Source organism: Bos taurus, chromosome 1 (assembly GCF_002263795.3).
Source record: "Bos taurus isolate L1 Dominette 01449 registration number 42190680 breed Hereford chromosome 1, ARS-UCD2.0, whole genome shotgun sequence".
Lineage (NCBI taxonomy): Eukaryota > Metazoa > Chordata > Mammalia > Artiodactyla > Bovidae > Bos > Bos taurus.
In genome coordinates, this window is record NC_037328.1 from 42,845,940 (window position 1) to 42,961,149 (window position 115,210).

At 40.1% G+C, this 115,210-nt stretch overlaps 1 protein-coding gene, 1 long non-coding RNA gene and 2 other non-coding genes across 9 annotated transcripts; 1 reads left to right on the top strand and 3 right to left on the bottom strand.

Annotated features, from left to right (window-relative positions):
* Positions 1–6,905: 6,905 nt before the first annotated feature.
* Positions 6,906–7,068, bottom strand: LOC112448337 (U1 spliceosomal RNA). The gene has a single exon (XR_003036708.1). It is a non-coding gene; the product is annotated as a U1 spliceosomal RNA (small nuclear RNA).
* Positions 7,069–42,216: 35,148 nt separating this feature from the next.
* CPOX (coproporphyrinogen oxidase) lies at positions 42,217–55,476 on the bottom strand. The gene is made up of 7 exons (NM_001192393.3): positions 54,812–55,476; positions 52,371–52,514; positions 51,153–51,263; positions 50,406–50,547; positions 47,800–48,018; positions 43,864–43,968; positions 42,217–42,939 (listed from the first exon to the last, which is right to left on the bottom strand). Exons 1-7 carry the CDS (start codon positions 55,350–55,352, stop codon positions 42,852–42,854), a joined length of 1,350 nt encoding a protein of 449 aa, NP_001179322.1. The 5' UTR covers positions 55,353–55,476; the 3' UTR covers positions 42,217–42,851.
* A 6,387-nt stretch (positions 55,477–61,863) lies between these two features.
* Positions 61,864–111,889, top strand: LOC100848540 (uncharacterized). Of its 6 annotated transcripts, XR_009494871.1 has the most exons (7): positions 61,864–62,083; positions 71,383–71,552; positions 88,951–89,050; positions 92,039–94,184; positions 95,255–95,498; positions 105,599–105,704; positions 108,116–111,889. It is a non-coding gene; the product is annotated as an uncharacterized lncRNA (long non-coding RNA). The 6 variants fall into 6 exon arrangements; XR_009494870.1 differs by lacking the exon at positions 105,599–105,704 and having other exon boundaries at positions 108,116–111,888; XR_003035352.2 differs by lacking the exons at positions 105,599–105,704; positions 108,116–111,889 and having other exon boundaries at positions 92,039–92,602; positions 94,059–94,184; positions 95,255–95,570.
* LOC112448314 (small nucleolar RNA SNORA68) lies at positions 71,011–71,147 on the bottom strand. Its single transcript, XR_003036680.1, has one exon. It is a non-coding gene; the product is annotated as a small nucleolar RNA SNORA68 (small nucleolar RNA).
* Positions 111,890–115,210: the final 3,321 nt, after the last annotated feature.

Consider the following 115,210-nt stretch of genomic DNA (forward strand, 5'->3'; position numbering starts at 1 on the left):
TCCCCATCACTGGCATCCCCCAATGAAGATACTTTTACTGATCTTAAAGATTTTTAGGTGTAAAAGATTATTTTAAACATAAGAACACCTCTGGTTTCAATTTATTTTCAAACAAATTTAAAAAGTTATGTAAAGTAGATAAATCTACTCTAACCTTGCCCAAAGACCGTGATTTAATGAGATGCCCTCTCTCTTAACCCTCTGTTTAGACCAAAAACAAAACTGACAACTCAGGTGGAGAAGTGGTAAATGAGAAACGAAACTTCCCCCGTGGTTTCATGTTTAAAGCAAAAAAAAAAAAAAACAGATTCAGAGGAGCTGAAGGTAGATGGAAATGGCAACTCTATTTCTAGTGAAAAAGATGTTCATGCAATGCAGATCTGACTTGTATGCATTAATAAAAATAGTTTAAATTAGTAAAGAATTGAAAAATGAAGTCAATGCAGAACTGCAGAACTTACACAGACTTTAGGATTTTAAATTACAGTAGTTTCACTTAGATAATTCAAAGTACTGCCAGTAAACTTATGAAAATATTTAGCATGATAATCAAAGATGACCAAATTAAAATTTAAAAAATAATTTTACCTATTAAGTTAGCAAATATTTAAACATTAAATACTGAAGCTTACCAGAATTAAAGGTGTGGAGTGTGGGCAAGACTTCTTGGGCTATTGATTGAGTATAACTTGATTAAGATTTCTACAGGATTTAGAAAATCTATGAAAAGACATTTCACTTCTAGGATTTTACCACGCAATGTAATTATGGCAACATACAAAGATATAGATTCATGCATTTTTATTGCAGCACTGTTTGCAAAAGAGACTGGTACATATTAAGAGCTTGATAAATAATAGTTGATAAATAACTCCATCTTAGATTACAGATGAAGAAAACAGAATTCAAAGAAATCAAGTTTCACATAATTCTTAAGGAACTGAATAAAAAATGAAACCTGATTTCAGTCAAACTGAAGCCTATGCAATTTCAAAGCTCATGCTTTTTCCACGATGCCATATTTTTTTCCTCTGATTCCCTTACTCTTTAATAGACTCTGTTAACAACCTTCACTTGTTTATTATTTTTTCCAATGCAAATCTCTCAAATCACCAAACCCTTTGTCTGTTCTTGACTAACATTGCCTGAGGGAGAAGGAAGTTCATTTTACTGAAAGTTTGTGTGGTTTTTTTTTTTTTCAAAAGAAAAACATTTTCTTGTAACAAGTTTCCCATGATCTCTTAATTATGACGTTTCAGAAACAGCATCTTCCATCCAACAGTCACTAAAAATCCTTATCTAGAAAAACAGATACAGGCTGCATGTAAGAAATGGACAATTATCTATTTTACTCCCCCTCCCACCCAACCCCACACTAAAGGATAGTAGCATTATGACAGAGGTTTTCACAGGAAAACACTTTTTTTAAGCGTGAATAGGTACTAAGTAAGAATCATAGTTTCATTTTCTTTATCCTTCAAATGTTTCTAGTCCCAGATTTCTGAGAATATACCCATAGCAAGAGTCTGAGTGAACTCCAGGAGTTGGTGATGGACAGGGAGGCCTGGCGTGCTGCGATTCATGGGGTCGCAGAGTCGGACACGACTGAGTGACTGATCTGATCTGATCTGATCTGACCCATAGCAAGAAAAAAAGTAAATCTAATGCCAAAGCTCACGCTATAGACAGTGTGGGCAATGCAGCCTAACCTGGTCCAGAAATTGAAGTTTCACCCATCTTTCTTATTAAGTGCTATTCATTATGCCAAGAAGCTGCCCTGATCCGTGTGTGCTCCTGTCTTTCAGGAACTTTGTTTACACTTTTCAGAAGGCACATTTATATAAATGGCTTCCTGATTTCAGTAGGGACTCTCCAATGTAGCTTTGAGAAACACAGAAGTTTCTCAGATTAGGAACATTATTGTTGTTGTTCAGTCACTAAGTCATGTCTGACTCTTTGCAACCCCATGAACTGTAGCATGCCAGTCTTCTTGGTCCTTCACTCTCTCCCAGAGTTTGTTCAAACTCATGTCCATTGAATAGGTGATGTCATCCAACCATCTCATCTTCTGTCACCCCCTTCTCCTCCTGCCCTCAATCTTCCCAGCATCAGGGTCTTTTCCAGTGAGTCAGCTCTTCACATCAGGAGGCCAAAGTATTAGAGCTTTAGCTTCAGCATCAATCCTTTCAGTGAATATTCAGGGCTGGTTTCCTTTAGGATTAACTGGTTTTATCTCCTTGCTGTCCAAGGGACTTTCAAGAGTTTTCTCCAGCACCACAATTCGAAAGCATCAATTCTTCAGTGCTCAGCCTTCTTATAAACACTGTAAACTTACAAACATTATAAACTACCCCAAACATAAGGTAAAAACTTGATTTAAATTTACAATAAATAAGAAATAATATTTACCATGCAGCATTTTTAGGAAGGGGAATTAAGAATGTTACAAAGTAAAATGATAATAAGGTTAATAATTACTGGCCCACAATTAAGGAAAAATAAAATATGATTTTTAAGCATAAGAGAGCATGGTACTCAAGTATTAAACCTGCTATTTATTTTTAACGCAAAGAATAATTACTTCAGCTTGCTTTATTTAGGGAATATATTAAAATGTTAATAATGGTTTTTTTATATAGTAGAACCAAGGACAGATTCACTTTTAATTTTAATTTATTTTTCTTTACATTTTATGAATATTCTATATTTCCTATAATGAATATGTATTTTCTTTTTTAAACTTTAAAATAAAAGATGCTGGAATAAATGGTCACATGTGGCATAAAATACACATTAATATTTTGGTACAACTTTGCATCTTCCTCTACAGTCAAAAATAGGGATTTTTTAAATGTCATGTTCAATTTTAAATTCCTTATTCGTAACTTTGGGATGATTTGATTCTGGACAAAGTCTTACCAAATTAAAGCTCAGCCAAGTCGCATTTGTTCTCATATCAAACGCAGCAAGTAATTATTTGGGTCAAAGATTCCAATTTCCTTTCCTAAATTGACTTGCCCATTAAGTTAAATGTCAGCCTAGTTTGAGTACGTAGGTGCAGTTTTTACATTATTTTTTGCGTATTTTAACTTTTTGATTAAGTGTAAATTAGAACTGGTTCAACAGAATGATAGTTGACTATAGGTCTTGCCAATTAATTTCAAATGCTCTCTTGCAGAACATTTGCAAATAATATGATATTTCTGGAAAAAGTGAAAATATTTCCAAGTGAAAACTTTCTGAAATACAAGTAATGAACTTTTTATTTGAGCAGTCATACGAGAATGAATGGTGACTTTAGCATTTTTCTACTTCACTCGGATTTACCTACAAAGTATTGTAGCATCGTTGACATCTGAATATTGTTTACTAAGCTCTCAAGGAAGGAGAACCACTGGCCTAACATCAATTTTCCATTGTAACAGTACAGCTCTATTACCAAGAAAAATGCACAGGGAAGATGACTCATAATAAATATCTACAACTCCCAACGATCTATAAAGTGCTTCACATGTATTAACACACTTAATTTAATCCACGCCACCCTCCTCCCTTCCCCTCTTTTCTCATAGCAGTCAGACCCTCCATCTCAGTCCAAAGGTCTCTCCCTACCTTCTCTAGCTCCATCTCCAATATATCTCTTGCCTATTCTTGTCTTGAGGTCTGCTTCTCTGCAAACTAGAGCTAACATAGGAAGAAAACTTCTTTTTTCTTCTGAGAGAATAAAATTTTCTGAAGGTTCAAGAATTCTTTGGGGAAGTGCTTTCCTTACTGACATGTCAAAATAGAGCATGCTATACAATGGAATAACAAGCATTTTATGCATTTTCATACTTCATATATAAAATCATACATAAAGCAGAGAATTATAAAAGTGTGCCTCTGATAAGTATCTTGATTATCTGGCTTAAGGAAAGTCCTCAATGACACCTTAAGTAATAGGTAATAATTCTTAGTGCTATAATGATAAGTAATATTGTGGCTATTATTGGAGTTTTCTTGCACCTTTCTCCCACTTCCCTGGAAAATTCAAAAGAAGAATGCCTTAAAATAATGGCATAACTACAAAAGTATAATGTAATATAGTTGGAAACATAAGGGCTTTAAAATCAGAAAATTTGAGTTAGAAACCATAACAACAGACCACTAGTAACATCGATATGAACTTGGACAAGCTATTGACATTCTCTGCCTCAAGTTTTTACCTGTTAAATGAGGATAACACTGTTTTCCATGGAGTTGTTGAGATAGGTCACACAAATAAAGTCTATTTTGTTTTTATATTATTTATTGATCCTATATGCAGGAACATAAAAATACATATTTTAACAAATTTTAATTTTTAGTAATTTAATTATGAGGACTTAAAATGTATCAAGTTGTTGAAGTGTATATAAATGTCATGTAACATTATATATTAGTCATAGTATATACATACCTAAACAGGTAGACCCAAAAAATCAGCATCCTCATTCACAGCTAGTAAATTTATTTTAGCTCTTGGGCAACAAATTTTATCAACTATGTTTGAGAACTATTTTTATTCAAAGCATTATAATATATTTATTATTTAGTTCTTGCTAGTGCTATAACAGAAAATATCTTTAAAGCAAGAAGAGGATCAGACATAGATGTCTTTCCTTAGAAGTCTCTGTAAGTAAGGTTTTTCAGCTGGGTTAATTAACACAGTTGTATATGTGTATCTATAACTCTATCAGAAATTATATATAAAGAGGGAAGGAGGAACTTAAGGATTTACGAAGCCACGGTTTTGCTCTGAAGATAGAAGAAAGTGCTAGCTACAGGCAAGAAGTTCCCTCTGTGAAAGTCAAAGCCTTTCTTGGCTTTGACATTTTTGATGAGTTAAAGTGCAGAAAAACCTACAAATGTAGATCTGCAAATGTTTAAAGTACTTCATCAAACAAAGATCAAAATATCACATATATTTTATTTATGTCTCTATGTAGAGAAAATAAGAAATATAGTATTCTTCCCACTTGCCTATAATTGTGGTGCTTAACAACATTGCCCTCTGGGAGAAACAACTCTGTTTTGGGGCAGGGGGTGTGATTGGCAGAGGGACAAGTAAGGGAGTGGAAGATAGGGAACAGCATCATCATTGTTGCTGATTTTCCATTTATTTTAGCAAAGAGTTCCTCCTCTGTGGTTTTTTATATCTAAGATGACTAGCCAGCTGAGAATGTACAGTGTTGGGAAGGCTTCTCAGGGAGAGTTAGAACAGACAGGTGGAGCCTAGGAGAAAAATTCACCTTCTCCAACTGCACTTCTGCTGCTGCTGCTGCCAAGTCGCTTCAGTCATGTCCGATTCTGTGCGACCCCATAGACGGCAGCCCACCAGGCTCCTCTGTCCATGGGATTCTCCAGGCAAGAACACTGGAGTGGGTTGCCATTTCCTCCTCCAATGCATGAAAGTGAAAACTCAAAGTGAAGTCGCTCAGTCGTGTTCGACTCTTAGCGACCCCATGGGCTGCAACCTACCAGGCTCCTCCGTCCATGGGATTTTCCAGGCAAGAATACTGGAGTGGGGTGCCATTGCCTTCTCCAGCTCTACCCTATAAAGACACTGACCCAGTGGGAGAGGGGAATGACCTCAGAGTCATTAACCCCTCTATATCCTCCACCATTGGATAAGCCTGCCATGATTGGCTTACTTCAGCCACTGAACCATCTTCACATGAATGCATGACTTCCATCTTCAATTTTTCTTTAATCATTTCTGTTTTTGTGCTGCTCCACTTTCCGTTAAAGTAAAAACAGCACTAACTTTTTAACTAAATCAAAGATGCTTTAAATTCTATGAAGGCTTTACAATTTGCAAAAGTTTCACACACATGATTTCATATAATCCCATAATAATGTTTGTTTGTTTTCTCCTACCCTATGTTGCCAATCCCCTTTCCCTCTCCCCACTGGTAACTACTGGTTTGTTCTTTCTCTGGGTGAATCTGCTTCTTTTGTTTTATTCACTAGTTTGTTATATTTTTTAGATCCACATATGTGATACATTCAGAGAAGGCAATGGCACCCCACTCCAGTACTCTTGCCTGGAAAATCCCATGGATGGAGGACCCTGGTGGGCCGCAGTCCATGGGGTTGCTAAGAGTTGGATACGACTGAGCGACTTCACTTTCATGCATTGGAGAAGGAAATGGCAATCCACTCCAGTGTTCTTGCCTGGAGAATCCCAGGGACAGGGGAGCCTGGTGGGCTGCCGTCTATGGGGTCGCACAGAGTCGGACAGACTGAAGAGACTTAGCAGCGTGTGATACATTGTACTTTTCCTTGTCTGACATATTTCACCTAGTGTAATGCCCTCCACTTCCATCCACGTAGCTTCAATTGGCAAAATTTCATTCTTTTCTATGGCTGAATAATATTGTATCACGTGTGTGTTTATTCAATTGTATGTATGTATATATATACATACAATTGAATCTTCTTTAATCCATTCATCTGTCGATGGACATTGTTTCCATACCTTGGCAATTGTAAACAATCCTGTTAAGAACATTGGGTTGCATGATCTTTTCGAATTAGTGTTTCTGTGTTTTTCAGATATGTACCCAGGAGTGGAATTGCTGGGTGATATGGTAGTTCTATTTTTAATTTTTTGAGAAACCTCCATCATGGTTTCCATAGTGGCTACACCAATTTACATTCCCCCCAACAGTGTACAAGTGTTTCCTTTTCTCCACATCCTTGACAACATTTGTCATTTGTCTTCATTTTGTTAATAGCCAGTCTGACAGATGTGCAGTGACAGCTCACTGTGATTTTGACATGCACTTCCCTGATGATTAGCAATCTTTTCAAGTGCCTGTTGGCCATCTGCATTCCCTCTTTGGAAAAATATACATCCACTTCTTCTGCCCATTTTTTCCCCTTCGGGGAAAGTGTAAATGCAGTCCCCTCTACCACAAGTTATGCAGCCGAGTTTCCCATGTTTGGAGAAATCAGAGGGGTCAGCACACCCAGAGTGCAATGGGTAAGTCTCACCTGGGGCAAACCACATTCGTGATCATGGTAACTCCCCTGCCAGGTAAGTATCCCATTTTTCAATTTTTTTAAAAAATTTCTTTTTGTATGAGCTATTTATATGCATTTAATATTAACCCCTTATTTGTCATATCATTTGCAAAAATTTTCTCCCATAACCCCTCCTATTAAGTAGATGGTCTTTCTGTTTTGTTAATGGTCTCCTTTGCTGTGCAAAATCTTTGAATCTTAATTAGGTCCTATTTGTTTATTTTTGCTTTTATTTCCTTTGCTTTAGGAGAAGGATCCAAAAAACGTATTGCTGTGATTTATGTCAAAGACATAAATCTGCCTATGTTTTCCTCAAGGAGTCTTAACATGTTAAAAAAAAAATGAGTTTTTAATATGATAAATGATTGTTTTTCCCCCTTGCTTTACTATAAAACACAGAGTGAGACACAATAAGAGAATCCTCATGGCCTTTAAAAGTAATGTATTCAAAATTTTCAATGTAAAAATCTAGTTAAATTCAGATCCAAATTGTTAGATTTATTGTGCCAAATTTCAAATGGAAATGTGGTTCTCTGCATTTTAAAATGTATAACAACTGTTTATAATATTCTGTATAATACAGACATATCACTATGTGCATGACAGAGTTAAAGGCTTATTTATGCAATTTTTATAGAATACAACATAAACATTTCTGTCAAAAGGACTTGTAAAATCATCTACCTCAACCCACTCATTTTTCAAATGAAGAAACTAAGTGTAGAGTCTTATTCAGAAGCAAAAGTCCTTTGTGTTATTTTAAAAAATCATTAAGCTGATACACATGGGTACTATTATAAATGTTGTTAAGATAGTGATACATTTCTGTTGCTGGTGGTAAGTAGCCACCCCTGAGTACTCTAAGTGCTCACCTCTCCTGGCCTTCGGTCATCTTTCCTAGGAGCTCCTGGGCCCTTCAACATCAACCAACTAAAGGGTTAACCCTGTGTAAGCAGGAGGCCCGTGGGAGACAGGTTCCTCCTGAAGTGGTGCCCATGAAGATGCAGGCTGTTAAACAGTTGTGAGCATCACCCCTGCCTGCAGTCAATGACAGAAACTTAAAATTCCCAGCTGCATCGGACACCTGTCAATTGAGCCAGTGTCCATTCCGATGCTTTACCCCCACCCTCAGGCAGTCATCTGCTCCTTCCCACCCAGCTCATGTGTTTTGGTAAAAGCTGAACCTACTCTCAGGCCCATAGAAAAGGCTTAATAGACTTCAGCTCCTCGGTTCCTTCCACACCTAGGCCACAGCCACCACAGGGTGAGCATGTGACCAGTTAACTAGGCAGTTCAGAGTGTCGGGTCAGCATTGCTATCTCCCCAGCTGGGCTGCATGGAAACTTGCAACCACCTTATTAACAGCAGGGGGGCCAGTCAGAATAAAATTAACGTGGTTAACAGTTAAGAGACAAGACAGAAAAACAAAGCAACACAAAACAAAATTTTAAAACTGAGTTTTTACTGGCATGGCTGAGCTGCTAGTTCAATGAACCTAGGTCCTCCCTACATCTGGACTTTCCAGTCACCTGAACTTTACTCTGTTGGTTGTTTTCTCTTGTTGTTTAAGCCCATTTGAGTTGAGTTTTATTTCAAACCTCAAAAGACCTCAAAGTTCCTCCAGCAGTTTTGCGAGAATTCTACAGTACAGCACTTAAGTTAAATATATCACAAAGTTATAAAACAAAACAGAATTTCCCAAAATGTGTTCCAAAGAACATGAACTGTAAGAGAAGTTAATAGTTATTATGGTCCTGGAGAGGAACAGCTCAATAAAGTCAACTAAAATAGACCTGGATCATCTCACAAAGAAGATTTGTGGTGTACTCAAAATATAACTTTTATTTTTTATTCTTACCTAATCTTTTTCAAATGTATTCATTATAGTAATTGCCCCTTGCCTGAAGACCTTGGGAGATTTATTGACTTTTCTACTTATTTTTGGGGGAAGACTTTTACATCTCAAATCACAACATTAATTCAGAAAACAAAATAACTTTGTTCTTTTCTTCTCACCATTCACTTAATAGCCAGCTCTTTGGGGAAAGTTGGGGTGGGGTAAGTGCCAGATTTAATAGATTAAAATATGAGATGCCTAGTAATATTTGAAATTCAGACAAATGACATATATTTTTTAATATAAACATGTCCCAAATATTGCATGGGATATACTTATATTTATAATTAAAAGTGTTCGTTGTATACCTGAAATTCAAATTTAACTGAAGATCTTGATTTTTTTCTAGGAATGGTAAGTAAAAGCAAGGAGAAAAGGCAAGGGGAGTTATAGTTCTTTGCTGAATGACTATGTTCTTTGGGCATGGGGGATGGTGAAGGTGACTCATATGAGCCAACATTCATGTTCTTTAAATGTTTCTTCGTAGGGGAACCTCCCCAGAATCAATACTCAAGACTTGAGTGATACTCCTCATTCCCTCAGGATGTCTACGTCCCCTAGTCCATCAGCTGGGAGATATAGATTTGTCCGCACCAGATATAGATTTGTCCCCATACATCTTTGGCCCTACACAGCCTGGCCTCCAAAGTGGCAAAGCACTTGAAACAGTGCCTGACACAGAATATGTGCTCAGTAAACATCAACTGTTATTAATAGTAGGAGTATCAGCATTAGTAGCAGTATAAGCAGTAGTACTGGGGTTGCCTAGGTGACAATTTAAAAATGGCAAACTGAGTTTTGATTACATTGAGACGTGTCATTTTGCAAATTCATGTGTTTCTGATTTTACTGGTCTAAAAAAGTAAATGTTTCCATACATTTGAGTATGGCTTAGTGAATCAAAATGCCTGTAGAGTCCTTAAATAATACTATAATTTTCGTATCCTCTTGTATTGAGTTGACCAAAAAGTTCATCTTGGTCTTTCCATAACATCTTACAAAAAACTGAAATCAAACTTTTTGGCCAACCCAATATTTTAGCCATGTAAAACCTTTTTTGAAATGTAGACATTTTCACATAGTTAGAAGATATATAATTAGAAATTATTTTGTATCTTTTATTTTTAAATAAAGTGAGATAAAGTGTTAGTCACTCAGTCATATCCAACTCTTTGTGACCCTATGGACTATAGCCCACCAGGCTCTTCTGACCATGGGTTTCTCCAGGCAAGAATACAGGAGTGGGTAACCATTCCTTTCTCCAGGGGAATCTTTTCTACCCAAGGATTAAACCCAGGTCTCCCTCATTGCAGGCAGATACTTTACCATCTGAGTCACCAGGAAAGCCCCATCCTCTTTTAAAGACAGGAGGGTGCTTAATCCAAAAGAAACAAATATTATTAGTAACTTTGGATAAAAATATAATCATTACAAAACACAACATTGTCTATCTTCTAACCAAATTTCCAAAAAAGTGCACTTTTGTTTTGTGATTTTTCAACTTTTGCAGCTCTGCCTGAAGCCACAATCTTATGACTTGGATCACAAGATAAGCATCCCGCTGTCATTAATTTTTAAGCAATGTCTCAGTTTCACATGCAACCCAGAAAGGGCAGAAAGAAAAACAGCAAGCCCCACCAGCATGTGCCTCAAGATCACTCATTTTAAACACACAGTTGTATCCTAATTTGCCATAAGCAGCACGCCAAGGAAAGGTGGGCTCTAGATGAGCTGGTGAAAAATCCCCATCAGAACGATTGGGTCTGAGTAGTTCAGCAATCTTGAGAAGCAATTCCATTCAACTTCAACAGACTATTTTGTCACGGTATGAGCTGTGTCCCCCTCAAAAAAGATGTGTTGCCGTCTTAACCCCCAGCACCTTAGAATGTGACCTTATTTAAAGAGAAGGTCTTTATAATCAAATTAAAATAGGGCAATTAGGGTAGGCTTTATTCCAGTATGACTGATGTCGGTATAAAGGGGGGAAATTTGGACACAGACCCAGAGGGCTTTCCCAGTGGCACAGCAGGAAAGAGCCTACCTGCAATGCAGAAGATGCAGGAGATACAGGCTTGAGCTCTGGTTCAGGAAGATCCCCTAGAGGAGGGCATGGCAACCCACTCCAGTATTCTTGCCTAAAGAATCCCATGGACAGAGGAACCTGGCGGGCTACAGTCCATGAGAACACAAAGAGTCGGACACAACTGAAGTGACTGAGCATGCAGATGGACTATGATGTGAAGTGACTCAAAGAGAAAATGGTCATCTACAAGCCAAGGAATGCCAGAAGCTAGGAGAGAAACCCCCAAACAGACACTTTCCTAGACCCTTCGGAAGGACCATGGCCCTGCTGACACCTTGCTTTCAAACTTCAGGTCTCCAGATCTATGAAACCACAATTTTCTGTTTCTCTAAGCCACCCAGTACTTTGTCATGCTAGACCTAGGAAACTAATACAGCATATGAAAGTATGTCCTTCCAAACATCCAAATTACTAAAAGTAGCTGTTCTATACTTTTTTCTGCCAGCTTTTGATAGCTCATCAAATCTCAGGTTCTGCCCTTTGAAGTTAGTAGAAATGTATACACAAAAGAACCCTACAAAATGATGATACAAGGGAGATAAAATGAAAGAATGCCATTTCAGTATTTCTAATTTTTATTCAAATGGTTAAGAAAAGTATCTCTTTTACTGAAGGGGGTCACATGCATATTCTGCCTCTGAGATTGCTAGATTAAAAAAAAAGTACTCTTCACTCTTTATTTATTTGGGGGCAGGTAGGGTATTACTTTCCCAAGCAGGGAAACCTGTGCCCCATGCAGTGGAAGCATAGAGTCATAACCACTGGACCACCAGGGAAGTCCCCAGACTGCCACATTTAAAAGTAAAATATTAGTGTTAGAGACCAGGTATATTACATTAAGAATAAATTTTAATTATAATGAATAATCCTGGGATCCAAGGATTGACAGCAATTCTTGAACATTTATTGGCTCCACTCAGAGGATTATTTCCAGTAACTAACAGGTCAGAGCTTAAGTCCAGCTCAGCCTTGCACACAGGGCCTCTGAAGTTCCCCTGGAGCCCTCATTTACTGGGCGTGACTAAAGCAAAGCAGGGGAGGAAGTGAACAGCTTTCTTAAGCTCCCTGCCTCATGCATAACCCTGACTATTTGCTGAAAACATCCACACTATTGGAAAAAATAGCAAGAAGTTTTGTTGGCTGGATTGTGGTAGGATTCCTGGAAAAGCACAGTCCTCAAAGCTTACCTGAGAAAATTCTCACAGGAGTTAAAACAGTTTCCCTGTTTTGTGTTTTTCTCTTCTCCCTATTTATTCTGCAAAACTCCCCATGGAGGCCTTTGTCCCTCAGACCTCTAATCTGAATAGCATCACCTGTTAAGCCCAAAGTGTCTGGACAGAGAAATTAGACCAGGGAAAACAGGACTTCAGGTTTCTAAGACTGGGATAACCACAAGCTGTGGTGGGGCTTTGCACGAGCCCCTTCCGCATTGGCTACAGAAACCTCAGATTCTTATGTGTGAAATGAGGAAGTTGTACTACATGGCTTCAAATAACTCTTACAACTTAAAAACCCTTTGACTTTGATTCTTTTTTTTTGTTTTAATCTTTATAGACATATAGTTGATTTAGCTTCCATGGTGCCTCAGACTGTGGAGTCAGTCTGCAATGCAGGAGACCTGAGTTCAATCTTTGGGTTGGGAAGATCCTCTGGAGAAAGGAATGGCTACCCAGTCCAGGATTTTTCCTGGAGAATCCCACGGACAGAGAAGCCTGGCGGGCTATAGCCCATGAGGCTGGGAAGAGTCGGACACAACTGAGCGACTAAGCACACACACACACGTAGTTGACTTACAACGTTGTGTTAGTTTCTGCTGTACAGCTAAGTGAATCAGTTATACATATACATGTATGAATCTTTTTAAGTTTCTTTTCCTATATAAGTCATTACAGAGTACTGAGTGGAGTTCCCTGTGCTGTACAACAGATAACATATGATATCACTTATATGGATATCTAAAAATGGAATCCAAAAAGTGGAATCTAAACAAATGATACAAATGAACTTATTTACAAAACAGAAATAGAGTCACAGATGTAAAAAACAAACTTGTGGTTATCAGAGGGCAAAAGGGGGAAGGAATAAATTGGGAAATTGGGAAATTGGGATTGACATATACACACTACTATATATAAAATAGATAACTAAATAAGGTCAGACAAATATCCTATGACTTTTATTCTAAACTCACAAGGGAGCAGGGCGTGGGTGCTACAATGATGCAATGACCTCACAACTTAGGCTAATTTTAAGAAGAAAAGGAAGAACCCTGACCGAAGAGATGGTGATGTTACCAAAGGAAAGTTAGAGGGGTTTGTGGTAGATTCCCAAGGAAAGTGCTACAGTATTAAATGATCCTACCTGGAAATAGAGAAGTAAGACTTCCAGCTGCAGCAGACCAAGCCATTCCCAGGGAGTGGGTCCCACTGAGCCAGCAGGAATCATCACATGTTGGGTGATCCACCAGTGAACTCTCTCTCTGTCTCTGTCTCTCCCTGTCTTTCCCAGATTGCTCTTACTTACAAAACTCTCACCTCACACTGAGAATGACTCATATTCTTTCATGAGCTCAAGTAATATATCAGGATTCCAGGAGGAAAAAGATGGTAACTTCAAATTAAGATAATTTAAGAGGGGCTTAATAAAGAAAGATCACAAGGTATAGGGCAGTAGCCTTGGATTGGTACCAACAGAGCTTATCCATTCAGTTCAGTTCAATCGCTCAGTCATGTCCAACTCTTTGCAATCCCATGGAGGATAGCACACCAGGCTTCCCTGTCCATCACCAACTCCTGAAACTTGCTCAAATTCATGTTCATCGAGTCAGTGATGCAATGCAAATTTTTTGGTGTGGGATAGGTATAAGTATGAGAAGTGGACGACAGAGGATGAGATGGCTGGATGGCATCACTGACTCAATGGACATGAGTTTGGGTAGACTCCAGGAGTTGGTGATGGACGGGGAGACCTGGCATGCTGTGATTCATGGGGTCACAAAGCACTGGACACGACCGAGCGACTGAACTGAACTGAACTGAAGTATAAGTATCTAACACGATTCCTTAACCCCAGAACCCCCCATTGTTCCTCCACCAGAGATGGAAGAGTTGGTAAAAAATAAAAAGTTCTAAAAGTTTGCTACTTGTTATTCTTTGTAATTAAATACATGAAAGACTGGTTTTTCTTTGGATACACTCTGTGTTTATATTAATACTTAACCCGTGACCAAACGTCTAGACTTAAAACTGGGGGGTGAGGACTTCCCTGGTTGTCCGGTGGTTAAGAATTCGCCTGCCAACCCAGGGGAAACAGGTTCAATCCCTGCTCTGGGAAGATCCCACAAGCCACAGGGCAACTAAGCCCATACGACACAATTACTGAGCCCAGGCACCCTAGAAGCCATGCTCCACAGTGAGAAGCCCATGCTCTGCCACTAAGAGTAGCCCCTGCTCACTGCAACTAGAGAAAGCCCGCATGCAGCGGTGAAGACCCAATACAGCCAAAAATTTGAAAAAGCAAAAACAAAAAACTGGGGGAATTCACTCTAGAATTCATTCTCTCACAAATGCCCAGCATTGCTTCAGGAGGCCACCAGGGTCAAACTTCTACAGTCTTACCACAGGTCTTCTTTAATCTGAGAATCTTTCACTGTGTCCTGCTTTATCTGGTATGCTTATCTTAAAACCCCAGCTGGATCAATTCTCTTAGTTGTATTTCTACCCAAAAGAATAGCAAAATTACTCGATATCTAACCTAGGATAGCAAAACGCTTCCATTCTTCACTCTCATACACGCTCAACTGATGTGACTAATCGACCGTTTCTCATTCCTGGAAACTGTAAAATATGGTACTGAGTGTCTCTGTCAACAAATTCTGCTTCTGTTTCCTCCCTTAGGAAACAGAATTTTCAAAGTGATATGAATATGTTCTATAAAAGCCTTGTTAAGACCTATTGCAATAAACCATTACCATATAATAATAGCTCATTCCCTGTAATCACCTTCTGCCAGCTTACTTATATATCATGCTTCTCCTTCTCATCTGCTTCTCTTAATCTTGTAACATCCCTGGTGTTAAGGACTAGTCACAACTAATTAACATTTATCCTTCAGGTAGCGTATGCTGTAATCACTGTGGTAATCAGTGTGTTTTCTTACCGGAACGCTGTTTATAAACAAAGGCAGAATTCTTCCACTTCTGACTGAAAAGGGCCAACTGAGGCAGGGAGAACATCGCCTAGGGGGATATAGCACTCCTCTGTGTCTTACGCTTTGTTGTTGCTCAGTCCTACTCTTTGCAACCCCACGGACTGCAGCATGCCAGGCTCCTCTGTTCAAGACCAATCAAATCAAATCCTGGAATACCAAAGCTGGGGCTGGGGGTGGGGGTGGGGGTGGGGTGGCCGGGAACCTTTCTTGATGCTAAAAAGAGGTAATTTTTAAGACAATAAGAGACAGTTAAAACAAAGAACTTGTCATGTACAATTGGTAACATAAACTAAGATTAGCTCCAAAGGAGCATAGATAACTACGTGCTGGTTGACTTCATGCTCATTCATTTATTCAGCAAATATTAAGTACTCCCAAGCCAAATATTTGCCAGGCACTGTTATCAGCATTGTTTACAGGCTCTTCCTAAACTTCAGAAGTTGTCTGGAGGGCAATCACCAGGTCATTGCACACATTAACCCTGAATCAGTCTGAATCAGATGGATGGATCATAGATTTGCCATAACTTAATAACATTAGGAGAAGGCAATGGCACCCCACTCCAGTACTCTTGCCTGGAAAATCCCATGGATGGAGGAGCCTGGTAGGCTGCAGTCCATGGGGTCGCTAAGAGTCGGACACGACTGAGCGACTTCTTTCGCTTTTCACTTTCATGTTAGCAGCAATAAATTGATTTCTTCAATTACATAAGCATAATGCATCTAATACAAACCTTTTGATCTGAGTTATTACAAAGAATGTATAAATAGACAAAAATAAATACTGAAGTCCTACTTCTTTACCTGACTAAAATTCCGTTTTTTTTTTTAAAGGCAAATGCTTTGGAAAAATACATAGTTGGCTTTGTCTATGCTTTGTGCTGGGCTAAACCAGTTCCTCTAATATCAAAGCTTCCTTTTCCACCAACTTGATCCACTGTCCTGTTGCCCAAAGTTCTTGTCCCCACAACTTCACTTTACCCAGTCTGATGACAAGACACTGAACTCCTGCAAACAAGAAAGAATGCTTGTGGGATACTATAAGTGACTAAATAATTTCAAAATGCTATTGGTTTGTTTTCTTTCTAGAGTATACATAAACAGTAATGAAATTTCAAAGGAACTAAAATCCTTCTCCCATTCACTACATAAGTTAACACCTCCTTTTCATACAAGTGATCATGTACAAAGCTGTTCAAAAAAGTAGTTTAGATATGAGTTTCATTTAGAATTTCTCAGCTGCATATTTTGTCTTTCACCTATTATTTGACAATTATTTTAATATATACACCATTCCCAGTACTTAAAACAAGAAATTATGATTTTTTAAAAAACATAGTTAGAAAAACAACAGAGGAGAAACCGGTGGGTGAAGAAAAAGTCATTGAAACAAAATTTATCTCAAGAAGAAAAGGAAACCAACAACGCAGCATTAGCAAAAATGTCTTTCTAGAATTATACTTGTTGATGAGGAAATGACTGAAAATCAGGAGAATAAACATGCCTGCCTTCTTCTACTATTCCAAATACCTTCTCTTATACATAATTATGCAGAATCTTACCTTAAAGAGGAAGATCACAGGCTACTATATCACTGCTTTTTTGTTCAAACTAAAAATCATATCTTTGTGTTTTTGTTTTTTTTTTTTAAGTTAAGTGAAATTCAGAAAGACAGATACAAGGCAAAGAGAGAGAGCAAAGAAGCCAGATTCCTGCCTGTATGTCTGAAAGAAGGATTTCTGAAAGGTTTTATTGTATTTTATTTTTTTGAAACCTTTCCAGCTCTAGCTAAAGCTGAAGCTAGCCTGAGCATCGCGTGCCATTCTTGAAGGGTCCTTGGGGCTGACTCATTTGTTTTATCATTTCTTGTGAAAACGAGAGGTGGCAACTATCACTGGAGAGCAAAGGGTGACTTGGTGACTGATCTCTTTACCAAACTGAGGGAAGCAATCACACGCGAGGTTCAGAAGCTCCCCACTCCCTGAGAAACCCAGCAGCTTGGTAGAAAGGGAGTAAATTCTATACAAGCAGACAGGTGGTAACTGAGAATACAAACATGAAGGAAAGAAGAATAAATATCTTTTTCAGAAATATATACCGCAGTAACAATCAGAATTATTCTACTTCTCATTTATACCCTATGCTCTTAACTGTAAATAGTGCAATTTAAAATAGAATTGATCGTTGCTCTGTGTTTTAAAACTTTGCTCCCTTTCTAAATGCATCACTTCACTTTTAACTGTCCTTAGAACCTTCATAGTTTACTTCCTCTAAAATAGGTGCACTTTTAATAGAACGGTGGGGGCAAAAGCCACAAACCCACCCATAGGACCAAGGAGTGAGCAATGGGAACAATGAGCAGGGGAAGATAAAAAGTAGTAAATGCCCTAAAAGAAGTCACGGGAAAGTCAGGGATTCTTCTTTCCAGAGTCAATGGGGCTTGACTTCTGATTGAGCTGAACTTCAGAAATAGACAGTAATGTCTTCTCTCATGGATTTGGGAAGGAAATTCTTGTTGTTCTTTAGATGCTGAGTCATGTCTGACTCTTCAGCCCTATGGACTGTAGCCCACCATGGGATTTCCCAGGCAAGAATGCTGGAGGGAGTTGCCATTTCCTTCTCCAGGCAATCTTCCTGACCCAGGGATTGAACCCACATCTCCTGCATTGGCAGGTGGGTTCTTTACCACTGAGCCACCAGGGAAGGGGAAGCCCTGGAAAAGAAATGACCAAAACATTTGTGGAATACTTCTTGGGATAGGAGTGAGGACAGACAGACACTTTACAGACATATATTTTTAATCTTTAAAATATCCTGGGGAAGTAAATATTATCTCAATTTTAAGATGATAAAGTTCAGATGCATAGTTAATGGAAAAGGAGAGAAAAACAGGTAGACTGACTCCCATTGTCAATCTGCAGACTAAATGTTTCAAAAGCACATCTGCTTTCTTTGTGACTAATAACCAACATATTTTTATTAATTCAATTACTGAAGCATGTCCTCCTATAGTAACTGAATTTATCTTCATTAAAGCACCGATAGGATGTTCTCTCAGGTGAGAAAAACGAGTCTCAGGGTGTTCTCAAGATCACTCATCCTGGAAATTATAGTGCCAAAATCAGAGCATAAATCCTGTGCCCTCAATTCTTCTGCTTTTTCAATCTTTCCCTTTGCCTTTCATCTCTGCTCCCCTCCTCTCCTTATGATTCATGAGAGGGCTGTGATGTTCTTAAACTCTCACATCCACTTGCAGCCAGAATTGAAGCTTCAGCCCATCAATTTTACAGCTTGTCTCCCTGTTGAAAGCCAAGGGTCCTTACGAGAGACAGCACTTTAATCTTTCATCCATCATTTGCACTTTAGTATGACAAAGGGATATCAGTTTGTCTTTAATAGACTTATTTCTTAGGGTATTTTCAGGTTCACAGCAAAATTGAATGGAAGGTCCAGAGATTTCCCATGTACCCCGTCCCCCACCCATGTTATGTTTTCAACATCCCCTACTAGAGTGGAACATTCGTTACAATTGATGAACATAAATTAACACATTGTTATCACCCCAAACCACAGTATACATTAGAGTTCACCCTTGGTGCTATATATTTTGTAGGTCTGGACAAACGTATAATGACATATATCCACCATTATAGTATCCTCCAGTGAGGTTTCACTGCCCTAAAAATCCTCTGTTCTCCGCCTATTCCCCTTCCTTCACCCTAGCCTTTGGCAACCACTGATCTTTATACTGTGAAATTAGTTTTTGATGGGAGGGGGGAATGAAAACTAAAACAAATGAACAATCAAACACAGAAGACAAGAGCATTTAGACTCAAGGTACACGGGTTGATGTGAGTGGGGAAACTGAAGACCTAGACAGAAACTCAAGCAACTTTATAAGTAAGTTAGACACACCTTTCGCTACCCCACCCATCCTCACATCTTGCTGAAGACTCAGCTCAGTGGATTTGAAACAGTTTTAACAGTGAAAACCTATGTTGAAATAAAAGCTTATATTTTTATACATAATATAATAAGAATGTAAATGATATACGTTAGCGTGCACATTCAGCAATTTTAATGAAAGTTATAGTCTTACATGCCCCCCAACATCTACCTCAGCTGACAGCATCCAGTCTATTTTTAAAATTTCGATTTAGTTTAATGGTATTGAGATTAAAATCCAATTCATAGTAACAAATATTTGCAAATGGTTCTTTAAAGGAATTCACACTGCAGTCTAGGACTACATCCATTAAACTGAATCAGAAGTTTGGAACAGCTCTAACAACTTGTTTGCATTTTTTAGTATAAACATAAAAGTCTAAGACACGCCTAAAAATGTACAGTCAGTATTAACAGCATTTATGTCAAAATATTATCAAAATATGACCAAGTTATGTGTTCAATTGCTTTTATCCAATTGTATTGCATTGCACGGGGGACCCTGGTGGGCTGCCGTCTGTGGTGTCGCACAGAGTCGGACACGACTGAAGTGACTTAGCAGTAGCAGCAGTACTAGTCCTTAAGGAAAGAATTCACCAAAAAGCATTCCTGAGTTTTTCCAGGAACATGATCACTTAAGTATTATTATGGTGTAGTCTTAGTTGTGCATAGTCATAGGCTTAAATTTTTAAATGACTAGTACAAAGCTATAAACCTTTCTAAGCCAAGGGTACATCTGTAAGAACTACATATGAACAGAGCCAGGGAAAACTCTGGGAAAGAAGACTATTTACAAGAGCTAGCCTTGCCAAGTATTAAAAAATACGATAAACCTCTAGTAATTAAACTGTGTGGTGGAACAGATAATCAATGAAAGAGGCCACAGGGTATAGACATAGACCCAAATACATATAGAAGACATGAATATGATCAACTTGAACCCTTCAGTATAGAAAAAAATGAATTTGACACATGGTGGGGAAGTTACATGGGAGCAAGGTGGAAAGCTGGATTTCCCACATTCCTTATGTCAAAATTCATTTCTGGTGCAGGGATGCACTGGAACTGGCATACAGCCAGCTGACAAGAGGCAACTGTGCACATCTTTTTCTAACTCTGTGTTAAGTAAATTTATATAGATAGCTTGTAATTGATCATGGTGGGGTGTTTACACTTCAGAAATTAGCAAATATTACAAATCAGGGCTTTTCTTTTTGTTTCTTGAGATTCAATTTTCCAGTCACCAGTTCTGGGAGGTTAAAAAAAAAAAAGTAAGATATGAACCAGAAGATAATGTGAGTATTTTTCTCTTAATAATTTTAAAAATGGTAGAGAAAACTTTTTACAAAAATCCAAAATACAGTTTACTACAAAAAGTAAAACCTTCTACTCTGAAAAACTTCTGTAAGTAATACCAAAGTTAAAATGTCAAAATGGGTGAAAATATGTACACAGATAAAACAGGGCTAATTTTCTTAATATACAAAGAGTGCTAACAAATTAATAGGGAAAAGAGTAATTCAATGTAAAGATGATTGAAAGACATCAATTGACAGTTAACAGAAATATAAAACTGTTCAATAAATACATGAAAAAACTGCTCAACCTCACGCCTAACTAAAAAATCCAAATTGAAAAAAAATTTTAAACCTATACAATGGCCAAAATTTAGTGTGGGTTGTGATGATGAGGGTAGATACGGGGAAGCTTATTCATTCACTGTGAGACATGATTAAATTATATTTTATATTGTTAAGTGAAATTTAAAATTCACATTTGTTTTAATTTAATAATTCTACTTCTAGGAATTGGTCTTAAAGACTTTCATAGACTCACAAAAGTAAGACAGGGATGATTGTTATGACTGTTTGGATAAAAGTTATGTATCACAGCCTAAGAAATTACCCTGAAACTTAAAAGCTTAACATCATAATAAACATTTATTTCATGCAGTGTCTGTGTGTCAGGAGCTGGAGAGCAGCTTAGCTGGGTGGGTATCTCACGAGGTTGTAGTCATGGTATGAGTGGAGGCTGCCGTCATCTGCAGATTGACTGGGGCTGGAAGATCCAGTTCCAATGTGACTCACATTCATGGCTGACAAGTTGTAGGAGACCTAAGTTCATCACCCCAAAGACCTCTCAGTAGGACTGTTGCAGTGTCCCCAGCACAGGACAGCTGGCTTCCATCAGAGTGACCGATCTGGAAAAGAGCAAGCAGAAGCCACAGTGCTTCATAGGATCTAGTCCTGGAAGTCACACCTGACCACTTCCACAATATCCTAGTTACACAGGTCAACCCAATTCAGTTAGGGAACTGTATACAAGACGGCACAAAGACCAGGAAGAAAGGTCATTGGAGGCCATCTTGTGAGGCTAGTTTACACCATTTGGACTAACAAGAGAAAAAAATTAAAAAGAATCTCAATATTCATTAATAAAATACTGGTTAAGATTTTAACTTAATAAAATGTTATAGAATCATTGAAAAGAAGGAAACACCCTATCTCTGCTGTGATGGAAAAATGCCCAAAATATAAAGTATGTAAAGCACATATCTATACTTTTATAATAAGATTCCCTTGATATTCTTATAAAAATAGGCATGTATGTACAATTACATACATAGGAGCATGAAATATCTGAAACAGTTTACAAGGAGAGCTATCAGTGGGCAGTGGAACTGGGTGATAGTGGTTAGGTATATATAGCTTTTTATTGTATGCTCTGAACTTATAATAGAAATGCTTGAAAAAATCTTACTGTGCACATATATCACATTTATAATTTTTAAAACTAGTTAACAGTATACTCCACAGATATTACAGGACAGACAGCCAAAGGGGGACATTATTTTACCCAAGCTTAGGCAGACTTCCTTCAGATTCTAGCTCCTGCTTGGAAGAGCTGCGTAGATAAGCAGGGCAAACATAAGATGGTTTACTGAGCTGAGGACTGAGTACTGCCAGTCTTCCAAGTCTTCCAGTCTCCAGCCTCTGCAAAGCTGGATTAACAGGAGACAGGAACTGTCCCCGAAGTAGAAATGTGTTCTGTGGTGGATGGCTTCCTATCTGAGGCCACAGGGGCCTTTGGAGCGTCTGGCAGCTGAGTGCAGAAATGTAGGGTTTGCAGTAGGCAGCTGTGACACAGGGTCACACCACCCCGGAACACCTCTTAACACCTTGATGTTAGCAAACCTTGGCTCCAGTGGATTTCCAAAGTATCTGCTACCCGCTGGGGCATGTGAACACCTGTCCTGGAATATTTTCAGCTGCTGGAAGTTGAGTGATCACTCCTGCTGGATTATCTTGAATGGGTTGAAGCCCAGGAAAGCCCATGCTCAGTTTATTATAAGGCCAAGTTTGGGCTTTGAAGCCTGGAAGACGTCCTCCACTGGGTTGAGAAAGAAGATAGCTGAGAATTGTCTACAGCAACATGAGAAAAATGGAGTCACAGGGTTTTAAGGGAGCCTCCTAAAAGCTTATATCAAATGCCAATAATACAATGATAATAATTATTAAAGGTGCATCTGACATTTGTGTGGTGGTTGGGGTGGGGGGGTGTTAGTCGCTCAGTCATGTCTGACTCTTTGCAACTCCATGGACTGTAGCCTGCCAGTCCCCTCTGTCCATGAAATTCTCCAGACAAGAATACTGGCATGGGTTGCTATTCCCTTCTCCAGATCAGACATTTATTAAGTGGTTATTGTTCACTTACTAGTCATATCCATTCTCCAAGTTAAAAAGCTGAGAACTGGAGAGGCTAAGCAAACCTCCCAAAGATATTATGCACCCTTTTTTTGAATTTCGGTTTGACAAATAAGGTGTATAACATACTTGGGAAAGTTGGTTAGCCTCTCCAGTTCTCAACTTTTTAACTTGGAAAATGGATGTGATTAGTAAGGGAATAATACTGATTAGTAAGTCAGCCAACAGCTGATTCATTGGTTAAAGTCCCTGATGCTGGGAAAGATTGAGGGCAGAAGGAGAAGAGGGCACCAGAGGATGAGATGGCTGGATGGCATCACCGATGCAATGGACATGAACTTGGGAAAACTTTGGGAGATGGTGAGGGACAGGAAGGCCTGACGTTCTGCAGTCCGTGTGGTCACAGAGAGTTGGATACAACTGGGTGACTGAACAACAACAAAGCAAACTTCCCAAGGATATTATGCACTTTTTTTTTTTTGAATTTTGGTTTGGCAAATAATTCAAAAATGTACTTAAAAAAAAAAAAACATGGAATCAAACATTTTAAGAATTCATGAAGCACTTCTGCCCAAGGAAATAGAAGAATGCTGCTAGTTAACCCATGACTGGAAACCATCAGTGGAATTCACAGAAGGGGAGATTTCTGTTCAGTATAAAGCATAAGCTTATTCAGAGTTAAACTAGATTTAATTAAGTAGATTAATTTTCCTGAGAGGTAGTAGGCTCTCCATCACTGGGAATGTTTAAGCAGAATCACAGTTACTACCTGTTAGGTATAATACAGAGAAATGTGAGCAGCATACCATTGGCTTCTATTTCAAATCTAAGTTTCAATGTTCCTATGAGAATAAAGGCTTCACTTTGTTATGCTTTGGGTTGAATTGAATTGAAGCTTCTAATTGCACAAGGCTGGATAGAGTATATTTCTTGAGATTGAGAGTACAAACATTTAAGTACTTATTATATGCATGGCATTGTTTAAAGTGCTTTACATAGATTAACACAGGTAATCTTTCATAACACCCTAGTGAGGTACATGTTATGTACACAAGATTTACCTAAAGATTCTAACCTCAAATTCTGGGTACCAAGTCCATGCTCTTCAGCACTCCGCAATGTTTATGCTCTGCGTAGTGAGATTGTTGCAATTACAAGACCCTTCAGGTAGAGAAGGTTTAGCTAAGACACTGCAGATAAATGAATAAACAGACACAGGAAGTGGTTTGTTGCATAATAGGGAGTTTCTATCCATGTTTCTATAGTTACACCACCAAACCACAGACTGATACCAAGAAAAAAAATCAGTGCGAGAAAACCCTCGATATCATTAACATTCCTTGATTCTGAACTCAGCACAGATCAGCTTAATCTAAAATTTTTAGTTTAGTATGGGAAAAGGAAAATAAGGAGAAAACAATGAAAATAGCATTAGTAGAACATAAGTTTCCTACCTTTTGTTTCTTTATTTTTTCCATAACAATAGGATTTCTTTTCGTAGAGCAACATCCATAAGACATTTACTGTCCCTTATTGAATGCAAATCACGGTGAGTTGCTGGTGGTACCGGCAATGAGAGGCAAGGTCTTGACTGACATCTCTGAGCTTCCAACAACTCAGTAGTTCAGTTCAGCCTCAAAACCAGACCTCTGGAGGCCTGAGGTCGGAAGAACCAGAACACTTGGCTCTGGGGTGTTGAGCAAATACTTCATTCACCCTTCAGTTTTTCTAACATATGTAATAGAAATAATAGTACCTCTCTCAGAGGATCCTTTCAAATATTGAATAAGTTAACTTGTGTAATTTTAGAACTCTGCCTGGCACAGAGGCACATAGAAAATCCTCAATTAGCGTTAGCTATTAATATTAGCTGGTGTGAGGGGAAATGGAACATTTAAGTGTAAATCTAAACTTGCAAAGAGATGTTATGTTACTGAGTGGCATGTAAGAATCAGATGAGAGTTATAGATACTAAATACACCTGGGTTCAAAGTGGAGTGAGATGGTTACCGGTGGGAGTGGTAGGGGCCACTGGGGCAGACTCTCAAGGCGAGGAGAGGAGAGCCAAGAAACGGATTCTTTTGCCCACTTTTGATGTGGCATACTTTCAAATTCTGTCACAAGTAAAATTTTCTCAGCTAATCTAAGGTGGTCTATGATATAACACTTGACCACAAAGAAAAAAAAAATAGAAGAGAATTAAAAAGTTAAACAATAGGTGGGAAACAATGATACACAAAAGAATTAAAATGCACTAAGAAATAACATGTTATTTCCTTCCCAAATAAAATATATGTACATATAAAAATACATGCTTAATATTGATATTTTGATATACATGTTAATAAATACCTATCACTGAATAGTTTTTCACTCTTCCAGCTAAATTACTCCATCAGATTACTCAAATTTCTTAGCTTTAAAAATAATTATTATTTTTAATGTTGACCTGACAAAGTGAAAAGCAATTGACTGAGGCATCTGTCTGTATAATCTAAACATATGCACATCTATATTTTTTACTGGGAGGGGAGTAAGTAACCTGCAAATGACTAAACTCTTCTTCCTGACTCATCTCATCTACTCTTCTTCTGACTTTTAAAATGATAACTAATCATTTACTTTGTTTTCTTTTTATGAACTATCTGACTTGTTTTAATGTCTTCAGTACACCTTAACAGATTTACTAAATACGTACTGTCTGGATGCACTCGACAGTTTACAGAACTCTTTCCCATGTACTCTATCAGTTACCTCTCACAGTAATTTTGAGAGGAACACGTTACTCATTCGGTTTTACAGATGTGGTAACTAGAGTAGAGTCTATGTGACTTTCCCTGGATCTCACAGCTTTGACTGGTCTGAGATCTGGGCTCAGGTGGTATGGGAATACTAGCAAAAGTTTCAGAAATGATTGTTATGCCTTGAAGAGTCCTCGTCAGTTGACTGGTTAAAAAAAGAAAAGGGGAGAACAGTACAGACTTATATTTGAGTCTCTGTCTATAAATTTTTTGTGTTGTTATTTGTCTTTTTTTTTTTTTTTTTTTGCTTTCCCTATTGAAAGTTATTTTTCCTCACAAGCTTCCGAAGCCTGCCAGAATTAGCAACTAATTCCTGCAACTCCCGATTATGGTCTGGTCTCTATTCTTCAGGTGAGTAAGAAGGGGAATCAAGCAGAGACAAACTGGACTGCTGGGCCCTTGGAAATCTTCCCAGGAATTGTCCTATTGTTTATCCTTATAGCTTTATCCTCATATCCTTTATAGCTTCCCTTGTGGCTCAGCTGGTAAAGAATCTGCTTGCAATGTGGGAGACCTGGGTTTGATCCCTGGGTTAGGAAGATCCCCTGGAGAAGGGAAAGGCTACCCACTCCAGTATTCTTGCCCGGAGAATTCCATGAACTGTATAGTCCATGGGATTGCAAAGAGTCAGACACGACTGAGTGACTTTCACTTCACTTTTTATCCTCATTAGGGATGAAAGTAAATTGTTAAAGCTGCAGGCCTGTGTATTGGCATCATTGGCCCCAGAAAATGTGGCCAAGGCTGGCAAAGCTGCTTCCTACTGTACAACTCTTCAGCATAAGTGGTGGCTCATGACAATAGACTTGCAAAATGTAAGGAGTTTTTACAAAGAGCTGGGCACCAGGGTTGTTGGAGGAGAGATTAGCAGGAAGCCCAAGATAACTTAGGAGCCTATTCATAAGCAATTTTTGGCCACCAGAAAGAATGTTCACCCGATTCTGGAAATAGGACCTCATGGCCTGATGAACTATGGACTTCTGAGTCTCATGAGTGGAAGGAGTAAGAAGAGTGGATGAAGAGAAACTTCATGGTTTAGGGGGAAATGGGAGAGGAAAAGTAACCCCTTAAAAAGGCAAGTGGATGGTAAAGGCAAGGAAGGAGAAGATTTCAGTGGTATGATAGTTAATTTTATGTATCAACTTGGCAGGACCATGGTGCCCAGTCATGTAGTCAAATATTATTCTAGATGTTTCCATAAGTGTGTTTTTCAAATGAGACTAACATTTAAATGAGTGGAGCTTGAGTAAAGCAGATTGCTCTCCATAATGTGGGTAGGCCATTTCCAATCAGCTGAAAGCCTAAACAGAACAAAAGCCTGACCTTCCTGAGCAAGAGGAAATTCTGCCAGCAAATGGCCTTCGTTGTTCTTTATTTATTTAGTTTCACCAGGTCTCAGTTAAGGCATGTGGGATCTAGTTCCCTGACCAGTGATAGAACCAGGGCCTCCTGCACTGGGAGCATGGAGTCTTAGCAACAGGACCACCAGGGAAGTCTTGGCTTTCATTTGACTTGAACTACAGCACTGTCTCTTCCCTGGGTCTGCAGGCTGATGGCATTAAAACTTAAACTGCTTAGATTTGTCAGCCTCCATAATGCCATTATGGAGCCTATTCATTAAGTTTCTTAAGAGATAAAAGATATGTATCTCCTAGGCAATGGCACCCCACTCCAGTACTCTTGCCTGGAAAATCCCATGGATGGAGGAGCCTGGTAGGCTGTAGTCCATGGGGTTGCTAAGAGTTGGACATGACTGAGCAACTTCAATTTCACTTTTCACTTTCATTCATTGGAGAAGGAAATGGCAACCCACTCCAGTGTTCTTGCCTGGAGAATCCCAGGGACGGGGGAGCCTGGTGGGCTGCCGTCTGTAGGGTCGCACAGAGTTGGACATGACTGAAGCGACTTATCAGCAGTAGCAGCAGCATAGGTTCAGTTTCTCTGGAGAGCCCTCATACAGGTGGGTTATAGTCCTCAGCCTACAAGGAGGGGATTTAAAACTGGTGAACAAAAACCAGGGATTATGCACCAAGCCAGGTGTGACTCTAATTGGCAAGTATTTCTATACTGATCTCACCTTTGGCTTCTTAATTTTCCAACATTAGTTTTTCCTTGCCAACTTTTCTTACTTTTAATTGAATACATCCTATTATACTTCATATGTTATTATAAATCCCCTTCATTCCTTTTTAGGATGTTAGAAGTATAAATAAGTTAATAGATCCTCATCATTTGAAACCATGATTTAAGGTTAGATTTAGATTACTACCTATAAGGAAGAAAGGAGTACATCAAGACTGTATATTCTCACCCTGCTTATTTAACTTATATGCAGAGTAATCATGAGAAATGCTGGGTTTGATAAAGCACAAGCTGGAATCAAGATTGCCAGGAGAAATATCAATAACCTCAGATATGCAGATGATACCACCCTTATGGCAGAAAGTGAAGAAGAACTAAAGAGCCTCTTGATGAAAGTGAAAGAAGACAGTGAAAAAGTTGGCTTAAAGATTAACATTCAGAAAACTAAGATCATGGCATCCGGTGCCACCACTTCATGGCAAATAGATGGTGAAAAAGTGAAAACAATGACAGACTTTATTTTGGGGGGCTCCAAAATCACTGCAGATGGTGATTGCAGCCATGAAATTAAAAGACACTTACTCCTTGGAAGGAGTATTCTTAGATAGCATATTAAAAAGCAGAGACATTACTTTGCCAACAAAGGTCCATCTAGTCAAAGCTATGGTTTTTCCAGTAGTCAAGGATGGATGTAAGAGTTGGACTATAAAGAAAGCTGAGTGCTGAAGAATTGATGCTTTTGAACTGTGGTGTTGGGGAAGACTCTTGAGAATCCCTTGGTTGAAGATCCAACCAGTCCATCCTAAAGGAAATCAGTCCTGAATATTCATTGGAAGGACTGATGTTGAAGCTGAAACTCCAATACTTTAGCCAGCTGATGCGAAGAGCTGACTCATTGGAAAAGACCCTGATACTGGGAAAGACTGAAGGTGGGAGGAGAAGGGGATGACAGAGGATGAGATGGTTGGATGGCATCACCGACTCAACTGACAGAAGTTTGAGTAAACTCCAGGAGTTGGTAATGGACAGGGAGGCCTGGTGTGCTGCAGTTCATGTGGTCTCAAAGAGTCAGACACGACTGAACAACTGAATTGAACTGAACTAACTGAAGAACAAAATGATGAGGAGATACAGAATTCCAAGTGCATGTGCAAAGGAAAGTATTTTGGTAAAAGAACAGAAAGAACTGAAATTAATTCAGAGGATAAACATCAAACCACAGATATGGAAGCAAGAACCAAAAACTCTATATTAAAAAAAAAAAGATGAGTAACAAAAGGGAAATGAGTTGTTAGTAGGCCTACCTAAATTTTTATAAAAATTATATAATTAAAAATATTTTCTGGTGTGAGAAAAATTAAAGGGTTCAAGGATATGATACAAGTAATGAAAACATTGCTATGTTGTCTTCATACATATGCTTTTCAAAATGTGTATGCTTCTTATTCTAAAATATTTTTCTAAATTAAAAAAATGCAGATAAAATTTCATGCTATGTCAATAAGAGGACTTTAGGGCTTTTCTGACTATCTGTGATTACAGAAAGACACTAGAAATCACAAGGAACAAACAACAGTGAACTCAGAATGTCATACCACAAAAGAAGAGTAGGAATCACCCACCTGCCCACGCGAGGATCTGGCCTGGGTGAAACATTGAGAGTAAGCCCACATTCAGGAAGAAGCATTCCCCATCTAACAACTCATCTTTCCTAAATAGAAAACATCTTTCAGTCTGATTTCCTTGCTCTCCTGTGGCGCATCTCACACCGATCCAACCATGAATTAATAACATTATAGCGGCAGCACACAGATTGTTTGATCAACAGTCCAGGGAGGAGGCCAGATTACTTGTTCCAAGTCCCACGCTGGCTCATTACTTCCACTGAATTTCCTCTAATCTGGAGGGGATCAAGGAGGAGCAGTCAGGAGTCATGAGCTTTTCATTAGGTAACTTTCCTTTCATTTCCATTTCATATTCTACTGATTGCCAAGGAAACCATGTTGAGGTTTTCAGCCACTGGTAGCAAGTCCTTCAAGTTGTCACTAAAACATAATTTGAAGAAAACAAAGTAGATCTATAAAAACGGAAATGTTTATTTTTTTTTTTAGGTTTCTTTCTTTACAAATACAACTCTGCTCAAGTTCCTCTATAACTCATGAGATGCTTCTGTGGTTAAGCCAGAGGGCTGCTATGTTTAAAAAATACAACCCCAGAAACAGTGGTCAAGTTGTTAGATGGCCACTGATTTCAATATAACTTCTAATCTCCCAAGCAGAACCTTTAAAGAAGTCACACATCTGGGACATTGTCTAGCACCCACCCTTTGAAATGCCTTCCCTATATACATTGATATGTACGAAATCTGTGATTTTTTATGACAAATAGTTTTACTTATTAGTATAGACAGAAAAGACACTTTAGTACCACACTGAAAGTTCTATGGATCTTGAGTATTAGAACCTGTTAAATAATTCTTTCCTAGCATATCTGACTCTTAAACTAGTTAGAAGATTCCGTGCATTTAATGAATCTTAACATGAAGTTAAAAACAGGAAGAGGTCTTTAAAACACTGATAAGGTAATGGCAACTCACGATAAAAAAAATCAATACCAAGGAAACCAGAATTGAAAGAGACACATGTACCCCAATGTTCATTGCACCACTGTTTACAATAGCCAGGACATGGAAGCAATCTAGATGTCCATCGGCAGACAAACGTATAAGAAAGCTGTGGTACATATACACAATGGAATATTCAGTTCAGTTCAGTTCAGTCACTCAGTCATGTCCAACTCTTTGTGACCCCATGAATCGCAGCATGCCAAGCCTCCCTGTCCGTCACCATCTCCTGGAGTTCACTCAAACTCATGTCCATAGAGTCAGTGATGCCATCCAGCCATCTCATCCTCTGTTGTCCCTTTTTCCTCCTGCCCCCAATCCTTCCCAGCATCAGAGTCTTTTCCAATGAGTCAACTCTTCGCATGAGGTGGCCAAAGTACTTGAGTTTCAGCTTTAGCATCATTCCTTCCAAAGAACACCCAGAACTGATCTCCTTTAGAATGTACTGGTTGGATCTCCTTGCAGTCCAAGGGATTCTGAAGAGTCTTCTCCAACACCACAGTTCAAAAGCATCAATTATTCAGCGCTCAGCTTTCTTCACAGTCCAACTCTCATATCCATACATGACTACTGGGAAAACCATAGCCTTGACTAGATGGACCTTCCTTGACAAAGTAATGTCTCTGCTTTTGAATATGGAATATTACTCAGCTATTAAAAAGAATGCATTTGAATCAGTTCTAATGAGGTAGATGAAACTAGAGCCTATTATACAGAGTGAAGTACATTAGAAAGAAAAACACCAATACGGTATATTAACGCATATATATGGAATTTAGAAAGATGGTAATGATGACCCTATATGCGAGACAGCAAAAGAGACACAGATGTGAAGAACAGTCTTTTGGACTCTGTGGGAGAAGGCAAGGGTGGGATGATTTGAGAAAATAGCACTGAAACATGTATATTATCATATGTGAAATAGATCACCAGTCCGTGATACAGGATACAGGGTGCTTGGGGCTGGTGCACTGGGATGACCCAGAGGGATGGGATGGGGAGGGAGGTGGGAGGGAGGGTTGAGATGGGGAACACATGTAAACCCATGGCTGATTCATGTGAATGTATGGCAAAAACCACCACAATATTGTAAAGTAATTAGCCTCCAATTAAAATAAATTTTAAAAAAAGACAAAAAATTTTAATAAAATAAATCTTCTCAAACTTCAAAAAAAAAAAGAAACAACTATATGATGGAAAAGTATACAGAATGATAAGGGTTTTGAGATCTTAAATAAAATGTGAGATCTTAAAAAAATTCACAGCCTTTACTTTTAAATTAATCTGATAAATGTTAGCAGTTAAAAAATCAAATAGGATGGGGAACACATGTATACCTGTGGCAGATTCATGTTGATATATGGCAAAACCAATACAATATTGTAAAGTTAAAAAATAAAATAAATTTTAAAAAATCAAATAGGAATAAAGGTTTATAATGAAATGTAGCAGTTCTCTGTCCCCTGGTCATCTATCCGTAGTCCTGATCTACAAAAGCAACTTGTTTTAAAACTTTTAGATCTATCTTCTGTTAACTTCTATATTATTAAGTGATCAGCTCAATCTCTTTTCTGAAAATATTAATTAGAGATGTCTGTTTTCTCTGCTTCTCTCTCTTATATTTGGAAGTTTTCCTCAAATATCTGATGATCTATGATCTTAAAAAGGCAACAAAAATTGGACTGAAAACGCTAGATGTCGGGGGTTATGAGGGTGCAGGATAAGAAAATAGTTGTGCATGGTGAAAATGCCAAAGATCCCTCCTAGGGGTAAAGCTTTTTTTTTTTTTTTTGTCTAGAACTATTCTATGAAATTGTTTTCTAGAAAAGAGCTCTTGAATTTCCTGCCCAGCTGTAGGTGAAATTCCCTTGAGGGAAAAGTCCTCAGTCGGGAGGTCACTTTTCAAGAAAACCCCTATTGCGGTGCCAGCCTGTCCCGTGTTTTTGAAGATTTTAAATAACAGAGGGAAGTGTTTAAGATATAAAGTTAAGGGGGGAAATTAGTATGCAAAATTGTATATACAGTATGACTTGACTAAATTCAAATTTACATGAGGTAGCTAGAAAGAACTACACCAAAATATTAAGTGGTTATGGTTATAGTTATTTCTGAACAGTGGTACAAAATGTGACGATTATTTTCTTTTGATACAGCTGTTTTCCAAAATTTCCATAAAGTATTGACACTGATTTAAATATTAGGGAAAAATACTTGATTTTTAAAGAAACACATATCAGGATGCCAAAAGGAAAACTCACAGAAGTAGATACATGCTGGTATCAAAGTAAAAGAATCTTTCTGCCCTAGCTTAAAGGGTATAATTAAACGTTTACTGTTTTTTAATATTTAGAAAATATGAGGATATTAAGGAAAATCCCCCTGGTATACTGAAATGGCTGCTTGCATACAAGAATCCAGCTAAGAAATAGAACACTGCTAATTTTGAAGCTCTTGGAAGCTTTGCCTCAGTCCTTTTCCCCACTCACCAGAAATGTATTTGTCCTTGGCTTTTCCTTAGTTTTTTCACCTAAATACAGTTTATGGCCTAGCTTTGCATCTTCTGAATTTTATACAAATGGAATCAAACTGCACGTTTTATTCTACAGGTTGCTTTTTTCACCTCATATTATGTTTGTGAGTTTTATGGATAATCCTAGTTTATATTTTTATTCCAATGAACATCTCTACTACAACATCTTTATTTAACATCTACAGTCTCCATTTCTTTTAGACAGTATCCATTAGTCCCTCTAAAACTGATGAGATATTAGCATACTTTCATTTCCTCCCTGGTGACTCCAGCCTGGGGTAAGAAAACAAACTTTATTGTTATCTTTTTCTTCCTTTGATTTATCAAGATATTCTGCTTTCTGAATTCTCCAACTTCATTTTTAGTCCTTTAAAAGGACAAAAATGTACACTATTTTTACCAGAAATCTTTGAAATTTTGATGTCATTAATTTTAATACTCCCCCAATATCTTTATTTGTGAATATATGCATTAATGTACTAATTTATTATGGACAAATAATTACATTACACATAAAAATAGAACTTTTGAAGAGAGGGTGTTTTCTTATTTTTCCTCACAGAACTATCACACGTCCACCCCTCACTCCCTCCCCCGAGCATAGACACCCTCTCGATTCAGATGAGTGGTGCTCCATCTTTTCAGGATTATGTATCCTTTTGAGTCAAGTTAACATCAGGAACTCAAAGAAAAAGGCACACATTTTCTCATGATTTCAGGCAACTCACACTTCAGAAATTCTGTAGGAACTCAAGATGAAGACCCTGCTTTAGACATTCAAAATTATTTGGATTATAGACATTGCCAACTTTAGAATCTCTTTGTCTTTAAGAGAAGTGAAACAGGGTGGAGCCATTTGATAAGACAGAAACATCATAGTGGAATTAACTGTGCTTGATTAAATATGTGATAACTCCTTTAGATAGTCTCTCCGACTATACCACAGTTCAGCGAAGGAGAGATCTGCATTCTCTTTCATCTCCTCCCTTTTCCTGCCTCCCTCTCCTCTTTTGCTGTCTTGTTCTATGTCTCTCTCATCACCCTGCTCCCTTTCTCTTCAATTTCTCAACACCCACCAGCAAAACAAAAACAAAATTCAACACAGGGTTAGATGTTCTCGAGCAAACGGGCTCCACCTACTGGTTCCTTCAGGAATTTCATGTGAGTGAAAGTCGCTCAGTCATGTCCGCGACCCCTCAGACTATACAGTCCATGGAATTCTCCAGGCCAGAATACTAGAGTGGGAAGCCTTTTCCCTTCTCCAGGGGATCTTCCCAACCCAGGGATCGAGCCCAGGTCTCCAGCATTGCAGGCGGGTTCTTTACCAAGTGAACTATCAGGGACACCCTAAAGAATTTCATATTTAAACACAAACTTGAGAAACTGGGCTTCCCTGGTGGTTCAGATGGTAAAGAACCCACCTGCAATGAAGGAGACCTGAGTTCGATCCCTGAGTCAGAAAGATCCCCTGTAGAAAGGAATGACTACCCACTCCAGTACTCTTGCTTGGAGAATTCCATGGACAGAGGAGCCTGGTGGGCTACAGTCCATGGGGTCACAAACAGTTGGACTCGACAGACATAGAACAACAGACTGGTTCCAAATAGGAAAAGGAGTACATCAAGGCTGTATACTGTCACTCTGCTTATTTAACTTATATGCAGAGAGAAGGAAATGGCAACCCACTCCAGTGTTCTTGCCTGGAGAATCCCAGGGACGGTTGAGGCTGGTGGGCTGCCGTCTATGGGGTCGCACAGAGTCAGACACGACTGAAGCAACTTAGCAGCAGCAGCAGCAGAGTACATCATGAGAAACACTGGGCTGGAAGAAGCACAAGCTGGAATCAAGATTGCCAAGAAAAATATCAATAAGCTCAGATATGTAGATGACACCACCCTTATGGCAGAAAGTTGAAGAGGAACTAAAAAGCCTCTTGATGAAAGTGAAAGAGGAGAGTGAAAAAGTTGGCTTTAAGCCAACATTTAAGCTCAACATTCAGAAAACGAAGATCATGGCATCTGGTCCCATCACTTCATGGGAAATAGATGGGGAAACAGTGGAAACAGTGTCAGACTTTATTTTTGGGGGCTCCAAAATCACTGCAGATAGTGATTGCAGCCATGAAATTAAAAGACGCTTACTCCTTGGAAGGAAAGTTATGACCAACCTAGATAGCATATTCAAAAGCAAAGACATTACTTTGCCAACAAAGGTCCGTCTAGTCAAGACTATAGTTTTTCCAGTAGTCATGTATGGATGTGAAGAGTTGGACTGTGAAGAAAGCTGAGCGCTGAAGAATTGATGCTTTTGAACTGTGGTGTTGGAGAAGACTCTTGAGAGTCCCTTGGACTGCAAGGAGATCCAACCAGTCCATTCTGAAGGAGATCAGCCCTGGGATTTCTTTGGAAGGAACGATGCTAAAGCTGAAACTCCAGTACTTTGGCTACCTCATGTGAAGAGTTGACTCATTGGAAAAGACTCTGATGCTGGGAGGGATTGGGGGCAGGAGGAGAAGGGGATGACAGAGGATGAGATGGCTGGATGGCATCACCGACGCAACGGACTTGAGTTTGAGTGAACTCTGGGAGTTGGTGATGGACAGGGAGGCCTGGAGTGCTGCAATTCATGAGGTCGCAAAGAGTGGGACACGACTGAGTGACTGAACTGTGCAACTAACATACACTGAGAAACTAAAGACACTATCCAATATATGGCAATGAAAATAATTTTATTACCTAACATATTTTAGTACCTGAGAAAACCTTGGTAATGTATAGACTAAGATCATTTCTAAAAATCTGAACTTAATTCCTAAGTTATCAAACATGTTTATTGTAGCATGTATTATTTTAATATAGTCTATGTAGAAACATAGTAACATTCTAACCCTTAATTACAATCACACCTAACTTGTCCTTTTTGATTCCCTTCCTCCCTATTCCATTTGTTCAGGGAGCTACTCTCAGGACCCTTTGTTGACACCTTTCTCCCTGCTCATTTCTCTGCCCCCAGTTCAGTCTTTGACTCTTTCTTATTACATTACACTTGCTTCTCCAGATGGCTCACCTATTTTTTCAATTAAGACCTTCACACAAACAATTGGTAAATATATATTTCTAGACTTAACTTCTCTCTCTTGAGCTTTAGACTCACATCTCCAAATACAGGTGTAGGTGCCTTGCAGGCATGCCAAGCTCACCAAATTCACTCTTCTCATTTTTTTGTTGTTGTTGTTTTTTTTGAGGTTAGAATAAATTACTTTTATTTAATATATGGCGGTAGTAACTAGGGAGATGAGTGAAATCTGATGAGAAATATTCTTTTTTTTTTTCCCTAATTTTATTTTATTTTTAAACTTTACATAATTGTATTAGTTTTGCCAAATATCAAAATGAATCCACCACAGGTTTACATGTGTTCCCCATCCCGAACCCTCCTCCCTCCTCCCTCCCCATACCATCCCTCTGGGCCGTCCCAGTGCACCAGCCTCTTCTCATTTTTTAAATGACATTCAATCTGTTCTCTGGAGAAGGGAATGACTACCCACTCCAGTATTCTTGCTTGGAGAATTCCATGGTCAGAGGAGCCCGGTGGGCTACAGTCCATCAGGTTGCAAAGAGTCGGGCACGGCTGAATGACTCAGCACACAACGTCTTCTAGTTATCCACTGCTGTTTAACACGCCACCTCAAATGTAGTGACATAAAGCAGCAACCATGCTCTTCTGCTCAGATTCTGAGAATCAGGAATTCTGTCTGAGGGAGCACAGAAAACAAAGCTAGGTGGAGCTGAGCAGACCACCTTTTGCTATTACAAGAGAGATACCATATCTTCTTCACTTCATCAAATAAGAGGGAGGTGAAGATGAAAAGAAGTGTGTGTTGTTTCCTTGAGATATATTCACAGTATTTTAAAGCCATCCTCTTGTTTAATAGCCTAAGATCAAGTACACACTAAAGAATTAAAAGTTACTCAGCATAAGTTAGTAAGTTAATTTGTATTCATACTATGGACAATGTAACCTACATTTCTGTGAACAAAGAAGTTTTGGCCATAAAGCTATCAACCTCTGCAGCCACCCCCAACAGTACATCCTGAAGGGAACTCAGGATGGAAAAAAAACAAATACTGGCGTTAGTTAAGATGTATGTCAACGGAATAATTTCAGTGAGCCCAGACTCTTGCATCTCTTCATACATAGAAAAGCACTAAAATCACTACCTTAAGATATCTGGGATTTTTTGTGATTACAGTAATCTATGGATATTTGACTACTTTTTTTCCAGCAAAAACTCCCCTATATCCTGGCTGCCCCCTTTCCTCTTTGTAACTATTTCTCAGAGCTATCTAAGAGGTTGCCATCCTGGGCTATAAAATGTTCAGTAAGGTCACCAAATAAAACATGACTCTCAACTTTTACTTGTGTACTTTTTTCAGTTGACAATATTAAATATTGAGAATATCTACCAAATTATTTTTCACAGTTAAACTACAACTTGAACTAAAAGAATGGATAAATTGGGTCGAAATTTTGCATATTATACTCATGGTTAGAAAGATGTCAAGCAGCAAGCATGGAGTATTCTAAAAGCCTCAGGATGCCTCATCAAATCAAAAAACAGAAGCACATTTTATCATACGTAAGCATAAGATAAGGGCTTCCCAAGTGGTGCTAGTGCTAAAGAACCCACCTGCCAATGCAGGAGACATAAGAGAATGGGTTCAATCCCTGGGTTGGGAAGATCCCCTAGAGGAGGACATGACAAACCACTCCGGTCCTCTTGCCTGTGGACAGAGCCTGGCAGACTGCAGCCCATAAGGTCGAACAGAATCAGACACAACTGAAGTGGCTGAGTATGCACACACACATGCAAGCACAGATAAACAACTAGGAAGACTTTTACTCTAAAAATCCATTATTCACTTGCTGTTAAATAACAGAGACTTCAACTCAGTTCGGTTCAGTCGCTCAGTTGTGTCCGACTCTTTGTGACCCCATGAATTGCAGCATGCCAGGCCTCCCTGTCCATCACCAACTCCCAGAGTTCACTCAGACTCACGTCCATCGAGTCAGTGATGCCATCCAGCCATCTCATCCTCTGTCGTCCCCTTCTCCTCCTGCCCCCAATCCCTCCCAGCATCAGAGTCTTTTCCAATGAGTCGACTCTTTGCATGAAGTGGCCAAAGTACTGGAGTTTCAGCTTTAGCATCATTCCTTCCAAAGAAATCCCAGGGCTGATCTCCTTCAGAATGGACTGGTTGAATCTCCTTGCAGTCTAAGGGACTCTCAAGAGTCTTCTCCAACACCACAGTTCAAAAGCATCAATTCTCAACTAGTACAACTTAATTGTGAACTTTAGTTTGGAACCTCCCTAACCATCTCTAAGAAAATACATTCATGACAGAGTTGATGCAGCAACTCTTACATGACCACAAAGTCAACTTGCATTCCTAAGTGACTGAATTTGTGTCAACTGATTGAAACTATGGTGGATTAGAGTATGTCAAGTGTTACATTCAAACATGTTTTGAAATGTGAACAGGAATTAGTAAGTGAAGGATACTTTAAAATACTAATATGTTTAACTTCTAGAATCAAAATCAAGTGTGCCGATTAGAAGATGGGAACAGTTTAATCACCTGGCTCTGCCAGTGGATGTGGGGTTTGTGTAGAGTAAAACCACCTATAGAAACAGGTCTGAGAGGTTTACTTTGTGCGACCCATGCCAGTTTCAGGTCATAACACAAAGATAATCAGTAATTGTAAATTGTTAATGTCTAAGCTTCACTAACTTGAATATGCTAATTTAAGTCTATTATGAAAGTAGAATTTATATGTTTATTTGGAAAGAAGCAACTTTCTATAAATGTGGGATTTCGAATACATAGTTAATATTTGACAGGAACAATACAAACACTCTTGAAAACAATTTCTAAATGGGTTCTTAAAAGATGTATACTGGGAACTTCTGTCTTCACAGACCAGGAATGAGACAGTTCTAAAGGAAGCCAAAATTCCTAGGTAGGTTAAGTCCAGGGTCTCAAGGAGGAGAGAGGGGTCTGAGGCGCTCAAGGAGAAAAGGACAAACTTTTTTTTCTACACTGCTTTGTCTTAGTTAATATAACAATGTATCTTGCTCAAGGATGTTTCTCCGTAACAAGAACCTTCTGACTAATCTTATTCTTAAAACTTGTATACTGTGGGAGCCCACCTGGTGAGACCTTTCTGTTGTCAACTCTAAGCTTGTTAATTTAAGATGCATGTTGGGGGAGTGGGTCTGATAAAAGTATATAAGGCCTTGCTAAGACTAGAGAGTGGGGCATTCTCTGTTCCCCTTCTGATGTCTATGTCAGAAGCTCTCTCTGCCCTTCTTTACATTTTTATAAAACTGCTACACAAAAGCTCTTGAGTGATCAAGGCTGGTCCCTGGTCCCAAAGCTAAAACTTCTTCAGAGATCATGAATCCAACCTTATTCACCGTAAGCTATCAATGCCACAGTATAATGTTGTAAAACAATGCTGAAAGGAAAAGGTTGACACGTCATTCCAAAGGTAGATGTTATAAATGAGGATGCTCTGCTGTGTGACCCCATGGATAGACTCATCTTAAATATTTTGAAATAAGTATAGTGTACACTGAATGACTATACGAATACAGACTGTGATGACTAAACTGTGCTGAAGGAGACAGAGACTCCAAACAGAGATAGCAGCAGCCTGAGCACAGGTCGGATAGTAGAAACTTATGAAATGCTCAGAAAAACGTGGGGTGGTGACATGAGTCTGAGAATGCCACACAGGGGAGGGTGGAAACAGAAGTTAAGGCTGACAGATCTGGGAAAAGATGGTGGATGGCTTTCACTATCAGACTGAGCTTAGAAACTTCTCTGTAGGAGAAGGAAGGCTGCTCAGTACATTTGAGGGCACAATTATGGGGTTCAGTGAAGTATTATAGGGAGAGGATGGAGGTCAGAGTGACCAAGGGCAGGTGGTAGATTGCAAACATTCAGGTGAGAGGGAAGGTGGGACCAAAGCAGTGATAGCGGTGGACAGAGGTGGGAAAAGAAACACTTCAAAGGGGGACGCAACAGGATTTGACTAGGGCAATGAGGGAGGGGTGCCAAATCTATTCTGTGGTTTTGAGAATCACACAATTGCACAAATCTATTCTGTGATTTTGAGAATCACACAATTGCACACCTCCCACTGAGAGCTGGGGTACAGTTCCTGCCCCTGTGGATCAGGAGTCATTCTTAGTGACTCACTTGTAACTAAAAGAAGGTGAAGCGACGCTGCACAGCCTCTGGGGTGAGATCAGAAGACACCGCCTCTGCCTTGCTGGGCGGAACGTGTGCTCTGAGCCACCTGCAGACACTAGATCCACCATGGGAGCTGAGCCTATCCTCTGAGTCAGCCTAACCAGGCACAGACGCAAGTAAAACAAACCCGAACACGATTCCAGCCGTGATGAACTGTAACAGCAAATGACTCGTGGAAGGATAAAGCATTTAAAAAAAAAAAAAAAAGATTATTTGGTCTTCTAATCTGACACTCTTTAGCATGCAGAAGTTTTTATCTCATTAATTACTCAGTTGAACAGGTGGGTAAGCAGAATACAGTCATAAAGTAGAGGTTAGAAATTTGCTCCAAAGCATTTATATCCCTCCCCCAAATTTCTACCCTTTATGACCATCAATATAATGTGTGAGACAGCAGCAGTTAGGTGTCCAAAGCATTTAGAGGTGTACCCTGGGCCTCCAGCAGACTCTATCAATACACATTTGAAACAAAAATTCACTTTGAATAACCGCAGAATGATTTTCCAACAGTTACACAATTCTGCTATTTTTTCCCCTATAGTCTCATCTGTAAGAAAAAGACAAGATTACCGAAGAGTATAAAAAAACTGACATGTACCCAAAATTTATGAAATTTATATTAGTCCAATGCCCAGAGCCCAATAACCCCAAACACAAGGTTGGCAGATCTATATGATAGGGACGTTTTATTGTAAAAGGCAAACCGAAGTATACTGAACATTTGCTCCTATATGCCTAATAATATTTTTTTTCATTTGTCTGACTTTGTTGAATTATAAGTCATAAACAAAATAAAATTCCATGATTTTAAGTGTCCAGCTCAATGAGCTCTGATAAATGTATACAGTCTGGTATCAGTGCCACAATCAATACACCGAATATCTGCATCACTTCAAAACATTCTTCTGTTCCCTTTCACAGTGAATTTCCCTACCCAGCCCCTGGCAGTCACTGATATGCTTTCTCTTGTTAAGAGTTTTGACTTTTCTAGGTTTTCATATAATGCAGTCATACAGTGAGTGTGTTCTTTTGTGTCTGGTTCCTTTTACTCAGCATAACCATTTTCTGATATTCACCCATGTTGCTGCATTTATCAGTAGACGTTTCCTGTCATTGTTGAGTAGTATTTTAACATAAGTATATCTTATAACCTGGTTATCCATTTACCTGCTGACGGGCATTTGTGTTATTTCCAAATGGCTATTGAGAATAAACCTGCTATGAAAACTCAAGTACAAAACTTACATTTTTCTTGGCTAAAATATTTAGGAATGAGGAATTATGGTTTTAGTACTAAAAAATATTCATCTTTCCTAAATCAACTATCCTAGAAAAAATGAAAAATACAAACCTTCCTTAGTTATACTTCATAACAAAATTTATCAGCATACTTGTGGGAAGAGAACTGAAGAAGTCACACATCTTCAAGCTCTGAAGAGTCACACACAACCATACATTCAACATATTCCAAAATAATGCTCAATAACGTGTAGGGAGATACCATTCCTTATAAACTACAATATATTATGAATAAAATACATTCATGTTATTATTTGAACAAAGAAGTCTCAGAAACTCTGTTGTAATTTTCTCTTAGGAGCAAAGTTAAGACTTGCAGAATCTCTAATTTAAAAAGAGGGTGATTTCAATTCATCCATCTTCTAAGAAATATGTTTATAAAATGCCTACATGCTTCTTACATTAGTTGTCTGCTCTAATTAGAGAAGGAAAATGTTTCTCACTTCCTAAATGAGAAACATTCCCTAAATTCACAAATCCCCCGGATTGTCCTTAGTCTAAATCTCTGTATAGAAGTGTCTGGAATAGAAGTGTGCAAATATCAGAATTCAAGGATATAAGCTTTCATGCTGAAAAGTGCATAGACTTTCAACATCGACAAAAATCAAAACTGCCACTTAGATATTTCTTGTTTAAATAACAGTGATGTTACTTTACAGTTAACTGTAGGTAATCACTGAATTGTAACACATGCAGAAATTAAGAAAATTTCCAGTGTTTCTAAATATCTATCATTATAAAAATGAATATTTTACCAAATTATGGTTTCTAAAGATATAAAGATTATGATCTAAGAAACTTCAGCAATGACAAAGTAAAATTTTTACCTTTGTTTCCAGCAGCTTTCTAAAATTACCATTCTAAATCTTATTGAATTAATGAAAATAAAATTTACCCCAAAACAGATTTTTGTGGCAGAAACTAAATCTTTAAAAAATACATGAAGTAAAAGTAACATGAGAAGTTTCCTGAAACAAATTATAATAGTTAGATCCCCTTAACCAATTCTTGGAAATACAATGTCCTTGTTTGTAAACTTGTCATATAAAATGATTCTAAAGTACAAATGAGTTTTTACATCAACTAGTTGACAAGGTGCCACCTCACCACCCACCAACAGCATCTGGCGGAAGCGTCCAGTGCTTAACACACATTTCACCACCTGTCAAGGAGGCAGACTCCAGGGTAGAGAAAGAAGCCTTGAGCTCTAAGACACAGGTAACTACGTGCCACACTGTGGGGGTGGTGTCGGCCAGTGGATCAGGAGGTGCACTGAGTGTCCCCCAGCCCCCAGGAAGGCTGCTCTGTCTGCATCAAGGCACCCAGTCCCTCGGGTGGCGCAAAACTTCCAGCATTTCAGCTTCTTTAGAGTTCTCTGAGGGTGAATGCATGTACTCCCATCTATGAAGGTTCAAAACAGAAGCAAACACATGTAATAACAATAAAAAATAAATAACAACATACACACCTCTTTATCTAAACTAAATAAAATTCTAAGGGTAATAAAAAGTCCTCTAACTCTTTGTCTTCACTAAGCTTTCAAAAAATATTTGCTGCTAAAGAAATAAAGTTTCTTAATAATTCTTGGAGCATAGTCTAGCTAATATTAATACTCCAGAGCCAAAACACACTTTTATTACAATCTAGGGTTTTGTGAAGTATAAAACCTCAGATGATCCATGGGCAAACTTTTTTTTTAGCTTAGTACTTTTTCTTTTATTTTAATGTGTTCATTTCTATTCATGACAAAAATGTTGGTTTGCCTTTAATCTTCTCTCTGAAAAATATGAGTATAAAATTTAAGTAAATAATATGTCAGATTATATACAAATATATAAACAATGGTGAAAATGGCTAAACTGTAGTATGAACTCTGGTAAACACTAGTTTAGACCAGGGGCTGGCAAACTTTGGGCTTCACTGATGGCAAGAGACACGGATTCAATTCCTGGATCGGGAAGATCCCCTGAAGAAGGAAATGGCAACCTACTCCAGTATTCTTGCCTGGGAAATCCCACAGACTGAGGAGCCTGGCAGGCTACAGTCTATGGGGTCGCAGAGTCAGACACGACTTAGCAACTAAAACAACTAGCAAACTTTCCCTGAAAAGGGTTGAATAATAAATATCTTGGGCTCTTGGGGTCATATACATATTGCAGGCTGTTGCCTATTCCTTTTTTGCCTGTGATTTTCTTATAAAGACAGCAAAGTCAAAACCAAGGAAGTCTTTAGGAAAGCTATTTGTGGTATCAATGTTCATGCTTTGTAGGGGTCAGAGGACTGGGGGGGTGGGGAGTAACTATCATTCTCATGAGTTATGCTTACCGGGCAGTGAGAGGTAAAGACATCAAGATGCTTTCAATCCTGGATCCCGGAGTGAAGAGGCCAAACTTTGTACCCCGATCGTACAGCAGGTTAAATTCTACATACCTGAGATGAAGACATCAAAAAAGATTAAGAGCTGGTGAGTATAGTCTTATACTTCATGGGGGGTTGATGGGTTGGGAAGATGTGTGGGGGTTGGTGGGCATCTTCCCACCAGCCCCACCCCATCAGCTGTAACTGGCACAGGAAACACCAGTCTCATCAGCTGACTTTTCTCCATCCGGACAGGCGTAAAGAAAAGGGTATTCTACCCAGCAAACAAGAGGATATAGATTCAGCCCCAGCACACAGCAGTTACAAAACAACAAGGTTATGTTTTGCAATAAATAAACAGGATGAACACAAAGCTTAGAACTTGAAGGCACAAAAACAAGAAAAGCAAATGGCACCCTTTATCAGGATAGAGCAGCTCTCTCTGGGTCTCCCATAGAGTCTGAGATGTTTGAGTCAAAGACTTCATTCTACTGCTAATAACTCACATGAACTAAGACAGTGTAAAGTTCTTGTAACTGAAAAGCCAAGAACAGTTAACAGAACTCTATCATCTATAGTTACTAACATATCCCAGATATTTCCTTTCCTTAAAGTAGTTAATAGCATTAATAAGCAGTCATATAATTCTGTCTTGCTGCAGATTGATGACAAAAGTCATAATGACAGGTAGTAGTGATTTGAGTTGCAGTGCTTAGCTTTATTTTCTTAGAAAAATATCCTTAACATCAACTAAAACCTGGTTCAGGATATAAGTCTTCCATTAACAGACACAGAGTCATATCTAAACTCCGTCTAGCTTAAAAATCTGTGATTTCCTTTAACATCAAAAGATTCTTTATAAAAGGGTCTTTTGTCTCCAACTTCTTGGAGATATTTCAAAAAGATCATTTCTACTAGCCAAAAGAATTGAAAATGACTCATAAAGCTAAAAATTTCAACAAACAGTTCCCCCTTCAAATCATTTCTCAACTCCTTCAAAAACTACTCTCTTGGTCCAAACTTCCCTCAGATATTATTATCATTAATGCACTGGTTACTGTAATTTAATCACAACTAAAATATATATATATATTCTCTAGATTCCGACAGTGCTTCAATTTTTAGAAAGCACCCTTCACTGTGGAAACTTGCCAATGGCTCTGAGAAAATTTAATAAGTTACATTCATGGATCCCTTTCTACTTCTCATCATTTATCAACGACTAAGTTTTGTGCACTAATAACTAATACCTTCTTTAGTCTGTTTCAAAAGATAACTTAAGTGAATCTTCTTAACTTCTTCCTAAGACCACAGGAAAAAAAAACATCAGTCTCTCAACTCCCTTTCTCACCCCTGATGTTATCTTTCTGAAACGTGATATTTAAGGGATGGCTGTGATTCTCTATTTGTACTGATGTCTTGTTCAGAGACCCCTGTAAGGAGCTCCCAAATGAGCCTCTTGTGCTCATGAGCGAATCCTTGTGCTGCTTTCCTGTTTGAGTGAACAGGAAATGTTCCTTCAACATTCACTCAACAGGAATGTTCCTTCCTGTGTATTAGCCTGACTTTCACCAGGTTTTGCTTAGATCTGATCTTTCCAATCCTTTCCATACATTTATCCACTCCGAGATATCTGTAAACTATGAACCTCAGCCATTCCCTTTAATATAACTGATATCTACCTTGTATCCTGTTTCCCTGTCCCAAAATACAACAAAACAAGTTACAGATGTTTAGTTTCTCTGAAAAAGAAACTAGAAAAGAACCTTCCAAGACTGGAGGTTCAAGGTGTGGGGAGAGAACAGAAGTAACTGAGGGCAGGCACGTGTGTTCAATCGTACCTGACACTTCGAGACCCCATGGACTGTAGCCTGCCAGACTTCTCTGTCCATGGGATTTCCCAGGCAAGAATAATGGAGTGGGTTTCCATTTCCTCCTCCAGGGGATCTTCCCGACCTAGGGACCCAACCCGCGTCTCCTGCATTGGCAGGCAGGTTCATTACCAGTGTACCACCACAAGACTAAATGAGATTGCCAAAGAGGCTGTAAAGTCAAAAGATAAGCAGCCTGACCACCACAGGGGAAAGTTGTATTTGGGGCGACAGGAAGTGGGGAAAAGTAATATAGATAATGGGTTATGAATGCCACGTAAGAAAGTGACGTCAGGGCTCAAAACCACAAAAAAAGAGCTGGGGTTATCTTAAGTCCCAGAATTGACTGCCATTTTAAGGCCCAGAGATAAGGACAGTAGAAGGGGCCTCTGCCTCTCTTTGAAAGTATCGTCACCCACCACACCACAGAAAATTAACCTAACACCCCACACTTCTGCCAAATCCAAAAAACACGACATGCAATGATACACACAAATGGAACTCTCAAAATACGCTGTCAATTAATAACAGTAATAAACAGAATAAGACATTATTCCTATGTCCAGAAAGTTTTAAAGGCTTCACCTCATAAGTAGTCACAAACCCTGCTGGCTTTGCATAAGAAATCTCACGTAAAACTAGAACATTGCACTTTCCACAGAGTTTGGTTTATTTATTTATTAATTTTTAGTTTCCTTTTTTTTGTTGTTTTGTTTTACTTTTGTTTTCATTTCTTCCAGAGTTTTAATTTACCCTCTTGGGATGGTCTTCCCTACTAAACTGTGAACATCTCTGCCCAGCATGGGCCCTAGCCATGGGGGCATACGATAAATGTCAAGAGAAAGGGAAGGAGGAGTAAGGGTGTATTTGGGAAATCATAGGACCAAAAAACACACCCGTCCTAAAAAAAAATGCCCCTGTTTAATAAATGTCTGACGAGAACACAATGAAATTCTCATTTTCCCGAGTTTTATACACAGGGAGCAGGCAGGCACAGGCAGTTCTAAGAAAGAGTAAACAACAAACATTTATCTTAAGACTTGGAACAGTATCTAAGTGAACGTTTTCAGGGCATTAGCCTTATCTCCTTAAGTTCCCAAAGCTTCACATGCCCAGGACAGAATTAATATAAATGAGAAAATCCATTTTTGTAGGCATGGACCAGTAGAACACATGCGATTAAGATGGTAATGAGAAACAGTGGCTAATCTGCAGCAGATCCACAATCACACCCCAGCTGAAGATGCCCTCACGTGGGTCATCCAACTGAGCTCACCAACTCGGCACACAAAGCAGGGTGGCCAAAGTGAGCACCGTGGCTGGAAACACTAACTGCTTAACCATTCACATGGAAGAAGGTCTGCAAGTTTTGAAGGCACAATGACCTGGTTCCACATCTGGGATCTTTGATTTACCAGCTGTGTAAACTTGGGCAAGAGACTTACTTCACTAAGTTTTATCATCTGTAAAATGATGATAGTTATACCAATTCCACAGGTTTGTGATGAAAATTAGATGCAAACGGCCTAATGTACTGGCCAGCGGGTATGAACAGTTCCATAACAAACAAATATCATTACAGTTCCCTAACTACAATTTCTAAAACAATCATTTTCATTATAATGACTTCCATGAAAACCTGAAGTTAAACAAAAAAAGGTATGATTCAGAATTTACAAAGCAGCAAAAACATTAAATGATTCTCCTACCTTGGCAGAAGGTTGGAAGGTATTGTTTGAAGACAAACTAAAAGAAATCAGCCGAATTAAATTCAACAAGTACTTACTATAAGCCTAATATGAGTCTCTAATGTACAGACAGATTAAACAAACTTTGCTCTTTTTATAATACTATTTCACAGTGTTTTTTTAATTCACTTTGTTATTTATCTAGTTATGAAAAGAAATCAGGGTGAGCATTAACACAGCTCTGACAAAGTACTGCCCAAGATGACCATCAGCCACTGTTATTACAGTCGCTCCACTCCATCCTCCCACCTCTTATGACATGAGAGGGTTCATCGCTCACTCACCGTCCTCTTCGGAGCTGCTGCCACAACTTCTCCTGGGGAGTGAAGGAGTCATTACAGTGCTTCTTCACGAGGGGGACGTAAGAAGGAATGATCGCCTGGGTACAGCTCTGCACAAAGCGAAACACCTCCTCCTTGGATGGAGAGTCGAGGTCATCAAAAAAGATACCCCCGATACCCCTCCGCTCCCCACGATGGGCTATAAAAAAGTAATCGTCACACCTGGAAAACACAGCAAGACCACAGAAGGAAAAAGAGATGTGTGTGAAAATCAGTGTGAGCATTTCAGCTTATAGCACCATCCCTGACTAATGCCAGCACAGTGCCCTTTCTTTTCGTCCACATCTGAAATGAAACTAGACTTTTAGACAGATTTTCTGCAGTTATTACCAATGTAGAAAACACTTACACTTTTACCTACAAATCAAGTAGGCAAGTGAACACATATCTATCTAACGTGGCATTGTAAGACCTTTACTGAAAAGAAAAACAGAGTCCGCTCTTAATACTCGTATTTCTTAAAACAAGTGATGCTGCTGCCCTCGGAAACATTGCTGCTTTTGCAGGAGGCAGGAACCCTTCACCAACAATGACACCAACCAAGTCCATGACCAGGTGCTAACCCCTAAGCTCTCTGAATCAGTTCTCTGAATTCAGTTCTTAGAGGTAATTACCTCTAAGGGTCTCTCTCAGCAATAAAACGTGATGACTCTACAGTATGCGTGACTCAGGGGAGGGTTGGTGGAAGGAAATGTTCAGAGAATAAGAGTCCTCAGAACGTTAAAGGTTGCCCTTCTGAACCAGCACATGAGACTATCACTTTGTTCTCCAGTCTTCCCCACCTGTGCCTACTAGAGCAGATTTCCTAAGTCACTTCCTAATTGCTAAATCTGTGGTACAGCTGACTTCGTGGAAATAGTTAACTTCTTTCCATTATCTCGATATAAAAGGGTTTGTAAACAGAAAAAATTGTACAAACAAAAACTAAAAACTACTGAAAGGTTATCGTGAAAATAGCCCTAATAGTTTAAAATTTTTTAAAAGGTCGGCAGGGGGGAGGGGCAGAAGATACATATCCCTAGAACTGATGCACTGGTATAATTCACCTTGACTGCAACTTCTTGACTTTTTTCCACACATACATTTTATTAACAGAGTTAAAGAACAGCCAGAGCAAGGCTGTAAAGCCAGCTTTAATGAAATCATATTATTTCCACATCTCTATTCATGGGATTATGAAATTAAGAGATTTAACTAAATACACTAAAAACTTTTTAACTAGCCTGTATCTGAGATATTTTCTTAATACGACTCAGATAAAGTTCTTCAGTAACAGGGATAAAAGCAAACCAAAAAAAAAAGAGAATACCCCATTCTCCTGCTGGAAGGAAGCTAATATGTAACAAAAAAACAATTCTTACACCTCTGTGTCCATGGCTGTGCAGTGTTCAGTGGCAATGTCAAATCAAAAAGAGGTTATGTAAATATCTTATCTTTTCTGAAGATTTTAAAATGAACTCCATATTCTTACATAAATAACAGCAAGATTCTACAAATATTAACACTAAAAACAAAGCAAAAAACAACCCACCCCAAACCCTTTCTGTTCCTCCTTTTTCTAGAATGGCATTTAGTTCTAAGCAGTGATGAGTACTTTATTCTTATTCCAGATAACTTATGCAGAGATTTCATTTCATATCTATCAAATACCCTGGGTAACTCTTTTATCATTAAGAGTTTCTTTCACAAAGCTTCCAATCCCAGTGTTCTCCTTGTCCCAAATCTCCAGTACATTTGCACCTCCCCTAATAGTTCTCCAACTTTTCCCATGCTCGAACACATTTCTATGGCAACAACGAGATGATAATCCTCATGTGGGGCGAGAATTTAATACAGTAAGTCCCTTATACAAACCTTCAAGTTGCAAATTTTCAAAGATTCTACAGTTGTGCATGCCCAATCTTCTAAGTTAGTTCCCATGTCTGGTGTACACTGTCGCACGCATGCATCCTCTGCAAGTACATGTGCTTCTGTGCACTTTACTGTACAGTACTATACAGTGTTCAGTATCCTTATTTCAAGCCCAGGATGCTCAGAAGCAAGCACAAAAACGGCAGTCTGTAGCTGGTACTATGCTGTACTTTTCAAGTTACTGTACTGTAAGATTAAAAATGTTTTATTTCCTGTCTGTTTATCTATTTATGTATTATTTGTGTGAAAAACATTATAAATCTATTCCAGTACAATCCTATATGACCGACTACATTACCTGGGTACCTAGGCTAACTCTGTTGGACTTATGAATAAACTGGACTTATGAACGCCCTCTCGGAATGGAACTTGTTTATTTGTAGGGGACTTACTGTATCCCAACTTAGGATTAAAAAGCCTCTGATTCTCAGGCATAGATCACCTTCAAGTTTATATACTAATCATCTGGTTTAACATTAAAACCATGTAAAACTGGTATCTCACTTTTGCTGGGCAAAGAAAACAGTTCAACCTTCATAAGCTGCAAAAGGTATGTAGTGACACAGTAGTGCCTTCAGCAGCTACAGAAGGAATGGTAAACATGTAGGGATCATGAATAGTTCAATAACTTTACCTACCACTTTTTAAATTTGGGATAGAGATCTGGACCATGCTGGTCACATGCCTCCTTGAGAGTCCTGTGAAAATGGACCGCATCCTCTTGGTTCAGGTATGTTGGGGTAAGGTCACATCCACCACCAAACCACCACAGGGTGTTACCTACGAAATCAAGACACGTGATTCAAGTGGATGCTGTTCTAAAGGAAAAGTTAGGCACATTGCTTTAAGTGCCATCACCTGCAGAGGCACGCACAGCAGCGGCAGGCACTGCTCAAGAGCTTGGACAGGGTAATAGCCCAACTAATGGCACACAGAGGCTGGAACTATATTTACATCACGAGGCATGATCAACTGTACCCCGTCTTAAAGCCACTGATAATGCACTGGGACTGGCAAAGCTACGTATGTGGAAAATAATTTCCAAAAGCAAGTTCTCAATGGCAACCTAACAGGGCCCGTGAGGTTTCCCTTTGTTCATAATAAACTGCTATCTGCAAAGACCCCTATGTGCACTTTTGGTTCAGGTGCATTACACCATTCCTTGTGTTGGAGGAAATATGGGGACATCAGAGTCCAGCCAATACTCCTTTCACTTTGCACGTCTAGTGTATACAATCCATCGCACCTGCCAAGGAGTAAGCCTTCACGTGCCTCCTGAAACAAGACTGTACTTAATTTTTCTTGACTTTAGATGTTATGCCTAGTAACCTGTTTTAAAATACTCATTTTGCACAATAATACTTCTCACAGCTTGAGACGCTTACCGTCCGCTTCTTCCACCTCGAAGTATCTGTAGTTGAAATGGATAGTAGGAGTATGAGGATTCTTGGGGTGAATGACAGAGCTCACGCCCATAGCAGAAAACGGCAATTTACCTGGAAAGGAATACAGAGAACTGCACTTGAACACCTGGCTTGATACAAATTAACTCCGACATGGTTTCTGAATCAATTTTCAAAGGCCGCTTTTTAATTTATCTCTTAAAACATAATTTTAAAAAAATAATTGTAAGGAATCCCCAGGTGGTCCAGAGCTTAGAACTCCTCGCTCTGACTGCCGAAAGCCTGCAGTTCAATCCCTGGTCAGGGAACTAAGATCCCACATACCTCAAGGTCAAAAAACGAACAGACAGACAACTGTTAACATTTTAGCACATGTGCCTATGTGCAAATGTGTGTGTGTGTATATATATACCTACATGTTTGTGTGTATGCTTAGTTGCTCAGTCATGTCTGACTCTTTGCGACCCCATGGACTGTTGCCCACAAGGTTCTTCTGTCAATGGAATTCCTTAAGCAAGAATACTGGAGTGGGTTGTCATTAAAAAAGAGTAACTGTGAACAGGCTCATCTGGTATATGCACCTGAATGGAATTTTACAGAATCAATGTTAATTTTACAAATAAAACTTATAGAGAGAAAAGGTTTGCAGGAACTATTAAAGGCTGCTGAGATTGTCTGCATATTAAAAAGCAGAGACATTACTTTGCCAACAAAGGTTTGTCTCATCAAGGCTATGGTTTTTCCAGTAGTCATATATGAATGTGAGAGTTGGACTATAAAGAAAGCTGAGCACCGAAGAATTGATGCTTTTGAACTGTGGTGTTGGAGAAGACTCTTGAGAGTCCCTTGGACTGCAAGGAGATCCAACCAGTCCATCCTAAAGATCAGTCCTGAGTATTCACTGGAAGGACTGATGTTGAAGATGAAACTCCAATACTCTGACAACCTAATGCGAAGAGCTGACTCATTTGAAAAGACCCTGATATTGGGAAAGATTGAAGGCAGGAGAAGGGGACGATAGAGGATAAGGTGGTTGGATGGCATCATTGACTCAATGGAGATGAGTTTAAGATGAGTTTGAATAGACTCCGGGAGTTGGTGATGGACAGGGAGGCCTGGTGTGCTGTGGTCCATGGGGTAGTGAACAGTCAGACACGACTCAGCGACTGGACTGAACTGAACTGAGATTGTTTGATTTACCATCTTTTGTCTTCAGTAGTTTTCCTCTGCTTCTCATTTGTTTTGCTGCTTCCTCAGAAAGATTTCCATGAACGACAGAAATGCTAACCCCAGCCTTTTCAAAAACATGCCCGTCTTGAAGTACACAGCTGATGCCACCACCTCCTGTGAAGAGAAATGTAAAATGAGGAGAGAATGTAAGGGTATGTGCAAAGCTGAAAACTACTGCTGCAAGAAGAAAGTGGGATTAGGAGTTATCTTCCTTCTCTACTTTCCAAATCGTCCATAATATCAGTATATTTATAATTGTTAAGTACAATAAAATGAGATAACCAACTTAACACTATGATATTTTCTATTGACTATTAGCAAATATTTTAACTCTTCACATCACCATTTCTTCTATGTCATTGTTTGTTGTTGTTTAGTTGCTAAGTCCTGTCTGACTCTGCAACCCCATGGACTGTAGCCCACCAGGCTTCTCTGTTCATGGGACTTTCCAGGCAAGAATACTGGAGTGGGTTGCCATTTCCTTTTCTAGGGGATTTTCCCAACCCAGGCTTGGAACCCATATCTCCTGCATTAGCAGGTAGATTCTTTACCACTGAGCCACCTGGGAAGCCCCTACATCCTTACATCATCCTCTAAATTACTGAAATAGTTTCCCTTTAAATAAGACCAATCAGAATGGCATCTATTTGTTATGGGATGTGAGAAAACTAAGATTAAAAACTGGAATGAATATATTTGAAGAATGTTCTATTACTACCAAATTTAAGAGTTCCATATTGTTTCAATTGTTTTTCTCTCAAGTGTGCTGTTTGCCTTTTCATTTTGTTTAGAGGTAATTAAAAAACAGTAGATATTTGAATGCTTAAGGGATTCGGAGGCTTAAACTGAGTGAGATACATATTAACATTTAGGTGTATGACCTTTAAGGCTTCTCAGGTGGTGCTAGTGGTAAAGAACCCGCCTGCCAATGCAGCAAACGTAAGAGAAACGGTTCGATCCCTTTGTGGGGAAGATCCCCTGGAGAAGGAAATGGCAATCTACTCCAATATTCTTGCCTGGAGAATTCCTTGGACAGAGGAGTCTGGGGGGCTACAGCCCCTGGGGTTGCAAAGAGTCAGTATGAGCTTTACTCCCAGTAGCTGGTATGTTTGTTTTTTAGGACACTAGAATTAATTGTTTCCTGAAGTTTCATGTTTGGCTTGTTTTATTTCTAAGAATTTTTAGAGCTGGATGGGATCCAGTACAATCCTTGTATATTTCAAATGAGAAAACTGAGGCCCAGAAAGCAAAACACCATCTCCAGAAACACACAACTAGCAAATGGCCCAAACAATTTGTCTAAGTGCTTTCTAAGCATCAAACAGTATCTGCAGCAGTTCATATATAGTCATGTTATTTTATCGTTACAATACCCTCATATAAAATTTCATTTCATAGATGAGGAAACAGAGGCACAAAAAGTAACTTTCGAAGGTGACACAGCCAGTCCAGGTTGTCTCCTGAATCAACAGTCTTCACTTATAAACATTACAAGATAGGGAATTCCCTGGCAGTCCAGTGGTTAGGACTCTGAACTGTAACTGCTGAGGGCCAAGGTTCAGTCCCTGGTCAAGGAACTAAGGTCCCACAAGCCACGAGGCAAGGCCAGGGAAAAAAAAAAAAAAAAGAAGGCTTAAAAAAAAAGCTACAAGATGGAAAACACTAAGAAAACCAGATTTAGTTTCATTTAAAATAAATGTGTCAATATCACAATCCAAAACCAGCTGGTAAGAAGTTGCTGTAGTATTTCCAGGTAAGAAGGATCAAAAATCCTTTAAGTTTACAACCAAGATACAGGGTTTCACCGTACAGGTAATAACATGAATATATGACTCTATAAGAACTGGGCTTTAATACTTCAGTATTTTGCCAACTGAGGTAAAGATTGTTCTAGCAGGAAATATAACGGGTGCACTTGGCTGAACTGCTAGCCATTTCTTGCGAAACCTGGGTAAAAGACACAATGACACAACACCCTCAGCAGGAGGAGTCTAGCTGACAGTAAGGAAGAGACTTTCTCTTTCCATCTCCAGAGAAGGAGAATGGGTAAACGAACCCGGAGAAAGAGATAAAATGTAGAGACAAATCTATGCTGAATTACAACCTTGGGCATCCTTGCCTGTAGGTTAAAACTGACCTTAAGACTTCTTTGAGAAGTGCCATATAAAATTGCAGATTTTTGAAATGTCCAGTACTAGAGTGACAGCAGGTTTGGGTCCACACCTGCAAGCTGAGGGCTGATGACCCTGTCAGTGTCAACCGTTTTAAAGGTGAACCTTTTAACCTGGCAGCCGCTGTGTAGGTACCCCTTCCTTACTCCCATTCCTTATTCTGAGTCATTTTCTCCCCGCAAACTAAAACCCGACCTCTTTTCCCCATCTCCACCCCCCGCTAGGGGCCGACCTCCTCACCTTCCTTCCTCTCCCACCGGTCCACAGAGAAGCGGGCGCCCCCGTCCACCTGTGCCAGCGCCTGGCACACCTGGGCCTGGGTCTCCAGTATCAGCAGCTCCATCTTGGTCTTCATGTCGTCCGGCCTCCTCCGCAGCTCGCGCAGGTCGGTCACCGGCGGGGCCATGAAGCAGCGGCAGCGGCGGGCCAGCTCATCGTCCTCCTCCTCGGGCCTGCCGAGAGATGCGCTCTGCGCCCCGGAGCTCTTGCGCACCATCTCGGCCCGCTCCACGTGCCCGAAGGCGACGGCGGCCAGTCCCACCAGCCCGGCGAGCCCCGCGGCTAGCCGAGTTCTCAGCCGGGAGCCGCCTCCCACGGGGGGTCCGTACCCCAGCCCGCGGCTCTGCTCGCCGCAAGCGGTACCAGGCGGGCGGCACAGGCGTCCGGCTGCGCAGCGCGGGGACCAAGCGCGCAGCTCCCCGTAGGCGCGCAGCTCCCCGCAAGCGCCCCGCACCGCGCGCCAGCAGGGACCCGCGCTCAACCAGCGCAGATTCATGGCCATGCTCTCGCGCTGTCACCCTGAGCAGTGCCCGCCTCCCGCAGGCCGGCCCCTGAATCCCCCAAGATCCCCGGTGGCAAGTGGCGCCGGTACTGGGAACCTTTGCTGGAGAAGAGATACTACCGGGTCGATCCCCCGCGGCGGCGGAGGCGGCGGCGGCGGGCGGGAAGTGAGGAATGCCGGGATCTGTAGTCCCGGCTCCTATCGCCGCCTGCAGGGGCGCGCCGACGAGATAAAAGAATCCAGCGTCCCCAGAAGGGCGGATCCCATGGGAGGAGAGCTGGGGTGCTGGGTAGGAGAGGGCAGGGAAAGCGAAGGCAGAGATAAAACAGGCCTTCTTATCACATACAACCTCTGTCGGTTCAACCAATCACAAGGAGAAGGCAAAATATGGCTGGCCGAGCCAAGGGCTAAGCAGAGTAGAAATATGGCCAGAGACCCCTGCCCCAACTTTTATTTTTAAATCGAGTTGCAAATCCTGACTCTTGTGTTTCCCTTTGTTCCCAATTCTAGTCCTCTAAGGCTTCTAGAGCTTGGACGATTGTGGGGGGAGCCTGGGAAACTCCTTACCGATGAACTAGTTTTTTTGTTTTTGTTTTGTTTTACAATATTGTATTGGTTTTGCCATACATCAACATGAATCCACCATGGGTGTACACGTGTTCCCCATCCTGAACCCCCCTCCCACCTCCCTCCCCATACCATCCCTCTGAGTCATCCCAGTGCACCAGCTCCAAGCATCCTGTATCCTGCATCAAACCTGGACTGGTGATTGGTTTCTTATATGATATTATACATGTTTCAATGCCATTTTCTCAAATCATCCCACCCTCTCCCTCAGAGTCCAAAAGACTGTTCTATACATCTGTGTCTCTTTTGCTGTCTTGCATACAAGGTTATCATTACCATCTTTCTAAATTCCGTATATACGTGTTAGTATACTGTATTGGTGTTTTTCTTTCTGGCTTATTTTACTCTGTATAATCAGCTCCAGTTTCGATGAACTAGTTTTTAAAGGGAGTAAGAAAAGCTATAATTGGGCCCATAGGAGAATTCTGAGAAAAGAATTTCTGGAGTCAACTACATAGCACAGGCCTAGCATTAAAATCTTCCCAGGCCTTGCCTATACAGTGCCCACTCAATTATTTTAGGAATAAGAAAAGCAAAGTATTGTACTGTTGACGGAATTTGTAATTTCCTCCGGTTCTGTCGCCTCACAACAAAAATTTGAAGCAGCCGATAGACCAGCTTTACAGCCCATGGACAGATCAGTGTAACAGCCCTGGGTTGGACTAGTGTTACAGCTCTGTTTTGCAGCTGAGTTTTATTTAGAAAGTAAAGGAAAATGCGTCCTCAAGCCTTGAGGGCATGCTGACTCAGAAGACCTGAAGAGAGGCCCCCAGCCCAATTTTGGCTCCTCTTTTTAGGCCAGGAGTGCTGTTTTACCTGAGGTCCTCACTCTGGTCCTCTGACCTTCCTTTGTTTTATTTTCATGGGTTTTTCCCTTCCTTGTCTTTTAGCCACCACCATTCTGGACTCCTTTTTCCTATTCTAACTACCTAATAGAACTAAACTGCATAAAACTCATGACCTGGTGTGTTTGAGTGATCAAGGAATGGAGATTTAAAAAATACTTATCATACAGTTGTAGGATGCTGCCAAATATTTTTCATGCTTCGAATAACTCCTGTTAACTGGGCAGGACATTCACCTACCCCCTCAACACACACACACACACACACACACACACACTCTCTCTCTCTCTCTCTCTCTCTCTCTTTAGAAAAACAAGGAAAGAAGCTAAAAGATTTGATAGATTATTTTTGTTCCCGTATCCATGTCACAGTTCCATTATGTCTGGAAGTGTAAGAAGGAGGAACTTCCCTGGCAGTCCAGTGGTTAGAGGCCGCCCTTTCACTGCTGTGGGCCCCAGTTGGATCGCAGGGGGGAAACTAAGGTCCTGCAGCCAGGCCATAAAGCCAAAAGAAAAAGAAAATGTAAGAAGGACTGTTATGGGCGAATTTGTCCCTTAAATCTCCAAGATGATTTTAATTTCTAGTAGTAGATAATTAAGCCATTGGTGGTGGTTTCTACGTTTTTTCTTTGTGGCTAGATGCAGCAATGGAACTTCCATGGCTACAGGTCAAACTAGTTGTTCAAGGCAGATATTTTATCATCCACAGATAACTACATCCAGTAGCTCTCATACAGAGAACATTCTTGGCTGGATGGGTGTGCTTGACTTCCTAGCAGATTCAATGAGTGTTAAATGCCTGGATTAAGAAGTGAATAAACCACATTAGGGAAAGTTTTGGCCACAGTATAACTTGCTGGGAGGCTGAGTTGGCAAAGGAAAAGAAAGATAACTATCGCTGTATAACGTGACCCACTGCAGGGAACATGGGGGCTGAGTGAGCACCAGGAGGGGACCAAGTCCAACCTGGAAGCCTGGTAGGTCTTTTGGAAGAAGAGGCACCAAAGCTGAAGAACCTTAAGGCGGTTTGGCCCTCAGCAGGGACAGGGAGGGTCTGGGGGGCTTGGGTGAGGATAAAGAAATGTTGTTGCCAAAGTCTACTTAGTTGCTTAGTCCTGTCCAACTCTTTGTGACCCCATGGACTGTAGCCCACCAGGCTCCTCTGTCCATTGGGTTTTCCCGGCCAGAATACTGGAGTGGGTTGCAATTTTCTTCTCCAGGGGATGGAACCTGTGTCTCCTGCATTTACAGGCAGATTCTTTACCACTGAGCCACCAGGGAAGCCCAAAAGAAATGTTAGTTGGTTATTAACACTTCTTGTGGAGAAGGTAATGGCACCCCACTCCAATACTCTTGCTGGGAAAATCCCATGGATGGAGGAGCCTGGTAGGCTGCAGTCCATGCAGTCGCTAAGAGTCGGACACGACTGAGCGACTTCACTTTCACTTTTCACTTTCATACATTGGAGAAGGAAATGCCAACCCACTCCAGTGTTCTTGCCTGGAGAATCCCAAGGACGAGAGAGCCTGGTGGGCTGCTGTCTATGGGGTCACACAGAGTCCGACATGACTGAAGCGACTTAGCAGCAGCTACCCTTCTTCAGTGGTCTAGACCATTGAAAAGAATACAAACTTTCAGTTATAAAATAAGCCCTGGGGCTGTAAGCTACAGCATGATGACTATAGTTAACAATGCTGCTGCTACTGCTAAGTCGCTTCAGTCATGTCCAACTCTGTGCAACCCCAGAGACGGCAGCCCTCCAGGCTCCCCCGTCCCAGGGGTTCTCCAGGCAAGAACACTGGAGTGAGTTGCCATTTCCTTCTCCAATGTATGAAAGTGAAAGTGAAGTCTCTCAGTCATGTCCAGCTCTTAGCGACTGCATGGACTGCAGCCTACCAGGCTCCTCCATCCATGGGATTTGCCAGGCAAGGGTACTTGAGTGGGTTGCCATTGCCTTCTCCAACAGTTAACAATACTATATTGTATATTTGAAAGTTGCTAAAGGAATAGGTCTTAAAAGATCTTATCACAAGAAAAAAATGTTAACTCCGTATGGTGATAGATGTTAACTAGCTTATTGCAACCATCATTCTGCAATAGATACATGTTTATAAAATCATTATGTTGTACACCTAAAATTAATTTAATATTATAGGTCAATTATACCTTAATTAAAAAAAAAAAAGAAAAAGAACTGTCACTCAAGAAAGGGTTTATTTGCCTTTTTCAGATGCCTGTGATGGAATTTGACTGAGCCTGGTTGTGATGAATGAAATTGATTAATAAAAAGGAAACTCTCTGGCCCATTAGTGCCTTAATTCTGGGAATACCCATAAAGTTAGTAAAAGATAAGCAGGCACAGGCTATTTTGAACATTTGTTCAGGCAGATAGGCTGGTCTTGAGCCCAACTGTCTGCTAGTTTCCAGATTTCCACCCCTCTTCATCCTTAGCTTTTCTATGCCCGGGGCCTCCTCATTTCTTCTTCTGGTTTCCAGTACCTTCCCTACCCTCACCTTCTTATGCTATGTGCTGGGAGCCAGCGTGAGGAACTCCACCCGTGGCAAAGGTCATGAGGAAGGAGGCTAAGCATACGCAAAGGTGGGATCGAGCCTCAGGAGTCCCTCTGGATATTCTCAAGCATCTACCCCCAAAACCAGAGTCTGCCTACTTTACTGTTTTGTGTTCTCACCTCTGACTTTACGGGGGGCTGTCCCCCACCACCATCTCACTCTCTCTGAAAAAGAGTTAACTTACAGCTCCAGTTTATAAAGTTCCTGGGCATAATAGGAGTGTTTAAATCCAAACCCCTGAGATGGCTCTCTAACTTGCCTGACAAGTTTACCTGGACTCCTACAGCTGTGCATACAATTGTTTACAGTCTCCCAGCCTCGACAGGCACAGGAAGCTTAAGATATTCAAATAGCTTAGAGCCTCTTGAAGAGTTAGAAACTGTCAGAATAAAACTAGTAGAAGATTTCATTGATGAGCCAATGCTTGCTGCCAAGTTTCCACATCCCTTGTATTGTATCCTTGAACGTGTATTAATTAATATAGTTGGTATGTAGAAAAAATAAGCAGTGGCCTTGGTGTTAGCAACTTTAGACCCTTAAGGTAATAAATTCTTTCCTTTGTTGTAAACCCACTGTACCTCTGCCCTATAGGAATGCAACTTTATCTAACACCTTTGGAGGATGGTGCCAAACCTTAAAATAATTACTCTTAGAGAAAATAAGTCTTATGGTTGACAAACCTTTGTCAGAGTCATAAAATATTAATAGGCCTTCTGGCCAGAAGATGATGTAAATCACCTAAACCATTTGTATACAATAAGTTTGCAGGAAAAAAACCCTGGTTTTGATAAGGATCAAAGACTGCTGACTTTGCATGATTTCATACCCCCTATTATCTCTATGTGTAACTTATAGTATAAAAGCCCCTGTTGAATATAAAGCTACGGGCCTGCTCACCGAAGCTTGGTCTCCCCACGTCATTCTTTTTTTCACATTCTGGCTGAATACCTATCTGGAGCGTGGAGGTCCTCTGCGACCACTTATTTGCCTGGGCTTCTAAGACCCACTCGAGAAGGTGCCTAAGGTGGGGCACCTTCCGCTATTCAAGAGGGCGCCTGCAGCCTCCATGGTCAGAGCTAACCTGATTAGCTCTGGTTATATCACAGGTTATATTGATTTTCCGCGTAAACCAAGTTATTCAGCCTCTTTTCTCCACTGAACTTTCCTCCTGAGCTATCCTCATTCTATTACTCTTTATATCTTTGATGAATATTTAAATAAATCTATTGTATCCAGTTCACTGAAGCCATCTCCCCTTCGAACTCCCTGGATCAGCCGGGGCTGGACCCCAGCAGCTATGCTTGAAAAAGACCTTAACAGCCTGATCAGTGTGAATTTAAACCACAGTTCCTAGGGATTCAAATTGTCTCCAAGGAAGACGCTAGTATGTAAGTTTTATTTGTCAGTGTAGAGTAAAAGACAAGCCCTAATCAAGCAAGTTCAAGCATCAGAAAGTTGACAGGGATAAAATCTTGCAAGCTTACAGTAAGTAGTAAGACTCAAGGTGTAAGGTAGAGGTTCTCATCCTTTTCGAACCCAGTTGCCTGCTCCATGTGACCCTACAGCCAAAAGATTCTGACTAGCCTTATTCCAGGTCACACAGTATAGGTACATTATCCGTTTTCAAATCCACATGCTTCCCAGAATCCTTATGGGCTTTCCCTCCTCTATGCCCTAAAGTTGTCAACTAAAAAACATTTCACAACCTAAATGTTAACAGTTATGTTTCATTTGATGATAATTTTTAGGAGGCAGCATCTCAAGTAATCCTGAGAGAACTGTTTTGAGAAGGTGAGGGGTGGAGGTGGGGAGTCAGGATATATAGAAAATTTGCAACAAAGGGCAGGTAGTCTGAAGTCAAAGGTTATTAACAATAAAGAAAATTAGATAGCTCAAGTTAAGGAATTTAGTGCTTTTTCTATGCATGAGAAGGTGGAAGAGCCTGGGCTCACTGAAATCATTCCTGTGATATGCACCTCACCTATCTGGGGCCAGTATCCTGTGTTTTCACAAACCTGAGTTCCCTCAGGGCTCACTAGCTCACTGTCCAGTGGTGGCTGCAATCTCTGATGATTGTGATAGCCTTTGTTTACTGATACGACAGGAAATATCCCATTTATCAAAGCGCTGTTGAACATAACTGACTTCAGGCCTGCCAATAGTACATGAGTCTGCCCTTTAGTAGAGAGAATTAGAAGAGAGCCTGACATCCCTCTGGTAACTATCCTGCCTTCTAACAACACACACAGTCATAACTTCACTGTATTTACTAAATTGTACTATTTTTACCCATTCCCAAGTTTGGAGAGCCAAACTTAAGAAATTTATTATTCAAGTGACTCAGTTTGGTTACTTTCAGCTAGCTACAGAAAGTCAGGCTAATTGTTAGCAAAGTACTATATTGCAAAACAGATATGTTTGCCTTGGCTTACTTAGGCCAATTTATCGGAAATTCTAGTGGGAGTGGTTGTTGGTTTATAGGGCTTCTCAGATATTGCTAGTGGTAAAGACCCCACCTGCCAGTGCAGGAGACATAAGAGACTCGGGTTCTATCCCTGGGTCAGGAAGATCCCCCGGAAGAGGGCATGGCAACCCACTCCAGTATTCTTGCCTGGAGAATCCCATGGACAGAGGAACCTGGCGGGCTACAATCCATGTGGTTGCACAGAATCAGACATGACTAAAGCAGGTTAGTACACACAAACATGGATTGATAGCAGTGAGATTATCAAAGAACTGGAATTTTTGAGATTGTTACTCTATTTTTGACTGAGAATTTGCATTCTAAACTTTTAGGTCTTTAGAGGCAAATATTTACATGAATCATTAAAATGATTTTTAAAGCTAAATATAAGCTAAATATCCAATTCAGTGTTGATGACTTGTTCTTTTTCTTTACTGAAATAATTTCAAAATTAGTTTTTCATAGAGGTATAGATACTACCAAGTATTCCAGAAAATTTTTATAAAATAAAGAAAACCATGGTGCCAGCCCCTTAAGTCTTTCAAGTTCCATCTTTAGCTCCTCTGTAATTCTTCCCTATAGTAATATGTATGTGATACGTGGAGTTGCAGCAACCATTTTGTGACCAAGATTAAGAAAGTCCCATGAGAAATATATTTCTTCTTCAATATTACAGAGTAGTAATATTGAAGGAGCCTGGCTCCTGATGACATTCTCGAGCAAATGCACCAGCCCTGGGCTGTCTACCTTTGTAGTTGTTGTTATACAGGAAAAAATAAATAAGGTACTAGTTGTCAGACTTTGTTTTACTTGCAGCTTAAGTCTTTCTAATACTTTAATTATTCCTCCTTTGCTCAGATGCTCACCCTGGAAGCAATCAACAATAGCTAAGGGTAGGAGATAGGATCATGTTAAGACACAGGGGACCTCCCTCTATAATTAGTGTTGGAGAGAATGAGTGGTGAGTGTGGGATGTCATTTCTAGAAAAGGGGAAATATGATAAGCAAATGATATTGTAAATGCCTACTTTAGAGAGAAGTTTTTGAAGATGATTCCAGCTATTGAGCCAATGTGGATCTAAAATTAACAAAAATATGAAATTCAGAAAGAGAAGAGATAGGAGGGAATCACTTTGATCCAGACAGTTATTGAAAGAGTTGTTTCCACCAGCTTGACTGAAGCTCTCCAGATGTTCATTTGTGTGGATGCAGGAGTTCCACTTCTTTCTACCCACCCCTTCACTATCCTATGTTCTCAACATCCATTCTAGGAGGCTTAAGAATATCATGGGTCAACTGAAAAGAGGGGGCAGGGGAGTCATTTTGGAAAACGTTAGGGAAAAAGCGTGATATATGCAAGTGTCCTTTCTGTTAGGCAATCAAGGAACAATGGGCACTAGATTGCTATTGAGTAATCTTAATAAGCAGACAGAAATAAGAATAACAATAACATTGCTCCTGGGTACCTGCCCCCATGATGACTTCATGACACTTGCAACTGGTGGTTTTTGCATAAGAAATGAAAGCTGCTTCTTCCATTCATGTCATGGAGAATTCATCTCAGGTGGTGGATGGACTAGAATACTGTCTTGGAAAAGGAGAGGGTAACAGGAAGGAAGGCTAGGGGCCTCCAGAGGAACTAGGCTGCAAGTGTCAGATGATTTTTATCTCTCTCTTAAGTGTCAGGAGGGAAAAAGCTACAAGTGTCAGATTTTTTCCCCTTCTCTGTACAAATTTAAAAGGAGGTTTCTTTTAGAATTCTGTGTTGCCATGACGGTACCTAGTTCCACCTGAACTTAACTTTTCTCAAACCTTGAGCTAACCAATGTGTTTTTCTTATGGAAATATTCTTCTTAAGCTATGTTAATGAATTATGTATTTACCTTAAGTCTTATTGCCTAAGACTCAGAACCTATAGTGGCTCAACAACCCAGTGTGTTTTACCCATGGAAATGTTCCCCTAAGCTATGTTAATGAGCCTATGTATTTGCTTGGAAACCTGCCTTTCTTCAAGGTTCATGTCAATCGTTTTATGGCCCAGGATGACTCCCCTTGTGCCAGTGTTATCTCAATATGAATGTTGTGGGTGAGGGGCCTGGTGCCACTCTCTGAGTTTTGAGACATTTCCTTTCTCTAATTAGCAGCCTGCTGATAGGTATATAACTTCTTGCTAAAAACTAGCAATGGGGCACTCTTTCTGCCCTGTCTGATGTCTGTGTCACAAGCTTTCTCTCTTTTACACTTTAATAAAACTTTATTACACAAAAACTCTGAGTGATCAAGCCTTGTCACTGGCCCTGGATCGAATTCCTGTCCTCTGGAGGCCAAGAATCCAGGCATCTTTCTTGGCTCAGCAGCAATCTTTCAAAAAAATATACATCTAAAGCCTTTTAACGTAAACCCATAAACCCAAACATTTTAGTAAGTTTAGGAGTCAAGAATTAGTTTCCTTTGTTCTCTGCATCTATCTAGAGTGACCTTTTCTCCCCTATCTGTTTAGCTAGGGCCAGGAGTTGCTTCTAGAAGTGATGGGGTTGAATGAATGTAGAGGGAGAGAGAAGCACATTTGAAACAATTCCCTCATTACAGACACATTGAACTTAATATCCTGGTGGTCTGTGTAAACTGAAATGTGGGTCTAGAGAGGCATAAGGACTGAAAGGGTAGATTTATGAGATACCCATAGCTGAAATGATTAAAAGTTCACAGAATAACTTTGAAACAAAGGGATGAAGGGCTCAAAGTTAGAAGACAGGGCACCAGACACATTTAGGGACAAAAGAAACTGGAAGTCCTATGTCCCAGAAGCATGCAATGGGGAGCCAAGGAGGAAAGTGTGGCCAGTGGATAGAAAGTTGAACTTTCTGATTGGAGAGCTTAGTGCTGAGTACTGGATACTAGAAATTATGAAATCACTGGATGCCTTTGTGACAAGAGCTTCAGAAAACCAGAGGAGAGGGCAGGTAATTTAAAAGAATGCATAGAACAATAGTAGCTTGGGTAGGCACTTATAAGACTGATCTTTTGTCTAAGTTGGAAGACTTGAGCATGCTTTTGTTTTTTGCTGAGAAGAGTGAGGCAACAGAGAGAACTAAAAATGCAAGAATAGGCACCATTAGGAGACCCCAAGGCCAGACCCAAGGTTTAATTCCTTTGATCCTTTTCCCAAACTGAACCATTCAACCTCCAGTAAGAGAGCACAAAGGTCAAGGGGAATAGGAATGAGGACTGAGGGAAAAGATTAAATACTTTTGGTCTTAATATATGTAGCTTCAAGGGATCAGGCTTTCTTGCTCTAAGTATTTGACCCCCCTCTCACCCTCATTCTAACTAGTTCTGAGGCAGCCTGTCCTAGTCTCCACTTTAATCAAGAGGTTATGAGAACTTTGTGGGATAATTATTCTCAGTCATACTGAGTCCTGGTCATTCATTCTTCCTATAGACATTTATTTAGCACCTTTTATGTGCTACATTGAAAACAACCCCATAAAAGAAAGAACCACTGTTACTACCCTCACATGATGGATCAAGAAACTGAAGCTTAGGTTTAGACATAGAGCAAGCGTGGAGTTTGTTTCTAATGTTGTTTTAACGTTACTTTACTATCTGATTCAGAGCCATTCTACTAAAACAATGAGACCAGTATTTTCTAAATCCCTACATCTTGCTAGAAACTTAAGAGTACACAAAGGAGCTAATACCCTCTTCCACTCTCCTAGAAAGAAATTCCATTTGAGCCACCAGACAATCTCCTTAAATGAAATATCACACAGTCAGTACCCATTTTGCATGGTACTTTGGGATCATAAAAATGATCATGCAAACAGAAGCCAAACAAATCAATCTTAATAATGTAAAAAAAAGAACTGACTGTTCTGTAATCTTTAAAATATTTTGTCAAAACACTAAAGATTTGGTTACTGTGAGTTATAAATTAAAAAATATCAAAACTGATATTTACTTAGTTCCCTTCAAATTAAAACATTAGAAACATTCAGAAGTAAAGTGTTTTATTTCTTTGTACTTATCAAGAAATTTTGGGGAATTGCCTGGCTATCCAGTGGTTAGGACTCTGTGCTTTCACTGCAAGCACACGGGTTCAGTCCCTGGTCGGGAAACTAAGATATTGCAAGCAGTGAGGTGTGGCAAAAAAAACTGCCTTTTTTGTTGTATATCTTGCAATATGAAACAAGCATCTTTTCTATTCCTTGGTGAATTGTCAGTCTTCTTTCTAAGTTTGTATTAGCTTCTAATATTTTATCCTTGCACTTTTGGTGTTGTCAAATATTCCAAGAGTTCTGTAATCTGAAGATTTCCTGTTTGTTTCTTTGTTTACCACCAACACTTCCTCTGGGACATCTTTATCTGGCTTGTCATAACCACTTTTTTCATCTATGTCAATTAGTTAACCTTCACAAAGTTCCTGTCATGCTTAATGTTATGTGTCAACTTGGTTGGGCCATTGTGTCAAGATATTTAGTCACATCTTGAATTGCACCATCAGCTTTCACTTCGGTCTCCAGTACACTGGTTCACTCTGCACATTTTCACTTGTCGGCCTCCAAAGTCATGTGAGCCAACTCTTTAAAATACGTCTCTCGCTATGTGTATGTGTATATATATATGTAATATATGTTCTATTGACTCTGTTTCTCTGGAGAACACGGACTAACAGGTCCTCTAGCTAAGCATCTGTGTCTCGAACAGTGGCAGTGATGACATTTCCTTGATCAGCTTTTTCTAATTCCATTTATATTCAATTAGAATTTCACTTTTTGTTTCTTTACTCCACTTTCATCTCTACTGTCCAGTTATCATTTTTGTAAAATGTCACATGGGTTTATCACTGGTAGACAAAGAAGCAACATAGCTACACACTTTGCTCTCTGTATGTAAACTGGCAGCAGATGTGCAGTGGCCAGTCACCACAAACCGTTCTTTTTTTAATTTTTATTTTATATTGAAGTACAATTGATTGACAATGTTGTGTTAGTTTCAGGTGGACAGCAAAGTGATTCAGTTACATTGATATGTATACATCTATTATCCCCTTAATTTTCAAGTTCTCTTCCCATATAGGTTATTAAAGAATATTGAGTAGAATTCCCAGAGCTGCACATTAGGTCCTCATTGATTACCTGTTTTTAAAAATAATCCATCTTATTTACTTTTGGCTGCACTGGATCTTCATTGCCGCATGCAGGCTTTCTCTAGTTGCAGTGAGCAGGGGCTACTCTTCATTGCAACACATGGGCTTCTTATTGTGGTGGCTTCTCTCGTTGCAGAGCACAAGCTCTAGGCACACAGACTTCAGTAGTTGCAACACTCGGGCTCAGTAGTTTTGGTGCATGCGCTCAGTTGCTCTGTGACACGTGGGATCTTCCTGGACCAGGGATCAAACCTGTGTCTCCTGCATTGGCAGGCAGATCTCCATCCATTGTGCCACCAGGAAAGTCCTAATTATTTATTTTGTATATAGTAGTGTATATATGTTAATCCCAACCTCCTAATTTATCCCCCACCCCAGCCCCATTTCCTCTTTGGTAACCATAAGTTTGTTTTTGAAATCTGTGAGTCTGTTTCTATTTTGAAAATAAGTTCATTTGTATCATTTTATAAATTCCACATATAAGTGATATCATATGGCATTTTTCTTTGTCTGACGTATTTCACTTAGTATGATAATCTCCAGGTCCACGCATGTCACTGCAAATGGCATTATTTCGTGTTTTATGGCTGAGTAATATTCCACTGTATATATGTACTACATCTTTTTTATCCATTCTTCTGTCAATGGACGTTTAGGTTGCCACCAATAGACTTTCAAAAAACATAATGTGATTGGTCAGTGAATAGCCTGCGCATCTCTTATCTATGTAGTGATCTGTGGACTGAAGAGCTAGCACCAAGTTTGTACTTTATATATCCATCTCTATCTCTGTGTACCACATGTGTGTGTGTGTGTGTGTGTGTGTGTAGTAACTGAAATTTGAACTGTGTGGCTGGTCAACCAGTGGTACTTAACTAAACCACAGTAACTAATTAAATGTATGCATATTGAAGCCATGCAATGCAAGGACTGCTTCTATTTACTTTTGAACTAATTGTCTAGGTCCATAAATCTCTACTATGAAGGACAGTCCCTTGAACAGCAAAAAGATCAAACCAGTCAATCCTAAAGAAAGTCAACCCTGAATATTCATTGGAAGGACTGATGCTGAAGCTGAAGCTCCAATATTGTGGCCACCTGATTCAAAAAGCTGACCCATTGGAAAAGACCCTGATAAAGCTTGCAGGCAGGAGAAGGGGGAAACAGAGGATTAACTGGTTGGACGGCATCACCAACTCAATGGACATGAGTTTGAGCAAACTCTAGGAGATAGTAAAGGACAGGGAAGCCTGGCATGCTTCAGTCCATGGGGTCTCAAAGAGTCATATACAACTTAGCAACTGAAGAACAACTGTGATGGATAAGAAAACCGGTTCTCAACTGAATCAGCAGCACCCCTATGTAAAAGTTGTATCATTTTATTAACTGTTATCCTTGAAATACCAGATACTTGCTTTCTTGCCTATTATCTGTGAATAGCTGGCTGCTTAGAAAATCACATAAAAATGTTCAAATATAGAAGGTGGTTTGTGGCACAGACAACTATTTGTCCACTGAAAATCCATTCTCCAATTCTTCCTTGAATTGTGAAAGTCAAAGTTTTATTGGGCCATATAGCTTTCTCACTAAAGACTACATTCCCACCCTCCCTTGAAGATTATGGCCAAATTCTGGCCTATGGGATGTGAGCAAAATTGTTGCATGCCACTTCTGGGTTTGTCATTAAATGGAAAGGATGTGTTCTTCCCTGGCCATTTTTCCATTGGTTAGGATACAGATGGAAATGGATCAGCTATTCTGAACCCCAAATGGAATCTGTATGTTGAGTGTAGATATCAGAGCTACTATCTCTAAATAGTTATATTAGAGGGAATAAACGTCAATCTTGCTTTAGCCACTACATTTTGGGATCTGGTTATAGACATATAATTCTAACTAATGGATGGTTTCCTGTGTGGGAATACGCAATAGTGTGACATAGTAATACAGGGGATTTACATATATTTATATCACACTAAAGAGTTAATTGATTCTCTTCCCTTCCAGCTCTAACTTACAGAGGATAAAAAAAAAAACAAGGTTCTAAGTATAATCCCCTTCTGAGAAAATAAATTGAGCAGAACCTGTTGAAGACAATTAATGACGTCATGAAGCCACCACAGACAGGATGAGTAAGATCTGCTACTCTGCAATGTGCATTTGATGTTTCACATTTAGCAGTTACTGTGCACTAAGGCTATGAGCCTCTATTTCTAGTCACCAGACATGCTGGGATGGAGGCTTCCAATAATTAAATTTCCAGGAGCTGCTAAAATGTGATGAGAGACAGTTACTGGAATAATTACATAATTTTTGTGGCAAAGTAAATTTAATATAGTGTTAATCAGTTAAGTCATTGACATGGAAATACTTTATCCTAATGCAGTTCTTAAAATTTGTGCATCAGGAAATGTGGCTCTTCAGTAAGCAACAGATTAGAAAGATCTGATTTAACACGAACAAATGCGTAACACTTCCCTTGTGCCTCAGCTGGTAAAGAATCCGCCTGCAATGCAGGAGACCTGGGTTCGATTCCTGGGTTGCGAAAATCCCCTGGAGAAGAAGAAGACTACCCACTCCAGTATTCTGGCCTGGAGAGTTCCATGGACTGTATTCGTTAGTCCATGAAGTCGCAATTTCAAGTCAATTCAATGTGTAACATTTGTGTATATGCACTAGAGGGCACTCACCTACTGTTTTCTAGTTGAGCAAAATGGTTTCAAACAAGCCTATTGAAGAATTACCTTCGAATCTTGTTTAAAATGTAGACTCTTAGACTGTAAAGGAACCCTGTGAATCCGCATTTTTAGTAAGAGCTTATTATAAGGGAGCATGGTTAAGAGGATGACTTGTGAAGCTTGACTGCCAGGATTTGAAACCTGGCTTTGACACTTGTGAACTTGAGTAATTATTTAATCTCTCTTCTTTGGCCACCTCATGCAAAGAGTTGATTCATTAGAAAAGACTCTGATGCTGGGAGGGATTGGGGGCAAGAGGAGAAGGGGTCGACAGAGGATAAGATGGCTGGATGGCATCACTAACTCGATGGACATGAGTCTGAGTGAACTCTGGGAGTTGGTGATGGACAGGGAGGCCTGGCATGCTGCAATTCATGGGGTCGCAAAGAGTCGGACACGACACATATCAGACTGATCTGATATGATCTGATCTTACCTAAGTTTCCTTATCTGCCAGATGGAGTCAGGAATAGCACCTATGTCTTACGTTGTTGAAAAGATTAGAGAGTTAACCTAGAACATACAATATAATGCCTGGCAGTAAATATTCACTCTATTATTAAAAGCTTTTTGTTTGTTTGTTTTTTGTTGTTTTGGTTTTTGGTTTACCCAAAGAGTTTTACTTGGGCAGCTCTGGGGACTGGGAGGGACTGCACATAAAATAAGGTGTTGGGCCTCTTGTTGGTGAAGTGTGGCTTGTGCTAGCAACACAGGACCTGATGGGGCAGTGCGAAGTTGATCTTGGAGTAGTGGAACTGCTTGACTCCTGGTCAGCGGCACTTATACTGACTGTGGTCTCCTCCACCTTCATGATCTGTATTCAGTGTGCTCTGCTGCTGCTGCTGCTAAGTCGCTTCAGTCGTGTCCGACTCTGTGCGACCCCATAGACGGCAGCCCACCAGGCTCCCCTGTCCCTGAGATTCTCCAGGCAAGAACACTGGAGTGGGTTGCCATTTCCTTCTCCAATGCATGAAAGGGAAAAGGGAAAGTGAAGTCGCTCAGTCATGTCCGACTCTTCATGACCCCATGGTCTGCAGCCTACCAGGCTCCTCCGTCCATGGGATTTTTCAGGCAAGAGTACTGGAGTGGGGTGCCATTGCCTTCTCCATCAGTGTGCTCAGGCACCCACATCTCTGTCTGTAGGGATTGAGAGAGGGCACGGTACATGTGTACATTCCCCCAAACTTCCCATCATGTGTAGGGGAAGAAGGCACTCAGGGATCCAATGGCCACAGCATCTGTCCGCAGCAGGCACTGGCTACCAGAGCTGTAGAACCTTCAAATTCATTTTGAGGGGCAAGGCCAGAGCCTCCCAAAGGCAATGAAATCCACTTGGTACTAGCACCTCTGTTTAAACTATAGCTATAAGGAACAGCAGGCTTCCTTGGTGGCTCAGTGATAAAGAATCCACCTGCCAATGCAGGAGACTGAAATTGGATCCCTGGGTCAGGAAGATCCCCTGGAAAAGGAAATGGCAACCCGTGTCTAGTATCCTTGCCTGGGAAATCCCATGGACAGAGGAGTCTGGTGGGCTACAGTCCCTGGGACTGTGAAAAAGTCAGACACGACTTAGTGACTAAACAAGAAACAGCAGTTTTCAGGTTTAGGTGCTTATAAGTTTTTTTTTTTTTTTTCAGTAAAGATGCACATTGATATTGTTGCAAGAAGACTTGAGAACTACTCTTGAGCAACACAAGACTATTTTTAAAAGAAAAAAAGAAGATATTCTCAACATTCTACCCAGCTGGGCTAAAACTTCAGGTTCTGACCCCCAGCTAGAGTGACCACAGAATGGGAAGAACCAAAGGTACCAGATAAAGCTGGTGTTTGTATGTTCTGCCAAACAGTTTTTACTTTATTCAGAAGTCAATGGAAAGTCATCTCAGGCATTGAGGCAGAAGATGGCATGATTAGGTCTATATTTGAGATGGATTACTCTGCAAGCAGAGTGGGGGTTGGAATGTGATGGGTTACACTGGAGGCAGATGGGTGAGGGAGCTCGGGTAGATGCAACGCTTTTCCTTTTCCAGCCCAGAGAACGGTCTCCAGGAAGCATTGCAATTATCCACATTAGCGATTCTAGTATTAACAATTTGAACCTTATAAATCTTTTCTTCTTAGATGAAAATAGAGTGGAGTTTGTAATGAAGCACTCTGTGCCAACCCTACCTGATGTTTTATACACAGTATAGAGCACACAGTACCTGGCAGGCATCCTCCCTAAGTTTTGAGGCAGCCAGTCCTGCAATGAAAGCTCATTAGCTGTGCAGTCATCAAGGAAAAACTGGACCGCTTTCCACCATATCAGAGGCTGTGAAAGGACCACATTCTGTGTCTCAACTGGTGAGCCTGTCGAGGTTGGGGTAGATTTCCAGGAACTGTGGCAGCTTTGAAGTGTCTGACCTAAGAGAGATTAAAATAAACTTCAGTTCTGCTCTATCATACCCCAGCCAAAATGGGAGGCGCCGCGAGGGGGGCAGGAGAAAGTGGTGGAGGAGGAGGGGAAAACTGAAGTCACAGTCTCCTCATTGGCTTTGCCTTGAATTCACCAACACTGCTCTGCTGTCATCAAATTAGCGGAGGCAACAGTGCTTGGGGAAATAGCTACAATACATGAGTCTTTTCTCTAGTTACTGAGGAGTGGCTATGAATGATTTTATGAGAAAAGAATCTATCCCTGGGGCCCCATCTAACAGGATCAATTCCTACTTGCTCCCTCAGCCAAGTCTCATGTATCGCCCATGTACCTAGTCACTTAGTTCCTTAGAAACATATCTGTTTCTGAGTCTCTGAAAACACGCGAAATATAAAAAGATAAAACAACTCTTCCCTCTGTTAAGACTGCAGAATCAATCTTAGACTGCTTAGAGCTAGAAAGAATCTAATCCAACGGTTTTCAAGTTCGTTTTAGTATCTGATCCCTTCAGATGAAATCCGGTGAAGAAGTTCAAATAATATGTGAACAGAAAGCAGAGCTGCTTTTATTGAAAGGCATTTCTGGCTGGGCAATGCCTCTATTTTTGTCACATCTCCAACACCCTATTTTGTGAATTAATTCTTTGAACAGCCAGGACTTAAAGGAGCAAAGTCTGAAAGTCATGATGAAACAAGTTCTTCCATTTTACAGAGGACAAAAATGAGTCCCAGAGAGTTCATAGTTATTTGGTTTTATGAGGGCTCCCCAGAGTAGTCATTTGCTAAGAAACACTTGTGAAAAAAATAATGTTTTCTTGATGGATGATGACGTAGGTGCACAGATATATTAAATGCAACTTGAGCATTTATCAATGGATATTATTTTTTATTCAGCCCCTTAATTTTCACATCATATTTTAAAAGGTAAAGGAAGTGAATTTGCCATTAACCATATGAAATTTTTTGGAACTAACTGATTCTCCCTAAAGCTTACTAAGAGAAAAATTTAACCCTAAAGCTATAACCAAATGTTTGAGACTGTGAGAAAATCAGAATACTCAAAAATTAATCCAGGAAATGAGTGTATCCCACGTGTGCATGCAAGCTCAGGCATGTCTGGCTCTTTGAGACCTCATAGACTGTAGCCCTCCAGGCTCCTCTGTCCCTGGGATTTCCCAGGCAAGAATACTGGAGTGGGTTGCCATTTCCTTCTCCAGAAGATCTTCCTGACCCAGGGACTGAACCCACATGTCTTGCATTGACAGGTGGATTGTTTACCGCTGAGCCACCAGGAAAGCCCATGACACACTTTATGACTTGTATTTTTTATATATATATAGCAGCTTTATTGAGCTATAATTCACATATTATGCAATTCACCATTTAAAATATACAGTTAAAAAAAAATATACAGTTAGGTGGCTGAGATTGTGGAGTAGGAAGAGCCTAAGCTCATCTCCCACAGGCATATCAAAATTAGAACTGTTCACAGAGCAACTATTAATGAGAAGAACGTGAAGACTAGCTGAGAAGATCTTCTACAGCTGAAGATATGAAGAAGAACACTACAATAAAGACGGGTAAGAGGGGCAGAGATGTGAGATACGTGAGACCCACATTCCCAGGTAGATGACTCACAAACAGATAATTGCAGACATTCTCCCCAAGGAGCTAGGAGTCTGAGCCCAATACAGAGCTCTAGGCCTAAAGAATCCTAAACAGTTGGCTTGGAAGGCCAGTGGGGTTTTATATACATATATGTGGTATATTCGACCACAAAACCCATCTCAGTGAATTTAAGAAGACTGAAACTGTATCAAGCATCTTTTCCAACAACAATATAGGACTAGAAATCAACTACAAGGGAAAAAAAAATGTGGAAAACCACAAACACACATAGGCCAAATAATATGCTACTAAACAACCAGTGGGGCTTCCCATACGATGTAGAGGTAAAGAATCTGCCTGACAATGCAGGAGACTCAGGAGACACGGGTTCAATCCCTGGATCAGAAAGATCCCCTGGAGAAGGCAATGGCAAGCTGCTCCAGTATTTTTGCCTGAAAAAAATTCCATGGACAGAGAAAACTGGTGGGCATGAAAACTGATTCACAGGGTCACAGAGTCATATGCTACTGAACGACTGAGAACACACAACCAACCAATGGATCGATGCAGAAATCAAAGAGGAAATTAAAAAAAAAAAAAAAAACACCTGGAGACATGAAAATGAAAACAATGATCCAAAAATCTGTGGGATGCAGCAAAGCAGCGCCAGGAGGGAAGGTGATAGCAATACAACCCTTCCCTAAGGAAATAAGAAAAATCTCAAGCAATCTAAACATACACCTGAAGGGACTAGAAAAAGGAGGACAAACCAAACTCAGCTGAGAATGTTTCCTTTAAATCAAAGGTTAACCAATGTAGTTCACCATTGTAACAGAATAAAGAGAAGAAAAAAAACCCATAGAACTAAACAGGCGACGATAAAGGCATTTGATAAACTTCACCATTTATCCGTGGTTTAAAAACCTCTGTGGTACAGCCACACTGGGAAATAGTTCAGCACTTCCTTATAAAACTGAACATGAAACCACCATACGACACAGCAATTTGCACTCATGGACATTTATCCTGGAGAAGTGAAAACTGACATTCACACAAAAATCTATACATAAATTTCCAGAGCAGCTTTATTTGTATAGCCCCAAACTGAAACAACCCAGATGTCTTTCAATGGGTGAATGTTTGCACAAAGTGTGATATATCCATACTAAGGAAAGCAGTAAAAAAGAATGAACTCTTTATCTGTGAAACAACTTGGATGAATCCCCACGGAATTATATTGAGTGAAAAAAAAAAAAACAGTTCCTGAAGATTGCGTACTACATGATTTATTTGATTTGTATAAAATGTTTGAAGATGAAATTTTAGAAATTAAGAACAGATTAGTGCTTCATAGGAGTTAGGGAAAGAGATGTGCATACACATGAACAATCTTTGTGGTGATGAAAATGTTCTGTATTTTGACTATGGTCAACTTACATGTGATGAAATCACACAGAACTAAATACACATGAGTGTATAAGTGTATAAGTAAAATGGAGAAGGAAATGGCAACCCACTCCAGAGCTCTTGCCTGGAGAATCCCATGGATGGAGGAGCCTGGTGGGCTACAGTCCACGGGGTCGAAAAGAGTCAGACACGGCTGAGTGACTTCACTTTCGCTTTCACTATAAGTAAAATGGGAGAAGTCTGAAAAAGATTGTGGGATTGTAATGTCAAGGTCCTGATTGTAACATTACACTATATGTCTGCAAGATGGTACCATGGGAAGAAACTGAGTAGATGGTACAGACTTTCTCAGTATTATTTCTTACAACTGTGTGTTAATCTACAAATTACCTCAAAAGAAAAGTTTAATTGAAAAAACTTCTCCTAAAAATCTAGTAATAGATGAGAACTTCCAAATCTAATCAACAGTAGTTCTAAAAAGCATGTAACAAACATACTTTTGGGGAAAATATTGAAAGCTTTTCTTGAATATTAAGAACAAGATAAATGCCTGCTTTTCCCCATTTTTACCCGGCACTGTATTAAAGGTTGCAGCTACAGAATAATGCAAAAAAAATTAAATCTAAGTTATAAGGGCAGGAAAAGAACTAAAATTACTATTAGTCACAGGTCATATGGCTGCATATGTAAAATTCCAAAAGGAAGTACAGTTAAATTTCAGAATCAATGAATGTATTAGCAAAGCTACAGGAAAAGTCAATGTATAAGACTGTGTTATGGTATTCAAAAATCAATTGTAACATTAGCCAAAAGAACCCCAAAATATTTAAAATATGGCATTTAAAATAAAATTAAACACATGAATAAATCTACCAAAAGATATGCAAGGCCTCTACACAGAAAACTATTAGGATTATTAGGAAAAATTGTTGTTCAGTCATGTCCAACTCTTTGTGATCCCATGGACTGAAGCATGCCAGGCTTCCCTATCCTTCACCATCTCCAGGAGTTTACTCAAACTCACGTCCATCGAGTCATTGATGCCATCCAACCATCTCATCCTCTGTCGTATACCACAGATGTTTTTAAATGCCCATATTATAAAGTGGTCAAGTTCCTAAGTTAATCTATGGAGCAGGTGCAATACTGATCAAAATCCCAATGAATTTCTGTTATTGGCTTTTCTGAAATTGACAAGTGGTTCCAGTGTTCTTGCCTGGAGAATCCCAAGGACGGGGGACCCTGGTGGGCTTCCGTTTCTGGGGTCGCACGGAGTCAGACACGACTGAAGTGACTTAGCAGCAGCAGCAGAGAGGTAAGGAAAGACAAACTGAAGTTAAAGAACATCATGGAAAGGACTTCCCTGATCATCCAGAGGCTAAGGCGTCACACTTCCAAAGCAGGCAGCCCAAGTTTGATCCTTTGTCCCGAACTAGATGCCACATCTACAACTAAGTTCACACGCCACAGCTGAAAAAAAGAACCTGCCACAAAGAAGATCTCGTGTGCCACAACTGAGACCCAGTGTAGCCAAATAAATTAAATTTTTTTTAAATCATGGGAAATATTGCTCTGAGAATTAGTTAACAGAACTACTTAAAATATTAAAATCTTATAGAAGTTAAAGGAGTACAATTTGTTGTTGTTCAGTTGCTAAGTCATATCTGACTCTTAGTCGCAACCCCATGGACTACAGCATGCCAGGCTCCCTTGTCCTTTACTATCTCCTGGAGTTTGCTCAGACTCACGCCCATTGAGTCGGTGATGCTATTCAACCATCTTGTCCTCTGTTGCCCACTTCTCCTGCTACCCTCAATCTTTCCTAGCATCAGGGTCTGTCCCAATGAATACAAATTTTGTGCAATACTGGCACAAAAAAATGGACCAAAAGACCACTAAAACAGAAGAGAACATGTAGAAACAGGCAGTGAATAGATGGATACACAATTATGACAAAAGTGGAGCTACAGAGAAGTGGGTAAAAGACAGTCTTTTCAGAAAATAGTGCTGGATCGATGTGTAAATTTTCTGTAGCTGCCATAACAAATAACCACAAACTTAATGGCTTAAAGCAACACATTTATTATCTTACCATTATTTAAGTCAGCATTCCAACATAAACCTCACTAAGATAAAATAAACGATTGGCAGAAACGTTCTTTTCTGGAGGCTCTAGGAGGGAATTAATTTCCTTGCCATTTCCAGATTTCTAAAACCACTGGAGAATCCCAGGGACGGGGGAGCCTGGTAGGCTGCAGTCCATGGGGTCGCTAAGAGTCCGATGCGACTGAAGTGACTTAGCAGCAGCAGCAGCAGCAAAACCACCCACATTCCCTATTCTACATTGGCTTGTGGCCCCTTTCCTCAATCTTCAAGATCAACAGTGTTGCATCTCTCTGGCTTGTTCTTCACTAATTAAATTTCCCTTTGACCGCAGCCTGGAAAGATTCTATTTTAGAGCTCTATTTGGTTAGGTTGGGCTCAGTCAGATGATACAGGATAAACTGGTCATCCCAGAGTCACATCTGCAAGGTTCTCTTTGCAGCAGAAGGTAACATTATTATGAGGCTCCAGGGATCAGAACCAGGACATCTTTGTGGGGTCCTCATTCTGCCTACCACAGTCAACTAGATACTCTTTGTAAAAAATAAGAAAACTTCCTTCATCACTCATCAAATACAAAATCAATTCCAGATAGGCCATAACTCTACATGTGAGAGTTTGAAAAATTAAACTTCTGGAAGAAAATATAGAAAAATGTTTTCATGATATTGGGGTGGTGAAGGATTTCATGACCAGAACAACAACAACAAAAAAACACCTTAAGATTGAGAAATTGATCTAGATTAAAGTTAAGAATTTTTCATCAAAATCTCCTAAAAATAATGAAAATGCAAGCCACAGAGTGGGAGAAGGTATGGGCAATACACATCATCAATGAACAGCTGTGTCAAAGTTTGGTTCCCCTGAAAGCAGAACCTGAGAAAAAGGCTTAGTACAGGAGCTTCCAGGGATCCATCGTGTGTGTTAGGCTTCACAATAAAACAAGTTAACACCAATAAAAACAAAAGTCTTAAATGTAGTAGCTAACATTTATTCAATGCTTTCTATGCACTAAACTCTGTTCTAAGCATTTTATGCAAATCAACTCAGTTAACACCTAAGACATGCCCAGAAGTAGATGCCTTTATGGGCTTCCCTGGGGGCTTAGACGGTAAAGAATCTGCCTCCAATGCAGGAGACCCAAGTTCAATCCCTGGGTCGGGAAGATCCCCTGGAGAAGGGCATGGCAACCCACTCCAGTATTCTTGCCTGGAAAATCCCACGGACAGAGGAGCCTGGCAGGCTACAGTCCATGGAGTCGCAAAAGAGTCAGACGTGACTGAAGCGATTTAGCAAGCAAGCAAGATGCCTTTGTAATCCCTGGGGAAGGACACTGAGTCACAGTGTAGTTAATGTCCTAAAGCTACTAGGCACGGTTTGTGATGGCAGGGATTGTTGCCTGTTTTGTTGGCTGCTACATTCCCACTGCCTGGAAAAATGCCTCTTCATTGAATAAAGTGGCAAAATAAGATTCACACCCATGCTGCCTTTGGCAAATCTTGCATTCTTAACCATGACACAGAACAGCTCATAATGTTATTCACTTAAAATCTCCTATTCAGATCCAGAGTGTAAGAATGAAGATAATAAAAGCACAGAAAAATTAAAATTATTTTTTAATTTAAAAAATAAGTTTTTATTTAAAAAATAAAGATACATTTAAAAATAAAGATACAATTTAAAATCCATTCATCTAGATTTCTTAGAAGAAAGGGGGATGGGAGAAACCAAAGGCCAGAAGAATGTTTTCAAATACTTTTCTTCCCCACAGGTTTGTTTAAGATCATATTCCCGTCTTTGCCAGCCAGCATTTTAGCCCTTGCCAATGAACTTCCCAGATCATGGAAAGCCACCTCTTAACCCTTTTCCCAAGACCTGAGCCTAATCCCAACCCTCTCTCAACTGAAAGACATGTTCGTGTTGACTGTCGGTTCAGCAGTTGTGTTTCTAGCCACTGAATCAAATTAAACTGAAATCAAAACCAAACACATGTTCCTCTAAGAAACAGCCAAGACTTTCACGCTAAATACCAAACATTCTCCCCGCCAGCAGTTCAGGCGTTCTAGCACACAACTTTAAGACGTTAACCAAGAATTGTCCAGACTACAGATCATTGCTTGGAAAATTTTCATTGCTACTGGTGGCGATGATGTGTGTGTGTGTGTGTGTTTAAAACCAATGTAGAAAAGTTCATGCAACAATGTGCTCCCATTTTAAGAAAAAATGATTTCAGTATAATTTTGTACAATAAAGTCTCTTCTGAGAGATCACAATTTTTCTTCTGTTGGATGATGTTTTTGGTGGTCAAGAGAAATATTGAAAAGTAGTATTCTTTTTTTTTTTTAATGAAATGGGCATTTAAATGAACCATAAATCAACATTGGTCAATTGAAGCTATGGAAGTGACTGTTACAATGACTTTATTATTTTTTTTTAATATTGGTGTAGATCAACAATGTCTTGTTAGTTTCAAGTATATAGTAAGGTGATTAACTTATACGTACATATATATTCTTTTTCAAATTCTTTTCCCATTCAGGTTGTTACAAAATATTGAGTAGAGTTCCCTGTGCTATACAGTAGGTCCTTGTTGGTTATCCATTTTAAATATAGCAGTGTGTACATGTCCATCCCACACTCCCAAGGTTTTGGTGCTTATGATAATGTCTCCAAAGAAACTATGCAGCCTAAAATAATAATATATCACTACTCTTTGTACATTTTACTTTCTATGAACTATATTTATGTGCATATCCATTTTCATATCAAATCATCAGATCAGATCAGTTGCTCAGTTGTGTCCGACTCTTTGTGACCCCATGAATCACAGCACGCCAGGCCTCCCTGTCCATCACCAACTCCCAGAGTTCACACAGACTCATGTCCATCGAGTCAGTGATGCCATCCAGCCATCTCATCCTCTGTCGTCCCCTTCACCTCCTGCTCCCAATCCCTCCCAGCATCAGAGTCTTTTCCAATGAGTCAACTCTTTGCATGAAGTGGCCAAAGTACTGGAGTTTCAGCTTTACCATCATTCCTTCCAAAGAAATCCCAGGGCTGATCTCCTTCAGAATGGACTGGTTGGATCTCCTTGCAGTCCAAGGGACTCTCAAGAGTCTTCTCCAACACCACAGTTCAAAAGCATCAATTCTTCGGCACTTAGCTTTCTTCACAGTCCAACTCTCACATCCATACATGACCAAAGGAAAAACCATAGCCTTGACTAGATGGACCTTTGTTGGCACAGTAATGTCTCTGCTTTTGAATATGCTATCTTGGTTGGTCATAACTTCCCTTCCAAAGAATAAGAGTCTTTTAATTTCATGGCTGCAGTCACCATCTGTAGTGATTTTGGAGCCCCGAAAAATAAAATCTGACACTATTTCCACTGTTTCCCCATCTATTTCCCATGAAGTGATGGGACCGGATTCCATTATCCTCGTTTTCTGAATGTTGAGCTTTAAGCCAACCTTTTTCACTCTCCACTTTCACCTTCATCAAGAGGCTTTTTAGTTCCTCTTCACTTTCTGCCGTAAGGGTGGTGTCATCTGCATATCTGAGGTTATTGATATTTCTCCCAGCAATCTTGATTCCAACTTGTGTTTCTTCTAGTCCAGTGTTTCTCATGATGTACTCTGCATATAAGTTAAATAAACAGGGTGACAATATACAGCCTTGATGTACTCCTTTTCCTATTTGATAGGAAATTTTCCTATTTCCTATCAAATCATAATGCCTGTTTATTATTATTTCCTTGAGCCTATTAAAATACATGATTTCTATTTTCCCAGAGGTTCATATACAGTGTTTTTTTTTTATTCAGTCATAAAAAACATTTTTAAAAACTAAGATCATGGCATCCAGTCCTATCACTTCATGGCAAATAAAAAGGGGAAAACTAGAAGCAGTGATAGATTTTACTTTCTTGAACTCAAAATTCACTGCAGACAGTGACTGTAGCCATGTAATTAAAACACAGTTGTTCCTCGGAAGGAAAGCGACGACAAACCTAGGCAACATGTTAAAAAGCAGAGACATCACTTTGCTAACAAAGGTCTATCTAGTCAAAGCGATGGTTTTTCCACTGTCACGTACAGATGTGAGAGTTGAATCATAAGGGTGAGCACCAAAGAACTGATGCTTTGGAATTGCGGTGCTGGAGAAGACTCTTGAGAGTCCCTTGGACTGAAAGGAGCTCAAACCAATGAATCCTAAAGAAAATCAACCCTGAACATTCATTGAAAGGACTGATGCTGAAGCTGAAGCTCCAATACTTTGGCCACCTGATGGGAAGAGCCAACTCACTGGAAAAGACCCTGATGCTAGGAAAGATCAAAGGCAACAGGAGAAAGACGTGGCTAGATAGCATAACTGACTCAATGGACGTGAATTTGAGCAAACTCTGGAAGATAGCAAAGAACAGGGAAGCCTGACGTGCTACAGTCCATGGGGTTGCAAAGAGTCAGACAAGACTGAGCGACTGAACAGCGACAATGAACAATAAAACTCTATTCATTCAAATTATTGACTTAAGAAATATAAATTAAAAAAAAGATAAAGTAGACAGTACTGCCTTGTAACATGTCACCAGAGCCTTGTGCTAAGGTGTTCCCAGTCCAACAAATGGCTATCTTTGATTTTCAGATGCCTGCTAGTGTAACTACACGTATTATCACCTGGTACATATTTCTACATCTTTTCCACAAAGATATAAAAGTCTTTAGTTGTATTCTGGCATTTCTCTCCAATATTTTTTAAACATTACCAAAGTGCTTCCTATAGTCACTTACAGAAGTCATTATTCCAACCAAAGAATAAAGTTCATCTAGACCTGCATGTGTTCTACCTAGATTTAAATTATCTAGTTACCCTTATTCCCTACTACTCTATCTGGACTTCCTTCAGTCTTCTTGGGTGGCTCAGACAGTAAAAAAAAAAATCTGCCTGCAATGTGGGAGACTTGGGTTTGATCCCTGGGTCGGGAAGATCCCCCAGAGAAAGGAATGGCAATTGACTTCAGTATTCTTGCCTGGAGAATCCCATGGACAGAGGAGTCTGGTGGGCTATAGTATATGGGGTCGCAAAGAGTCAGACACAGCCCAGTGACACACACACACATACACACACACACTACTTCCTACTTCCCTACTACTCATATTTCTCTATTAATATTTGAGATTTGGTTTATCTACATGTTTCTCTTTTATATACCACTTCAGTTATTCTGCTTTCTCTCTGTCTTTGTCTAACTTCAATTTTTGTCCCATTAGTGTGTCTCTTTCTCTCTACTTTGTTCTTTTTTTTTTTTTTTTCATTTAATTGTATTTATTTTTGGCTGTTCTGGGTCTTCATTACTGTGCGCAGACTTCCTCTAGTTTCGGCAGGTGGGGGCTGCTCCCTAGTTGCGGAGCTTGGACTTCTCACTGCGGTGGCTTCTCTTCGTTCCAGAGCATGGGCTCCAGGTGCACAGGCTTCAGTAGTTATGGGGCACCGGCTTAGTTGTCCTGAGGCTTGTGGAATCTCCTTGCACCAGGCATCAAAGCCATGTCCCCTGAACTGGCAGGCAGACTTTTAACCACTGGACCACCAGGGAATTTCTCTACTTTGTTCTTTTTGGCCAAAAACATCTCCATCTCCTAATCCTGCCATGTACTTCTTGCCTCAAACCTTTGTTGCTGTTAGCTTGAAACATATGAAAGTATACATTGCCTGATATTTTTTTTACATTTTCATTGCCCCCATATGTTTGTCTTCCATGTTTCTGTTTTTGCCCTCCCAGTGTTTGACCATTTACTTATTCACTCTTAGTGGATGAATATCTATTGACGACCTGCAATGTCCAGGTCTATGCTAGACGATGGCAACACCAAGTCATGACCCAGCAAGCACCTTCAAAGAGCTCATGAACTAGTAGAGAATTCATACAGATAAGCAAGAAGTTACAAAGATGTGGAAAGAATGATTATAACCAAGAAGCACAAAGGTGGGGATACTAAACCCAGACTGTGAAAGTCAGAAAACATGTTCTGGAAGGTAAGACAGCCATTCTAAGGCCAGAAGTAGAGGCTACAGGACATATGTGCAGGCCCACAGATTTCTGGAGATGTCATCTTTTTTCATCAGAATCACTTGTGACATCTTAACTTTTAAAGTTTACTATTTCACTATCTTGATAAATTACTTCTCACTCTTTCATTAATAAAAATTTTAAGGACCCGCTCAGTACCAGGACCACAATAAGTGTGGTCTTTTCTTTTTAAGGCCCACTGTTTAATATCTATTTTTATTTATTTATCTCGTCTTAGCTGCAGCACGTGGGTTCTTCGATCTTTGTTGAGTCACACAGAATCTTTTTTAGTTGTGGCTTGTGGAATCTATTTCCTTGACCAGGGATCGAACCTTCATTGGAAGCATGAAGTCTTAGCTACCAGACCACCAGGCAAGCCCCTAAGACTCAAATTAAAGACTCAAGGCAAAAAAAAAAAAAAAAGACTCAAGGAATTCTCTGCTTTCACCCTCCCCCATAATTTGGGGGAACTTTTAACCTGTTTTTCCAAAATGCAAAGTACTCATTTGGCTCTTGCTACTGTTTCTTCCTCAACAACAAATAACTAAATTTTTAGTTTCCTTTTTACTTTGAAATTGCTCAGTGTAACTTATTGAGTGCTTTCTATGGACAAGGCACCATACTATCAGCTCTGGGAGATATACAATGATGACTAAGCTTCCTCATGAAGCTTATAAACTAATAAGGGAAAGGTGCACAAAGAACAGGATATAGAGAATAATAGATGCTCTACTAAAGATATTTTATGTTTAAAGATTAGAATTTCTTAGTTTTAATTAAATTCAGAAGAGGATTGATTGTTTTTTCCTGAATCATTAGCAAGTTGATAAGATTAGGACAGAAAGTCTAGATCAAGTCAAAACATTTTTGAGAGGCATTGTGTAATTTTTTTTAAACTATTTTTGTTTTCAATACATCCCAGAGGAAAGGGTGCCTGTACCAGTCTGATTGTATCCAATAATTCAGAAGTCAGTTCATTAGATTAACAAAATTTAATAGTGGTATTATGGATCAAATTAGATTTTAAAATAGGTATTGGAATTTCAGTGTTACCCCTGGGCTTTCACATTCTACATTATGTATTTCTGTAATTTTGGAATACTTCTTAGTAATGATAATGTGTTACTTTTTTAATTAGAAAAAATACATTCATAAATACATATATGGAGCTTCAATTAGGAAGATGAATGTGTGCCCTAAGTCGCTTCAGTCATGTCTGACTCTTTGCAACTCCTCTGTACATGGAATTTTCCAGGCAAGAAATCCTGGAATGGGTTACCATTTCCTACTCCAGGGGATCTTCCTGACCCAGACTGAACATTCACCTCTTCTGTCCTGCATTGGCAGGTGGGTTCTTTACCACTAGTGCCACCGAGGAAGCCCAACCCAACTCTAGCAACCCCATGGACTGCAGCCTACCAGGCTCCTCCATCCATGGGATTTTCTAGGCAAAAGTACTGGAGTGGGGTGCCATTGCCTTCTCCAATTAGGAAAATACATTGTGCTAATTCTCCAGAAAGGTATCTGTTAGCTTCCTTTTTCAAAATGAAATATATATATATATGATTATGAAAGTTGAAAAAATATGGAAAAAAGAAAAAAATTACCTATAAAGCCACTACACTAACTCAATTGTTTTCTATGATGTGTTTTTCTCCTCTTGTTTTTTTTTGTACATTGATGAGGTTGTTTTTAAGTGATGAGATAGCAACAGTTCATTTTAAAATTTTAATTTGTCTTATTGAAGTATGGCTGACTTACAATGTTGTGTTAGTTTCTGATATAGAGCAAATAATTCAGTTATACATGTATATAATAGTTTGCATTTGTTTATCCCAAACTCCCAGTGCATTCCTCCCCAGCCCTCCTCCTTTTTGGCAATCACGAATCTGTTCTCTATGTCCTGTGAGTCTGCTTCTGTTTATAGATAAGTTCATTTGTGTCATATTTTATTTATTTATTTTTATTTTATATTGGAATATAGTTGATTAACAATGTTGTGTTAGTTTCAAGTGTACAGCAAAGTGATTCAGTTATATATACATACATGAAAGTGAAAATCACTCAGTCATATCTGACTCTTTGTGACCCCATGGAATTCTCCAGGCCAGAATACTGGAATGGGTAGCATTTCCCTTCTCCAGGGATCTTCCTAACCCAGGGATTGAACCTAGTTCTCCCGCATTATAGGCAGATTCTTTACCAGCTGAGGCACCAGGGAAGCCCAAGAATATTGGAGTGGGTAGCCTATCCCTTCCCTAGTGGATTTTCCTGATCCAGGAATCAAACCATGGTCTCCTGCATTGCAGGCTGATTATTTACCAGCTAGTCAAGGCTATGGTTTTTCCTGTGGTCATGTATGGATGTGAGAGTTGGACTGTGAAGAAGGCTGAGCGCCAAAGAATTGATGCTTTTGAACTGTGGTGTTGGAGAAGACTCATGAGAGTCCCTTGGACTGCAAGGAGATCCAACCAGTCCATTCTGAAGGAGATCAGCCCTGGGATTTCTTTGGAAGGAATGATGCTAAAGCTGAAACTCCAGTACTTTGGCCACCTCATGCAAAGAGTTGACTCATTGGAAAAGACTCTGATGCTGGGAGGGATTGGGGGCAGGAGGAGAAGGGGACGACCGAGGATGAGATGGCTGGATGGCATTACTGACTCAAAGGACATGAGTCTGAGTGAACTCTGGGAGTTGGTGATGGACAGGGAGGCCTGGCATGCTGCGATTCATGGGGTCGCAAAGAGTCGGACACTACTGAGTGACTGATCTGATCTGATACATGTATTTATTCTTTTTTCAAATTCTTTTCCCATTTAGTTTATTACAGAATATTTAGTGGAGTCACTGTGCTATACAGTGGGTCCTTGTTGGTTGTCTATTTTAAATACAGTACAGTGTCACACCAATATTTGTTGCAGTGCTGTTTACAACAGCCAATACATGTAAGCAACCTAAATGTTCATCAATAGAATAATGGATGAATAAGATGTAGTGTATATATATATGATGGAATATTACTCAGCCATTAAAAAGAATGAAATAATGCTATTTGCAGCAACATGAATAGACTTAGAGATTATCGTACTAAGTGAAGTAAGTCAGAGAAAGACAAATATCATATGATACCACTTTTATGCAGAATCTAAACAAAGTAATACAAATGAACTTGTATTTACAAAACAGAAATAGGTTCACAAATTTAGGAAACAAACATGGTTATCAGAGGGGAAATGAGGTGTGGTGAGGGATAAATTGGGAATTTGGGATTGAGAGAGCAATATTTCTTAATAATATTTAACCCACAGAAATAAGAACATTTTCTTCACATATACACAGTTCTGTGTTTTTGGCCCAGGTGGAAAGGTAGAATCATGGAATATTTACATGAAAATACCTTATAGATTATTCTGAAATATTCAAACTCTCATTATCATCTCCCACTAGGTAAAACCATTATCTTCCAGGTTTACTACTTTGTAGATGGAGTCATATTAACAGTAATAATCCAGATTTTATTGACACTTGTCATGAAGAGAGGTTCATGACATTGTACAGGAGACAGGGATCAGGACCATCCTGAAGAAAAAGAAATGCAAAAAAGCAAAATGGCTATCTGAGGAGACCTTATAAATAGCTGTGAAAAGAAGGGAAGCAAAAAGCAAAGGAGAAAAGGAAAGATATACCCATTTGAATGCAGAATTCCAAAGCATAGCAAGGAGAGATAAGAAAGCCTTCCTCAGTGATCAGTGCAAAGAAATAGAGGAAAATAATAGAATGGGAAAGACTAGAGATCCCTTCAAGAAAATTAGAGATACCAAGGGAACATTTCATGCAAAGATGGGCACAATAAAGGACAGAAATGATACGGATCTAACAGAAGCAGAAGATATTAAAAAGAGGTGGCAAGAATATGCAGAAGAACTATATCAAAAAAATCTTTATGACCCAGATAACCAGGATGGAGGGATCACTCACCTAGAGCCAGACATCCTGGAATGTGAAGTCAAATGGGACTTAGGAAGAATCACTGTGAACAAAGCTAGTGGAGGTTATGAAATTCCAGTTGAGCTATTTCAAATCCTAAAAGACGATGCTGTGAAAGTGCTGCAATCAATATGCCAGCAAATTTGGAAAACTCAGCAGTGGCCACAGGACTGGAAAAGGTCAGTTTTCATTCCAGTCTCAAAGAATGGCAAATGCCAAAAAAGCTCGAACTACCACACAATTGCACTCATCTCACATGCTAGCAAAGTAATGCTCAAAATTCTCCAAGCCAGACTTCAACAGTACGTGAACCATGAACTTCCAGATGTTCAAGCTGGATTTAGAAAAGGCAGAGGAATCAGAGGTCAATTGCCAACATCCGTTGGATCATTGAAAAAGCAAGAGAGTTCCAGAAAAACATCTATTTCTGCTTTATTGACTATGCAAAACCCTTGACTATGTGGATCACAAGAAATTGTGGAAAATTCTGAAAGAGATGGGAATACCAGACCACCTTACCTGCCTCCTGAAAAATTTGTATGCAGGTCAGGAAGCAACAGTTAGAATTGGACATGGAACAACAGACTGGTTCCAAATAGGGAAAGGAGTATGTCAAAGCTGTATATTGTCACCCTGCTTATTTAACTTCTATGCAGAGTACATCATGAGAAACGCTAGGCTTGAAGAAGCACAAGCTGGAATCAAGATTGTTGGGAGAAATATCAATAACCTCAGATATGCAGATGACACCACCCTTATGGCAGAAAGTGAAGAACTAAAGAGCCTCTTGATGAAAGTGAAAGAGGAGGGTGAAAAAGGTGGCTTAAAACTCAACATTCAGAAAACTAAGATCATGGCATCTGGTCCCATCACTTCACAACAAATAGATGGGGAAACAGTGGGAATAATGAGAGACTTTATTTTGGGGGACTCCCAAATCACTTGCAGATGGTGACTACAGCCATGAAATTAAAAAACATTTGCTCCTTGGAAGAAAAGCTATGACCAACCTAGACAGCATATTAAAAAGCAGAGACATCACTTTGTAAAAAATGTTCTGTCTAGTCAAAGCTATGGTTTTTCCAGTAGTCATGTATGGATGTGAGAGTTGGAGTATAAAGAAAGCTGAGCACTGAAGAATTGATGCTTTTGAACTGTGGTGTTGGAGAAGACTCTTGAGAGTCCCTTGGACAGCAAGGAGATCCAACCAGTCCATCCTAAAGGAAATCAGTCCTGAATACTCATTGGAAGGACTGATGCTAAAGCTTAAACTCCAATACTTGGCCACCTGATTTGAAGAACTGACTCATTTGAAAAGACCCTGATGCTGGGAAAGATTGAAGGAAAGAGAAGGGGACAACAGAGGATGAGATGGTTGCATGGCATCACTGACTCAATGGATATGAGTTTGAGTAAGCTCCAGGAATTGGTGATGGATAGGGAGGCCTGGTGTGCTGCAGTCCCTGAGGTCGCAGAGTTGGGCTGTGCAACTGAACTGAACCTAATGTCATGAAAAGGTCCCCCAAATTTTTCTGGGACTTCAGGTAATGTTTCACTTGTGCTATAAGTAAAACCAGTTACCTGTCTAGTCACCTCCTTTTTTCTTTCCTCTTCTCAGCTCTAACCATCATGGGCTAGATGTTGCTGAGTTTCCTGATGATGCTGCCTTCCCTAGGATGCTGCCACAGATGTCCTAGAAATGCCAAAGCAGTGCTGTGGTGTGTACAGAAGCATAGACTGCACTTCCCTGGTGGTTGATAATCTGCCTTCCAATGCAGAGAACATGGGTTCAGTGCCAGGTCAGGGAAGTAAAATCCCACATGCTGCAGGGTGACTAAGCCCTGAGCACCACAACGAAGATCCCCAGTGCCTCAACTCAGACGTATTTATGTTGATGTATGACAGAAACCAAACCAATATTATAAAGCAATCATCAGTCAATTAAAAATAAACTTTTAAAATAATATAAAGACATTTTTTTAAACCAAAGCAAGCACAGAATGTCCCCTTCTCCTCTCCCATTGTAGGTTCCCCAGCACACCATTTGTGTCCCATGTCCTGGGACACTTTCTACTCAAAATGTGGTCCATGGACCAGCATCATTGGGCAGAATTGTTAGAAATGCAGGCTCTCAGGTCCTGTATATCAGAATCTGCCTTTTAAGAAGAGTCCCAGGTGATTCATATACAAGTGACGGTCTGAGGAACACCTACTCAAGACACGCTCTGAGGCTACGATAAGAATTCGTTTGGGACAAGAGCAGTGTTGGGTCAGAAAACAAAAGTAGCAAATAATAGGTCCTTTTATAATGATTTCTTCTCTTTGAAGACCTTGTCTTTATGACTGGGCCAAACATAGGCTACGTGGCCCCTTCTCTTAGGATGCACTCTCCCTCAGGAGCCCCTCAATCCTCACTACCTCACCAAGAGAGACTTTTGATGACCTGTCACTTCTTTTTCAGTGCAACCAGACGTGGCTTAGGCTCAAACTAAGAATCCACCACACATGGGAGATCTTATACCATGTAAAATATATATATTTATATGTATTTATATGTATATATAATTTATATACATGTAAAATAATTTTTTTTGTAACAAATATTGATTCAGCAGCTATCATTTCCTAATGGAGAAAGAACCAAAACGTTCCCACATGGAAGAGTCTTACTGTAGGTTGGAGAAACCAGCCTTATATCTTGACCCTACAGCGTGTCTGTGCCCTTTCTCCAGGTGAAACACCCTCTTCCAGTTCATTTCTCTACATTCTTACCCATGCTCCAAGGCCAATTTCAAATGCCGGTTTATCAATGTTCAGTTCAGTTCAGTCACTCAGTCGTGTAATTCCCTCCTATACATATGTCTTTAACAATTCAGAAGCTTCTGTGTGTTCAGTCGTGTCTGACTCTTTGCAACCCTGTGGACTGTAGCTCACCAGGTTCTCTGTCCATGGAATTTTCCAGGCAAGAATGCTGGAATGGGTTGCCATTTCCTCCTCCAGGGGATCTTCCCGATCTAGGGATCAAACTGCGTCTCTTGCATCTCCTGAGTTGGCAAGCAGATTCTTTACCACTTGAGCCACCTGGGAAGCTCTGACAAGTCAGAACTCCCATCATATCCTGCTTTAAGATTGTGTATGTTGAGGCCTTGTGAGAAGGGCATATGTCCCTTATAGGCAAAAAGTGTATTTTAGTCAGTTTTCTTAGATTCTCCATAGGACCTAACATGATATGCCGTAACTACTTTTTGAAAAAAAGGAAACAATTAAAGGTAATGAGCCTATTCTGTTAATGCTTCCCCATTCAGGAAGTGTTTAAATCAGCCTTCTCAAATCATAGTCAGAGAACATGGGGGCAAATACAAAACACTGGCTGGGATAGTTAGGAGGATTCCACTTTTTCCCAACTTTCTCTCTATCAGATTGGTTCTTTCATGCAAAATAAGGTCCTCATTGGTAGGTTAGTAGCTGTTAATCTCAGCTGAATAGCATTTCATCTTAACTTGTTTTCAGCTGAATAGAAGTGGGCTGGCTATATATATATATATATATATATTTAAGCCTGTTAGTATTTAAGAAGTCTCTTACCTTGGTGGGTAGCACGTTTTATGCCTGGTTTTTCCTAAAGCTGAGATGGCATCCCAGGCAAAGGGCCTTCTTTCTGAAGAATGTAGGGATGCTCTTAATCAAGTAGCATCTTATGAGCTGCATATCAGTGATGCTTATTTATCTATGGTTAGTATGTGTCCTGGAGTCACTGTCAGGGAGGTTTCAGATCTGGTCAGGATAATATATCTTACAAAGCCTTACTTATTTTTGTTGCAGCCATGTTTCTTGTTTGATACTAGAGGGACCAATTTAGTGGCTGGGATTTTGCTTCTTTGAGGCCCAGTGATTTAGAGCTGTGATTGCAAACTGTGGGTGAATAGTTGGGAGAATAATTCTTTTCCAGAGTAGTCCCAAAACTTGTGTGGGCATCAGACACTGCTATAAATAATTTTTCATCTATCTGCTAGTTTAGAGCTAGTGCTGATATGGTAGGGTTAATGAAATAGTTTGACTTTTGTAGAGTTCAATTGTTTTAAACATTTTCTTAAGTTTATTTACTTATTGGCTGCACTGGGTCTTCGTTGCTGTTGTGTGTGCTTTCTCTGGTTATGGTGAGTGGGAACTACTCTAGTTGCGGTGCATGGGCTTCTCATTACGGTGGCTTCTTTTATTGCAGAGCTCAGGCTCTAGGGCACATGGGCTTAGTTGCCCCGCAGTATGTGGGACCTTCCTGGACTAGGGATCAAACCAGTTTCCTTTGCACTGGTGGGCGGATTCTTAAACACTAGACCACCAGAGAAGTCCCAAGATTGACTTTTGAGTGTCACTTACTTTATGCTGGACTTCTGCCAGTTGTCAACATAAATACTGGTTATAGTGCTAGCATATAGGGTTCATAAACCTGACCCTTAAAGAGGCCTAATGGCCAAATGCTAGGCACCGCGTGTTAAAACCTGGGTCATGTCTCTGAAGTAGCCTGGGTTTGAGAAGGCAGTTGGGGCCTTCTGGAAGTCAAAGAGCAAACTGAGAACCCTGGACTGAACAAAGAAGGCCTCTTTTGGACAGCCACAGAGATAACAAAGTGAGTTTGTGTGAGGTTCCAGTCCTAAACATCGACTCCTCTCACCTGCAGTCTCTCCCCATTCTTATCCCTGCTCCAGGCCTGTTATTACATTGAAGATCCAGAAGCACCTACTTTTCATACATTCTTCCAAGACCAAGCTGATGTGAAGAGGGAGCATGCAAAGCAGTTCATAAAATATCTAAGAAAATATAAGTGTAAAATCTGCCTTCCGGTGATTAAGGTGACGATGTAGCTTTGTTATGATGATCTCTATAGGGCCTTTGCTGGGTCTGGATAACTAAGTTATCAGTTGCTATCTGACTTGTTCCATTACTCATGTTCCTACATGGGATTATAGAAGCTGACTGAGGGTAAGCATGTATCTTGTTTGTAACCTCTTCATATCATTTTGAGTAAATTTCAGTCACTAAATCTTAGTTTTTCTTTTCTGAAAGAGTGATACAAAGTGTGACCTCTGGACCAGCAGCAGCAGCCTGACCTGGGATCTTATTAGAAATGCAAATTCATGGGCCCCCACTCGAAGAAACTGAGTCACCCTCTCTAGGAGAAGGGCCCAAGGAGCTAAAGAGCTTAATAAGCTCTCCAGATGATTCTAATCCTCTGTATAGTTTGAGAAGATCTACTGTTCTCTTCTAGAGTGGTTTGTATCTTATGTTAGCTCTTTAATTCAGATACACCCTCAGGTATTTAATACAGCTGCCTCTTCAATGTATTTAATAAAACAAACTTTTTTTCCACTGGAACAGACTCTACATTTGTAGAGTTGTACATTCTATTTGCTACATGCTGCTGCTGCCGCTTAGTTGCCTCAGTTGTGTCGACTCTGTGCGACCCTAAGGACTGCAGCCTGCCAGGCTCCTCTGTCCAAGGGGTTCTCTGCTGCTGCTGCTAAGTGGCTTCAGTTGTGTCCGACTCTGTGCGACCCCATAGACGGCAGCCCACCAGGCTCCCCCCTCCCTGGGATTCTCCAGGCAAGAACACTGGAGTGGGGTGCCATTGCCTTCTCCTGGGATTCTCTGCTGCTGCTGCTAAGTGGCTTCAGTTGTGTCCGACTCTGTGCAACCCCATAGATGGCAGCCCACCAGGCTCCCCCATCCTTGGGATTCTCCAGGCGAGAATACTGGAGTGGGGTGCCATTGCCTTCTGGGATTCTCTAGGCAAGAGTAAAAGAGTGGGTTGCCATGCTCTTCTCCAGGGCATCTTCCCAATCCAGGGATTGAACCTGGGTCTCCTGCATTGCAGGCAGATTCTTTAATGCTGAGCCACCAGGGAAGCCCTATTGCTACATACTTGTCTCTTATTTCCTCTTTCTTAAGAATAATTACTATTACCAACTTAAACATTATGAATAGGGACACACCCAAATGATAGAGAATAGGTATTTATGTTCTAAAGGGCTTCCCCCATGGCTCAGATGGTAAAGAATCTGCCTGCAATGTAGGAGACCTGGGTTTGATCCCTGAGGGACTGGCAACCCATTCCAGTATTCTTGCCTGGAGAATCCAATGGATACAGGAGCTTGGTGGGCTACAGTCCATGGGGTCTCAAAGAGTCGGACACAACTGAGCAACTAACACAAACATACATATTTATGTTCTAAAACCAAGAAACAGAAAAAAGCGACAATCTAAAATTGATTTACTCCTAATGTTTTTGATATACTCTAAAGAAACGATCTAAACCTTAGTTGATGCTATTACATGTGGAAATATGCCTCCTTATCTGAGGGGTTCTTTTAACTCCAGGTCTCTAAAGACAACTAAATGTCTGGTGATAACTGAACTGAACTACTCTCCAAAGCTAAAGAAATTCCAAAGCTAATGAAGAGTGCACATAACTGGCTAGTGGTAGCTGTGCTTTGCAGAACATTAAAGTCACCTGGAGAACTTTTAAAAGCCCTGCTCCTCAGTACCAATTAAGTCAGAATGTCTGCAGCTGAAAGCCAGACACCAATATTTAAGGGGCTCCAGTGATTCCATCATGCCACAAAGCATGGAAACTACTGGCCTTTGCAAGCCTGTAAATCTACCCAGGAAGTAGGGTGTGACTAAACTGTGCCTTAGCTAGCAGAGTGACTCCCTGTTTCTCTCCAATAGAGGCCTGATATAGATAACTGGGGAACTGGTAAACAAGCTCTACTGTCTGCTCTGCAGTTGGAGAATGAGTTAAACAAGCTCCTGCAAGACCTGAAGGCCTCAGCTTCTAGGAACAGAGAAACCAATGTAAGTAGTAAACGGGTCATTTCACTTCTAGATGATGGCTTGCTTTTAGGAAATGAACCCAAGGCAATGGATCATCTAATGTGTTTATTTCCTCTGAAGGAAGTATATGAACTTATTTCTTAGAGTAGTTGGGAGGTGGGAGGAGCAGTGGCCCTGGTAAGGAGCAATGCAACTCAATACAAGATGGAGAAGTCTTTTCAGGAATAATTTGCACTCTTGATATTTAAATCCATCTTGAGAACCGCTATCCTAGACTACCCCCACAAAAGTGAATGTCAATGGTGACCTATTCTATAGACTTCTCTGAAGTGTTCTTTGGTTAATGGTGAACACTCTATTGCAGTGGTAACATTTCTCACCAAACTTCTTAGTTTCTCTGGAAGTTGAAGAAAATAATCTGGTAGAAAAGCTATCAGCCTTGCTGCTATTGGACTCACTGTAGAACCCTGAAAACCATCAAAGACCTGAGCCTTACACCAGAACCCTAAAATTTCAGTGCTTGGGAATGAGGTCTGGGAAGCTACTTGACACTTACCTATGATTCAAATAGGGTGAAAAACCATTACAGTATAGCTTATTAAATTAATCTGTGCTTTTGATGAGATGCTTTAATACTCATACTCGTTGAAAGTGGATGTTTGGTGGGAGGGGGGTTCAGGATGAGGGGGGGAGACACACACATACCTGTGGCCAATTCATGTTGATGTATGGCAAAAACCATCACATTATTGCAAAGTAATTATCCTCCAATTAAATAATTTTAAGAAAAGATAACATTGTAAACCAACTATACTCTAACAACTTTTTTAAAAAGTGGATGTTTGTGTTCATCTGGAGGTTTTGAATGTCAGAGATCAATGCCTTTGAACTTCATCATGCATGTAAATCATCTAGTCCCTTCTTAAAACATAGATTTTGATCTAGTAGGAGTGGAAGAGATTCAAGATTCTGCATTTCTGACAAGCTCCTAGAACTGCTGATCCATGAGCTATAATTTGGGTAGCAGATTAGATTGCCTCCTGCTGCAGACAATGTCCTTAATGAGTTTTTTCTTGTTTTTATTTCTGTAGCTCTTACGCTTCATGAAAAAGTTCCTGGATGAACAGACCAGGAACATAAAATATCTGGAATACCAGCTTAACTATCAGAAGGAGTTGGAAATGTCAACCCAGAGTGAAGGACAGCCTGAAAATGCCCCCGGAACATCTGCAGCAGCAGGTCAAGAGACAGAATCTACAGGCAACTCTCCAAGTCCTCCTGCCCAGAAGGTCCCAAAGTCATCTCCTTAAGAATCCTGATCTCCATTTGACAGAAGTATGCTTCTCTTTTCATCTCAGATCCTAATCCTCCTGTTGTACATGCAAATAAATGTGTTTTGCATTATGATTATGTGTAGAGAGATTGCTATTGGAGCACAGGAAAGGTTAGGTTCATAAATGGGAGTTTGAAATCTTCTTGAGGTACCATGGATACATTAGACTTAAAAAAAAAAAAAAATTCTCAACACCCAGATGTAGAGTCAGGTTCTAGTAAATTCAGTTAGTCCAAGTGGATACAGATGAAATTAAGTATCATAACCTAATGTCTTGCTAATTCTCCTCCCCACAACTTAATATATTGCTGCTGCTGCTAAGTCGCTTCAGTTGTGTCTGACTCTGTGTGACCCTATGGACAGCAGCCCACCAGTCCCCTCTGTTCACAGGATTCTCTAGGCAAGAATACTGGAGTGGGTTGCCATTTCTTTCTCCACTTAATATATTAAGTTTACAAAATAGTAGGGTTTTCTAATAAATGCAAAACTAAACTTAAACAAGAGCTCTTGGTCTAGAAAAGATGACTTCACTTGAAAGGTATACAGTGAATAGGCAGCTGCAACCCAGGTGCCCTCCCAGTGCTGGACGCAGGCATAGAGAATGGGTACACAGGTAACTAAGACACGACAGACAAGTGTGAGGATGGCCCTACCCTCTCTGCTGTGGGCTAGCCAGCAGCTACTGGGGAAATTGCTTTTAGGAGCAAAGAATGAGCATGCAATCTTGGATCACACCCAAGGGCCTCAGGTGGCTAGTAGCACCTAGGTAAAAGAGGCGTCTATAACGGGTGCCTAAACAGTGGAAACAGTGTCAGACTTTATTTTTTTGGGCTCCAAAATCACTGCAGATGGTGACTGCAGCCAGGAAATTAAAAGACGCTTACTCCTTGGAAGGAAAGTTATGACCAACCTAGATAGCATATTCAAAACATTATTTTGCCAACAAAGGTCCGTCTAGTCAAGGCTATGGTTTTTCCTGTGGTCATGTATGGATGTGAGGGTTGGACTGTGTAGAAGGCTGAGCGCCACAGAATTGATGCTTTTGAACTGTGGTGTTGGAGAAGACTCTTGAGAGTCCCTTGGACTGCAAGGAGATCCAACCAGTCCATTCTGAAGGAGATCAGCCCTGGGATTTCTTTGGAGGGAATAATGCTGAAGCTGAAATTCCAGTACTTTGGTCACCTCATGCGAAGAGTTGACTCATTGGAAAAGACTCTGATGCTGGGAGGGACTGGGGGCAGGAGGAGAAGGGGGACGACAGAGGATGAGATGGCTGGATGGCATCACTGACTCAATGCACGTGAGTTTGTGTGAACTCCAGGAGTTGGTGATGGACAGGGAGGCCTGGCATGCTGCGATTCATGGGGTTGCAAAGAGTCGGACACGACTGAGCTACTGAACTGAACTGAATTGAAAACTCTGGGATGTAATGTCTGATCTGAGGTGGAGTTAGTGTAATAATAATAGAAATAAAGTGTGCAATAAATGTACTTGAGTCATCCTGAAACCATCCCCAACCCCTGGTCGGTAGAAATATCTTCCTTGAAACCGGTCACTTGTGCCAGAAGATTGGAGACCACTGCACTATAGGATTGTGTCCTGACTTGAAAACTAACTCAATGGCTTTGAATAAGTTTTTATTTGCCTTAGGCATTGATGCAGTTTAATCATCTGTAAAGTGGGATTACTATTACTTAGTTCATAAAGTTAATAAAAGGATTGTGCTGTGTTGTGCTTAATTGGTTAGTCCAAATAAAAGGATTAAGGATTATATAAAGTATCTAACCACAGCGCCTGCTCAGATTATGTATTCTGTTATTTGTACAATAAATAGTGCCACTGCTTAAACATGTGGAAAGCCAGTACATAACAGAAGCACTGACAGTAAGAAAACAAATCACTGAAATTAAGCCAGAATCTTAATACATTTAACCTTAAAATAATCTTGTTTGAAACAAGGATAAGTGATCATGAGAAAGAACCAACTATATATCTTGGAAAAACTGAAGTTAACAAATGGGCTGAATATTCAAATAAGCACAGCTAATCAAACAAGTGATCTAGAAGTAAACTAAGAAGTTCTCTGGCAAAAGAAATGGTCTTCAAAAGTTAAAACATGGAGTTGCAACAAAAGATCTAGTTAGAGTTCCAAGAGGAAAGGAATCAAGAGATCTATTATAGTGAAATTTTAAAGCATCAAGGATGAAAAAGTTTGCCATTAAGTCATCATTTAAGGAAAACTGATGTATTAATAACAGCTTTTTCACCAATATTAGAAGCAGAAATAAAAATCTTCCAAACACTGGAGGGGGAAATTAATAGACCTAGGATAGAATAGCAGAGAAGGCGATGGCACCCCACTCCAGTACTCTTGCCTGGAAAATCCCATGGATGGAGGAGCCTGGTAGGCTGCAGTCCATGCGGTCTCGAAGAGTCGGACATGACTGAGCGACTTCACTTTCACTTTTCACTTTCATGCATTGGAGAAGGACATGCAACCCACTCCAATGTTCTTGCCTGGAGAATCCCAGGGACGGGGGAGCCTGGTGGGCTGCCGTCTATGGGGTCACACAGAGTCGGACACGACCGAAGCGCCTTAGCAGCAGCAGCAGTAGCAGCAGCAGGATAGAATAGACCAATTCGGGTATTCACTATATTTATCAGAAGTTTTTAACCCAAAGACCTTTACTGTGAACAGTATCACTGTTTCAATAGCAAAATGTAAGGGCATGGGCTTCTATGGGCAGGTTTAAAGTAACCTAGCTGATATTAATATAAGTGTGCTATGCTTGAGCAATTCTAATGCGAAAGGGTATGCCCCGAGGGAATAGTCAACCACATCATGGATTTTTCCTACCTTTTATACAAGTCACACATCTTGAAAATCATTGCCATGGCAAGCTTGTCACCACTGGAGAAATACTAGTGTACAAAACACTCTTGAGTAAAGTTCTCACTTTTACAATTACTAATTTATATTAATTTTATACTTATTAGTGAATGATAGAAATTCACATTAAATTGAGAATAAGACCACATTATCCTCAGCACTAATTATTGCGTTCTGAACGTTCTCAAACAGCATTTCTGAACCTCAGTACTATTTTTTTTATTGATGATATTCCCCATTCTATGTATTACATCCCTGTGACTAATTTTTTTATAATTTTATTTATTTATTTTTGGGAGTGCTGGGTCCTCATTGCTGAGCAGGCTTTTCTCTAGTTATGGCGAGTGGGGGGCTACTCTCTGGTTGAGGTGCACAAGCTTCTCACTGTGGTGCTTTCTCTGGTGGAACACGGGCTTCAATAGTTGCAGCACATGGGCTTCGTAGTTTCGAGTGCCAGGCTCTAGAGCACAGGATCAATAGTTGTGGTACAAGAGCTTAGTTGCTCCATGGCATGTGGGATCCTCCTGGAAAAGGGATTGAACCCATGTCTCCTGCATTGGCAGGCAGATTCTTTACCACTGAGCCACCAAAGAAGCCCTCAACCTCAGTACTATTAATATTTTGAGGCTAACGACCCATTGTTATAGGGAATAATCCTTCCCATTGTAAGGTGTCAAGGAACATCCCTGGCCTCTAACTACTAGATAGAGCCTTCTCCAGTTGTAACAAAAATGTCATTCTCTTTTGTGGCTAAGCAATATTCTATTGTATATACATATTACATCTTTATCCGTTCATCTGTTGATGGATTCATAAGTTGCTTCCATACTTTGGTAATTTTAATTCCATACTTTGGCAAATGCTGCTATGAATGTTGGGGTACATGTATCTTTCTGAATTAGTGTTTTTGTTCTTTTCAAAATTTACCTAGGAATGAAATTGCTGGGCCATGTGGTCTGTCTATTTTTAGTTTTTTGGGAAGCCTCCATACTGCTTTCCACAGTGGCTGCACCAATTTACATTCCCACCAACACTTTAGGAGGGCTCCCTTTTCTCCACATCCTTACCAACATTTATTTCTGCTCTTTTTTTAAAATGTGACTTTGGATTGTTCTTTTTATATTTATTTATGTTCCACTTCATGGCATGTAGGATCTTAGTTCCCCACCAAAGATGGAGCCTGAGGCCCCTGAATTGGAAGTATGGAATCTTAACCACAGACTGCCAAGGAGGTCTCCTATTTGTGTTCTTTTTGATGATAACCATTCTGACCACTATGAGGCGATAAGCACATTGTGGTTTTGATTTGCATTTCTTTGATGATTAGTGATGTTGAGCATCTTTTCATGTGCCTTTTAACCATCTCCGTTTCCTCTTTGAAAAATATGTATTCAGTTCTGTCCATCTTCTAAATGGATTGTTTTTTTGATGTTGAGTTATATGAGTTATTTATATATGTTGAATATTAACCCCTTATTAGTCATACCATTTGCAAATATTTTCTCCCATTCAGTAGACTCTCTTTTTGTTTTGTTGATGGTTCCCTTTGCTGTGCAAAAGCTTTTAAGTTTAATTAGGTCCCACTTGTTTATTTGTTCTTTTGTTTCCTTTGCTTTGGGAGAGGGATCCAAAAAAAAATATTGCTGCAATTTCTGTCAAAGAGTGCTCTGCCTATATATTCCTCAAGGAGTTTTATAGTATCTGTTCTTACAGTTAGGTCTTTAATCCATTTTGAGTTAATTTTTGCCCATGGTATTAGAGAATACTTTCATTTCACTCTTTTATATGTGTCTGTCTAGTTTTTCCAGCACCACTTATTGAAGAGATTATCTTTTCTCCATTGCATATTCTTGCCCCCTTTGTCATAGACTAATTAATCATAAGTACATGGGTTTATTTCTGGGCTTTCTTTCCTGTTCCATTGATTTATATATCTGTTTTTGTGCCAGTTCCACACTATTTTGATTACTGTGGCTTTGTGGTATAGTCTGAAGGCGGGGAGTATGATTCTTCCAGCTCTGTTCTTCTTTCTCTAGATTGTTTTGACTATTTGGGGTCTTTTATGTTTCCATACAAAATTTAAAGTTATTATAGTCTTATGAAAAATGCCATTAGTTCTATTTTCTTGAATCTGCCACCTCTGGGTGACTCCTCATCCGAACGTATTCTACTTCTAACTCCAACCCTCTTGTTGCACTAACCCTCTTTGATCATAGAAGTTCTCACTGATAATGGGACCTCATCCTTTTGGGAGTGAATATTTACTATTGATTTCTGACACCTACCACTTTTGCAAATCCTATTCTCAGAAACAGCTGCAGCACTGTTGTGGCTTTCTGAACTAAAGCCTATGATTTCAGATGCTCCAAACAGTTATCACCTAGGATACTTAAAGGAAGAGAACGAGGAGGAAAAAATCCATTAATAATACAGTGTGTGTCTTATGACACACACTAAAATGTTTACTTCCTAAAAGTGAGGAATACTTCTTGAATGCAAAAATTATATCATTTACCTGCTAATGAGGTTTCAGTAATAGGGCTATGCTAACAGAAGGTCCTTTTGGAAACTTTAGGTACATAAATGCAAAAAGGCAAGCCCTCATAAAGAATCATGAAGGCAACCTAGATTGGAGGAAGCCAGTTAATTTTGTGACTACAGAAGAGAGATACTGCTTTAGAAAAAAGTATCAAAATCACTTAGCCTAGATGGCTATCCTGGTCATTTCTCACCTACAGGAAATTTCTTAAAAATGAATGATTTAGAAATCCCCATCTCAAGTAACAATGATCAATACAAAAGAAGAAAGGGCTTGGTGGGGAACTGATATGTAGATGCTATTAGAGAAAAAGGAAGGGAAATAAACCATAGTTTATTAACATATGAGGACTACTTTGATATGGAATAGTTGCAAACTGTGAACAAATATTTTATTTATTTATTTATTTATTTACTTGGATCTTGTTTGTTTATTCATCAGCCACTCAATATGTTTTGACTGGGAGTTTAACCCATTTGCTGCTAAGTCACTTCAGTCGTGTCTGACTCTGTGTGACCCCATAGACGGCAGTCCACCAGGCTCCCCCGTCCCTGTGATTCTCCACGCAAGAACACTGGAGTGGGTTGCCATTTCCTTCTCCAATGCATGAAAGTGAAAAGTGAAAGTGAAGTCGCTAAGTCGGGTCCGACCCTCAGCGACCCCATGGACCGCAGCCTACCAGGCTCCTCCGTCCATGGGATTTTCCAGTAAGAGTACTGGAGTGGGGTGCCATTGCCTAATTAAATTACATGTAAATTACTGATGGGGAAGGGCTTTCTATTGCCATTATGCATTGTTTTTTGTATGTCTTTAGTGACTTTCTTACTGCCTTTCATTGTGTTTTGTTTTTCTTTTTTTTAATATAAATTTATTTTAATTGGAGGCTAATGACTTTACAATATTGTATGGATTTTGCCATACATTGACATGAATACACCATGGGTGTACATGTGTTCCCCATCCTGAACCCCCTTCCCACCTCCCTCCCCATCCCATCCCTCTGGGTCATCCCAGTGCACCAGCCCCGAGCACCCTGTCTCATGCATCAAAGCAGGACTGGCAATTTGTTTCACATATGATAATATACATGTTTCAATGCCATTCTCCCAAGTCATCCCACCCTTACCCTCTCCCACAGAGTCCAAAAGACTGTTCTATACATCTGTGTCTCTTTTGCTGTCTCGCATGCAGGGTTATCGTTACCATCTTTCTAAATTCCATATATATGCATTAGTATACTGTATTTGGTGTTTTTCTTTCTGGATTATGTCACTCTGTATAATAGGCTCCAGTTTCACCCACCTCATTAGAACTGGTTCAAATGTATTCTTTTTAATGGCTGAGTGATACTCCATTGTGTATGTGTACCACAGCTTGCTTATCCATTCATCTGCTGATGGACATCTAGGTTGCTATTATAAACAGCGCTGCGATGAAGATTGGGCTACAAGTATCTCTTTCAATTCTGGTTTCCTCTGTGTGTATGCCCAGCAGTGGGATTGCTGGGTCATATGGCAGTTCTATTTCCAGTTTTTTAAGGAATCTCCACACTGTTCTCCATAGTGGCTGTACTAGTTTGCATTCCCACCAACAGTGTAAGAGGGTTCCCTTTTCTCCACACCCTCTCCAGCATTTATTGCTTGTAGACTTTTGGATAGCAGCCATTCTGATTGGCATGAAATGGTACTTCATTGTGGTTTTGATTTGCATAATGAGTTATGAGATGTCAATGGATTTGGTGTGACTTTGGGCAACCTGTATATTGAAGCTCAGGGCTATGTTCCTATGTTGCTGAGAATTTGAGTGGTATGTCTTGCCTGGAACTTGTTGGCCCTTGGGTGGTACTTGGTTTCAGTGTAGGTATGGAGGTGTTTGATGAGCTCCTATCAATTAATGTTCCCTGGAGTCAGGAGTTCTGTGGTGTTCTCAGGATTTGGACTTAAGCCTCCTGCCTCTGGTTTTCAGTCTTATTCTTACAGTAGCCTCAAGACTTCTCCATCTACACAGCACCATTGATAAAACATCTAGGTTAAAGATGAAAAGTTTCTCCACAGTGAGGGACACCCAGAGAGGTTCACAGAGTTACATGGAGAAGAGAAGAAGGAGGAGGGAGATAGAGGTGACCAGGAGGAGAAGAGGGGGGATCAAAAGAGGAGACAGCAAGCTAGCCAGTAATCACTTCCCTATGTGCTCTCCACAGTCTGGACCACTCAGAGATGTTCATGGAGTTATACAGAGAAGAGAAGAGGGAGGGAGGAGACAGAGGTAGCCAGGAGGATAAAGGGGGGAATCAAAAGGAGAGAGACAGATCCAGCCAGCAATCAGTTCCCTAAGTGTTCTCACAGTCCAGAACACACAAAGAGATTCACAGAGGTAGGTAGAGAAGAGAAGGGGGAGGGAGGAGATAGAGGCGACCTGGTGAAGGAAAAAAGAGAGTCCAAAGTGGGAGAGAACAGTCAAGCTAGTAATCTTGCTCCCAAGTAAAAATGGGTACTGAAGATTGGGTTCTTAAAGGTACAAAATTGATAACAAATACCAAAAAGTAAAGATTAAAAATCTAGAGTAGAGGTTAGATTCTCAAAAATACAATAGTAAAGAAAAAAAAAAGTCACAAAAGTTATAAAATATATATATGAAGTTTGCTTTAAAAAATAGGGTCTTTATTTTTGCAAAGTAATAGTAGGTTATAAAAATGAAAATTAAAGGAATAATAGAGGACTTAAAAATAAAAAATTTTTTTTAATTTAAAAAATGATAATAGTAAAAATATATCTAGGACTCTCTCTGGTGGTGTTGTGGACAGTGTGGGGTCAGTTCATTTTCAGATAGTTCCTTGATCCAGCTTATACTTCTCAAGATCAATGCTATGCTATGCTAAGTCACTTAAGTCGTGTCTGACTCTGTGTGACCCCATAGACGGTAGCCTACCAGGCTCCCCCATCCCTGTGATTCTCCACGCAAGAACACTGGAGTGGGTTGCCATTTCCTTCTCCAATGCATGAAAGTGAAAAGTGAAAGTGAAGTCACTCAGTCATGTCCGACTCTTAGCGACCCCATGGACTGCAGTCTACCAGGCTCCTCCATCCATGGGATTTTCCAGGCAAGAGTACTGGAGTGGGGTGCCATTGCCTTCTCCGCAAGACCTATAGGCCCCTTCCTATGTAGTTGGTGCTAACTACAGGGTTTTAATCTATTGCACCTGTCACTTCCAAGGCAGTTCCCTCTGTTTTAGCTTCTTCTGTTTGTTGGTCTCTTCAGTGTCTAATTTCCACCCTGACACAAGGGGGCGGTGGTGGACACTTTTTTAGGCTCATTTGTTCAGTCGTGCTGTGGAGAGGGAGGAACACTGCAAACAAGTAACACTGGCGTGTGCTCGCTGTGTCTCGGCCACACTGGGTTTGCCCCCATCACAGCACGTGTGCTTTCCCTGTTTACACTGCTCAGGCTCTAGGTTGCTCTGCCGGGACTGTCTGAGGCCGGCTCTGGGTTGTATGCACTTCCCAGGTCCAAGCCGCTCAGGTTCAGGTACTCAGGTACTCCACAAAGGCACAGACTCCTTGGGCCTGCATTTTGTGCCCTTCCCAGGTCTGAGCAGCTCAGGTGACCAGGTGCTTGGCGAGCGCGGTCGCTGTGACTTATCTCCCCCATCCCTGCCAATCCGTTCTGGGTGTACAATCAGCGTACCTTCTCAGCTGTGCTGTGTGTCTCTTCTGGGGAGCTGATCTCTGGCTGCAACCTTCCTGGCGGATGTTGACTGTCCAGAATCCCAAGAAGTCTTGGTTAGCAATGAAGCCTGCTTGCAGTTTGGTAGTTGTTGCCTTTCTGGGGCCTCCATTGCCCCCTTCCAGCTCTGGCTGCCCTCGCCTGCCTGTCTCCAGCGGGGGATGGGCCAGTCCACAGCCAGCCAGCTCTGCTCAGTCCTTTGTTCTGTGAGCGGGCTTGGCGATGTCTTAGGTTAGGGTTTTTGGCAGGATAGCTATTCCACAGTCTGGTTTGCTTTCTCAAGTTGGTTTCCTCAGATTGCCCTTGGGGCATTCAGGCCTGATCCTTACCCTAAGCAATGCAGCCCGTCCCTCCCTGACCAGCCCCCGCTTGCTGGTGGCGGATGCGGGCATCTGTGCTGCTTCTCTGCTGGGAGTTACCATAGGGCACGTAATCTGTGGGTTTTAATTATTTATTTATTTTTCCTCCCAGTTCTGTTGCCCTCTGAGGTTTCAAGGCTCGTCACAGACTCGTCAGTGAGAGTGTTTCCTGGTGTTTGGAAACCTCTCTTTTTTAAGACTCCCTTCCCGGGACAGATCTCCATCCCTACCTCTTTTGTCTCTTTTTTTGTCTTTTATATTTTTTCCTATCTCCTTTCGAAGACAATGGGCTGCTTTTATGGGTACCTGATGTCCTCGCCAGCATTCAGAAGTTGTTTTGTGGAATTTACTCAGCATTCAGATGTTCTTTTGATGAATTTGTGGGGGAGAAAGTGGTCTCCCCGTCCTATTCTTCTGCCATCTTAGGACCACCCCCCAAACATTTTAATTTTAGCTATTCTAGTGGGTATACAGTGCATCCTATTGTAGTTTTCATTTGCATTTCCCTGATGACTATGAAAAGCAAATGTTTAAAACTGTTACAAAATAATATTGGAGAATAACTTAGCCTTCTGCCCTGGTTTTTTGAAGGAGCAGAACTGAGTCTGATTAAGAGGAATATTACAAATGCAGTCTGCTAGAATGGCAACATACAGACACTGAAGGCTGTCTAGGATCCTACCTGTTAGCATTAGAGGTATGAATACTGGGTCACTGCATGGAGGTTTGCTGATGCTCACAGATACTATTATTACCAATATTGTTATGCATATTTTTATTTTTTGTTATTCATTTATTTTTGGCTGTGATGGGTCTTTGTTGCTGTGTGTGGGCCCTCTCTAGTTGTGGCGCACAGGCTTCTCATTGCAGTGGCATCGCTTGTCATGGAGCTAGGGTTCTACGGCGTGCAGGCTTCAGCATCAGCGGCAAGCGGGCTCAGTAGTTGCAGCTCTCAGGCTCTAGAGCATGAGAACTCAGTACTTGTGGCACAGGGGCTTAGTTGCCCTGTGGTATGTGGGATCTTCCTGGAACTGGGGTTGAAACTGTGTCTCCTGCACTGACAGGCAGATTCTTAACCACTGGACCACCAGGGAAGTCCTGTTTTGTTTACTTGAATCCTGAAAGATGAAAGAGCAATTATGCCTGTGCAAATAATTTATCCATGCTTCTTTAATTCCTAGCAATGTGATGTTACCAGTAGAAAAAATTTTTCTTCTTAAAAACACTGCAGAGAACTCTTCTTAAACATTAGAAAACAAAACTGCTAGATTTTGTATCTCTTCAGTAATAATAAATCAGCTCAATTAAACAAGTACCTGTAGAGTACCTTCTATTTATCATGGACTTTACTCGGATGCTGGGAATACAAAATTGAATGCGCTTTGCCATCAAGATGTGCACTATCTAGTAAAGGATGCATAGTTATGTAAATAATTAGAATTCAATGTGGTAAATGCACCAATAAAGGCCTATGTGAGGCAGAGTACAAAAAACAGAGAGTGACTATTTGTGTCAGTGTAAGGGGAATACAGGGCTTCCCAGGTGGCTCAATGGTAAAGAATCTGCCTGCCAAGCAGGAGAATCAGGTTTGATCCCTGGGTCAGGAAAATCCCCTGGAGAAGGAAATAGCAACCCACTCAGGTATTTGTGCTTAGGAAATCCCATGGACAGAGGCGACTGGCAGGCTATATATAGTTCATGGGGTCACAAGAGTTGGACATGACTTAGTGACTAAACAGCAGCAGCAACACCAAGGAGGATGCAGCCTAAAAAAAGCATCTGATGTGGACCTGGGTGGATGACTCAGAGTTCAGTGGGATGGGGAAGCAGAATAGAAACTTCAGGCTTAGCCAGTGGTATAAGGTCAGATCCTGAAGTGTTTTGCAGCATGTTAACATCCCTTAATTTTGTTCTTCAGAGGGTGGGAATGAAACAAGTAGTTTAGACAAAGTTTATGCCTTGATAAACTTGGTCAGTTTATTACTTGATCAGTTTTGCAGTTTAGAACAATAACCATGGTAGCACAGTAGCTGATGGTGTGTTATTCTGACATCACTGTCTGTATTATGTGATAAAATAAATAACTATTGATGTTGGTGTTTTTGAGAACTGAGATTTTCTGTGTGAAATGAAAGTGTAGGATCAATGAGATCAAGTAAAAATCCTATAGATATTTAATTGTAAAGATCAGAATGAGCTCATGATATAGTTATCTTTTAAAGAAAATTCTTAACTGTCCACTGAAAAGACTTAGAAACAAGTAGCAAGGGGCACCCCGACAACCTCATTTTGGTCTCTAAATACTTTTTGTCACTAAAAGGAACAAGGGCTCATTTGAGAAATGGCTGCTTGTAGTTCTGAGTCAGGAAATATATTAAATAATCCTGAAACATGTTATCATATAAGAAATCAAAGCTATCAAAAAGAAGTCAGAACAGAGCAAACTAGTGGTCACCAGTGAGGAGGGGCAATATAGACTAAGTGGGGGAGCAGGAGGTACAAAGTATCTAGTGTAAGATAGGCTACAAGGATGTGTTCTACAACACGGGGAATATAGCCAGTATTTGTAATAACTGTAAATGGAGTGTAATCTTTAAAAATTATATTTAAAAAATTTTAATTGTAAAAAAAAGAAAGCAAACTTGAAGAGGCTTCCTTTGGGTAAGGTTAGCCACTTTGAGAAAAAATAACTGCAGTGGATTACATGCATGCTAAGTCACTCAGTTATGTCCAACTTTTTGCAACCCAACCCTATGGACTGTAGCCTGTCAGCCTCCTCTGTCCATGGGGATTCTCCAGGCATACTGGAGTGGGTTGCCATACCTTCCTCCAGGGCATCTTCTCAACCCAGAGATCAAACCCATGTGTCTTATATCTCCTGTATGGCAGGTGGATTCTTTACCACTAGCGCCACCTGGGAAGCAGTGGACTAAGACATACCAGATGCTTGAATTTATGAATAAAATATTGAACAATAATAAAGTATTAATAATTGTTACTATTTAATAATTATAATAAATGATACTAAAAAATAGTCACCTTTGGAGGATAGTAGAGACCTAACTGAAAACTGTATATTGTCACCCTGCTTATTTAACTTCTATGCAGAGTACATCATGAGAAACACTGGGCTGGAGGAAGCACAAGCTGGAATCAAGATTGTTGGGAGAAATATCAATAACCTCAGATATGCAGATGACACCATCCTTCTGGCAGAAAGTGAAGAAGAACTAAAGAGCCTCTTGATGAAAGCGAAAGAGGACAGTGAAAAAGTTGGCTTAAAGCTCCACATTCAGAAAACTAAGATCATGGCATCTAGTCCCATCACTTCATGGCAAATAGATGGGGAAACAGTGGAAACAGTGACAGACTTTATTTTTTGGGGGCTCCAAAATCACTGCAGATGGTGATTGCAGCCATGAAATTAAAAGATGCTTACTCCTTGGAAGGAGTGTTATGACCAACCTAGACAGCATATTAAAAAGCAGAGACATTACTTTGTCAACAGAGGTCCGTCTAGTCACGGCTATGGTTTTTCCAGTGGTCATGTATGGATGTGAGCTGGACTATAAAGAAAGCTGAGTGCCAAAGAACTGATGCTTTTGAACTGTGGTGTTGGAGAAGACTCTTGAGAGTCCCTTGGACTGCAAGGAGATCCAACCAGTCCATCCTAAAGGAGATCAGTCCTGGGTGTTCACTGGAAGGACTGATGTTGAAGCTGAAACTCCAATACTTTGGCCACCTCATGCAAAGAGCTGACTCATTTGACAAGACTCTGATGCTGGGAGGGATTGAGGGCAGGAGGAGAAGGGGACAATAGGATGAGATGACTGGATGGCATCACTGAGTCAATGGACATGAGTCTGGGTGAACTCCGGGAGTTGGTGATGGACAGGGAGGCTGTGTTGCGGTTCATGGGATCACAAAGAGTCAGACATGACTGAGTGACTGAACTGAACTGAAAACTGGTAAAAGAAAGAATCAAAGATTTATTTTAACCTGTCTTTCCTACATGAACTAACTTAGAATAACCAAATTGTCATAAGGGAAAGTTTTTCATTCTAGAAAATAATACAGTGTGAAATTTACCCTTTTGCCAGTCTTTAAAAATAACTAGGCAATGATCATCAATGGCTATTAACAGAAGGAAAACCAATCAGGCATTTTGTGCCCGCTAACAAAATCACACACTAGTACTTATGAAGTCATTTTGAAAATAAAAGGTGAAACTACATCATATCAAGCCTCAAGGTTTCACTTGCCCCTTTAGGAAATATGGGAGAGAAGTGTCTAGTGAAGAACAACAGAAATGCAATCAACAAAATCCATAATGTGAGAAACTATTGAACAAACGTCACAAGTTCTCCAACAAATTATATGGGGGCAAAAAGGAGAAAAGAGGCGTGTGGCCTTTGATCCTGATTAAATCAAATTTCTAAAACTTTAAAGAATTTTGTCTCATAAACTTTATGAGACAACCGGTAAAATCTGAACATTGATAATATTTTATGTTAAGGAACCATTATCAATTATTTTCAGTATGATCATTATATTATGGTTATGTATAAAATAAGAATCTTTACATTTACATTTTAGAAATATAAATTAAAATATTTATAAATGAAATGATGAAATTTTAAAGGGAGAAGGGAGAATGGGGTAAAGATGAAGCAAGATTGGTTATTGTTGAAACTAGGTAATGGGATCCTTTGGGGTTTATTACACTATACTGTATACTTTTCAAAAATAACTTTTTAAAGTTGCTTTTGAAGGGCAATTTTCTCTCTTTAATATCTGATTCAGAACAGGCAAGGTCAATTCACCACAATCTCTAGGTGCTGATACTGGCACCCTGAATTTCTTGCCCAGGTGTCCATCTTTCCTTCACAGAGATCTCTGTAATCATCTTTACATTAATGTTCACCTTGTCGTGCTTTACAGAGAGGTCTTTTTAATTTTTATTAATTTATTTATTTATAACTGTGCGGGGTCTTCGGTGCTGTGTGGTTTTCCCTAGTTGCCGTGATTGGGGGCTTCTCTTGCTTGTGGTGCGGTAGCTTCTTTGTTGAGGAGACAGGCTCTAGTGCGCAGGCTCAGTAGTTGTGGGGCATAAGCTTAGTTGCTCCCAGGCAAGTAGGCTCCTCCCTGGCCAGGGATGGAACCCATGTCCCTTGCACTGGCAGAGGGATTCCTAACTGCTAGACCATCAGGGAAGTCTCAAAGAGGTCAGAGTTTGGAGAACTAGTCATGTAGTCTTTTTCAAGTTGCTACAGTTATCACTGGCCCCAAGGATGTCTGGTTTCCTATTTCCTTGAATAAAGCACAGTGCACATTGCCACCAGTCAATTACTGGACTATTTTAAGAGTGCTCTTTTCTGCCTAGTTTTTCTTTAGAACAGAAGGGTTTCCAAAAATGGCCTCCAAACCATTTTGTCCTTGATGTCGCTGACTTTCACACCAAATCAAAAGGGTCTCACTTAACATCTTCTCAGGTGGGCTCCTTGTGTGTAGTCCATGCACCTGCTATGAGGATTGAGTTCTCACTAGCTTCATCTTATGCCTGCATATGAGTGCATTGCAGATTTTCCTGAGGAGTCAGAAGTAATAAGTGAAAATTACACAAAGCATAAAAAAGGCAACACGTAAATAGAATACTAGCTGTTTCACTGCCCCAAAGCCTCTCAGCCATCCTGCTATCTCTAGCTATCTTCTTTTCAGAATCAACCAGAATATTGTGGGTCCACACCTCTCTGTTCTAGGCTTTCTCCAACATCTCAGCATTTGGATCTCCATCATGGACTAGTGAAGAATCAAAAAATTATTCCTTCTTTAATATGAAAGCCCTAAACTCATCTTTGTCTGAACATGACCCAGAGGGCCAAAATCTGCTCATGCATTTTACTGAACAAATGTGCAGCTGTCTTTCCAACAGGAATTCTGCTTTCCTCCAAGCTAACAAGCTTCAACTGGTGCTTACCTTCCAGGATAACAAACTTTTACAATTAAGTTTTTCTCTTTTCCTTTCACAGTATTTCTCCTTAAACTACAGTAGGCACTATGACTTTCCTTACACATTGAAAGAAAAAAAATAAGATGATCAATTATGCACACAGAAAAAGAACATCTAGTTGGGAGCAAATATACCCACAATAAATATACTCAGATATACAAATATATATATATTTGTGTTTTAGGATGTGTATTGTCTTAAAATATTGTCTGGAATGGGAAAAATGACCTTCCTATACTGTGACTAAATTTTGCTTTTGTTTGTGGCAAGCTGACCTATTATGAAGCTGAAATTATACATGAAAAAGCAGCTTAAATGTGCTACTTACTAATAAGCATAAAATGATGTAGAAGCATGACACATTTTAAAAACTACCTTCTGGAGTTGGGGTGATGACAATAAAAGTCAATGTTTCCCGAGGGCATGTGATGTTATACTTCTAAATGCTTCACATTGGTGCACTTGATTACCTTAATCATCCTAAATGGTTCTTTAGAGTTAATGCAAGGAACACTTTGCAGAAAGTACTGATAGTAGTTCCAACTATAGTGAGGAAACTGAGAGGCTAAGAAATCAGTAAGTCAGTCTGGTGAGTTACTCTTAAGCCAGTGGTCATTACCTGCTCAGTTATGTCCAACTCTGTGACCCTTTGGACTGCAGCTCACCAGGCTCTTCCCTCCATGGATTTTTCATGCAAAAATGCTGGAGTGGGTTGCCATTTTCCTCCTCTAGAAGATCTTCCTGACACAGAGATTGAACCCAAGGCTCCTGTGTTTCCTGCATCGCAGGCGGATTCTTCACCCGTTGAGCCATCAGGGAAGCCTTGCTCCATGGTAGTGACTGTTATGAGGATCCTAAGTGATCTGAATTAGAAACAAAGGCAGGTAATCTCTTGGTTCCTTGTTCTCTAGAGCTATATCATGTTTTGTCCTGTCTCTATATGTGCACCTGCATCTTTCTTTTCCTTTTTCCAGTTTCTCTATGTTGTTAGCTCATAGTCAACTGAGTCCTCTCAACTTGGTATATCCTTCATTTAAGCAACCAGCAAAAACTGACCACTAGCTTTGAATTTCAATTCCAAAGTACTGTGAGAAAGACTTCAATTAGCCTTAGGAGTCAGGGTTCCCTTGCCCCTGGGGACAAAGGCAGTGGCTATAGGAGTAAAGCAAGGTCATATACTATAAATATATTATACTGGTGTAATATGTTCACTGAATTGGTATCTTTTGCATGTACAAGTCTATTTGGATTAAAGTCACAAGAATGTTTTTAGACAGATACACTCTTTCAGCCCATTCCAGAACAATGATTGTTTGTACTCGTCCATGGCCTGACAAATACAGAATCTGTATAGACGTACAGCAGAAATCTGGGTTAGCTCTCTGGAGCCACCACAACAAACTAGGTGGCTTATAAGAAATTCATTTTCCCACAGTCCTGTAGGCCAAGGTCCAAAATCAAGGTGTTAGCATGGTTGATTCCTCCTTGAGACTCTAAGGGAGAAAATGTTTCATGGCTCTCTCCTAACTTCTGGTGATTGCTGGCAACTCTTGGCATTTCTTGGCTTGTGGAAGCATCACTGCAACCTCTCTCTTCACATTGCCTTCTCCCTGCATTTCCCCTCTCCTGTCTCCTATAAGGACTTTGCATTGGATTTAGGGCTCACCCTAACTCAGCATGATTTCATTTTGATCCTTATTCTAATTATATCTGAAAAAACTCTTATTGCAAATAATATCACATTTTGAGTTTCTGCGTAGATATAAATTTAGGGGGACATCATCCAACCCACCAAAACATCTATAAAGTGTCTTTGCAACTGACACCATAACACCCCTACTTATTGCCTCTAAATTGATTTGTTCTACTTTTATCAAATACTTACTCTATGGCAGGTACTGTTCTCAGTATTTCACAGATAATAATTCATTTAATAGTTGTTATCAATTGGTGGGGGCTTCCCCAGTGGCTCAGTGGTAAAGAATCCACCTGCCAATGCAGGTAGACATAAGAAATGTGGGTTAGATCCCTGGATCAGGAAGATCCCCTGGAGGAGGGCATGGCAACCCACTCCAGTATTTTTGTCTGGAGAATCCCATGGACAGAGGAACCTGGTGGGCTACAGTCCACAGGGTTGCAGAACCAGACATGACTGAACCAACTTAGCATGTACACACACACACACACACACACACACACACACACACACATGAACTGGTCTTGTTTTTCTTCTGGGTTATTGCTCTCATGTATAAAAGACAGGCCACACTTTCCTTTGCAGCTGGTCCAGTGCTCTGTGCTCTGTGCGTGGGAATTTTGATAAAGACTAAGCTGAGACCCAGCTGCAGTGCCTGACTCTTGACAGTTCATGTAGTCTCTCACTTAAGAGTACTGTGTCACCTCCTGGAGACAGCTAAGTAAGACATTCAGGAAACTAACACATAGGACTTAAGATCCCTTGTGTAAGTATCTCCCTGGAAAATGAGCAGCAGGAGAGCTCCATAAGGAAAGAAAGGGACAATAATGAAGATGGCCACACAGCCACAGCAGGAAGCAGAACTGGCTGTGTCATTCCCCGCGGTGTTCAGGGATGTTCCCAGAGTTTCAGGGACAGGGAGGAGATGTCCAGCTCATGTGCCCCACCCACCAAGTTTTCCTAGATTGCTGCTTTTGTCTTCTTCTCCTCCACTTAGACCCAGAGGGACAACTAAGTAAGGTGCTAGGTTGAACTGAATATTTGGGTTTTGTTTTAAAATGCTGTGAGGATCTATAATGTAGCAATCTGGGAGCCAAAATAAGAATCCAGCAAATGGGGGCTTCCCTGGTGGTCCAGCGACTAGGACTGTGCCCCCAATGCATGGGTCTTGGGTTCAATCCCTGGTCAGGGAAATTGATCCCACATGCCACAACTAAGAGTTCATACGCCACAACTAAGCTTCGTGCAGCCAAATAAATAAATAAAAGTAAATTTAAATATTAGAATCCAGCAAATGAATTGTATTTCCTTTTAGTGGAGTAACAAGTATTAAGAGTATATGCAACATTTGGAGCTACTGATTTACTTGGAATGTATATGTATCAGCCTGGGATTCAATGCTATTTATTCACTATACTTATGCCTTCACAAAGCATAGATGAGCTGAAGTTTTTATTCTGTAGGCACTCCATAAAATCTTATGATACTTGTGGTCAGCTGGAAGGATTAACTTCCACCAATGATAAAGGCAGATGTCACAGAACACTAAAAGAATAAAAATGACACATGTGATAGAATTTTTTTTTTTTAAAGAATAAAATCTTACATTTGGGACAACATTCTAAGGGGTATTATGCTATGTGAAATAAGTTACAGAAAGACAAATACTGAATGATTTCACTTATATGTGGGATCCAAAAAACAAAACAAATAAAAATGTACAAACATTAAAAAAACCAGAAACAGTTACAGATACAGGGACCAAAAGGTGGTTGCCAGAGTAGAGGGAGGTAGGGGGAAGAAAAAAATAGATGAGAGAGATTATGAGGGACAGACTTCCAGTTATAAAACAAGTGAGTCACAAGTGTAAGTGTATAGTGTAGGGAAGATAGTCAAAAATTATATAAGAGCTTTGTATGGTGATATATTATAAACAGACTTACCTTGATGATCATTTTGAAGTGTATGGGGGGAAAATCACAATGTTATGTAACAGGAATCAAGGTAGTGTTGGTAATTATACTTCAAAATTGAGTGCAATCACATTCATAGAAAAAGAGATCAAATTTGTGGTTATCAGAGGTGAGGGGGTGGCGTGCAGGGAGAAGGAATTGGGTGAAGGCAGTCAAAAGATACAAATTTCCAGTTACAAGATAAATAAATACTAGGGATATAGCATACAATATGGTAGCCATAATAAACATGGCTATATGGTGAGAGTAAATCCCAAAGGTTTTCATCACACAAATTATTTTTTACTATTTCTTCAATTTTGTGTCCATGTGAAATGATGGATGGTCACTAAATTTTTGGATAATAATTTCATGATGTATTTTAAATCAAAACATTTTGCCCAAAACCCTAAAATTATATAATTCTATTTTAATTATATTTCAATACAACTGGAAAAAAAATATTGGCCACAATAGGAAGTATTGAAAATTGGAATAAATTTTGATGTCTTCTATTCCAAAAACAAGGAAATGGACAACTACAA

Coding starts and splice junctions, on each gene's coding strand:
- CPOX (NM_001192393.3), bottom strand. CDS start 55,352: ATGGCCATGAATCTGCGCTGGTTGAGCGCGGGTCCCTGCTGGCGCGCG. Junction 50,548..51,152: donor CGAGGTGGAAGAAGCGGACG/GTAAGCGTCTCA, acceptor TTGATTTCGTAG/GTAACACCCTGTGGTGGTTT. Junction 48,019..50,405: donor TATCCCAAATTTAAAAAGTG/GTAGGTAAAGTT, acceptor TGTGTTTTCCAG/GTGTGACGATTACTTTTTTA.